Here is a 129,701-nt window from a genome sequence, read left to right on the forward strand (position 1 = left end):
TGACTTTGAGGAATTGATAGACCACACTTTCTCTAGCAGACCAGATCTTAAAGATTCTCCTCTACCTGAGGCAGAGGTCAGCTGCTATACAGATGGGTCCTCCTTTATGGAGAATGAGGTAAGGAAAGTAGGGTACTCTATAGTCTCACAGACAGCCACCATTGAGGCAAAGGGACTCCCCCCAGGAACTTCAGCATAGAAAGCAGAGCTGATTGCCCTCACAAGAGCATTGCAGCTCACTGAAGGGAAAAAGGCAAATATTTTCACGGACTCAAAATATGCCTTTCATGTTTTACATGCTCATGGGGCCATATGGAAAGAAAGAGGTTTATTAACTACCAAAAACTCTCCCTTGAAACACAGGAAGGAACTCCTGAGTTTACTTGAAGCAGTCATTTTACCTAGCGAAATAGCTGTCATCCACTGCAGAGGACATCAGGATCTAGACTCCAACATAGCCCGAGGGAATCATAGAGCAGACCTAGCCACCAAAGAGGCTGCAAGAGCCACTTCTCTGACTGCTCTGACCCTGACTCCACGACACCCCACAATACCAAAGGGCATTTCTCCCTCATACACTGAGGAGGAAATTGCACAGGCAGAACTTCAGGGATTCACCCTTGAAGACAGAGGGTAGTGGCGCTCTCCCTCTGGACCTCTGCTCCTCCCTAACAACCTAATGTGGAAGCTGGTTATGGGATTACATAACTCCACACACTTGGGCAGAGAAGCCCTAACCACTCTGATAAAGCCACTTTTCACAGGCAAAGGCATTTCCAAAACCATCCGGGAAATTTGCAGATCCTGTGCCCTCTGTGCCCAAACCAACAGCACTGGAGCTCTTAGGCCACCTCCCCTCCTTAAGCCCATCCAAAGGAGAGGGGAATCACCTGGTGAGGATTGGCAGATAGATTTCATCCATTTGCCACCTTGCAAGATGTACAAGATCCTTTTAGTCTTTGTAGACACCTTCACAGGCTGGCCTGAAGCATTTACCTCCAGATCAGAGAAAGCACAAGATGTCACAAAGGCCTTTCTCAATGAAATCATCCCTAGGTTTGGCCTTCCAAAAAACCTCCAGAGTGATAATGGTCCTGCCTTTATTTCACAGATCACTCAGATGGTTTATAAGGCTTTGGGCATCACTTACCATTTACACTCAGCTTGGCATCCCCAATCTTCAGGGAAAACAGAACTTATGAATCATACCCTATAAAGAGCCCTCACCAAACTCTGTGAGGACACTAAAATTGATTGTATCCAAGCTTTCCCAGTTGCCCTAACCAGAATCAGAATTGCTCCCAGGGCAAAGTTAGGGCTGAGTCCATTTGAACTGCTCTATGGGAGACCCTTTCTAACCTCTGATGTTCTTTTAGATACAGAAATACACAGCCTTGTTCGGTTCTCTAAACAACTTGGCCCAATCCACCAGGTTCTGAGAGAATACACTAATCAGATTCTCCCCAAACCCTCAACAGAGGATACAGAGGAATCTCTCCACCCAGCCCAAACAGGAGACTTGGTATATCTGAAGACATGGAGAGGATCAAACCACCTAACACCCCGATGGGAGGGGCCCCATAGGGTTATTTTTTCCATTCCTACAGCTGTAAAAATTGAGGGGCAGAATACATGGACTCATGTCTCTCGTATTAAACCCTTTATCCCTCCAGAAACAGGTGGGGAAGGGGGAACGGAAGTCACTTATTCCTGTGAGCCACTGGAAGATCTCAAATTCCTCTTCCGCAGAAAGACCCAACCTAAGGACCCTTTGGAATAAGTAGCTTCATCCCCTCCTCCTTGTTATCTTAAATCTCTCTTGCTCTAGCCATGACTATCTCTTTCCTTACATTCCTCCCTATTTATTTTTCTCCATATTTATTAACTCTAATTTTTCTAAGATTTCATTCACATCTTTTACCTCTTCTTATTTATTGTTTGGTTTGATTTATCTAAATTTGATAGTGGTTGCTTCAAGTCTCCCACTAATATGGTTTTACTGTCTATTTCCTCTTTCAATTCTCCTAGTTTCTCCATTAGAAATTGGGTGCTATACCATTTGGTGCATACGTGTTGGTTAGTGATAATTCCTCATTGTCTATACTCCCTTTTAGCAGAATATATTTACTTTCCCTATCCCTTTTGATCTGGTCTATTTTTGCTTTGGCTTTGTCAGATATCATGATTGCAACTCCAGCCTTCTTTCTATCAGTTGAGGCCCAGAAGGTCTTACTCCATCCTTTAATTCTAAACTTGTGAGTATCAACCTGTCTCATATGTGTTTCTTGAAGACAACATATGGTAGGGTTTGGAGTTCGAATCCAATCTGCTATTCGTCTACATTTTATGGGTAAGTTCATCCTCTCCTTCTCATTTGAGAATTCTTCCCCTCCCCTTCCCATGTGTATCTTTGTGTGGGAAAGATTATTCTATTTAGTTTTTTCCCCTCTCTGTTTCTTGAAGTAAATCTTAGTATCCTCAACAATTCCCCCTTCCCTTTTTCTTTCTTCCCTCCCCTTTCACTAAATCATCTTGATGTTCCAATCTTTCCCTATGTGTGATTCTTCTAACTACTCTTATGATGCATACAACTTTTGAGAGTTACACATTACATTTCCCCCACATATTAATATATATAATTTGATATAAATGTAGTCCTTATAGAAGAGAGTTTGACTTAAAGAAAAAGATAAGATTTTTCTCCTTTTCCCTTTCTTTCATATTTACCTTTTCATGTTTCTCTTGCTCTCTGCAATTGGATGTCAAATTTTCCACTGAGTTCTGGTCTTTTCTTAGCAAATACTTGGAAATCTTCTATTTTGTTGAATGCCCATACTTTCCCCTGGAAGTATATAGTCAGTTTTGATGGGTAGTTGATTCTTGGTTGGAGACCCAACTCGCTTGCCTTTCTAAATATTGTGTTCCATGCTTTGCAGTCTCTTAGCGTGTTTGCTGCTAAGTCATGTGTGATCCTTATGGGGGCCCCTATATATCTGAAGCTCCTCTTCTTGGCTTCTTGTAAGATTTTCTCCTTAGCTTGGAAGCTCTTGAATTTGGCAATTACATTCCTGGGGGTTGTCTTTTGGGGATTTAGTATAGAGGGTGTTCTATGAACCCTTTCTATTTCTGTTTTGCCCCCTTGCTCGAGATTGCAGCAATTCTCTTCTATAATTTCCTGTTGTACGGCATCAAGGTTTTTGTTTATCTCTGGTTTTTCAGGCAGACCAATGATTCTCAAGTTGTCTCTCCTTCCTCTGTTTTCCTGGTCTGTCACCTTGTCAGTGAGATATTTTATGTTTTCTTCTAATTGATTAATTTTTTGGCTTTGCTTTATTAATTCTTGCTGTTTTGCAAGATCACTGTCTTTCAGTTGCTTAATTCTGGACTTTAGGGACTAGTTTTGCTTTTCAGCTTGGTTTGCCCTTCTGTTAGATGATTCCAGCTCTTTCTCCAATTGTGAGGTCTTGTCTGTCAGGCTGCTGACCTCTTTCTGGGTTTTTCCCCATTTTTCTTGCCAGAAGGTTTCCATCTTTTAGATAAGCTCCAATTTGAGTTCTTCCAGAGCTTGTGGACAATTTCCATTTTGGGGGGCATGTTTTGATTTTATTTGAATTTCATCCTCTTTCTCTTCTTTTCCTTGGGTATTCCCTCCATAAAAGTTTTCAATAGTCACTTTTTCCCCTTTCTTCTTGGAGGCTTGATTTTGGGCCGTGTGAGCCATCACTTTGGTGGTTTTTTCCCCCTTTCCTTTTTGGTCCGAGGTCTGGGTGATATGGGCGGGTTTTCTGTGGATTTAGGTTGCCTCAGACTTGTTCTTCCCAGCCTCCGAGGTTTGTTAGCATGCCCACCTCTGTGCTCAGTGTGCCCGCCTCCATGCTCTGTGGTCTCTTCTCACTGGTGCACAGGAATCTCCTGTAAAACCTCTCTGAGGGGTGGATCTCTGGTATTCCCTGTCAGTTTCCAGGGAGCCTGGAGTTCCCCCCACCTCACTACAGCGATGGGTGACACTTCGGCCTTAGGCAGTTTTTACAGATTCTCGAGACTCCACACTGTTTGCACTTTGCAGGGGCCCCGCAGTCTGCATGCTCTGCAGTGTGCAGGGTTCTCCCGTGAAACCTCCCTGAGAGGTTGTCCCTAGCAGTCTTTAGATTCCAAGGACCCTGATGTGCCCCCCTAGACAGAGATGCTCCTCACTCACTCGCTGTTCCGGTAAGTGCTCTGATCCCCTACTCTGGTTCTGTGGGGGAGGTTGGGGGGGAATGGCGGCTCAGTTCATGTTTTTGTGCAAGCTTTTCCTCCTTCTTATAGTGTGGCAATGTTCAAACCCCACGTATCTTCATTTCTGTGGGGTACTGGAGAGTCACTCCGTTCTTCCAAAGATGATTTTTATGCTCTTTTGAGGTAGTCTATTTTGTTCGGTGCCGGGGAGAGGAAGCAATTCGCTTCTAGATTGCAGCCATGTTTACCAGGAAGTCCAGGGTGTCAATTCTAAGAGACTTCAGTTAAGCAAAAGGTCCATGGTCATCTGCCATTGATGACATCCTGGCAGGCTGGCAGATCAGGAAGACATCAATGGGCGCTTGGCATTTCTCTAAGTCCAAGCAAACCATCTATAAACTTACCCTTTAGTTGTCTTTATCTGAATATCCCTGTACTGAATTTCCATCACAAGGACATACCCTTGAAACCCTCTGGTCAATGAGAAAGACAACTCAGCTAGACTCATACATCATCAAGCCTAACTAACAAATAACACCAGATAAGGGGTTGTTTATTTCTCAATTCTTACATACATAAGGCAAATGAAAATGTATAAGAAATAAAGTTTTAATGATTTAAATTCAATGTAAAGTTAACCCAAAGTATGCTAAGCTAAATATTAAAAATCATCATTGTTTAAAATATGTCACTCCAGAATTCCATGTGAACTGGAATGACCTCCAGGAATTGATGCAGAGTGAAAGGAGCAGAACCAGGAGAACCTTATACAGAGAGACTGATACACTGTGATACAATCAAATGTAATGGACTTCTCTACTAGCAGTAATGCAATGATCCGGGACAATTCTGAGGGACTTATAAGAAAGATGCTATCCACATCCAGAAAAGGAATTGTGAGAGTAGAAACACAGAAGAAAAACAATTGCTTGATCTCTTGGGTTGATGGAGATATGATTGGGGATGTAGATGATCACCCTAGTGCAAACATCAACAACATGGAAATGGGTCTTGATCAATGACACATGTAAAGTCCAGTGGAATCTACTGGAGGGGAGGAGAGAGAGGGGAAGGAAAGAACATGAATCTTGTAACCATGGAAAATTATTCTAAATTAGTTAATTAAATAATTTTTTCCAGATTAAGAAAAATAAATAAAATATAACATCTCACTCCATTTCCAGGGCTGAGAAGAACTCAAAACTCATCACCCAGAAGAGGGCATTTTCTTTTGTTTAATGTTCTATTTTTCCAATTACATGTTATAACATTTTTATCATATATTTTCTGAAATTATAAGACCTAAATTTTCTCCCTCTTCATTCCCTCCTCCTTGAAATGGTAAGCAATTTGATAATAAATTAAGAAAATATTCATATAAAACCAAAACCTCCAAACAAAAATAGACTCCAATAATTCTTTCTCTATGTATTTCATTCTTTGTCATAAGTCTTTCATAATTGCCTAGGATCATTGTAGTGTTAAGAATAGCTAAGACTTTCACAGTTGATACAATACAATATTGCTGTTACTGTGTACAATGTTCTCCTGGTTGTCCTCACTTTACTGTGCATCAGTTCATGTAGATATTTCCAGGTTTTTCTGAAATCATCCTGCTTATCATTTCTTAAAGAACAATAGTATTCCATCACAATCATATAACAATTTGTTCAGCCATTCCCTAGTTGATAGACATCCCCTCAGTTTCCAATTCTTTGCCACCACAAAAAAGCTGCTATTTTGTTTTTTTTTTTTTACAAATTGGTCCTTCTCTCACCCTTAAATTTTTTTCTTTGGTATACAGACTATTAATGAGGATTTTGAGAAGTGACAAAATGGATCTGCAGGAAAGCAAGAGGATTGGAACTTTGGCAACTGCCAATCAACTGAGATGGAGTCATAGTTCCATGGAATCTTAAAGGAAGTAGTTGGGCATCTTGAGCTGTTTTGAAACACTTCTTCTCTGACTATTGGGAGGAAGGTAGAAGCCAGACTCTCTCTTGGTCAATGATTATTTATATGACTGAGTACTGAGAAGACTTTTGGAGCTTAGCTCAGAAGAAACTCTCTCAGCTTTGCTGTCAACATCTCTCCATAGAAAAAAATAACTTTATTTCCTGAATTGAACACATTGTGAAATCTCTAATTAACAGGAAAACATAGGAAGTTAGGGAAACCTATTTTCCCCTTTCCCCTCCTCCCTCTCTTTACCTTCTCTATTTTAAAGAATAATAGACCTTTTAGTTAAAGATTTGAGTGTGAGAGTTAGTTTTTAAAAGAAATCTTCAACGTTATCATTCCTGGGGAGAGCCCTCAAATCAGTTGAGAGGGGAACAGGAAGTGGTGTGGGAGGAGGAATACAAGATCCAATCTTTTCCTAGCTTGCTTCCTGGTTTTATTGCCATATTACCATAAATCTCCTAATAGTGGTATCTATTATAAGACTTAGTAAAAGGGGGCAGCTGGGTAGCTCAGTGGATTGAGAGCCAGGCCTAGAGACGGGAGGTCCTAGGTTCAAATCCGGCCTCAGCCACTTCCTAGCTGTGTGACCCTGGGCAAGTCACTTGACCCCCATTGCCTACCCTTACCACTCTTCTGCCTTGGAGCCAATACACAGTATTGACTCCAAGACGGAAGGTAAGGGTTTAAAAAAAAAAAAAGACTTAGTAAAGATATTACTAGATCAAAGGATAAGGATAATTTTATAGCCCTTTGGGCATATTTACAAATTATCAGTGGAGGGCATTTTAAAGAGATTTCTGCTACATCAAAATCACAGTGAAACATTATAATCATTGTATTTACAAATGAACAATTTCAAACAATATACTTCCTTTTTTTAAAACAATCAGTAGTCTGAAACAATCCAAATAAAAATTTGGTTTTACCATTTTAACAATAGATTCAATACAGCAATTGGTCAAATTCATTTTTATGCATGATTTTTGTCCACAGTACAAATTGCTAAACTGAGGTAACTAATTATAAGATCACATAGATAACAAATTTCCTGATATATGTATTTTGTACTAATCACCATACAGAGTTGTCCAGTATGCATTATTTGCATCCAATTAAAAGAAATAACAATAAATAACAAGTTAAATATATAGTGCTTATCTAACAGATTTTATGTCTAGCATTTCACAATTAAGTGTCAATTTTGATCTTCACAACAATCCTAGGAGGTGAGTGTTACTGTTGTGGGAGAGCTTTGAAGCAAAACCCCGGATCTAAACAAGAGCCCTTGTAAGGAATGATAGACTCCAAAAGTTAGCTTAAAAATAAAGGAGATTTATTAATTTGAATGTAAGTCATATGGTTAAGTCAAATGGAATGGCAGAGGGAGTCAGTGTGTATGCACATGGAACACTGCCTCCCAGAGGAGATGGGGTCTAGGCTTTCTACACCCCTTTGACAACAGGGGCTACAGGATGGGGGGTAGGAATAGGGTAAATCAGGAATGAGGTAATTTATTGGGTTGGGGGGGGGGTAGAAGGGATGTCTGATGATTGTATCTCCCAAGGGAATAAGGGATAATCTGTGGAGTTCAAGGGATGATTGGATTATATACCACCTAATGCTTATCAGGGTGAAACTGGGAGGTGCCTATCTATGTTAAAAGAGAATCTAGGGCAGTGATGGTGAACCTTTTAGAGATGGAATGATGGGTCCTGCCCCCCCCCCCAGACCAAGTGCCATGCCACACCTCCCAGAGACCAGCCCAGACAGGGGAGGGAGTTAGCACTTCCACTGGTCTGCTGGGCAGAGGGGTGGGTAAAGTGAAGAATGTCCTCAGGCATAGAGAGGGGGAGGGGAACAGCTCCCTGGATTTCTAGTAATGAACTCTGGTAGATGGATGCAGACATGCCCACAGAGAGGGCTCTGCATACCATTTTTGGCACATGTGCCACAGGTTCACCATCACTGATTTAGGGGAAAGTCCAAGAGGCAGAAAGGAATTTCCTAGGTCATTTTGACCTAGAGACTTCTGGATTTTGGGATATCCAGAGGGAAACTTTGGATTCCATGCCATTACTACTTCATTTTCTCCTTTAGAGATGAAGTCACTTAATTAATACATGTCTCAGACTCGCTTTTGAATTCAGAATATTTTTCAGAATATATTCATTTCCCACCAGTTCCATTCATTAATGCCAAATAGCAAATGTATTTCTGCAATGAGTTCTGATTTACCATCATTATAACACCATTCACTGTAAATGAGACCACAGTAGGATTTAGCTTTAGTACCAAGTCAAATCTGAATTTATAATCACTAACAGACATTTAAATCTCATTTTTTCTAAGGATTATTTACTGTTAGTACTTCAAAAAAGAAAAGGACCCATTTTATTAATAATTTTCATTTGCTCTTCTTACTAACTTCCTTAAATACTTCCTGCTTTTTTCTAAACTTAGCCCCAAAGTCCACCTGTTGTGAGATTTAAATTAGTTGTGGGGCTTAAATTGTTGTAGATAAAAGAGTGGGAGCCATAAACTGTGAGATTTAAAATGGTTGAGGTCTTAAACTGTAGTGATAAAAATAGTGGAAGATATAAATTGTGATAGATATAAGAGAGGGTGAGTAAATTTGACCGCAGAAATATGTTTCACTACAGTGTCTTGGGTTTTAAAATCAAATATAAGGTGGTCACCAGGGAAATATTCCCAATTATTCAAATACCCAAGTCAATTGGGTTTTATAGAGATTTTAATTAACAATACAATGAGTAATCAAAGGAAGAGAGAGAGAGTAAGAAAGGAATAAGTATGAAGGGCCTCAAGCCAATATGGCCTAGACCTGAGTCTTAAGAGAAATCAGTCAGTTTTTTATAACTCACCATAAGATCTGTCTAAGTAAGGATTTCTAATGACACCAGGCCAGCAGCATCTCAGCTGCTTTCACCAGCTTCCTCCTCCATCTGAATGTTTCAGAATCAGTCTCCTCAGAATGAGTCTCTCCAATCTGAATGTTTCAGAATGACTTCCCAGCTCTTCCCTGAGCTCTTATTTTTAAGGGCAAAATCTTCTCTGTCACCTCCCCTAAGTCCTTACATCTACCAATCACTGTAGATGTTTCTAAAGGACCGCCCATTTTGAATTCACAGTTGAGTAGTTTTAATTTCTTTAGTAAGTCAGAAAAAAAATGCTGCTGTGTTGACAAATTTCATTAAGAAAAAACCCCTGAATACATTATCACCCTTTTAGGTTTAAGTAGTTTACAAGTTGCTTGACCTTTATAGGTACTTAGCTTAAGAAAGGTATGGGTTTAAGTACTTTTCATTGTTCAGAAAAGAGTTTACAACTTTATCTTCTCCTAGGGCAGACCCAAGTAGGTAAAGTAGAATTTTCACATTCCTGCTTTAAGTAGAGTTCACTGCCCAAATGGGGAATGGTCTTAATCCAATCTTATAAAGTAGGGTCTGGGAAATTTTAAGGTTTACACTGTCTTTTTTCTTTCATATCCCGATCAAACATTTTTCTAATCACATTCCAGATCACATTTTAGAAATAACCCTTACTCCACTGACTTCTAATATTTCTCTTATCTGTCTTTCCCTTGTCTCTCTCGTTCTTTTTTAAAGAACATTCAACTTGTTCCAGTTCTCTTTCAAAAAATGACTAAAGTAGAAAGGTGTTTTACTCTATTAAACATATAAAATCTCTATCAGATCACTAGCCCACTGTGGGGGGGTGGGAGGGGAGAAGGAGAAAGGGAGAGAATTTGGCTCAAACAATTAGAAAAATCAAGATTAAAAAATTGTTTGTATGTAATTGAGGAAAAGATTAAATATTAAAATAAAAACATTCTATGTTCTACTTCAAGCTTCCCCAAAATTTTCTAGTCAACTTCCCTTCCCCCCTCATCTCAAGCAAGCTTAGGGATGGGCAGAGCCTTATTCCCCAAGTCATTGCAAAACCTCTCTGCAATGCTGAAAATTCAAGATGGCCCAGGATATAGAGCTTTATATCAGGGTTACTCCACTGATAGTACACGCATATTTATAAATCAGAAAACTTACTTATTCCTTTCTCCAACAATCTAGAGCTTTCTTCCTTGCTTTCTGTTACATCTTTCTTGTTTCCTTCTTTAATACTAATAACATACTCAAATCTTTCTTTTCAAAAAACAAACTATACTTTTCTCCTTTATTTGATGCTTCTCTCTCAAAGTTTCCTTTTTTGGTTCACTTTTTTTTTTAGCTTTTACTTTCCATCTTGGAATCAATATTGAGTATTGGTTCTAAGGCATAAGAGTGGTAAGGCCTAGGCAATGGGGGTTAAGTGACTTGCCCAGGGTTTCACAGCTAAGAAGTATCTGAGGCCAGATTTGAACCCTGGACCTCGAGCATCTCTGGGCCTGACTCTTAATCCACTGAGCTACCTAACTGCCCCTCCACTCTAGCTTTAAGAGATTTTTTTTCCACATTCAGCTTCAGTCTCTCTTTCCTTTTAATTTTGCCTTTCCTGAAACAAAGAGTGATAATAGTTCCACCCAAAGAATTGGCAAAAACTCACTGTAAAAACATAAGCTTTTACACAAATCATTTAAACCACAATTTCAGGACTCACAATAAAGAACTCATTTTAGTCTTCTTCCTTCTAATTTTAGTCCTGTGGGCACAAATCTCTAAAAAAAAAATGGCACCAACATAGCATATCCCAACACAGTTGTATGCTGTGTATACCCAGACCCAGAAGGTCAGCAGCCTCCCAAAGCCTGTACTCTCCTTTTCTGGTAAATCAGCCCTTCTGTGTGTAAACTCCTTGACCATCTTCCAGGCTGTCTCCGGGGGCCAGGCTAACTTACAAATACCGATACAAACAGCCCACAAAGATGGACAAAGGCTGCAGCTTTCCAAGAGACACTTAGATTTATTTTTGCCAATTATGGAGGTACCTATGAATTTTCAGATCAGACCAGAACTCTCCCAAAGGAGAGTTCAATTATTATCCATGGAAGAATCCCAAGGACCCCAGCAGGGGAAAAAAATCTCCTTCTATAAACACAGAAAAGGCTACCCAAGACAAAAACATTCCCCGGGTTATGAGAGTGACCTCCCAGGGAAGACTGAAAAGCTCAGCTCCCACCAGGTCCTAGCTTAAAGCACAAGGCTTCCATCCATGGTCACTTGAGAACTCTCAAATATCTCTATGCCCTTGGGACATCACCAAAAGCTCTCTTTAGTGGAGAGAGCTGCATATCAAGAACCAGAATTTCTGGAGGGTTGCCAAACTCAAACCAAGAACATGAGTTCAAGAGATTGGGGGGGGGGGGGAGAAATTATTTACTTATTCAAGGGAGAGGATGATCTGGCTTCAGTGGAGTCCTGTACTGGTACTAAAGTGTCTGAAATTCACTCCTGGACAGAGGGGCACTGGATTCCATTTCAGTTCCACTTCTGACACTAAAATGTAAACTGAGGCAGACCAGAATTGAGAAATCAGTGAGATGTCTTTATCAGGTACTTACATAATGGGAACAGCCTAATGCCCCTACAGCATAGGAGCAGAGAACCACAGAGGGAAAGGAACTGGGGAGTAATTAAAAATGATTAGCTGGAAATTAGGTAATGGGGGCTAGCAGCAACCTCACAACCCACCCTTTTCCTTATTTCCTGAGAATCTGGGTGCAAGTTAAGACTCAGACATAGTGTCAGCATACAAGACAACAGGACTTTGGGGAGAGGGCAGGACACTCAGTTTATTGGAGCTGAGTTAGTAGAGTTCCAAGGTTGCAACGATAAGAGCACACCTTTGAATTAAAAAACAAAGGCATCTGGGATTGAGCAAGATTTTTATCTCATTTCCAGCTCCTATGAATGGCTCTTTTCTACAAAAAGTGCTAAAACTGACATTTTGGTTTCAGAAATATTTCCACAATAGCACAAACAGAAATTAGCAAAAGAATAATATATCAGAGAATAAATACTGGGCAATACAGAGTGAAGGAGCTCTGGCATTGGGATTGATTAAGAATCCTCAATCTTTCCAATCATCCACCTTGGCTCCCTCTTTAAAAACAAAACACCCCCACCCCCCCAAAAAACTTATGAGGCAGCTAGATGGCTCAGTGGACTAAGACAGACCCAGAGAGGGGAGGTTCTCATTTCAAATCTGGCATCAGTACTTCCTAGCTGTGTGACCCTGGTAAAGTCACTTAACCCCCATTGCCTAGCCCTTACCACTCTTCTACCTAAGAACCAAAACACATTATTGATTCTAAAATGGAAGGTAAGGAAGATGGCAGCATAGAGGCAGTGAAAATTCAGACCTTTGAAAACCCTTCCTTATCTATTAAAAACTAAATGTTCCCAGGGGACTGAGCAATCAAACCTAACAACAAGGCAGAGCCAAGGAACCCTCCTGCTGGACTCAATTTAAAAGGTATGCCCCCAAAAAGCCAGAATTTGAGAACACTCCAGTTTAGGGGGAATGGAAAAGGAAAGTCCCAGGACCCCTCCCCCACCTAGAGTGCTAAGCTTCCAGCAACAGCTGGAACCTCTGGGTGGGCAAAGGTGCTGGTCTGGAGGGAGTACCTTGCAGGCAAAACTGTGCCAGGCTTAGAGTGTGGAACACAGGTGGTAGGGAAGGAGTTAGAGAAGGAGCACAGAGCAGGCAGCCTAGTTGCAGCAGCGCAGACACTCCATATTGCTCCCCCCTTCCAGGAGGTTTTGGCCTCAGGGCACATCCAGCCTGACCCAGCTGGACGCAATCCCATCAAAAGTCTTCAGAGGGCAGGGAAGCTCAAGTTCCAACACCCCTCCCCCACAGACTGCTGGACTTAATCCAATCAAAGCCTCCAGAGACCAGGGAAGCTCAAGCTCCAATGCCCCTCCCCCACAGACTGCACTGAGAGATTTGCTGACAAAACTCCAAGAGGGAAGACTGATAGAAAAGGCCAAAACCAAAGGGGAAAAAAATGAGAGGATCAAGAGGACAGACAACTACAGAGAGTAAAGAAGGGGTAAATATGAGCAAACAACAGAAAAAGAAAAAAGAAATTATAATCAACAGCTTCTATACAGGCAATGAACAAAGAGCAAATGGAACAGAGAAGGAGGGAACACCAAGCAATAAAACAGAAAACCCAGCAAATTGGATACAGGCTTTGGAAGAACTCAAATATACAATTCAAAACCTAATTAAGAGAGGCTGAAGACAACTGGGAAAAGAACTTAAAAACTAAGATAAGTCATCTGGAAACAGAGGCACTTGAACTAAAATGAGAAAATAATGTCTTGAAAGCCAAAATCAACCAGCTTGAAAATGAGGCAAAGGAGATGAAAGATGAGGTAGAGAGGATGAAAGATGATCTCCAAAGAAAATCATACCAGAAGGAGAAGGATCACCAAAAATCCAGGGATGAAATCCAGTCTTTAAGAACCAGAATACAACAATTAGAATCAAGTGACTTCACAAGGCAGTAGGACACTATAAAACAAAATCAAAAGAATGAAAAAAATTGAGGAAAATGTGAAGCATCTCATTCACAAAACTGAAGATTTAGAAAATCGTTCAAGGAGAAACAACTTAAGAATCATTAGTCTACCAGAAGACCATGACAAAAGAAAAATCCTGGACATCATACTACAGGAAATTATCCAAGAAAACTGCCCCGATATTCTAGAACAAGAGGGAAAAGTAGAGATTGAAAGAATCCACAGATCACCTCCTGTATTTAATCCCCAACTGACAACACCCAGGAATGTTATAGCCAAATTCAAGAACTATCAGACAAAGGAAAAAATATTACAAGCTGCTAAGAAGAAGTCATTTAGATACCATGGAACCACAGTGAGGATAACACAGGATCTGGCTGCATCTACACTGAAGTAATGAAAGGCATGTAATATGATATTCCAGAAATCAAGGGAACTAGGTCTACAACCAAGAATCAACTATCCAGCAAAAGTGACTATATTCTTAGAGGGGAAAGTATGGTCATTGAATAAAATAGAAGAATTCCAAGCATTTTTAAAGAAAAGACCAGACCTGAACAGAAAATTTGATGTCCAAGCATAGAACTCAAGAGAATCATCAAAAGGTAATTTAAAAAGAGGAAAAAAAGAAAAACAAAACAGCCCCCCCCTTTTTAAGGGCCCCAATAAGTTAAAATGATATATATCCCTATAAGAAAAGAGGTCATTGGTAATTCTTAAAAATTGTTATTATCACCCGGGCAGCTAGAAGAAGTACACTTAGAGGGAACAGTGACAAACTGTATAGGATGAAATGACAAGACATAAATATGTATATAGATATATGTATGCATAAATCCATATGTATGTATTTTTATATATGTACAACTAAAGCAAAAAAAGAGGTTAATACTAAAAGGAATGGGAAAATGTGACAAGGAAATAACTTTAAAAGACTGATATATATTAATTTAAGATCGCCAAGGAATTCAGCTATGTAATTCCTAAATGAAAACTCAAGTCAGCAGTCAACCTTTTATGGAGTTTAATTACAAACAGGAGGAAGAATGGTATTAGAGAGAGAGAAAGAGAGAGAGAGAGAGAGAGAGAGAGAGAGAGAGAGAGAGAGAGAGAGAGAGAAGGGAATAGGGCTTAAATACCCCCTCTGTTTAGGCTGGGCCAAAAGGCCCAAGCCCTTAGACAGCTGAGGCAAAGAAAAGAGATCAGTCCCTATCACTCACATGACCAAAATGGAGAAACAGTCTCAGGGGCCTCCACCTCCAGCTTCCTTCAGAGCAAGCTTCTCAGAGCACAACCTCTCAGAGCAAAACCTCTCCAACCCCCCTTCAGTCCTCAGACCCCGCTATCTTTAAGGAAACCATCCAAGTTCCCTCCCCTCAGTTCTCACATCTACTAATCACTGTCCATGTCTTCCCTGTGCCAATGGTGGCTCTAGCTTACCCCAGGACCGCCCAGAGGTCTGTGGCTTTGCACATGTCTGTTGAAGGTCATATTCTCAAATAATTAAATATTGATCCTTTGCTGCAGCCCTTCCTAAATCCTGTTACCCTGAGCAGGGTGGAGATTGGAAGTTCCAAGACCTGGTTCTGTCATTCCAAGTATCTCTATTGTATCAATTCTAAAATCAATCATGACTCAAAGAACTTCCTGTTCTATGCTTAAGCATAGGTGGTTCAGCAAAAGGTTTCTGTCCTAAAGTAATCTTAAGTAGGGAGGAGAAAGACCCTCCCATGTCAAGGGTGTTCACATTCCAATAGACTATCAGTAGGAAATTTTTCAAGTATGAAGTTTCCCAATGGTGAAATTTCCAACATTTATAAGTCTAAGAAATTTTAAGGTTTACAAAAAGAAACAGAAGGGGGTAAATTTATATGTCACAAAGAAGCACATGGCAGGAGGGGGGAGGACATCAATACACTGGAAGGGTAAAGAGATTGGAGATTGGAAATACTCATCTCTTATGTGCATTGAAATTGACCCAAAGAGGGAAGAACAATCCAATCCATTAGGGCAGAGAATTGATTTGCAACCTATATGGAAGTAGAAGGGTAACAAAAGGACTGGTGGGGAGGGAAGCAGTAGAAGGGAGGGATAGGGTGGGAGGGTAGTTTAAAAAGACTGTAAAGAAAATAAGAGGGGAATAATAAGGGAGGGGGGTAGAACGAGAAGTAAAATAAGGATGGGAATTAGAGGGACTGATTAAAAACTAAACATTGGTGTAGAAGGAAATAGTGAAAGGAGCAAAGGCTGGACTAGGAGTAGAAATCAAAATGCTAGGAAATACACAGCTGGTAATCATCACTCTGAATGTGAATGGAATTAATTCACCCATAAAATGCAAGGGAATAGCAAAGTGGATTAGAATCCAAAACCCTACCATATGAATGCAGTGATTCAAACAACTTGGAGAGATCTAGGATAAAAAACACAATCCACATTCAGAGGCAAAACTGTGGGAGTAGACACACAGAAGGAAAAACAACTGCTTCAATACATGGGTGAGGGGATATGGTTGGGTATGTAGACTCTAAATGAACATCCTAATGCAAACACCAACAACATGGAAATAGGTTTTGATCAAGGACACATGTAATACCAATGAAATTGTGCATCAGCTGCAGGAAGGTGGGGGGAGGGAGGAAAATAATATAATTCTTATAACCAAGGAATAATGTTCTAAATTGACTAAATTAAGTAATTAAAATAAAATAAAGTAAAATGGAAGGCAAGGGTTTTTAAACAAACAAAAAAATTTTTTTACCTAACTTTCTATCTTGGAATCAGTATTGTGTATTGGTTCCAAGGCAGAAGAGTGAGTGGTAAAGAGTAGGCAATTGGAGTTAAGTGACTTGCCCAGGATTACTCAACTAGAAGTATCTGAGGTCAGATTTGAACCCAGGGCCTCCCTTCTCTGGATTTGGCTCTCTCTCTATCTACTGAGCCATGAAACTGCTCCTCCCCACCTTTTTATTTTTTTTGATGCTAGAAGTCTCAAATTGCTGAAAACACTTCAGAACCCAAAGAGCTCAGTGAGAGTGTAGTGAATCCAATAAAAAAAACTCAAAAGAAGGTTGAAGAGGATTGCCTTCTGCTGATCTTGCCAACCCTGACCCACCCCTGACACAAGTGTAATGCATTGATATCAATGGGATTTGGAGCTGGGGTTACAACTCTTTGAGTCTAAGTGAGGGGCTTTATATTTATCCATATCAAAGTTCATCTTAATAAACTTGTCCCAATATTCTAGCTTTCTGTAACCATTTTGTGTCTCAATTCTATCATCATCATAAGAGAAAGCTCTCCATCCCAAATTTGAACCATGCCATCTATTCCTTCATTCAAGTCATTGATGAACAGTTTTAAGCAGGGCAGGACCAAAGTCAGATCTTTGGAGGCCCCAATACCAGACCTCTCTGGCATTAATGGGGATCCTTTGATCTCCCACTTCTAACCTTAGTATAATAGTTTGTAAAAGCAGCCACAATATTGGTGATCTGACTGATAAATCTCATGGGGAAGGACAGCAAGATTTCAAAAGCATCCTCAGAAAAGGGAATCAGTCATCTAGAACTTTACCAGATTTGGGGGCTTTGACCACTGCCAGAACAATTCTATTGTATTGTTTTGTTTGGTATTCTATTGTATTGTATTCTAAGATCTCTCAGGCAGAACTTGGCAGCCATTGAAACTCACAAGTGTATGGTAACCTCCCCAAGAGAATAAGAGTGGGAAGTCCATTCTTTCCTCCATGGTTCATTCCTGTTGACCTTCTGTTTGTCCCGCTCTACACTGGCTTGGTCAGAGATCTCACCCACTCAGAGATATACTGATCCATAATGCCTAGTTGGACTGGAGCTTATTGATGATAGAGTCCCACTTCTTGGTGAGAAAAGTTGAATGACATAATGTCTAATATCCCTTCAGATTCTCAATCTGTGATTTAGCCAATAACTTCATTCGATTTATTTATTTATTTAGTCATTCTTTTTAAAATTTATTTTTATCTTGAGAAAATTTTATTTAATTAGTTTAGAATATTTTTCAATGGTTACAAGATTCATGTTCTTTCCCTGCCCTCCTCTCATCCCCTTCCCATATCTGATGCACAGTTTCACTGGGTTTAACATGTGCCACATTATTTATATTTGCAGTAGGGTGATCATTTTGAAGCTATATCCCCAATCAAACAACCTCATTTTGAAGAGACCAATTCTTTTGTCTACTGTATGGGGTCACATTGGATTCTATTCTAGCTTAAATACATTTCATATCTTGTGTCAAGTTTAGGGCAAGACAGATTTAGGGGAAATATGTAAAGGCAGCATGAAACAATGGAAAGGGCAAAGGATTTGAGACAGAGGATATGGGTTCAAATCCTGACTGAAATTTGCTTCTATTGTGGTATCAAACAAGTGTCTTTACCTTCTCAGGCCTCAATTTTGTTATCTGTAAAAGGAAAGGGTTGAACTAGAGGGCCACTAAGATCTCTTCTATCTCTAGATTTGTGATCTTCTGGTCCTCTGACTAGCTAGATGACCTCTAGGGGCCATTTGAGCTCTAAATCTATGATCCTATCTTTGACAAATTGGAAAAGTTAAAAAAATAGTCAGGATGGTGAGAAAGTTGGAAACTGTGCTTCTTGAAGAATATTTTAATAAAGTGGGAATAATTGACTTGGAAAAGAGAAAACTGGGGGAAGCTAGGTGGTTCAGTGGGTTGAGAACCAGGTCTAGAGATGGGAGGTCCTAAGTTCAAATTTGACCTCAGACACTTCCTAGCTGTGTGAACTGGGCAAGTCACTTGACCCCCATTGCCTAACCCTTACTACTCTTCTGCCTTGGATTGATTCTAAGATGGAAGGTAAGAGTTTTTTAAAAAGAAAGAGAGAGAAAACTAAGGGGAGACCCAATGCTTGTCTTTAATATCTTAAGAGCTGTTAAATAGGGATTAGATGTACTTTGTGTACCCAGATAAGAGAAATGATTGAAAGATACAGGAAGGCAAATTTCAACACAATATTAAGAGCAACTTCCTGATGAGTAGAAATGTTCAGAAATAGAATGAGCAATGAGTTTCTTGTCACTGGAAGTAACTAGGTGGTCACTTGTAAGGGATGTTGTAAAGAGGGTTCATTCATACAGTAAGAAGTTAGGTTAGTTAATCTCTTAAATTCCTTCCAACTCCAAGAATCCAGAATTTTTTTTCAGATTACTCTTAAATAGTCTTCTTCTGATTTTAGACTCACATTTTATTTCCATCAACAAGCATTTATTAAGTACCTACTATAAACCAAGCACTGAGCTAGGCACAGGGAATACCAAGACAGACAAGAAATAGTTCTTTCCCTCAAGTGGTTTCCATTCAACTGGAGGAGACAAAAAGCATACAAATGAGTAACCCACAAAGAGAAATGCCAAAGTAAGCAGCACTAACAACTAGGGGAGAGGAGTGATTCTTTAGCACATCAAAAGCTGAAGGTCCTGAGTTCAGATCCTAGAAAGGAGGGTGTGATATACTGAGAGAGGCTTCTGGAGACAAAAAGAAACACTCAGCTTGGGCTTAGCCTCCACCCAAGTCTTTTACCTTAGGGTCCATTTATTCAGTCTGAAACTGCCAGCTTGAGATTCCCTTCAGGGTGGATTCTTACAGGACCAGGGAACATGTACAAACTTTGGGGTCTCCAACTTAAAATATAGTCCTAATACATGGGGTTCATCAGATCTTACTAGGCTGCAAGTTTGGGGTTTCTAGATTCCATGTTGACACTGGTTACTAGGTCTTATGAGTAATAAGATCAAGGACTAGACATTTTCTCTGATCTTCATGACCACTCAAATCTCTCCAAAACAGAAATTTTGTACCAAAGATAAAACAATTTTGACAATATCCATGGTCAAGGTTTCCCAGTATTTAAAGGAAGACAAAAAGCAATAACAACCCATGAAAAGACAATTACTGACTCTGAGATTACTCAGCACAATCCTTACCTCACTTCCCATGCAATCAGCAGTGAGGTTCACTAGCAGACCCAAGAACAAGAGATATATTTGCAACAAAATCCATCTTTAAGCTCCAGTTACCTCTCCTTCTGCCTAGTACTAAGGATACCCCATGCTTCAGGCTATAGAAATTTGTCCTGACTGCAACAGATAGCCAAGAAACCACAGTGCCACCAGGAGCAAAAGCCTGTTGGAGGCTACAGACCTTTAGCACCAGTTCTACAAAGCTCCAAACTGCTGGTGCCCATAAGCCAACTAAGTTTGAGACAATGTTGGTGAGTCAAGGAGTCTGAGATGCTTTGAGATCTAGCTTCAGAGGGGAGGGAGCCAGAAAGTGAATGATAGGGGAAATAATGAGGGGAGGAGTGAGGAGAAAAGAGAAAATAACCCAAGATTTTAGGATGAAAGAACCTCAAAGACATTAAACATAAAGAGATAAGTTAATAGGAAAAAGAGAAACAAAAGAAGGAAATATGTATTTGATGAAACAGAAGATCCAACAGAATTTGAGGAACAACAACACTTTGTTTTTGAGTGGTTCAAAAGAGAAATAAGAATCACGAGGGCAAGATTTAGGTCCTATATAGCAAAAATAATTAGCAGAATGGACAAATTGGAATTTGCAATGGCAAATCACAAAAAAAGTAACAAAAGAGAGAATAATAGATTGGGAATGCAAATACACAGAAGTAAAGAATAAGCTAGAAAATTTAAAAGCAAAAACCAACATAACATAAGAGAAAGTATGCTCACTTTGCAAGCAAAATCTACTGATCCCAAAGATAGGAGGTATACAGAGAACCCAAGGATCGTAGGTTACCCAGAAGAACATACTAGAATAAAAAAACCTTAACATCTTAGTGCATAAAATAATAAAGAGTATTGTCCAGAATTTTTCACCCTAGAAAATTAAATTCCAATTGAAGAAATTAAAAAATCACCTCCAGGGGAAAAAAAATCCAAGGCTACAAAACTGCAAAACACAAAGTGGTTACTTTTAATAATTCAATTCAGAAATCAGTTCTGTAGGAGATCAGGAGAAAGACTTTGAAATATAAAGGAATGGACATTTTAATAACACAAGACTATTCAATATCCACTAGAAATAATAGGAGAAAATGGAATAATGTGTTCTGAAGAGCACTACAGTTCAGCATACAACTCAGGTTGACCTACACAGCAAATCTGAACTTAACCATATGTGAAAAAAAGATGGTTGCTCAATAATAAAGAAGAGTTTGTTATATTTTTAGGAAGAAAACTAGAAATGAAGAGATTATTTGCTTCTCAAATACACCAAACAACAGAAATGCAGGAGTGAATGCAGCAGCCAAAGACTGCAACAACAGCAGAGTGACAACAGAGAGACCAGTAATAGAATTCTTTCTAAATATACACAAGGACATAGGGATGAAGGCAGAAGTCTGATAGAAGTAGCAGTGAAGAGGTGAGTAGGGGACAGTATTGGAAAGAATCTACTGACATCCTGCCTGCCAATGAATCACTGCTTTTGCCTTTGCGTGTGTGTGTGTTTGACATTCCAACATAGAAGGATACATGAAAGAGGGGGAAGGAAAACAAAGTGATAGAGGGGACTGAGTAATATGCTGGAGTCAAATTGATGTCTAGCAATAAGGGGGAGGTAAACTCTGTGGTCTCAAAAAAGGAGTCTATGGTAGATGAAAAGGAGGGAAGAAAGATCAAAAAGGGGAAGAAAAGGAAGGAAGCCTCACTTTGGTGGTGGGAAAAGGGTCCAGTGATAAATGCTCCCATAGGTAATCAGAGATGGTCTACAGAGGGAGACAAGGTCCTTGCATTAAGCCTAGGGTATTTGGTGTCTGAAAAGTCTACTCACCCTATACTGGGAAGGGAAAGGAAAGGAATTGTTGGAACTCATGGTGGCAACAGGCATCTGGGGGGATTTAAGAGCACAGACACAGTGAGGTGATTTTAAGGCAAATATTGGGGGGAGGGGCAAAGCAATTAGGAAGGATATAGATAAGTGGTGGGTTGCATAATCAGAGATATAGAAGGAGAAGGGCCCTACCATGGGGCAATGTCCTCTCTGATATCTCTAACAATGGGCATTCTTAGGGGAACTATAATGATAAAATTCCCTGGAGACAGTGTATTTCTTTTTTAATTATTTATTAGAGATAGAGAGACAGAGACAGAGAGAGAGAAAGAGAGAGAGAGAGAGAGAGAGAGAGATCACCAGGCTGCCCTAACTAAAAAACTCTTTCAAGATGCTCATCTCCCAACCACAGCTCAAGCCCCTGACCAGGAAATGAGCCAGTGAGATAAAATGTTCCAGAGAAGCTTGAAAGAATGTACCTGTCCTGGAAGAGAGAGCCAGTGCTTCTTCTCCAACTGCTTATAAAGTCCACTCTCTATTTGGACAGCTCATGTCCTGAATCCTGAACTTCTGAAGACATCGCTTGTTATAGGGATATTTATACAGGTATTTCCACCAGCCTATCAGGACTCCACATAGCCATTTGTGTGTTTGAGAGATCCTTTTCCAGGAAGCCACAGTATGAATATGCAGCCAGTCCAAGGATGAGGCTATAAAACAGAATAAGGGGGTATATTTTATATTAAATTCATGCAGAATAAAGCAAAAAGGAAGGGGAGAATCAATGGGGCAAATGCTATAAGCAGAGTAAAAAGTGCCTAGAAGGGACAGCCTACAGTGGCTATCTTGAAAGTCTTTGATTGCATGAGGAATACAGAGAAAAGAAAGAGACCAGAAAATTGTGGAGATCATGAATCAGATAAGGGTATAGATTAGACAGACAGAAAGGATGGATAATAAAGAAAGAGAAATTTTTTTTAGAAAGAAATACAAAAAATGAAATAAAAAAACCCCAATGAATAGGACTAAGTGAAGGAAAAGAGAGGAAGGGGGAAGCTACTTATCTACACAGCAAATCTGAGGTTAATCATATGTGAAAAAAGATGGATGCCCAATAATAAAGAAGAGTCTGATACATTTTTAGGAAGAAATGAAAGAATGTGCCTGTCCTGGAAAAGAGGGGGAAAAAAGGAGAGAGTTAGAAGTATATAACCAGATAAAAACAGGAGAAAAAGAGAACAAATTAAAAAAAAAACAACTCTAAAGGGAGAAAGGTAACAAATGAGAAGAGGGGACAGAATAAAGAGAAGAGAGACAGTAGGAGCAGTGCCATATTTTTAAAAGATTAAAGTAAAGAAACTGAAGGAACATAACATTGTAGTTATAGCAGAAGAGGGGGGAAATCATAATTTGGGGGGTAATCAAATATTAAAAACATATGGAGGAAAAAGAAGCCTAATTATTATAACATGAAATATGAATGAATTAAACGATCTAATAAAACAAAAAAGAGTTATCCTTAGGAAAAAAAATTTCTGCTTGTGAGGAAATCATATCCTTATGTTTTTAATGTATTTTTACATACATTTAAAAAAATAGAAAAAGAAGAGCAGCTAGGGGTCACTGTATATAGCACCAGGCCTTAAATCAGTATGACCTTTTCAAATATGACCCCAGATACTTCCTAGCTATATAACCATGGGTAAATAACTCAATCCTATTTGTATAGCTCAGTGATGGCAAACCTTTTAGAGAGTGGTTCAAATGGTACCCTTATGCTGTATGTGAGCTCTTTGCCTTACCTCAGACAGGGAAGGGAAGTACTCCCATTGGGCTGTTGAGCAGAAGGGTGGGGGATGTGAGAAATGTCTTCAAGTGTGGTAGAGAGGAGAAATGGAGCAGTTTCCTCTAGCATGTGTTCCATAGGTTCACCAATATGGGCCTATCCCTTGCTTGCCCTTCTGTGTTAAAGTTGTTATCAAGACAAAAAAAGTAAGAGTTTTTAAAAATAGAAAAATAATTAACTGAATATACATTTAAAAATTAGAAGACTGGCAAATAATCAGTCAAACCTAAGAGGAGATATTAAAAACCAGAGGGGAAATAGATAAATTAGAAACAAAAAAAAATCCAAAGAAATCATAAATAAAGCTAAAAGATAGTTCTTTGAAAAGACTGATAAAATTGATAAACCTTTAGTTAATCCAAATGGACAAAAGATTTGTTCCACCTCACTGCCTAATATCCCCTGTATACAGGAAGTGCATAACAAGAAGTCAGTGGACTCCTGGGAAATGTAGTTTTTAGGGTAACAGATTTTCAATTATACATTCCTGCCTGAAATCCATGGAAGACTGGTCTATTCAATGGATTATGTAAACATAACCAATTTTTAAATTACAATAATTTGGGGCTAAAAGGAAAAGAGAACAAAATCAGTGATTACTAGGTGCATTGACAAAAAGCCAGTTAGGGGACAGTCCCCTTCGGCATAAGAGTATACATACAAAACAAATGCATTTCAACCCCACACAGTTCAAATCACCACATCTCAAAGTTCACTCTGGATCTTACTGGTGTATGTGGTCTATGCAGGCATCTTCATGGTGCCTTCTCCAAGCAATTCACTTTCTGGATTCAGAGGTAGCATGTTTCTTATCATAAAATTACTCTCAAAAGAATTTAAACTTTGCATTTTAGAATAATAATACATTCCCTCCTGAAGAGGATGTTGAAAAACACAGGGATCACTTAGGGATGCATGGCTAAGTTATGAGATACATGAATCAATTTGCAAGAGAAATAAAAAACATCAAAAATTTCAAATAAAAGAGAAAAAATAACTTGTGGATGAAATATAAAATATCAAAGTCTTATGTGTAAAAATTCTAAGTAAAGGAAAATAAATCTATAGCATATCCTTGAATCAGGGACCAATTTAAACAATTTTGCATTTACTCAATCCGTAGCCAGGTCTACAGAAAGTTTATCATACTATGAAAGATAGAAAATAGAATAACAAATAAAGAAAATTTTTCTCAATAATATTGACATGTGCTTCAAATACAAAAGGAGAGAAAAATAAAACTGAAATATTATATTGCAAATGCAAGGAAAAACAATAAGAAAGTTTTAAAAATAAAATATTATATATAGCTTACAATCATTGACACATTGTGTCAGCTAAAAAAAGGTAGAATATAAAAGTTTCTTGCCCCCAAAATGAGATCCATTTCCTTTTAAAACTTGGCTGTGGGGGGAGGTGGGGGTAGCTGGATGACTCAGTGGATTGAGAGCCAGGTCTAGAAATCAGAGGTTCTAGGTTCAAATCTGGCCTCAGTCACTTCCTAGCTGTGTGACCTGGGCAAGTCACTTGACCCCCATTGCCTAGCCCTTACTATTGGCTCCAAGATAGAAGGTAAGGGTTTAAAAACAAAAACAAAAACAAAACAAAACTTGGCCATGATCTACTGTGTGAGTGCAAATTATTTTTTTAAAATAACAGTTTTTTTATAAAGAACAGTAGTACAACAAGTAATGCACATTCAAAAAGTATCAAAATCCCCAAAGTTATAATAGCCCATTTAATGACAATAGCAAACAAACCCACTATCATTAGGATTCACATGAGTCTGCTATGTAGTATAAAAAAAAAACTTTAGAAGCTAATGGATACTTGGACAGAGGACAGAGAGTTTGGAGCCTAATTGTTGCCTAAGGAAAACACTCCCAGGTTTTTACTATCTGCCTGGAGAGTGACTCCAAGGGCTCCCAGTTTGTGAGTTCCAAAAACATGGTGGTAGATACAAGCCTCACCAAAAGGAATAGCAACATCAGCCAGAGCTGGGACTGGGGTCAGGGTCAGGGTCAGGAGGATAAGTGATCTGGATCAGGAGCAACTGGGTTCAGGAGGATCAGGAGTAGATGATTGGGACAACCCAGGAGACTGGATTGGCAGTAGTAAGGCCAGAAGTAACATTGAAGAATGCTACTGAAGCAAATGGGTAAGAGAAACAGCTTATCTCTTCTCTGCCAAGAGTCCCAGGTTATGTCCCTCAAACTAAAGCAACTGGGCTTGTAGGGGAGGAGACCGGCAAAAAAAAAAATGGGAAAGAATAAAACCCAGCAGGAGCAGGGCAACAACTCTGAAGAAAGTTCAGAGTTCTCTCGGAGATGGGGGGCGGGGGCCTAAAAGCCGTGGCAGGATAAACATGGCTTAAAAAATTTATCTAGGCTATCTTAAAAAATTGAGAGTTCCTTCTCCAACTTCTGGTCGCCATCATTATAAAAATTAATGTTTAATAATTTCAAATATTATATTTTAAGAGATTTACTAATGATCATTAGAAATAAAGGAATAAAAGAGTTACAAAAAAAAAAAAAAACACATGTCCATGGCTAATCAGACTATTCAAAATCCCCCACACTTACTACCACATGCTTGCAACAGGAAGCCAAAGAGCCCGGGACCCTCCACCCCACTGCCTAATATCCCCTGACTGTAGGAAATATGTAACAACAGGAAGTCAGTGGGCTCCTGGGAAATGTAGTTTTTAGGGTAACAGATTTTCAATTATACATATGCTATACCACAGCAACGTACAAAAGTATAGGCATATATAAGAAATGATCAGCAAGATGATTTCAGAAAAACTAGAAAGATTTTCAGGAACTTATACAGAGTGAAACAAGCAGAACTGAGGAAATACTATACACAATAACAGCAATATTGGATGATGATTATCTGTGAAAACTTGGCCACTCTCAGCAATGTAATGATCTGGGACAATCCTGAAAGACTTACAATAGGGAATGGTATCCATCTCCAGATAAAGAACTGTTTGAGTTGTCTTTCATATCAGTGTATCTTTGGTTTTATTTTGGAGTTTTTATTCTCTTATGACAATGACCAATATGGAAGTGTGTTTTGCATGACAATAAAAATGGGAAAAATATTAGGCATAGATGGATCATTTTTAAAATAGCATAAAAAGTATCTAGATAAGACCAAAAGCAACCATTGTATGCAATGAAGATACACTAGAACATTTCCAATAAATATGGGAGTGAAGCTGGGATTTCTGCTTTCTCCACTATTATCTGATACAGTTCTGGAAATGTCAGCAATAGCAATGACAAGAAGTAAATTGAAGGCCTAACAAGAGGTAAAGAAGACAGACAACTCTCCTTGTTTGCTGATGACATGAAGGTATACTTGGAGAATTCTAGGGAATCAGCAGATATTTATTTGGACAGAAGCTTCAACAAAGTTGCAGGACACAAATAAATCCTCAAATATCAATAACACTTATCTAATAATAACAAAACACAAGAAGCAATAATGGGAAAATCTCATTCCAAATAACTACAAATATATAAACTATTTGGAGATTAATCTTCCTAAGCACACAAAAGACTTGTATAGACACAATTACAAAGCATTCTTTAAAGAAATAAAGAATATAATTGTGTAATCCTAAGAAAGTCACTTAACCTTAATTGCCTAGCCCTTATCACTCTTCTGCCTTATTGATTCTAAGAAGGTAAGAATTAAAAAAAAACAACACTTAAATTTGAATAACTAGTGGGATATTCAGTGCTCCTGGCTAAGTTATGCCAAAATAATAAAAATGGTAATACTATCAAAATTAATTTACATTTTTAATGCTATACCAATCAAATGATCAAGGATATACTTTTAAGAACTTGATGAAATAATAACAAAATTCATTTGGAAAAAGAGAAGTTCTAGAAATGATGAGAAGTAGAAATGAAAGAGGAATAGCTCTTCCAAACCTCAAACTACATTATAAAGCAGCAGTCATCAAACCCTTTTGGTGTTGCTCAAAGAATGGAGTTAAATTGATGGAAAAGATTCAACAAGGGATTCTCCCTTGAGAAGCAAAAGAACTCAAATTCAGTGTTTGATAAAGTGGAGAATATAAATCACATAGAGGAAAACTCTTCATTTTAATAAAAACTGCTGGGAAACCTGGAAAGAAGTCTGGCAGGAATTAGGCTTAGACCAACACTTTACACCACACTCTACAATATATTTTAAATACATACATGGGGTGGGAAGGATGGGAGCCTGCAGCTGGGTAGCTCTGTGAATTGAGAGCCAGGCCTAGAGACCACAGGTCCTAGTTTCAAATCTAGTTTCAGATACTTCCTAGTTGTGTGAACCTGGGCAAGTCACTTAACCCCCATTGCCTAGCCCTTACCACTCTTCTGCCTTGGAACCAATACAGAGTATTGATTCTAGGATGGAAGGCAAGGTTAAAAAATATATATATTTTTTAATAAGAAGCTTCTGCACAGATGATTTTAATGAATCCAGGATAAGAAAGGAAATGATGGAATGGAAGAAAAATCTTTATATCAAATTTCTGAAGGGTTTGGTATCCAAGATCCATAGACAATTTATTTATTTGTTTGTTTGTTTGTTTGTTTTTAAGACCTTATCTTCCATCTTGGAGTCAATACTGTGTATTGGCTCCAAGGCAGAAGAGTGGTAAGGGCTAGGCAATGGGGGTCAAGTGACTTGCCCAGAGTCACACAGCTGGGAAGTGTCTGAGGCCAGATTTGAACCTAGGACCTCCCGTCTCTAGGCCTGGCTCTCAATCCACTGAGCTACCCAGCTACACCCCCATAGACAATTTATATACACATAATATATAGAAATATATCACATATAAAAATGACCACTCTCTAATAGATACATTTTCAAAGTTTGAGCAAATTGTTCTCAGATGAATAGCAAAGTATTCATGACCACATGAAAAAAAATTTCCAAATCACTAACAAAAAGAGAAATGCAAATTAAAACAGTCTTGAAGTTTTGTATCACATCTAGTAAATTTATAAAAATGACTGAAAAAAATTGCAGCAGTCAATAATGGAGGGATTATGGGAAGATAGGTACACTAATATATTGTGGGAAGAGCTGTAAAATGTTATAGCCATTTCACATGTCAACTTGAAATCTGGAGTCCCCAAGTTTGCCCCTGTTCTTTGAGAACTCAAGTACCAAGCATACCTATTTGGGGCTGAAATATATACCTCAAAGTGTCTGGGGATCCTAGTTTGGATGGGATTAGTAGACACAGTCAAATGTTGAGTAGTTTTATTCGTTTTAGCAACTTCTCCCATTGTATTAACATACTCTCTTAGGAAGCCAGGTTCTTAGTTTGACCCTTTCCTTTGTATTCATTATAAATGATTGCTCCATGATGCACTAGCTTGAAGCCTGTCCATGCATGCTTGCTGTACCAAGTTCTCCAGAGGGTATTGTAAGGAATTAAATTAAGGGGTTAAACTAAATATATGAGAATTCTAAATTAATATTGTGGACACCAATTTTAAAAATTAATACAGCTCAAGTCAAAATGACTTTTTAGCAGCTTTAGTTATAAAAATAGGGAAAGAGTCAAAGTAGAGAAATGTAAAAGGAAGGTAGAGAAGATATATAATCTAACACACTAAATATTTGCTCCAGTGCCTGGCTCCACTCCAACAGGGCTCATTAACCAGCTGGAGGACTCAATGATGAATTAAAAAAGAGTTTCACCTAGGTGGTCTCTGAGAAGAAGGCCTCTCTGGTGCTAATCTCTCCAGAAGCCAGGAAAGGAGGGTCAGCTTTTTTCACTCATCCAAGTTGTAGCTCCAAGCTGCAGTCCCAATCCAAAGGTGAAGATTCAAGAGCAATTTTATCAGAAGCAGTTCAAGTTGCCAGCCCTAGGTCCTACAAGCTAAAAATTTAGAATGAAGACCAAAGACTTCTTAGGAAGTTCATCATCTTTTAAAGTCCCCATTTTATGTCCCTTCCTGTCCTTTCCTCCACTTTAAAAGGATCAGTCTCAATCTTTAAATTTGCTTAACACTGTCCAGGAGGCAGTCAATTGCTTCTGGTGGTGTATCTAACTTTAGTTAGTGGTTTGTGAACCTCCCCTACTTAGTGTTAAGTAGGGGTGTCTTCACTTTTGGTTGATTAACTTTAAAAATAGACAAGGAGAGAGTCAATCCCATCTTCACAGTATAAAAGGCCTCCAAATTCTGTCATTTTTTGGTGAAAGCATCTATCCCAGTGTCTTCTCCCAGGGATATGTTCCCAGAGTCCCCAGGGTGTAGACCCTGTGTAGTTCTTGGCACTGGGCTCTGTGTAGCAGCCAATTATTGGATGTATCCCTTTCCTGATTAAAGATTTGGTTTTTCTGACTACTTTAGTAGTTCTGTGTTATTTCCAAGTTAACAATATACTCCAAAACATTTATAGCAGTGTGGTAGCTAAGAATTAGAAACAAAATAGGTACCATTAATTGGGAAATGGCTAAACAAATTGTGATAAATGAATGTAATGGAATATTATGATAATATAAGAAATAATGAGAGAAAGATCTACATGGACTGAGATAGAATGAAGTCAGCAGAGTCAGGAAAACAGTTGTCGATATGGAATATAGAAACCCCTAAATTTATAGACTAGTGAGGTCTGATAACCCTCCAGTTAGCTTGAAGGTGAAGACCTCAAGTTTGACCTAGTCACAGGAGTTTCCCCTTGAGGGAAAAACCCAACTTCACGAATTCAGATTAATAATAGACCTTAAATTAGTTTAGGTGGGACTGGCAAATCCCATCAGGTGTTCAAGTACCCTTTTTGTCCCAATGGCTTCTCCCCTTAGGTTAAAGTCCTTTACCTAACCCTTGACTGGACCTTTCCCTTTTGTGTCCATTGTAAAGCATCAGTCTCCCCCTGATAATCCTGTCTAGGACTCCTCATTTTTTCTGTTGTCATTGTACATTGTAAAGTCAGTCAACTATATTCTCTCATCCTCAGTCCCCAAAAGAGTATATATATAAGCTTCCCAATTTTCATGGCTCTTTGGAATTGTCCAATCTAGCTCAGTTGGTATTCCCAGGGGTCAGTGGCCAGAGCAACCAGACTCTGGGGACTCTGTGTGGGTGTGTAGTGCACAGCCTGAGAGGAAAGCACTGAACCACTTTCCTTAATTAAAGAGTGGTTTTTCTGACTATTTAATAGTTATGTGGGTTTTTTTTTCCAGTTTAACCGTCTATACAGTCATTGCAACAATGTAAATGAAAGAATGATACACTGAAAATCAAAAGTAAACGCAACCCCATTATGAAGATCAAAGAGGGTTTGATTACAAAAGAGATGAGAAGATATTCAACATTTGATTGAAGTGGGAGCTCCACAGGTATTCTATGTTGCACATATTTTCAGACTTTTAAAATGAATCAATCAGATATACTGACTTTTTTCTCTATAAAAGTAATATTTATCATATAGTATGGCTCCTTGGGAGGGGAGGAGAAGAGTTCCACGGGATTCTCAAGCAATTTAAGAAACAGAAAATAACTATTAGTCTAAAAGAGAGAGAGAGAGAGAGAGAGAGAGAGAGAGAGAGATGATTAGTCTGACACAGGCCAGGTGTCTCTCTGAGCAAATCTCTTAATTCCTCAATACCCCAAACCACTCTGTGAAATGTTTTTGTTCAAGAGGAGGTGCCCATCTATCTAGGAGGGGTTTATCTCATGGAGAATTCTCCAATAGTAATGAAGCCACAAGTTCAATCAAAAAACATCATCTGCTCAGCTTGGCCTCCAACTGACTCTCCTCACCCGAAATAATACTTTTACCTGAGAATCACTACAATGTAATGGTTCTAAGGCAGAAGAGTGTAAGGGCTAGGCATGGTGGGTTAAATGACTTACCCAGGGTCACCCAGATAGGCAGGGTCTGAGGCTAGACCTCCCTGATCTCTAGGTCTGACTCTCAATCCCTGAGTTACCCAGTTGCCCACTCCCTCCCAAAACATTTTTGAAAGTACCTGCTGGGTGCCTGCCTGGCACTCCATGTTAAAGATTCAGTGACCAAAAGGAAATAATCCCTGCTGTCAATGTGACTCTGGAGACCCCAAGTTTGCCCCTGCCTGCCCCTTGAGAACTCAAGTACCAGGCACACCTGTTTGGGCTGAACTATAGACCCTAGTTTAGGTGAGATAGTAGATATAGTCAAAAGCTGAGTACTTTTATTTGTTTCAGAAGCTCCTCCCATTGTATTAAAGCCCTCTCTCAGGAAGGCCAGCTCTTTGTATTCATTATAGCTGATGTCTCCCTGATGTCCCAGCTGCTGGCTGCAGCCTCTTTGCAGCCTGTCTATGCATGCTTGCTGTACCAAGTTCTCCAGAGGGTATAAAAGACCCCAATTCTGTCACTCTTTGGAGAAAGCACCTAGCCTGGTGTCTTCTCCCAGGGTTATGTTCCCAGAGTCCCCAGGGTGTAGGCCCTGTGTGGTTCTGTTGCACCTATCCCTCTCCTGATTAAAGACTTGGTCTTTCTGACTACTTTAGTAGTTCTGTGTTATTTCCAAGTTAACACTGCTTTCAAAGTGCTGACATTTTATGAGGGAGGAGAGGAGAAAGTGTGTTTTCTACCTTTTTTTGGAGAAGTGGGGGGCTACTGGTGAGTATCATTGTATATACCATCAGACTCAAGTGATAAATTGGTTGCTTTTTTGTAACACTTTTTTTTTGCTGATTTGTTTTTCTTTTTAAATTCTTTGTGGTCAGGGAATATCTCTCTGGAGATGAGTAAGGGAAGGATAGATGTGATCAGGAAAGAGCATAGATTTTATAAAGGGAAGGTTTCACAAAAGCAATTTTGTCCAACCTCCTCATTTTACAGAGGCCCAGAGAAAATAAATTACTTCCCTAAATAAGGTCATATAGGTAGTAAATATTAGAATCAGGATTGGAATCCAGGTCCTTAAGACTTGGCTCAGCCTTGAAAAACACAGAACCTCTAAAGTAGTTAGAAAGAACAAGTCTTTCATCACTTATCACACATATATATGGGTATGTGCTTTGGGATTTAGGCCTTAAAAAATCACTCTATAACAAAAATGAATAATATGGAAATAGGTATCAAGTGACAACATTTGTACAACCCAGCAGACTTGCTTGATGGCTCTGGAAGAAGGGAGGGAAAGAAAATGAATCATGGAACCATGGAAAAATATTTTAAAATAAATAAATAAATAAAAGAAAGAACAAGACTTTAATCAAGACAAGGAAGACAATGTTCTGATCTACTGCTACACAGAGTCAAACACCAGATATGTAAAGGGTGAAATTATGGTTGAGACTGAAAAAAATCTAAATTTACGTGGTTGCCAAGGGAAATCCCAAATAATAAAATACCCAAGTCAGCTGCCAAATTTTATGGTGATTTAATTGACAGTGGAGAAGATTAAGAAGAAGGAAGAAGAAGGAGTAGGGTTTTTTTCTCTTCTTCTTCCCCCACCTGATTAGTATCTGGAGGGGAGATCAGGAGATAAGGGAGTAAGGGTTTGGAGTATGAAGGAGGAAGGAATCAGCCTGACCTCCAAAGGGGCTCAGCTAAAATGCCTGAACCTGAAATCAACTCCAGGGCAAAACTCACCACCCAACACTCCAAGATGTCAGAATGCTTAGCACGCTGCCAGCCAGAGTTGTCTCTCCAGGGAAAGAGGGCCAAGGGCAGGAAGTGATGTGCCTTATATGGACGTTTTTACATCACTTTTCTGTGTCTCATCTGTACCAGTAAGGACTTAGCTTGACTTAGGACAAACAAGAGGTCTGACCTTTTCTTGCACATATCTGTTGAAGGCCATCTCCTCAGATAATTAAATCTTGAGTTTGATGCAGACCTTCAAAATCTTGTTAAACTGAGTAGGGTGGAGAATGTAGAGTTTCCAAGACCTGATTCTGTTATTCCAAGTATCTCCATTGTTAATGATCAGGAAATAGCTAAATCACATCTTCTAAAGAATGGTCTGATTAGGGTGGAATAGTTTTAAAATTCACAGATAACACACAGAGACAAGGCTTTGGGACTCTGGGAATAATGTCTCCAAGGGAAAAGCACCTCGAAAGGAGATTTTCCAATGAACTGAAGCATTTGGGGTCTTATAGACACTCTGGGAAATCTAGGGCAGGAAGGAAATGCTGACTGGTTTCAAGCAGGCTTGAGAAAGAGGCTGAAGCCAAAGGCTGGGGTACCAGGTAGTAGCCTAAGATACAATGGAAGAAACTTGTAAGAACAAAAGGGTACTTGAGATTCATGAATTTCTGGTGGCATGGGACACTGTACCCCCAAATTACAGAAATATTTCAGGCCAAACTGGAAGCAGGAAAACTTTGCTTCCTTGCATCCTTGTGACTGCTAACCCTAAAACATCGGATAACTCCTGATAAGACCCTGCTAAATCAAAGGGAAAGTCCTCTGAAAGGATTATCCTCCTTGGAGCATACTTTGGGTTTTGAGAAGGACCCAGAGATACACCTCCAGGCTATGCCTTGATACACTAGATTGTATCTAGGATAGCTATCTGTCCCCCTATGTCTTCAGGCTGACCTCCATCAGATGACCAGCCCCCTCCCCCTTCTGTCTGAGCATACCATCCTCAAGTCACACAATTACCAGTTGTAAAGAATATAAAGACCCGGAAATGATGTCTTCTGGGAGGCAGCTTTCCATCTGTGCTGCCCTCCTGGCCGGATTCAATATTACCTTCTGAATGAATACATTTCTCTTTTTACTTCCAAGCTAAGTTTTAGAATCTTGCATTCTTGAAAAGGGTACCCTTCCCGAACCCCTGGGGGGTCGCCTCAAGCCCCCACAACACTCTCACTCCTATTCAGAATGCTTAATGGTCCAGTTGTGCAGGATAAGACCAAGGTCTGTCTGGGAGTCCCCAGAAGGCAAGTTCCCTGGGGACTTTCAAGGTAATCTTCCTGACAGCTAGACATAAAGGGTCCTATTTCAAACTCAACCCACCGGATTTGAAGCTGAACTCTTCATCTTGGCCTCCTAGCCTCAGTTTCCCCATCTATAAAAAGGAGCCGGTGAACCACCCAGCCGTATTTCCCAAGGTTGTTTTGGGGGAAGTGCTGTGTAAGCTTTAAAACCCTAGAAATGGCAGGTGCAGTTCTTTGGCAGGCTGCTTCCCCCATCTGGGCCTTGGTTTCCTCATTTGAGGAAGGAAAATAATTGGGTCTGGCCAGCAGGGTCCAGTGGTGGCTAATGGTTGTGAAAGGTCCCCCCAGTGTATTATTATTGTTGGCTCAGATATTACTGCCAGGATTCCCTGCCCCAGGCTGTGGAGACAGGAAATCTCGGACACACCCCAGGGAGGTGGGGAGGGGCCAGTTTAACCCTCAGAGTTACTATCTTTCCAGACTAACCTGGGAAACAAAGTACCATTTGCTTCCTTTCCAGAAAAGCCAGACTGAACGGCAGGGAGACCCTGGCCCTCTGGGAGCAAATGCAGAGGCCACTCTAAAGGGTAAGAGCCCTGTGCTGGATCCCTTGGCTGCCCTAGAGGCAGATAAGCAGGAACTGAGCCAGACCCGTCCTCTCAGTGCCTGCTTGGGGGGTGGGGGTGTGACAGGGAGGCAGCAGGTGCCACCACCAGGCTCCCAGCGCACACCTAGAGGGCATCCTCTCCTCCCAGAGAACCCAGGGCTGGGAACCTCCGAACCCAGAACCTGGCCTCTGGTCCAGACTGACTCTCTTCCCCCCTCTCTGGGCCTCAGCTCAGCTCCCTTAGAAAAGGAAAGTTGGGCTCCCTGGTCTCCCACAGGCCCCTTCTTCCAATGCTACCCCTTTGTTTTATTCTTAGATTGGAAAAGAATGTATAAGGCTCTCTCCGTTGTGGTGAGGTCCTCAAGGCAAGCCAGTGCTGGATCTGAGGGAGAGAGCTGGACTTTAGAATAGGGGACCAGCTCTGCAGCACTCTGCTCTCCAGGGGACAGCCCTGCGGACATGGAGATAGCCTAGGAGACAGACAGCTGGAGTGTTCTGGATGTTCACAAGGACCCAGGACTGTCCAAAAGGCTGGGGTGGGACACAGTAAGGGCTTCCTTCACCCTCACTCCGGAGATTCTGGCTCTCTTTGGCTCAGGATCCTAGATCTAGGCTTCTGTCCCCAATAGCCATTCTCCTTTCTCAGCTAATGCAGGACAAGAGGAGGCTGTGGATTGATGGCTGGTCAGGAAGACCTGGGTTCAAATCTCACCCCTAACACTAACTGTGTGACCCTGGGCACCTCTCTGAGCCTTGAGCAACCCTCTGTGGGTCAGCTGGTCTACAAGGGAGTACCTTAAGCTGATAAAATCACAGTTCTTTGGATATCTCAGTGCTAGGAAGGCAGGACAATACAGGGAAGAGGGTGAGGGGCTTAGAGTTAGAAGTTCTTGATTTGAATGCCAGCTCTGCTAATCTGCCTCCAGTCTTCCATTCCTCCTTCCCCTCCCTCCCTGCCTCTCATAAAGTAATTTGGGGGGGTGGGGGGGAGGCAGCTGGGTAGCTCAGTGGATTGAGAGCCAGGTCTAGAGACAGGAGGTCCTTGGGTTCAAATGTGGCCTCAGACACTTTCTAGTTGTGTGACCCTGGGCAAGTCACTTGACCCCCATTGCCTAGCCCTTACCACTCTTCTGCCTTGGAGCCAATACATGGTAGTGACTCCAAGATGGAAGGTCAGGGTTTAAAAAAAAAGTTAACTTGGGTTTATTTTATATATGTAATATGCTTCATTATCTGTGTATGTGTTTATATATGTTATTCCTCCCCCCCCCCCATAGAATATGAACTCCTGGAGGACAAGAGGGTTTTATTTTTGTTTTTCTATACCCAGTGCCTGGCACATAGTAGATGCCTAATAAATGCCCATAACCTTGAATAAATTAATCCTTATTTTATGCCTCAGTCTCCCCAGCTATAAAAAGGAAACAAGCAGAGGGGGAAGAGTGGAGCAGCTAGGAGAGCCAGGCTAGAGTCCAAAGGTCCTAGGTTCAAATGGGGACTTACCCTTCCTAGCTGTGTGATCCTGGGCAAGAATCCCTAGCCCTTTTTGCTCTTCTGCTTTGGAACTAATATCCTTTCTGTCCATTCGAAGACAGAAGATAAGGGGAAGGAAGGAAGGAAGGAAGGAAGGAAGGAAGGAAGGAAGGAAGGAAGGAAGGAAGGAAGGAAGGAAGGAAGGAAGGAAGGAAGGAAGGAAGGAAGGAAGGAAGGAAGGAAGGAAGGAAGGGAAAAGAGGGAAGGAGGAAGAAGGAAGGAAGGAAGGAAGAATGAATTGGGAGTCACAGAACTTAAATTTGAGCCCTACATGTATGATCTTGGACAAGTTATACTCTCCTAGCCTCAGATAAGATATATAAAAGGCTAGTTCATGGATGTTATTACTTACTAACCATTATAATTGACATTTGGATGCTCTATACAGGTCAACCTTCTGTTAAATGACCGAATAAATGTTGAATAGCCATAGCAGGTCAGAGTAAAGAAAACAACCAACCAACTACGCTGTGGATGTTTGATATTAAAGATGTCAAAGTCAAATGGAAAAGGGGCCACTAAACCCTATTTAAGGATCCCTCCCAAACATAGACTTTCAAAAACTACATCTTGACATTATCTATGTTTTATTGCATTTCAATTTCTGTTGTTAAACATTTCCCAATTACATTTTAATCTGGATGCATTCCAGAATATTGTGGGTTGGGTTATGATCTCCCTCTTGAATCTGACACCTCTGTCTTATACTGTTATATTTGGTTGATGTATTGGTTGTTTTTTTCTCCTTTTTTCTGTTAGAAGAATACCTCCCTGGGGAATTTGTAAGATATATTTGGAAATTAAGAAGATAAGGGGTAGCTAGGTGGTTCAGAGGATATAACACCAGACCTTGAGACCTGAGGTCTTAGGTTCAAATTTGGCCTCAGACCCTTCCTAACTGTGAGACCCTGGGCAAGTCACTTGACTCCCATTGCCTATCCCTTGCTGCTCTTCTGCCTTGGAACCAATACATAGTATTGATTCTGAGACAGAAAGTTAGGGTTTGTCTTTTTTTCTTTTTTTAAAGAAATCAAGTAGATATAGAAGCAAAAGATAATCATTTAAAATAATTTTAAGTGGGGAAAAAAAACACTGGAAATTAGGCTGGGGATTCATTTGATTTATTCATTGTCCTTATTTGAAGGGAGAAAAGAAAAATGACCTCTATAGAGAATCAACAGAAATGAAGAGAAGTCATGTGATTTGCATGAGGTCATGCTTGTTATTGTTGAGTATTTTCAGTCATGTCTATATCTTTGTGACCCCATTTGAGGTTTTCTTAGCAAAAGATCCTGGAATAGTTTGCTATTTCTTTCTCCAGTTCATTTTACAGATAAGGAAACTGAGGTAACTAGGGTAAAATGACTTGCCCAAAGTCACATAGCTAATAAATCTCTGAGGCTGGTCTTGAACCCAGGAAGATGAGTCTTTAAGATTTCAAGACCAGGGGGCAGCTGGGTAGCTCAGTGGATTGAGAGCCAGGCCTAGAGACAGGAGGTCCTGGATTCAAATCTGGCCTCAGACACTTCCCAGCTGTGTGACCCTGGGCAAGTCACTTGCCCCCCATTGCCTAGCCCTTACCACTCTTCTGCCTTGGAGCCAATACACAGTATTAACTCCAAGACGGAAGATAAGGGTTTTAAAAAAAGGATTCCAAGACCAGCACTCTATCCACTGTACCACTTAGCTACCCTGCAGTGGATGTAGCTGAAGACTAAGCAAGGACTCCTTGGGCCTCATTTTTCATCTCTGAAATAGGCTTTGCCTGCAGTCCAGGACTAATTCAAGGGAACACTTGAGATAAAAGATATAAGGTCCTTTTGTGAGTGAGACCAACACTCAGGGCTAAGTTGATAAAGGTTTAACTGTCAGGTCCTCCCTCAGCCTCTCTAGGCTCTCCAGGCCTTCTATGTGAGAGAAATTTAATCTGCATTATTAATATCTTGTCTTTCTTTAAGAAAAAATTAATATTATTTACATTTTTAAAACCTTTGCCTTCCATCTTACAATCAATACTGTGTATTGGTTCCAAGGCAGAAGGGATAGGCAATGGGACTTGCCCAGGTTCACACAGCTAGGAAGTATCTGAGGGTAGATTTGAACCCAGGAACTCCCATCTCTAGGAGTGGCCCTCATTTCACTGAGCCACTTAGTGGCCTCCTATTAAGAAGTTTCATTTCCTGGTATTTTAGCTTCTCCCCCCTACCCCCCTTCCACACCAGAGAATTTGACAAACAGATATGTATATAGAAATTGTCTTTCAGGTTTCCATGTTTTCAGTTCATTCTCTGGAGGTGAACATTTACAAGCTATTCTTCAAATATTAAATCTGTAGCTATATATAATGTTCTTAGTTCTTTTCGGTTCACTCTTCATTATTGCATGTTGTTCTTTTTCAAGTTTTTAAAAAATTAATCTGCTTGGCATTTCTTATGACAATAATATTCCATCATAATTATATACCACAATTTTTTAACTGTTCCTTAACTGATGGACATCCCCTTGACTTCCAGTTCTAGAAGTGTTTTAGAACACATAGATTTTTTCCCTTTTCCCCTGATCTCCTTAGGAAATAGACCCAGCAATGATATTTGTGAATCTAAGTTTTATAGCTACTTGGGCATATTTCCAAATTGCTCTCCAAAGTGGTTGGATCAGTTCTACCAATAGTGTATTAGTGTCCCTACTTTTCCATGTCTCTCCATCACTTTCTTCAAGCTGTCAATCAATAAAACTAAAAATCAAGTTCTGATGTTCAGGTTTGCTCATTCTGAGGAATCAATGCTCACTGTATCTACTCAGCTCTCAGACCCATACAAGCTGATTCCCGATTACCCCTGCCCACACCTGATCAAGGATGTGTTTTGTCAATGTTGAGGGCTATCTGCCAACCCATCTCAGCCAGAGCCTTGACTAGGGATTATGGGATTTCCGATGTTCCTTGTTCCTCCCCTTTCCTGGTCAGGCTTTCAGGTGAACATTTAAGATAAAAGACTAAGAAAACTAAGCCAAGACAGAAAGAAGAGATTGCCTGTCAGAGATGAAACAGTCTGGTCCTGAGGAAGAAATTAAGGTCCAGGTAAGCGAGATGACAACAATCAATGGCACAGCTAGGAATGGAATCCAGGAATTACAGAATGGCTGAGTTTGAGAATTGACCAGGAAGGCAGCAAACATCCATCCCAACCCATTCCTAAAAGGAATCCCCTCAGTAATATGCAGGATTAATGATCATTGAGCCTCTGCCTAAAGATCTCCAAGAAGGTTTTTCTATTTCTGTCTCCTAATAGAGATCTGGAAAACCCTTTCTCCAGCTTCAGTATTCTAGAGAAATAGGGAGGGCTTCTGAGAAGGGAGAAGAGGACGATTATGAGTTTGGGCAACTTCTTTTGTGTCTTCCCACTTTCCTTCTCTATGGAATTAGGAGGTTGGATTAAATAGCTTCTGAGACCTCTTTCAGTTTTAGGTCTATAATCTGATGATGCTAAGTCATCTAGCTTCCCTGGGCCTCAGTTTCCCCATCTATAAAATGAGAGTTGAACTAGACGGCCTCTAAGGTACCTTCTAGCTTCTTCTATGGCCTGAACTGAGCTGATAGTCCCAGATGAGCAGAAACTGCATCCATCTTATTTTATTTTCAGCTTTTGGTGGCTATGTGAGGGAGGAGTAGAATTCAGGGTCCCAACTTTACAGATTTAGAGTTGTGGAGGATGGCCTCTGGGCCAACTCATCTACCCCTCAGAAGAGGAAGGCAATGTAGCCCAGGGAATAACTTGGACCACTTCCTCGAGTCTGAGATGGAAGTCAAACTTATTCTGTTATCAGTCAGCTCTTTCCAGGGTGCCCCAGTGACAAGAAGATCAGTGTGTGCTGGAATAATCAGGAAGACCTCACAGAGGGGTGGGACCTGAACAAGGACTTGAAAGATGGGTCTAAAGCCTAAACATTCTGTGTGGTTAATAATCCTCCCTGATACAGCATGATTGATGGTATTGCATTCATGTAGTACCTATTCCAGGAACTCCTCTGAATGGCTATCACAGGACATGCTATACCATTTTCCTTCCCCCCTCCAGACCTTGGACTTATGAAGTTGGTTGTTTGAACCCTTCTTGTGAGACTTTCCATTTATCTCTGTTGAACTGCATTTGATTTAGGTTAGCTCATTCATCAAACCAATTGAGAAGTTTTTAGACCCTGATTGTCCTCTGCCTCCAAATTGATATTAAGCCATCACTGGCTATGCTTGAATCCGGCTCCTCATCCAGGCCTAACGGCACTCAATTGGACTGGGTTTCCCTAGCTTTTTGAAATAATAGCATGAAAAATCTTGGCTGGCGCCAAGCTAAAATCAAGAAAAACTACGCTTTTGAAAGCATCCTATGACCCATTTTACTGATGCCTTAAAAAAATCAGTGATTCTAAGACCCCTTCCCCATTCTTCTTAGTGTCCCTTCCCTTTCTCTCTCCTTTCTTCTTTCTGGCTTTCCCTAATGATGGAATGACAGTTCAGTGAAACCAAGCCATAGGGATAATCCCCACATTTGTCTGGCACTGTCGCCATCATTTCTTACCGTAGAGCAGTGTTCCAATTTGATGTCAGCACAGAAAGAGCTGCTTCTCTAAGGATATTAGTCCATATGGCTCCTCTCCTCTCACCTGTGATCTATGGATCTAGTAGTCGTATTACTGAGTCAGAGGACATACAGTTTAACAAATCTTTGTAATGCTTTCGTTTCATTTCATTTATTTATTTTAAACCTTGACCTTCTGTCGTAGAATCAGTTCAGAGACAGAAGAGTGGTAAGGATGAAGCAATTGGAGTTAAGTGACTTGCTCAGGGTCACAAGCTAGGAAGTGTTTGAGGCCAGATTTGATCACAGGACCTCTCATTTCCAGGCCTGGCACTGTGCTACCTAGCTGCCCTTGGTTTATTCATTTTCATTTTTTTTTAACTCTCACCTTCCATCTTAGAATCAATACTGTATATTGGTTGCAAGGCAGAAGAGTGGTAAGGGCTAGGCAATGGGGGACAAGTGACTTGCCCAGGGTCACACAGCTAGGAAGTGTCTGAGGTCAGATTTGACTCCAGGGCCTGCCTTCTCTGGGTCTGGCTCTTAAATCATTGAGCTACCCAGCTGCCTCTGACTCATTTTTAAAGAGAAGGAGACGGAGGTCCAGAACTGAGCTGAAAGGAAACATGGACACAATTTATCTTAAACCTTACACTTCACAGAGGAGGAAACCAGGGTCAGGGGAAGCTTTGGTATCCAAATTCTAGTGCTGGAAGGAATGAATGTCAGACACCATCTTTATTTTATAGAGGAGATAAATATGATCGAGGGAAGCCTAAGGTCAAAGGTGGGATTTGAACTTGGTTTCTCTGACTTACTTCTTCTACTCTATTAGTAAAGTATCTAGCACAGTGCCTGGGTTACAGTAGGCACTAAATAAATGCTTAATCAACTCCCTTCCCCCATCTACACTGGATGGAGCCTAATTGAAGTGGTAGAGGGGCACCATGGTTGTGTCTGGATAGGAGAGAAGATAGGACATGCATGGGAGACTGAGGAGTATGAGCTCTGTCTGCAAATGTTTGGGGAATTCTGTGCTCTGGAAGCGTGATCAGATCTGTTCTGTTTGGCCCACTGAGGCTCAGGGCAAAGAAAAACTTCCTTAGAGTTTGAGTTCCCCCAAAGCTGACTGGGCTACCTAGGAGACAGTGAACTTACCTTCACCAGAGGTCTAGTGAAGGCTCATGGGACCTTATGGAGCTCTGGACCTATATACTATGAATAGCTCTAGTGCTTCCTTTGATACCTTTTGGAAATGTTGCTCTAGAGGATATCAGGCTAGGTACCGGTGAGACTCCTTCCAAGCCTAGAATTCTCTGGACCATTCAACCCAACTCTTTCATTTTTCAGAGGAGGAAAATGAGGCACAGAGAGGGGCAATGACACAGCCAACGTCCCAAGAGCTGAAAATGCAACCTTAATCCCCAGCCTGTTTCATTGCCCCTTGATGGATGTCACAGTGGCATGGGGGACTTCCATGCAGGTACAGGTTGGCACCAATGGCCTCTGGAGCCATTTACAGCCTGGAATTTCTCAGATGCAGGAATCTTTCCTTCGGTTCACCAGTCTTGGCACCATCTCTGCTGTGGAGGCAGAAGGCCAGGGTCAGAGCCTTTGTTCCCTGCTCAGCTGCCCAACCCTGGAATTTGTGGGAAAATTCCCTCCCATAAGTCCACCTACAAGGCTGGCTCCATGCTAAAGGGCCCTCTGGGCTCTGTATTTATTTCCATTTTTCTTTTTTGGTCCAAGGGAAAAAAAAGCCCTACAGATGTCTTCCTTCCCAGGCATTTACTTGCCTCTCAGTCTATCCAGATGAAGGCTAGGGACGCCCGCCTCATACAGCCTGTGTGTCTGCACGTGAATAGAGGCAAGGGAAGAAATTCCAAAGTTCATATTTTCCTGCAGATGGGCGCTACCTCCTTCCCAGCCCTTGTCTCCACCTCCACCTCAGCCTTGGCCGGGAATGGAAGGTCTGAAAACAGGAGGACGCCACAATTTGGCTCAGCTCTGACTGCCCGGCTGGTGGTCACTGTGGGGGAGTGGAGGTTGCTATGATATGCTTTGCTGGTGAGTCAGTATTAGTGTGCTTGCTTTGCCCAACTTTGCGTGTGTGTGTGTGTGTGTGTGTGTGTGTGTGTGTGTGTGTGTGTGTGGGTGGGTGGGTGTGTGTGTGTAAAACACGGAATCATGGTGGGGAGTGGGATGGAGATGGCGATGAAGAATATGGAGGCACATGCAGAGGGCTCCAGAGTGGTCATTAGGAAGCCTGAATTCTAGCTGGCTTCCATCTCTAACTCCCCCAGTCATTTTCTTCTCTAGGACTCAGTTTCTCTTTCTGTAAAAAACCCCAACTCTGATATTCGAAAAGCTTTCTAAAATCTCTGCCAGCGATTGGGAGGACAGTGTACACAATAAGAGCAATAGTGTGAGATGACTATCCGTGAACATTTGACTACTCTGAGCCATGCACTGACCTGGGACGATCCTGAAAAACGAATGACAGGGAACGCTCTCCACCTCCAGAGTTGTCCTTCCCATCAGTGTATTTACGGTCTTATTTGGAGGTTTGCTTATGTCTGAGTGTGCTCTTACAGCGATGGTCGCCATGGATGTGTGTTTTGCATGACAATAAAAATAATTTTTAAAAGTCTCTGCCAGCCAGGGCATTCCCTGCTTGACGCTCCCTTTGAGCTCTGACAGCACATGTTCCAAGCTCCCTCTGGGCTCTGATGTTCCATGTTTTAAGGTCCCTGCAAGCTCGTTTATAATGTTTATCATGGACAATGAACTTCTCAGAAAAAAAAAAGCCTCACTGGTCTGTGTAAACAGGAATTGTAGATGGGCTCATGCACATATTTGTAGATTGGTGGGTCTAGGCGTGTCCAAATAATTCCAGAAATGTGTGTATTCATCATATGTGATAAAGTTATGACTAGGCAACAGATTATAGCTGGAAATACTGGCACTTAGCAAGGCAGGGTTGCCCTACCGACTCCCTGGGGGACCATGGGAACGTTATTTCCCCTTCCAGAGTCCTCGTTTCCATATGTATAAACTGGAACCCCTAATCCGGTGACAGTGTTGATGGGAATGTTGTTGTTACTTCTGTGCCCAGACCTGCAGGAGGCTCAAAGGAGGGGAATGAAATTCCTCCCGGAGTCGTCTCCTTTCTAGGGGCGCAGCCTTAGTGGGGCAGAGGACACATAGTCTGATAGCTATCGGCAAATAACTGAGAGTTTCCTGGACTAGAAGGTGAGGGAACCAGCTTATCCAGGCCCAGTAGATCAGAGGGCATTTGCATGGGGTATATTTAGGACAGGAAGGAAATCAGCTGGGTTGGGATGACAGGCAGCAGGAGAGTTTGACCAAAAGGATGGAGGCGGGACATCTCAGACAAATCAAGTCAGCTAGCATTTGCTGTGTGCCAGACCTTGTGCTAAGTGCAGGAATATAAAGGTGAAAGACAACGAATTCAAGCAGAGTGAAGGGGAGAACACTTGGGCACAGGCAGGATGTGTCTAAGATGCTGCCACTGTAACCTCCTGGAACCAATGGTCCTAAGTTCCCCAGAGTCAGCAGCATCTTGGCCCAACGCCTGACCCCTTTCTCCTACCTCTCCCACTCCTCACAGTGGGGGAGGTGGGGGCAGAGGGTTGGTTGTTTAAAAAACATTATTTCTCCCCCCCATCCTTAGATCTATGGTCCTCAGTCAAGTAGAGGCCAATCCAGACAACGTTCCCTTTTATACTTTGCCACTTAGCAGAGTATCAAAGTTGTCCAAAAAAAAAGATAGATACATGTTGGTAGGGCTGTGGTGAAATAGGCATTCTAGTGCTTGGTGGGTAAGACTGTGCCTGGTGCAGTGTGCTAATATCAATCAAACAAGATGCATGTGTCATTCATTCTATAAGGCAGCTATGTAAGGGCTCAGGGATAGAGTGATGATTGACTTAAAAGCCAGGAAGACTTGAGTTCTAATCCAGTCTCAGATATGTCTTAGTTGTGTGAGCCTGGATTAGACCCTGCCTTAGACTTATCCATAACAGGAAGATAATAACGGTACATACTTCTCAATGATGTTGGGAGGCTCAAATGAGATATTTGTAAACCTTAGGTGCTATTTAGCTGTTTTTAATTAGTATTATTAGGTACTGGGGATATCAAACCAATGAATGATACCTTCTTAGCTCTCAAGAAACATATAAATAAATGCCAAGCTGATATAAATACAAGAGAACTTAATGAGATGAAGGTGGGGCCCAGGAAAGGCTTCATGTAGAAGGTGAGGCTGGAGCTCAGCTTTCCAAGAGGTAGATATGAAGAGAGAGGGCATTCCAGGCTTAGGGGATAGGCTCTGCAAATGCATGGAGATGGAAGGGGGAAATCAAGGCCAATTAGACTGGGGAAAACTCTGCATGAATGAAATGATGTATAATAATAATGGCAGAAAGAGAAGTTGAAATCTAGGGAAAGAAGATGCTAAATGAAGGTGTTTGATTTCGATCCTTGAGGCAAGAGGGAACCCCCAGATCTTCTAGAGCTGGAGAATGCAGTGGTTAGAACTGGGCTTTAGGAAGGGAGATTGAGCCCTTGTGGAGAGGACTGATTAGAGAGGGAAGAGGATGGAAGCAGGGAGCTTAAGCAAGAAGCAATTTGAGTCACAAGATTGCTGAGTGCATTTATTGGCATAGTTGTATTGCTAAGATGTAGTCCTAAAAACAGAAAGGGAGAGGAGAACCTCTCAGTGCTAAGAGTCCCAAAGCTATTCCATCTGTAATAGCAAAACCTGGAATAGTCCAATAATTGGAGGATGCCTGGACCCATTATTAGACATTAAGGTAATAAGAGTGTAAGCTGCAGAGCTGCTCCCAATCTCCTTGGTAGATGGAACCTCCATTTCTGCTCCTGACACTCTTAAAATCACAGGTGAGGTTTCCCCCCCAAAGGTTTGGTTTTGTCCAAACCTGTGATCTCATCACCCATGACCTTATGACAAGATCATAGTGCTGTAAATTTAGTACTGAAAGGGCTCTCTGTGGCCTTTTAGTCCAGCCTCTTCATTTTACAGATGGGGAAACTGAGGTCTAGAGAAGAGTAATTTGCCCAAGGTCATGCATTTAATATGATAGTAAAAATTTTTTTAAAAATCTGTTTTGTTTAACTTAGTCTTTCTTGGATGCTTCTACTCTGGACTCATCCCTGTTCCTCACCTAACATTCTCTTATCTTTCATCCTTCCTTTTTCTAACTCTTCTTTCTATACCCAGAAATTTCTATGCCACACTTTTATACCACTGGGGCCTTGAAAGCCAATCCATAAGGCATTGCTACCTGTAATTCATCATGGAGGAGAACCCCATCATTCTGAGCCTAAGAGAGAACCTGCCTCTTTTGATGTAAAACACATGTTCTTGTTTGCATCCTCAAACTGCCCAAGTGTAGAGGTGAGGAAGGACCCATTGTGGGGTCCAGAGAAGCTTTGGGGTCACCAGGACCCAGTCATTGCTGAGGTCCCTTCCTCCTGCTCCTGTAGCCTGAAGACTCTCCTACCAAAGTCCTGGAGGCTCCTTTCCAATGACTAAGACTTTTGTTCTTGCCCCTCTTCTTCCATACTTCCATTCCTGGGTTTCTCTTGTTAGGGTTGAGGTACAAGCCTGACCATGTCATCCCCCTACTCAGAACATTCCAGTGGCTTTCTATGTCCTCCAGGATCAACTATAAAATGAAGACATTTGGCTGGCTCAGTGGATTGAGAGCCAGGCATAGAGATGAGAGGTCCTGGGTTCCAATTTGAACTCAGAAACTGCCTAGCTGTGTGACCCTGGGCAAGTCACTTAACCTTTATTGCCTAGCCCTTACCACTCTTCTGCCTTGGAACCAATAGATAATATTGAGACTAAGATAGAAGGTAAGAGTTTAAAAAATAACTATAAAATATAAAACTGTTAAAACCCTTCCTCATGATTCCAGTCTACCTTCCCAGGTTTGTCGCACATATTCACTCTATTCCAGCCAAGCTGGCCTTCTCACTTTTCCCCACATCCAATATTCCATCCAAGCTTTTGCAGAGCCTCCCCGATTCCCAGAACACTTTCCCTTCTCACTTTGGCCCTTGGCACCCTTGGCTTCATTTAAGGCTCAGCTCCAGAGCACCCCCTTCTATATGAGACTTTCTCTCATTTCTGCCCATTTCTGCCCACCCCCCATGTCCTGAAATTAATTTGTAATTACTTTAAAAGTTTACTTCTCTGTTGTTTCCCTTGAGAGTATGTAGGCTTTGAGGTCTGGGGCCATTTCACTTCTGTCTCTGGAGTCCCTAACACAATGCCTGGAACATAGTGTTGTTGTTTGGTTCTCTCTAACTCTTCATGACCCCATTCAGGGTTTTCTTGGAAAAGATACTAGAGCGGTTTGCCATTTACTTCTCCAACTCATTCTACAGATGAGGAAAGTGAGACAGACAGAGTTAAGTGACTTACCCAGGGTCACACAGCTAGTAAGTGTCTGAAGCCAGATTCAAACTCGTGAACATGAATTTTCTTGACCCTAGGACCAACACTGTATCTACTACACCACCTTGCTGCCCTCTTGACCACAATGGGTGCCTAATAAATGCTTGTTGCTTACTTCCCTTGTCTGAGATCAAACATGCCTAATAAAAGCCAGTTACTTTAAACATTCTGGATTCATGCATTGCCAGAGTCTTCTGTGAAAACCTCCTTTGGCCCCAAGATGACTGGAAGGCCCAGATAGCCAGGGGAAGAGTCAGGTTTTAAGGGGAAGGGGGGGCAGTCAGTCCCCCTACTCTGTTCTGCTTTCAAATGTTGCCATGCTGTCTCTCTAAAAGCTCAGAAAGTTCAAAGACTTGGGCTGGAGGCACTCACTCCCTGAGCTTCAGCTTCCTCATTTCCTCAGTCCTTGAAACATGAAGACTCAGTCTCTGAGGCCCCCCAGCTCGAGATCTATGATCCTTTGGGTTCCAGCTTAACCCCTCATAAGCTATGTGACTTTAGAGCAAGCAACTGAATCTTTCTTATGACCCTTAGTCTCCTCATCTGTAAAATGGAGACATTTGGCTAATTGTTCTCCAAGGTTCCTCCCACAGCTCTTTCTGTCTTAATGGAACTTAAGTACTAACTGGGCTTTTTTTGGTCATCTATTCCAGCCTCTTCACTTCATTGGTCAGGAAGCTGAAGAGAGGAGAGTTCAGAGACTTCTCCAAGTTACACCAAAGTGCAAAGCAGCCTAGGGAAGAGAAATCAGGTCTCTGAAGTCCAATGTTCCTGGTCCCATTCAAGCTGATGTAGTAAGTACTATAGTTAGAAGGTCCTTGGAAAGAGTCATTCAATAATTTGCATACAATTTACATACACCCACAGAAGTCTTTAGTCTATTCTTAGGCAATTTTCCAAGATAGAAACATTATTTTTGCTCCTCCTAGAGGCAATATCTCTAGATCTCCCCTCCCCCATATTTCTGAATTATAAAGAATAGGAGGATGATAGAGACCCGAAGAGGACCTCTAGGGAGGCACTCTTAGAGGGAAGTGTGTGGCCAGAAGCTGAAGGGAAAAGAAAGGACACAGGTTTGCTAGCAGGGCACCTTAGACTATTTTCTTGGTTAGGGACAATGAAAGCATCTTGGAAAAAAGGTGAAGAGGCACTTTCCTGGAGAACACTTAGAATCCGGACATCAGGGCTAGTGGGTCATTTCCCTTCCGTTCAGTTTCTCCATCTCAAAATAGCTAGCTAGTCTCTGAAAGGAATCCTGACAAGCTTAGAGCAATCTCCTGAACTTGCTATTAAGGGGAAAGTGATCAGGAAACATTTATCAATGTGTCAGAATTGTGTTAAGAACTTTGATTACCAAGAAAAAGCAAAACTAGTTCTTGTGCTCAAGGAGTTTACATTCCAATGGGAGAAATAGTATGAATGTAAAGTCCTTTGCTTGGCTCTATAAGGGTTAAAAATTAAGGTTGGACTAAATAGAAGAGAAATGCTGTCACTAAAATTAGTATATCTCAAGTCAAATGACTTTTTAGCAGTATTTATTTATAAAATAGAGGGAAAGAGGGAAAGTAGAGAAATGAGAGAGAGGGTAGAGAGAGGTATCTCACTAGATAATTACTCTGGCCTGGTTTAAAACAGGCAGGGCTTGTTAACCCTTCACTGGAGGACCAAAAGTCAGAGTTTTTGGTGGTGAATAAAGTAAGGGTTGCAGCCATGAGGCCTCCTCTAAGACAGGGAGCCTCTCCAGAAGCTAGTCTTTCTAGGAGTCAGGAAAGGAGTCAGCCTTTTCACTTACCATGTGGTAGTCCAAAGAGAAGATCTTACCAGAAGCAGTCAGAGTCCCAAACTGGAGCTCCTCCAAGGCCAAGTTTGAAGGAGAGAGAACTGGTCCCAGGAAGTTGCAACTACTTTTAAAGATTATTCTTTGTGTCACTTCCTGTGCCTTCCTTCCACTTTACTTGGACCAATCGCAGTTTTAGAATTTTCTTAGGACCGCCCAGGGGACAGTCAGTCCTTTCTGAGTTATGTACCTCCACTCACTTAAGGAAATGTGGGGGTGTATATACTTCTGGTGATTAAATCTAAAAGTGGGTAGGAGTGAGTTAATCCCATCTTCACAGTTCAAAAATTCAATGGCAAAAGTTCAATGAGGAAAGGTTGGCTTAGATTGGATTAAAAAAAAAAAGGATTTGAGCTTTGTCCAGAATTCTTAGCTCCATATAAGTCAATAATGTAAAAAAGCTAATTAGATCTTAGACCATCTTAAGAGATCTGAGTTCAAATACCTACTTTAATGTTTAACTTTTAGTTAATTTGTCATTGAATTCCTTGGGTCTCTGTTTTCATCAACTGCAAAATGTAGGAGTTGGACTCAGGTGCCCCTGAGTATCCTTCCAAATTGAAATGAATAACCTCATGTCCCTGGATTTTGATAGTGTAGTAAAACCAAGGAAATCACTCAAATTCTCCAGTCTCAGTTTCCTCACCTGAACAATGGGACAACAACTAAAGGGGCTGGTCTAGATGATTTCAAAGGTATCTTCCAATTCTGAATCCATGATCTTATGTTTTGTGTCTTTTGTCAATATGGGAGCAACTTAGCATAATGGATAGAAAATTGGAAGTGGATTCAAGAAGAACTAGGTTCAGGTTCTGCCTTCAGGTGAACAAATCTACAAATCCTTTTTATTGTTTTTCAGTTGTGTGAGTCATATTTGACTTTTCATGACCTTTTTTAGGGTTTTCTTGGCAAAGATATTGGAGTAGCTTGCCATGTCCTTCTCCAATTCATTTTATAGACTAGAAAACTGAGACAAACCAAGTTAAGTGACCTGCCCAAGGTCACACAGCTAGTAAGTATCTGAAGCTGGATTCTGAAGATGAGTCTTCTTGACCCCAGGCCTAGCACTCTAATCACTGTGCCACCTAGCTAGCACATAGTAGGTGCTTTAATAAATGCTTGACTGATTGCCTGGAATTTGACTCTTGGTGTTCAAGGATCAGATTGGAAGCTGGTCTTCCTGACTCTAGGTCCATCACTCTCTCTAGGAAAGCATCTCTGTCCTTCACTGATAATGGGAACCTTCAAGGGAATGGTTTTCATTCAAGCAGTAAGTTATTCTAAAGAAGGTCATGTGATCCTAGACCCAGAGTCCCAAGGAATCTCAGAAACCATGACATCTCTTTTCTTCCTTTTACAGAAGGGGAAACTGAGGCCAAGGAGGGGCAGTGACTTGCCTATATTCACACAGGTGGTAAAGAGCAAAGCTGGAATTTGAACCCAGCCCAGGCAAACCCAGATTCCAGGCTTCTTTCCCTCCCCTCTGTGCCTCCCCCAATGGCTGACAGTCATCTTATTCACCTCAAATAAAGACCCAAATGGAGTACAAAGCTGAGAAAAGCAGGTTTTTGTGCAGCTGGAGGGCTTTGGATCAGGCAGTGAAAGGACTTAGGGCAGGGAGGGTAGGAGTGATGGTCAAACCCAGAACAGGGGAATGTACTTGTTCTGTGACTAATGCTCTGTGCAGCTCAGGCATGAGAGAGAGGGAGGGAGAGCAAGCTTCAGGGACCACTTCAGGGGCAGACAGGTTCCCAGGCACAGCCATTGTTCTGAAGCCAAACAAGTTTTCAGGTAGATAAGGGCCTTGGAGGGCAGTAAAATGAGACCCAGCAGCTTCTCTAATCTTGTATCTGTCTGCCAAACTTTGCTTCCTTTTGTCATCCCACCAGCCCTGGCCCCCTCCTCTTTGGCTGGGATTGGGGCAGGGAGGCGGGGGACAACCACCCACTGAGGAAGTCTTTCCTTCCAAGAGGATCCCCCTGAATACAGGTATGGAAGTTCCACTGGTTTGTCCCCCAAGTGAGGAGAAATGACCAAGTAATAAAAGACAGGTGGGGGCTAGAAAAGAGAAGGAGGGACACTGAGAAAGGGAAAAGGAGTCAGTTAACAAACCCTGATTAAATACTCTAATCTGGGGATAGCTAGGTGGCTCAATAGATAGTCCCAGGCCTGGATTCAGGAGGATCTGGGTTCAAATTTGACTTCAAAAATGTCCTAGCTCTGTGACCCTGGGCAAGTCACTTAACCCTATTTGTCTAGCCCTTGCCCTTCTGTCTTAGAATTGTTATTAGGACATAAAGTAAGGGTTAAAAGAAATGCCATAGGGGGAATGTAGCTATATATTTGGGCATAAATAGGTGGCTCCGTGGATAGAGTCAGACCTGGAGACTGGAGGCTCAAATCTGGCCTCAGACACTTCCTAACTGTGTGACCCTGGGTAAATCACTTAACCCTCATTGCCTAGACCTTACCACTCTTCTGTCTTGGAATCAGTTCACAATATTGGTTATAAGAGGGAAGATAAGGGTTAAAAAATACTATATGCCAGGTATTGAAGGGGAAAGACAAAAATGAAAATAGTCCTTGTCTGTTAGAAACTCTGTGACTCAGTTTCTTCAACTGTAAAGTAGACATCCATTTTATAATTTTATTTTATCAAATGAGGTAACATATGTAAGGTGTTTTGCAAACCTTAAAGTTCTACATAAATGTTATTATTATTAAGATGTAAATTAGGGGATGGGGCCACATGGATTCTGAGGACCTCTGTGACAATGATTCCAGGGTCCTTTGCAGCTAAGCCTTTATTTTTCTTGGGAGAATTATTGTTTATATTCATATTTTCAAAAAGAGGCAGTTGTAGCATCCCGGAGAGAACTCTGGACCTGTAGACTGGAACACCTGGGTTCAAGATTTATGATCTTCCATTCTGTGGAGGAAATAATTTGTATACCTAAAATATAATTCAGGGGAGAGAAATGAGGGACCCTAGATTTTGTGGCTGGAAAGGAACTTAGAAGGCATCTCAATCAACCTTTCATTTTCAAAATAAACTAAAGCCCAGAGAGGCAAACCTCCCAAGGTAATAAGCAGTAGGGTCAGGATTTGAATCCAGGGCTTTTGACTCCATTTCTAGGACTTTCCATTATATTTGGCTGCCTTTTAAGGAAGGAAAGAAGCAGAAAAGAAAGAAAGAGAAGCAGAAAGAAGAATTAATCAATCAATGAACCAACCACCTTAAAAAAAAAAAAAGCTTATCTTCTGTCTTAGACTGAATACTGTCTCTTGGTTCCAAGGTAGAAGAGTAGTAAGGACTAGGCAATGAGAGTTAAGTGACTTGCCCAGAGTCACACAGCTAGGAAGTGCCTGAAGCCAGATTTGAATGGGAGATCTCCCATCTCTGGGTCTGGTTCACAATCCACTGAGCTACCTAGCTGCCCCCTACCACCCACCATTTTTAAAGTGTCTACTATGAACTTAGGAAAAAAGAATGTAAGAATCCTGAGGGTAGTATCCCTAGCACTTGGAACCTAGTAGGTACTTAATAAATACTAATTAAATTGAACTAAATTTAATGGAGGATGGAGAAGGAGCAAGAAGAGAGTGGGGTAGGTAAGATAAGGGAAAGAAGAGAGGGGCAAGGAAGTAGCTGGGCCAAAGGAGAGAGAAATGGAATGAGCAACAGGCAAGTTAAGGAAAATATGCTTCCCCCCCTCCCCCTTTTTCTGGCTGGCTTCATGAGTAAGACAGATGGGAATATAAGAGGGAGCCTTATTTGAGGGAAAGGACCCCAAGGACCAGAGTTCAAATCTCACCTTTGACACTTACTAGCTGGGTGGCCTGGCACAAATCGCTAAACTCTCTGCCTTAGTTTCCTCATCTTTAAAATGAACACGTTGGACTAGATGGCCTCTGAGGGCCCCTCAGGCTCTAAGTCATGCCATAATCCCATGAACCTATGTAGGCAGGAAAAGACTAGGTAGAGCTCTGGCTCTGGTTGAAGTTCAGCCACCTTGTGACCTTGGGTCAGTCATTTCCCTTCCCTAGACAAATATCTGTCAAATAAATAGATAAGGGTGGGAAGATGGGGAGGAGAGAGGCCATCAGTTACCCAGCCTGAGCCTTTGCTGAGACATGCTAGGAGTCAAAAGTGAAATTTTATCTGTGAGAGCCCCATTCAGAAGGACAGTCAGGGTATTGTTGCTTTTGTTTGGGCTGATTTCTCTGCCCGAAACACTCAACCCCCCAGAGCTTGGGGATATGAAGACAGTTCAGGGGCCCAAATGCAACAGAATTTTTCACTGAGGAAAAGGGAAGAGAAAGGTGGCTCAGCCTGGGAGATCAGGAGCCCCGAATGCCAGTACTCCAGTAACAGGGAGCAGTTCAGCTCAGCGGCGCTTCTGCTTCCTAGGGACAAAGGGTACGGTATGCTAATTGCTGGGGAGACTGAGGCAGACAGAAAACAAGAAGCCTTCTCCTTAAGGAATTTACTTCACATGGTACATAAATGGAAAGGGGTCTGGATATGGGGTTATAGGACGTGGCTTCAGAGTTCAGCTCTGTCACTGTTCATGTGATCTTGGGCAAGTCACTGCTCTCTGGGTCTCAGTTTCTTCATCTGTAATATAAGGAAGTTGGACTCGATGACTTTCATGAGCTCTTTGAGTTTCAAGATGTAGAATCCTATGGTTTTCCTGAGGATGGAAGGATATGGCTTGTACACTAATAATGAGAGCTCCCTCTAAGGTTTGCAAAGCTCTTGGCATAGGTGTGGGATTTTATTTGATAAGCAAATATTTCTAGAGAGCTAGAGAAAGGGAGGGAAGGAGGGAGAGAGAGAGACAGACAGAGAGACAGAAAGAGAGATGCACAGAGAGAGGCACAGTAATGGCTTTAGAGGATCAGAAAAAGCCTCCTGAGCTGAGCTCTGAAGGAAACTGGAAATATATTTTTTAATCCTTATCTTCCATCTTAGAATCAATATTGTGTACTGGTTCTAAGGCAGAAAAGCAGTAAAAGTTGGGTAATGGGAGTTAAATGACTTGTCCTGGGTCACCCAGCTAGGAAGTATCTGAGGCTGTATTTGAACCCAGCACCTCTCATCTCTAGTCCCAGATTTCTATCCACTGGGCCATCTAGCTGCCTCTAAAACTGGTGATATTCTGAGAGGAAGGGATTCTAGACAGGAAGGACCATTTGTGGGAAGCCAGAGGCTACAGATGGAATGTCCTGCTTGCAGAATAGCTGGTGAGGCAGTTTGCTTGGAAAGGAAAGTCTCTGATGTAGGTGGAAGCCAGCATTTTATTCTCTTTGAGCCCATTCTCTCCCCACTCTGGGCTTCTGTTTGGACCCAGGGCTCCCTAAGGGCTCTGCTTTTCTGTGTTCTCGTGTCCTTTCCAGCTTTAACATTCTTTTTTTCTTAGATCTTGACCTGGGATCATGCACTTGTTTTCTAAAATATGTACTTTGACAATTATCGTATTGCAGTATCATTGATTTCCTAGGGTATCCTAGGTACTTTGCCCTTTGGGTCCAGCAGTTCTCTGTTGGGAGGTGGAGAGTTTTTGATGTTATGAACTTTTTGGAGTTGTGCTGGATCATTGTTTCGATCAATTACTAAGCTTTTCATGGTTGATTATCTTTACAATATTTCTGTTAGTGTGTAAATTGTTCTGGTTCTCAGTTCATGTAAGTCCTACCCCATTTCTCTGAAACCATTCCCTTCATCATTTTTGGTCTTGTTGTTCAGTTATTTTAGTTGTGTCTGATTCTTTGTGATTCCATTTGGGGATTTCTTTGCAAAGCTATCAGAGTGGTTTGTGGTTTCTTCTTGAGTCCATTGTACAGATAAGGAAACTGAAGCTTATAGGGCTAAATGACTTGTCCAGGGTCACACAGCTAGTAAATGTTGGGAGCCTGGATTTGAACTCAGGACTTCCCAACTCCAGGCCTAGTGCACTTAGATGCCCCCCACCCCATCCCCCATCATTTCTTATAGTACAATAGAATTCCATCACAATCATATAGCACAACTAATTCAGCCATGCTCCAATTGATGGGCATCCCCTCAGTTTCTAATTCTTTGCCTCTAGGAAAAGAGCTGCTTTTTGTCCTCTTCTTTTTCCCTTCATCTGCCTGGGCTATAGACCTAGCCCAAGTATTTCCGGGTCTGAGGGGAAACATAGCTTTAATGCCCTTTGGGCAGAGTTCTAAATAACTCTCCAGAATGGTTAGAGTAGTTCAAGGCTGCCCCACCTGTGTATGGATATACCCATCTCCCCCATATCCTCTCCAGCATTTCTGTTCCTGTTATCTTAGCCAGTCTGCTGGCTGTGAGAAAGTGCCCGAGAGATGTTTGGAGCATTTTTCATAAAACTATTGATAGCTTTGATTTCTACCTCTCTCAAATGCCTGCTGTATCCTCTGGCCATTTCTCAATTGGGGACTGGTTCTTTATCAATTTAGCTAAGTTCTCCCTATAGTTGAGAAATGAGACTTTTATCAGAGAAACTTATTGCAAAGTGCGCCCCCCACCCACACCATTTTCCTGCTTTTCTTCTCATTTTGGCTTCAATGGGGCACAGTGGAAAGAATCTGAAGCTGCAGGATCTGGGGCCAAACTGGAGTCGCTGGTTTTCTTTAAGTCTCAGCTAAAACCCCATCTTCTATAAGAAGCCTTGCTCAGCCTCCTCTTAATTCTAGTGCCTTCCCTCTCTTAATGATTTCTTATTTTTCCTCTATTTGGCTTGCTTTGGACATATATCTTTGCCTATTGTCTTCTCTGTTTGACTGTAAGCACCTTGAGGGAAGGATCTATCTTTTGCCTCTTTTTGTATCCCCAATGCTTACTTAGCACAGTGCCTGACACATAGTAGGTACTTCCTCTAGTACTATTTTTTTCATCTATAAAAAATGAGAGGATGAGAGGTAGATTAGATGGTCTCTAACCTGTAAATCTATGAACTTTCAGTTCTAAATCCTATCTACTACCCTCTTTAGCCTCCTAACCAACTGCCCTCTCCTTGGCATCCCCTCTATCTCCATTCCTGTTGCCTGTTTCTTGTCTGGTTAGCCTCAAATGCTTTCCATTTCTTCCCTCTGCTCTTCTCCTACAGCATGCTCTGTCCCTCCCTCCCTCCCTGTGAACCTATTTCTCCCAGAGTTTTGTGGTTCCCCCTTCAATTAAACAAGAATCTCTCTGCCCTTTTCTCTTTGCTGAAACCCTACCCATAGCTCCAATCTCACTCAGCTCAGGTGTCACTTCCTTGATGAAGACCTAGCCTGTGCTCTGAGGCAGAACTGATTTTTTCTTCCTCAGTCACTCCTTTCTGATAGCAATCACAAATGGATATATGGTCCAAAGACATGAGCCAACAGTTCTCCAAGGAATTAAAATCCATACAAGAGTTTGCTCTGAATCACAACAAAATGAAGCAACCCTGAAGTTTCCCTTTACTCCTAGTCAATTATGGATATGATAAAAGTTTGAAAGAGCCAATCCTGGTGGGGCTGGGGAAAGTCAGGCACACTGCTTGCTACGCTGTGGGAGCAATAAAGTAACTACATTGTCTAGATCCTTCCAACTGGAGAGTCCATGGCTAGTCTACGTAGAGTCAACTTAGACCTTAGAGGGATCAAAGATAGAAGAAGAAAAAAAGAGGTTCCCCCAAATCAAAGCATTCATGGCAGCACGTTGTAGTTGAAAAGAACTAGCAACTAATGTATCTGCCCATCATTTGAGGAAGAGCTAAACCATTGTGATACATACATGGCAGAGAGGTGAAGAAGCACAATCTCAGAATTGAGAGTTTGAGGACAAACCAAGGGTTGAGTCCTCCCTCTGATTACTAACTAGCTCCGTCATGTGGACAGACTAATTCTTTGAGTTTGTTTCATCTTCTGTAAGATGTGGATAATTATACTTGCTTTTCTTACCTTATGGGATTACAAAAAGGATTCTGTAAACTATAAAACAATATATAAATGTTAGGGCGCTCTTTAGGTTTCTTTTAATATTTTTCCAGTCCCTTTTTTTTTCACATATATTTTCTAACCCTTACCTTCTCTCTTAGAATTAATGCTAAGTGTCTGTTCCAAGGCAGAAAAATGGTAAGGACTAGACAATTGGGATTAAGTGACTTGTCCAGGGTCACCCAGCTAGGAAATGTCTGATGTCAGATTTGAACTGAGGACCTCCCTTTTTAGGCCTGGCACTCTTATCTTCTGTATCTTCTGTCTTAGAATCAATACTGAGTATTGGTTCTAGGGCAGAAAAGTGGTAAGGGCTAGGCAATGGGGGTACACTGACTTGTCCAGTGTCCCACAGCTAAGAATTGTCTGTGATTTGAACCCAGGACCTTCTATCTCCTGGTCTGACTCTCTATCCACTAAACCTGATGCCCCTCTTTCCAGTCTTCTTACATTTTACCTCCCCCCACATACTCTGTTCATCAGTGCCATTAGCATCCTTGCTAGCCCTTCCATCTTCTGGCTCTGGCCATTTTCTCTGGCTGTTCTCTATACCTGGAATAATCTCCCTCCTCATCTCCATCTCCTGGTTTCCTGCAAGTCCCAAACAAGATGCTTTTCCTAGTCTCTCTAACCCTAGAGACTTCTCTCTGCTGATTATCTCCAATCTATACTGCTTATAGTTGATTTGGAGTCTGCACATTGTCTCCTTCCTTAGACTATGAACAACTTGAGAGCAGGGACTGTCTTTTGCCTTTTTTGTTTTTCTGTATCTCCAGCCCTTAGCATAGGATCTGGCACACAGTAGGTACCTAATAATTGCTTATTAAATAAGTATTATAGTGGGGCAGCCAGGTGGCTCAATGGATTGAGAGCCAAGCCTAGAAACAGGAGGTTCTGGGTTCAAATATGACATCAGCCACTTCCTAGCTGTGACCCTGGGTAAGTCACTTAACTCCCATTGCCTAGCCCTTACCACTTTTCTGCCTTAGATTCCAAGGCAGAAGGAAAGGGTTTTTTAAACAAGAATAAGTATTACAATTATTTGTGACTGTATGTTATTCCCTGGCTCACTCTAAGCTCCCTGATGCATATTATAAAGTGCTCTAAAAATTCTCATTGAAATGAGCTGGGGAGACTGGACATATTCATAGTGTAATTAATAATACTGACCAACTGAGCAACAAGCATTTATTAATGAACCTGGCTCTGGGCTAGGCACTGGGGACACAAAGAGAAATGACACGGTCCCAGAGTTCTGGGAGCTTCCATGTTATAGAGAGAACATATACCTGTATAAGTATATATGAAATAAATACATCAAGCAAGCAATCAACATTTATTAAGTACCTACAATGCTCCAGGTATTATAATGGGGACCAATATAAAGACAGCAAAGAGGCAGTCCTTTTCATAAAGGAGTCCATTCTAATGGAGAGATCTTTTGTTTTTTAAATGACCTTCTGACTTAGAATCCCAAAGTGTCTAGGGCTAGATTTGAGCCCTGGGTGGCTTTCCATCCACTTAGCTGCTTCAAGCATACTACTTCTGGATTCAAGCCCTCAGGATTCTTGTGTCCTTTCCAAAAGGAGGAGGTTGGCCTAGAAGGCCTCTGAGGATCTATGGGGCTTTCTCCACTGTCCAGGGAAGAGAGGACCTAAGATGGCAGCTTTGGGAATGGAAAGGCAGAGATGCGCTAGAGCAGCTGGGAGTTGGGTGTGATCTCATTCTCGTGGGTATCCATCCTACCCCTCCAACCATGCAGATGACAGCTCATCCCCAGCAGCTCCGTCGTGGGAGAGATCCTCTTGGCCGTGTCCTCCCAGATGTCCTCCACAGGGGGCTGAAGAGACATTTAACGGAATATTAAGAGGGAAGCAGAGCTAGAAAGGAGTGAGTCAGTATGGATGTGTTTGGGGGGAGGAGAAGAGATTTGGAGATGAATGAGGAGATGAAAATAAACAGGGGTGTTCATGGAGAGACCAGCCAGGCATTGTGCTTGGTACTGGCAATACCAAGGCAAAGGTGAAATAGTCATGCCCTCAAGGAACTTACATTCTAGGAGGAAAGAACATGCAATAGAGAACTATTCACAAAAAGATATAAAATATGAAAGAAAAAGATTATATATTGAAATGAATCTGAGATAGGTTGCTTTAGCACCTGGAAGGAAGGGAAGCAGAAATCAGAAGAGGATTCATATGATGATGGAGTCTGCTGGCTTAAAGGAAACCAGGAATTCCAAGCCAGGGGAGTGCATTCCAGGGATGAGGGACAGCCAGTGCAAAGGCACGGAGATTAGAGATTGAGTGTTCCATGGGAGAAACGGAAAGTAGAGAAAATCTATTTTAGGGTGGGGGGGCAGGATGTGGAACTAGAGATGAATGAATTTATTCCTAGACACTCAAGGAGATCCAGCCCTGAGGCCTGGAGGGGACGGGGGAAGGCTTATGTTAAGGAAGAGGAGAGTTTGCAACCCCATCCTGTGGAGGAAAGTGTTAGGTTTGGAGGCAAGCTGGCCTGGGTTCAGATCCTGCCTTTGTCACTGTGAACTTGAACAAGTTTTTTTTTTACTTTGTGTGTGAGTTCCCTCATCTGTAGAATAAGGGAGTGATATTGAAGGGCTTTTCCAGTAGTCCAGTTTTCTCTCCCAACTCGAGTGTGTGTGCTCCTTGAAAGCAGAGAACCCTCTCAGCAATCGATTTGTGTGCTCAGGGCTGCCACACGGCACTTGGCAAACAGTAAGTGCCTAATAAATGCTTTTAGTGTCATTCCTCCTTCCTATAAGTTAGCCTAGCCCGCAGCTGTGCGACTCTCAGCCGTAGGCTACCCTCCTCGTCCTACTCCCCAGCCCCCCAGCCCCAGCCGTCGGAAGTCCTAATCGTCAAAGCCTCCTTACTCCATCTCCCTCCCCCGACAAAGGAAAGAGGTTCGGGCTCTCTTTTCTTGCGGGTTCTGAGTGCCTAATTGCGGTCCCAAACAGTCCGCATGCTCCGCTCCGGGGGGCAGAGAAGGGCAGCACCCAACTGTAAAGAGCGAGGCTCCTAGAGAGATCACACCCAGACTAACCCTCTCATTTCGCTTGCCCAAGACGGCACAGAAAGTGGGGAGCTAAAGTGCCAACTCAGGGCCACGACTGCACCACCCAACCGTCTGCCCTCAGGACCACCCTGACCCTAGAACCTGGCCTGGCACATAGCAGGCGCTCAATCAGGGTCTGTCCAATTGGTTTGTGCCCCAGTGTTCAGCTGGCAGAGCCGGGTCCAGCCCTCACTCTCTCCCGTCCCAAGCGACCGCAACCACGAAAGCGCAGGGAGGGATCCAGGAGCAGCTCCCGCGACCCCTGCCCTATCCTGGAGGCGGAGTTGGAGGGAGGGGATCGGATCGTCCCGAGAGAGCGCTCTCTCCTCCCTGGGCGGACCTGGAGTTGGGCGGGGAGGCCGGCTCTCCCCAAAGCAGACCCTCCCCCAAGCCAAGTCCAGCCCTCCTTCACCATCCGTCTCTTCCCCCGCTGAGCCCCCTACCCTGACCCTCCGCCCCTCCCTTCCCCTTTCCGCACACAAGGCATTCCTTTGTATACCCTCCACTCTCCGCGAAGGGAAAGAAATGGGGAGGGGAGACAAAGGGGAGGGGAGACGAATGGGGAGGGGACAGAAGGAACGTGCTCTGCTGCCCCTTCGCTACCGGGGGCTGGCGGGGTGGGGAGCCGCCGGAGGGGGGCTGGGCGGGACTGGAGCTAGAGGCTGGAGATACCTGCGCACACCCCCAAGGCCCGGCCAGGGGGCGGGGCGGGGCTGGAGGAGACTTGAAGAGCGGGGTGGTGCTGGGAGGAGAGGCGGGTGAATGGGGCTGCGGTACTGAGCACTAGGCTCGGAGACCGAACCCCGACGGGGAGAGGCTTGCCCCCCTCCCAGTGCGCCCGCCTGTCCGTCACCCCATCCTTTCCTCCCTCTCCCTCCCTTCCTCACCGCGCACCCGCACCCGGACGCGCGCCAGGCGCTCCAGAGGAGGGCGGCCGGGAGCGGGGGCCCGTGCGGCCCCCAGCCCGGCAGTTGGTGAAGAAAGGAGGAGGGCAGGAAGGGAGCTTGAACCCCCGCGCTCCGGGGGCGTCCAGCTTGCGGATTGCGCCCCAGCTTCTCTGGAGGCAGGAGGAGGAAGAGGGGTGGAGAGGAGGGAAAAGGTGGGGGCGGGGGGGGCAGGACGGCGGGCTGAGCTCCAACGGGAAGCTCTCCCATCTATTTATGTCGGTGATCGCGGCCGGTGCCGCTGGGCCCGTTCTCTCCATCCCTGGACATTCTCTCTTCTTCCCTCTCTTTTCTTTCCTCCGGGTCCTTGTTCCTGCCCTGGCCTCGGTTCCTCCCTCCCCCGTCCTCAGCCAGAGTAGAGGGGTCCCTCCGTCCGGAGGTCGGTGTGGGAGCCGCCGCTGCCGCCGGGCTCCCCGGGAGGGGGCAGCCCCGAGATGCCAGGGGGCGGCCGCCGCCGCCGCCGGAGCCGGCCATGGTTGGGCCAGGAGAAGCTGCTGCGGGGCCGGGTCTCAGCATCTCCCAGCCTGGGGCCCGGGGCGCCCAGAAGCCGCCGCCTCCGCCAAGGCCGCCGCTGCAGCTGCTGAGAGCCGGTGGGCAATGGGTGAGTGCCAGGCGTCCGGGTCCCAGCTCCCCAGCTCCCTCCCAGGGCGCATAGGCGCTGCATCCCCAGCTCCCCTCTGGTGCCTTCTAGGCCTTCCAAGCCCCACCTTCAGCCTCCCTCTCCTCCACGTGAACCCCTTTCATCCCTCATCCTTCCTTCAAACCCTCGGACCCGAATCTCCCTTCTCCATCTCTTCTGGGCCTCCTAGGCCTTTCATCACCCCTCCCTTAGACCTTCCCTCAGAATCTCGCCTCTTCCATCCTCAGCCCAGATCCTTCTTACCTTCCTCCATCTGGGAGCCCCCTCCCCTGCCCTGCCCCTCTTCAAATTTGTCCTCCCTGCCCTCCCTCACCAGGGCTGAGGGTTAGGGGTGCTTGAGTGTAGGAAGGGTGGGACAGTGAGTTCTCTTTCAGGTGTTGGATGGTGAGGGGGCCATGGGGGAGGGACCATCCACTTCCCAGTCAGACTGCATTTCCCATCCTCCATCAGCTCTTTACAACAGCTGAGAACTCACATCTCTCCCTCCCCACCTTAAATGGGAATGGGAAGAGAAGTCCTGGGCCTCTTTGCAGGGGCTGGTTCTCTAAGAGCTCCCCTTCCCAGGTACCCTGGACAGGCTTGTCTGTATGACTGGGGCCCCAGGCCAGACCCCAGGATCAAGATGGGGAAAGGGCCTGGAACTGGCAGTGGGGGATGGGGGAAAGCTTTCTCTGCCCTTAGCCCTTCCCTATCTCCTCCCTCTGACTTCCTCCCCCACCCTAATGCTGGTTGATGCAGCAGGAAACCCATCTGCTTGGCACCCCCCATCATCCCCCCCCCCCCAGGCACTGGATGGGCATGTGAGCCAAGCCTGCAGCAGCCTGGGGGGTGAGGGGGAGATGGCTGTGAAGGGTTTCTGCTGGGGGGTGATGGTGAGGAAGTCCAGAGACATGTAGAGGTAAAGGGGAAACCTGGCCTCATCCTCCCTACTAAAACAGGGCCTAACCTTCCTTGGGTCTGCAGTCTTGTAGCTGCTTGCTTCTGGAGAATTGGGGTGGGGTGGTGGGGAGAGAGAGAGAGAGAGAGAGAGAGAGAGAGAGTGAGGGTGTGTGTGTGTGTGTGAGAGAGAGAGATGTCTGCAGCTGCCTCTCCTGATGAGATTAGTGAATTTCCCCATTCCCAAGGTTGGGCCTACATCCCCCCCCTTTCCCCATCCCCCTTTCCAGTTCTTGTGGCCATGGAGGAAGGACCAGGAAGGGAAGAACAGAGAGGAGAGTCCAGTCCTGAGGAGAGAACCTCAAGGCACTGATGTAAGGAGGGAGCTTGGGAACAGGATCCAGCCCCCCAGCTATCGACCTTTATGCAAAGATTCAGACACACTTAGAACAGGAAAGCCAAGGCTTGTGACATCAGCCCAGGGTAGCTCTAGGGGAAAGGAGGACAGGCAGAGATGCCCATAGCTGGCCTCCCTCCCTCTCCAGCTAAGACTGCCTGGGCACAGCTAGCTCTCCTTCCCAGGGAGCCTGAAGACATGAAGGAGTAATTTCTCCAAAACCGAGCTCCCCCTTTTAGAACCTGCACCCCTGAAGGGAACCCCTCTGCAGCTTGAGAAGCTCAGTAACAGTTTTTGCCTTTTCTCTAATCCACTGGCAGCATCAAGAACCATTTGTGGTCCATGCTCCTCTCCTCCATTCCCAGCAGCCCCAGTGATTGAAGTCAGATTCTGCCCTTCAATCCATTGTCGCCTCCAGATGGAGTTAGGCATGAAATGGGCCAAAAAGAGGACTGGCTCGACTCTGCCTTGGCCCTTCCCCCACTCTACTAAAAGCCCCAAACAAGCAGTCTTGTGCCTCCAGTCCTCAGGAGTTCTGTTGAATCTCAGGATCTCAGAGAAGATCTCTACAGAAATGGAATGCCCTTCCTTGGTGACACCTATCAAATGAGGGAGGTAAACTAGAAACTCTCTCTTTAAAGACCTTGCTAATACTGCTTTAGGGAACTGTGCTGACATCCCTAACATACCTGGTCACCCAAACTGTGCTTGAAGATTGACTGTGACAGAGAGCTCACTACCTTCCCAAGAAACCCATTCTACTTTTAAACAGCTGTAGTTAAGAGGTTTGTCTCCCAACATTGAGCTTACAACTCTGCAACACCCTCCCTCTCATTGCTTTTAGGTCTGCCCCTTGGAGATTTAATAGCAAGAGAAGAGAATGTAGGGGGTGGAGAGGACCTCAACCTCTGACTTCATTGATATAGGAAAATCCAGCTGAGGAAGTTTCCTCTAGAATAAAAGTTGGCTTAGAGAACTTCCTAAAACTCAGAGAAATTAAGACAGTTGTTCAGGAAGGGCAGCTGTAGCATAGGGAATAGAGTTGGGACAATCTGTGTTCCCATCTGGCTTCAGCTTTGTCACCCTGGACAAGTCACTTCATCCTGCCCTAATTGTTTCCTTAGTCTTAATTGATGCCATGCATGTGGTGAGACTGTCAATTCAGGGAAGGTAGTGAGCAGTGTTAGCTGAGGTTAGTCAGGAAGGCTTCCTGGAAGGGGAGGCAGTAGGAGTCTGATTGCCTAGCTTTGGCCCTTCCTACTCTTCTGCTTTTGAGTCAACCCCAAGACAGAAGGTAAGGATTAAAAAACAAAACAAAAACTTGCCCAGGGCCACACAGACAGCAGGTATAAGAGGCATCTGTGAACCTGATTGGGCAGGGCAATTAGGGCCTCATCCAAAGAATTGACAGCTCAGCTCCATGCTGAGGGTCTAAGCTTTATTCCAAGACAATAGTATCAGTAGCTAGGAAAAGAAGAAGCAAGGAAGGGAGAATGGGAGTTAAGGAGGTACAGAGGGGTTCTCAGGAATGCCTTTTATCTTGATTAGTTTCTGAGGAAGGGGCATTAGTTAGGGTAATCATTGCCCTCTTCTTTCTAAGGAACTGATGTCACTTTACCCATGGTGCATCTTGTTTCCCCCAACCACAACATAAATGGAATGCTGATATGTTAAACACTGAGGCAACTTTCAGTCAAATTTTGCTCTTTTCTGGGCAGAATCTAAGGAGGGTAGTGAGTGTGGAAACTGAGCACTGTTTGGACCTCGTCCGCTGTGCCTGGGAATCTGAACCCTCTTACCTGAGGAGCTAGCTTATGGCATGTGAAGAGTTTTCTCACAATTGCGAATCTAAGCAACTCGTATGTCTTATCTGAAAGATGGCCCCATCCTAACCAATTAGTTATTGTTTCTAGGTTCTTGTGATTGCTTCCAGCTCCTTGGCAGGGTTGTGGGACATTTCAGCCCACAGCAAGCCAGTGCCAAGAGTCTGAGAGCTGGAAGGGACCTGACAGGTCTTCTAGTCCAGACTCCTGCATCCATCCTGGAGAAGGGTTTGTATAAATTCAGAGAACCAGTGTTAGCTCTTGGACGTTGTTACCAAGCAAGGTAACCAAGGGACAGGACAGTTGGTGGCACCACGGATAGAGCCTGGAGTCTAGGAGATCTGGGTTCCTATCTGGCCTCAGACACGTCTAGGCTGTGTGACCTTGGGCAAGTCACTTAATGTCTGCATCTCAGTTTCCTCATCTTTAAAATGAGAGTAATAGCATGCATCTTGTTAGGTTGTTGTGAGGCTCAAATGATAGTCTTTAGCACAGTGTCTGGCATATGAGGTGTTAGATCATTTCTAGCTATTATTATTAACCACCATAAGAAGCTACATCTGAGAGTGGTGGTAGCCAGGTGCCTGGGTCCTTAGAAGTCAAAAAAAGCCTAAAGCTGAGTTGTTCCTCTCCAAAGAGCATTTATTCCCATTGGGAAAAGGGATGGTCAAAGATCTGCTGAGATGATCAAAGTAACTCATGTGGGTCCTCAGAGCTTTCAATCCACAGATTTGTCGATGTCCTGGACTGTGAGTGCCAGGGAGGGAGGCAGTCATGGGCATTTATGCTGCACAGCCCTTTGCAAACTTCATTCTGAAGTCAGAGGACCTGGGTTCAAATTTCACTTCTAATGCTTACTTATATAACCTGCGGCAAGTAACTTCATAACCCTGAGCCTCAGTTTCCTCTTCTGTGAACTGACAGGTTACATGACTTTTTAAGATCCCTTCTAGCTCTAGACCTATGATCCTGTGACTTGGACTCTGTGGTCCAGATCTGGACCTAGGCTCCTATAGTCACACTGACCCCCACAACAGTCCCATGTGGCAGTGACCACTATCTCTGTTTTGTCATTAAGGGTCCTGAGGCTCAGAGAAGAGCTGACTTGCGTCTAGTGTGGGTCTTCCTGATCCCAGGTCAGGTTGTCCAATTAGCCCTCCTCTCCCAAACTCAGGACCTAGATGGGGAGCTTGGGACATATAGCCTTCTTCTCAAAGTGGAGCTTTTCCTAGGCCTAAATGATGCCATGCAGATGGTGAGTGATTCTGTCATTTCAGAGAAGGGAATGAGTAGTGTGGGCTGGGGTTAGTCAGGAAGGCTTCTTGGAGGGGGAGGCAGGAGTCAACATTTGGAGGTAGAAATGAGTGTGCCATGCAGTGTTCTGGGGATAGTGAGAATGCCAGGCAAACTAAAGGACTCAGAAACTGGTGAGAAGTCTAAGTAGGATAGAAACCCAGAAACTAGTTAAGTGGAACCAGAGAGGCTGTGGAAACCAGGCAAAAGAATTCAAACTCCATCCCAGGGGGACCACTGGGTGATCCTGAACTGGTAAGTGACAAGAGAAAAATTTTAGGCTAAGGAATATGGAAAGGAGATGACAATCATTAGAATATCTATAGCATTTTAAGGTTAATGTTCTCTTATTTGAGCCTAACAACAACTCTGGGAAGATGCTAGTATTAACCCCATTTTATAGATAAGGGGACTGAGGCAGGGAAGGTCGAGCGACTTGCCCCAGGATCTCACAGATAGTAATTGAGGCAGGATTGGAACTCAGATTTTCCTGAGTCAAAGCCCAATGACAAGAAGTTGTACGAAGCTAGAGGAGGTGAAGGGTCTGGGGAGGCAGTTTACAGTTTAGTCAAAAGATGAAAAGGGTAACGGGCTGATGAACAGGCTAAATGCTTTGCCATGTATGGAAGGACCAGTTGAAAGGATGAAATATTGAGCTTGGTTAAGAAGATAAGATTTAAGAGAGCAGCTAGGTGGCTCAGTGGATGGAGAGCCAAGCCCAGAGATGGGAGGTTCTGGGTTCAAATCTAGCTTCAGGCACTTCCTAGCTGTGTGACTCTGGGCAAGTCATTTCACCCCCATTGCCTAACTCTCATCTACCTTGGAACTAATACACAGTATTGCCTCTAAGATGGAAGATAAGGGTTTAATAAAATACAAAACAAAACCCAGCAGACTAGAAATACAAGATTGGAGGGGCAGGTGAGAGGAAGGACTATCTAAGGATACTGTAATAATATAAAATAAGGCTATTATGATATCCTTGGATATTATAATATCATAATAATGCCCCAGCATCAGGTAGGAACTGATGGCATATCAGATGGCTGGATTTGGAATTGGGAACAAAAGAGTTCACATTCATCCTCAGATACTAGCTATGTAGTAGGGGCAAGTCACTTCTCAGTAAAATGAGGCAATTGGCCTTCCAATGTAAAAGTCTAGAGTCCTTTCTAACTATGGAACCTCACGAGCTTTCTCAAGGTGAAGGTTCTTGCCCAGCTGAAGAATCGTAAAGCTAGCAGAGGAAGCCTGAATCCATGGCTTCTCGCCAGCGCCTCCTTGATCAAATGAGGCCCTTGTTGAGGGTAGTGGGGTTCATCCATGTGTCATTTTTCTCCCCAGGGTACAGCTAGGCAAACTGAGGCTTCGAAGGAGTGTGGTACTGACTTAGAGGTTAGGTCCATGTTTGTGTATTGTGGAGTATTTGCAGTGGAGTCAGGGGGACAGTGAGTATTACAGAGCATGAGGAAGGGAACAGAGGGCAGAAGGCGAAAGCATAATAAGAGCTAATATTTATACACTGCTTTAACGTCTGAAAAGCATTGCCCATCTGTTCACTTTTTGATCCTTACAGCAGCCCTGAAAGGGAAGGGCTATGAGTGACCACATTTTGCAGGTGGGAAAACTGAGGCAGGAAAAGGTTATGTCATTTGCCCAGGGAATTTGAACAGCTCAGAGGCATATATTGCCCTATACTCCTTTTCTCCTCAGTGTACAAGAAGTACAAACTGAGAGCTCCAAAGGACCATGGGGTTGTGGAAAGAGTGGTGGGCATAGGGTTCAAATCCACATGAAGTGACTTGAAGGGCTCCCAGGGATGCCTGGGGCAGAGTTGGGCTTCCAGCCCTCAGATCAGAGATTCACAGGCACTGAACAGAGCAGGCAGAGGGTCATGGACACTCCCTCTTTCACAACAGTCAGTCCAAACCCCTTCCCAAAATCATGTCTTTATATGTACCAAATCAAAAACACAGGATTACAAAGGAAACCATTTCTCTTGAAATAGTTTTCAACATTTTTTAGATCAAAACCTAATTTGGAGCCCCTAGTGTCTAGCCTCTCACCCTACAGATAAGGGACCTAAAGCTCTGATTTGCCCAAGGGAGTAGGTGACAGAGAGGATTTGAACCCAACTTTTCTATCCCAAGGCAGTCATCTTTCTGTTTTATCTCTGATGTCTCTCCCAAGTCTGTTCTAGGGTTACCTCTCCTGGAGAGTGCTCATTCCCCAACCCTTTGACCCTCCCTCCCTTTCCTGGCTCCCTCATCTTCATCAGATCCCTTTTATCTTTCCTAAATCTCTCCAGAGCACCCAGCCTCTTCTCCCAACTTTCAGCCCCTACCAGCTCTCTTGGGCTCTCCCACAGGAACCAGAATACATCTGGTCTTCCCTCCTGTTGTGCTGTTCATCAGGGAATGCTGGCCACTCTCCAGCCTCTCTGCTCTGTTTAGGCAACTCCAAACAGTCAACCTCAGGCTTCTCTCTCTTGTTTTTCTATTCCAAGCCTGGTAATGGATTCACCCTTTGTCTGCCAGCACCTTGACCCTATATATTCTTTGTGCCATCAACCAGCATTTATTAAGCTCCTACTGTGCTGGGCCCTGGAGATTCCACACAGGCCAAAGTGTGCCTGTGCCCTTGAGTGAGTTCCTTAAGGTCCCTGTCCTCAAGGAATCTGCCTTCCACAGGGTAAGACAACATTTAGGGATAGGGACAGAAGAAAGCAGACCAGAATGCAGCCAAATATACATGCTCTTGGCCCAGAATCTGAGGACTTCTCATTTGGGTTCATGGTTCTGGAGTGGAAGGGACCTCAGAGGCCATCTAATTCAACCCCTTCATTTTACTGATGAGGAAACCGAGGCACGGGGATATGAAATGACAACCAAGATCATGTAAATTCAGAGAATCATTCTGGAGTCCACAAACTCCCCCTTGAGGGTCCATGCATCAGTTTTGAGAGGTCCCTGAATTTGGATGGGCTACTTCTAACTACACCCCTATTTTCACTGAATTTCCATTGGAACTTATCATCTCTGTGAATGTAGGCTTAAAGCATTCTGAGAAAGGTCCAGAGACTTCACTAGACTGCCAAAGGAGTCAATACACAAAAAGTTTAAGAGGCACAAATTCTAGTCCAGTTCCCTCATTTTACATCTGAGGAAACTGAGGCCCAGGAAAGAGACACCAGGTTACCAAGTAAATGAAATGATAGTCCTAGAGCTACAATAGTCTTCAGAGGGTATCTAGTCTAGCTCTCTCATTTTAGAGGTGAGTAAATTGAGGTCCACCAAGGTTAAGTTACTTTTGTCCAAGGTCACAGAGATAGCAATGTAGGTATGGGATTTGAACCCAGACCACATAACTTCAGAGCCAGGGTTGTACTACGTGACTGTCTCTGCTGGGAAGAAAGAACTAGATAGAGAATCTGAGGATCTAGGTTCCAGTTATTCCTCTATGTAATACCTAGGTAACTTTGACTGTGGACAGCACTTCTCCTGTGAGGGCTTCAATTTCCTAAACCATTAAAGGATGACACTTTAGGGACTCTTAAAGCTCTGAATCCTATGATGCTCTGAAGAGTTCAAAGGAACTGTCCAAATGTGCAGATTTAGGGATCTGCGCACTTCCTGTCCCAACTCTTTGGCTACTTACCAATCCTGAAGTTTTCTTTTAGTCCACCTTCTGGGAATGAGTCAGAAGGGAGGAAGGCAGGCTAGTCTATTGCTGTTCCACTGTTTTAGGTTGTCTGGGACTCTCAGCAGGTTCTTTCCTCCTTGGCAGCTCCCTAGCTTGGGGGAAGGACTTATAAGAATTTATGCTGAATTTTTGAGGTCTCAAGATCACCTCCATGGCAGGAGGAAGGGCCAACAGGAAAGAAAGAAAATCTAAGAAGGATCTGAGCAAGCCTAGTGTGGGAATTCCCTCCACCAATCCACCGGCATTGATTTAGTAGATTAAGTCTCAAGGACTAGAAAAATGAAGTGACTCACCCAGGGTCTTACAGCTAGTAAGTAAAGGACAGGATTACATCTATTTCCTCTGACTTGGAGTCAGTAGACCAATCAGCAATCATCTATGAAGACTCTATGGCCAGTTATGGTGTTTATCTCTTTGGGGATTCCAGGAAAAATCAAACCATTTCCTGCTCTCAGGGAGCTTAGGTTCTAGTGGAGGAAGAGGATATGGATAAAGTGCGGCATCCTATCCCTGAAGCTTTGTGGCTTCTCTAGGAAAAATAGGACTCTTATTCCAGCTTTCCATTTAGCAGCTCCTTTCAAGAGCACAAACATTCTCAGTTTCTCCTCTTTGATTCCTACTACAGACCAATTATAGAGTCAGGCTCCACAAATTGTCAGTAGTTGGGAGGCTTAGTGCTTTCTTCCTCCTTTGTGCCAGCTAATGTATAAGGGATTGGGAATACAAAAATGAAGTGGGAATTGCCCTTGTGGAGCTTAGACAACTCCCCTTTGTGTTGTAGGGGGTAGAGAGTGGGCCTTAGAGACTAGAAGACCTGAGTTTAAATTTGACCACTCATACATATTGGCATCATTCCTTCTGGCAAGTCTTTTTACCCTTCAGTACTCCAGGACTTTAAAGTTGGAGAGAAGGTGCCCACCTATACCCGTGGGAGTGTCCACATTGGGAAGTTCCCTTTCCCTGTTTACATATATTATTATTTTGTATAAACCCTCACCTTCCATCTTGGAATCAATACTGTGTATTGGTTCCAAGACAGAAGAGTGGTAAGAGCTAGGCAATGGGGGTTAAGTGACTTGCCCAGGGTCACACAGTTAGGAAGTGTTTGAGACCAGATTTGAACCCAGGACCAATCCACTGAGCCACCTACCTGCCCCCATATTATTTTTTAAACATTATTTTTCTTAAGTATGATAAATCAAAATAATTTCAGTAGGGAAAAAGTGCTAATAAGTATGGGGATCAGTAGATTAGGAGATATATGTGACCTGAGCTTTGAAAGAAGCTCTGGATTCCAAGTCCCAGGTGAAGAGAGAGTGCATCCCAGGCAGGGGTTACCATGCATGCAAAGTCATGGAGGTGGAAGATGGCATGTTGTGTTAGGAGAAACAACTGTGGCACTGTTGGAATGGAATGGAATGGGGACAATGTGGAAGGGAGTTATAGGAAGTCAGCCTAGAAAGGTGGTAGACAGGAGTCACGTTAGGGAAGGCTTTTGTCATCCATGGGAAAGACCTTTAAGGTCATCTTGTCCCAGTCCCCTCCTTGATGGACAGATCCCTACTGTGTTAGTCCTTGCTACATGACTGTCTTGAACAATTGGAATTGGCTCCAGCAGAGTGGCCCCAAAGTCTCCAGCCAGCTGCCAACCAAGACCCCCAACTTCCAACTCTAGTGCTCTTTTCTCCAGTGATACCAGGCTGCCTGGCAGAGGAATAGAATGATGCCAAGGGAGAGGTGAGGCTTAAAAAGGTGGCTGGATTTGGCAAGGGTCCCATGGCTAGGGAGTAAAGGGTCAAAGGGGAAGGACTAAATACATTCATTCCATCTGTGGAACACCAGATACCATACTGGGAGAGACCTTATAACATGGAATGTCAGAGGGAACCAGGGAAGGGAACAAGAACTTGTTATCCACTCAATAGACATTTATTAAGTGCCTACTATGTGTTAAGCTCTGGGAGTACAAAAAGAAGCAAAAGATAGTTCCTCCCCTCAGGGATCTTGCATCTAATTGTGGCAAACCCATAAGCAAATAAATCTGTACAAACATGCTGTATACATGCACTTAGAGAGTGAAGAACATTCCAGGAGTGAGGGAAGGTTGGAGAAAATGTCCAGAGATGAAACATGGAGGGCTTGGAAAGTGCCAAGCACCCTACTAAGTGTTTTACAAATCTTATCTTGATTTACAATCTAGACAAACAAGTTTAGTGACTTGCTGAGGGTATGGAAAGCAAATAAGTTTGTGGCCAGTCTTTGAAATTCTGGCTCACTGTGCCAACCCAGCCACCAGAACTGGGCATTCTATTCTCTCTTGAGCTCCGGTCCTCCATCTCCCACTTGATATCCAACCTGTATCTCAAACTCAGCATGTTGCAAGCTGCACTTCTACCTTTCCCTGCCAAATCCTTTCAACTTCCCCCCAATCACCCCAGCACCACACCTTGGTATCATCCTTTGCTCCTCATTCTCACCCCATATATTCCAATCATGTGGTTTCTGCCTTCACAAAGTGTCTAATCTAATATGTGCCCTGCTCTCCACTCCCAATGCCAGTCCTACTATGCTCTGTTCCCTCACTTTCTTGGCTTCACCTCAAATCAAGTAAGAAAATCACTAAACTAGAAAGTAAGACAAGGAGCTGATTTTCTGGGGGGAAAATACAGATAAATTATTGATTAATTTGATAAAAAAAGAAAACCACATTCTGAGTATTAAATATGAAAAGGGCAAGATTACAGAAGAAGTTAAAGCAATTATTAGGAATTCTTTTGCCCAGTTTTATGCCAACAAGTCTGATCATCTAGATGAACTTGATGAATATTTAAAGAAAAATATACAGTGCCCAGATTAATAGAAGACATGGATGGAAATCCTCCCCAGGCTCTCCTGCTGCTAGTAATTTCCCTTTCAAATTACTTTTTCTACCTTCTGTCTATATTGGGTCTAGTTATTTACTCATTGTCTCTCCCATTGGAAGGGGAACTCCTTGAGGGCAAAGACTAACTTTGTTTTTGTTTTTTGCTCTTCATATAAAGGAGGAAGGCTATGCCTCTGGAGATCTGGAGATTGCAAAGGAGGAAGCGGGTTGACAGGAGTGAAAATGTCCTTGACCTGTTGTAGTGGCTTGGCACTGGGCAAGGTCAGGTTAATGTTGCCTTATCAAAGCCTAGGGTGTGTTCAGGGGCAGACTTCAAGGCCAGGATGGAGATGATGGCTCTTATTGGCTGACCACCATCTTAGAACTGAAAACAGCAGACAGACCTGGGAGGATATTAGAGCTCCTCCATACAGACTTCCTTCACTTTATAGATAAGAAATCGAGACAGAAAAGGGATTTGCCCACACATGGAGGGTTGTATAGCTGGTCAGTAGCAGACCATCATCTCCTACTTTTCCATCTACCACTAATTACTTTCTTCTTTGTCTGCTGACAAAGTCAGTTATCTTCTCTGTTTCTCTTCCATTTCCATGAGGCAAACATGATATGATGGACTGAGTGCTAGACTTGGAGTGATGAAGACTGGGATTCTAGTTCCAACTTTCACAATTAATAGCTATGTGGCCCTGTGAGGCAGGAAGACCCAAATTCAAATCTCACCCCAAGCATTTGCTCATTGTGTGATCCAGATAAGTCTTTTCTCCTCCTTTGGCCCATTTTGTAAAAGGGGTTTGAATGAGATGGCCTCTAAGGTCACTCTTAACTCTAAATTTATGATTCTATAATCTATTAGAGTACCTTGCACCTCTCAACCTCCCCCATACCTCCATTCTTCCCAATGGTTGGCATTGCTTTCTGGGAGAGGATGCCAGTGAAAGGCTAGGAAACCAGTGGTTTTAATGGATGGGGATGAAAGGGCCAAGTTGTGGCATTATCTTTTTATTTGGGGCTGGGGAAAGAAATCTGAAAAGAGGAAGTGTAAAGCATCTAGTGGGGGAAGGGATAATAGTTAGAATCATCAACTGTGTTATTAGAAGGGACTTCAGAGCTCATGGAACTCAAACCTTGTTCCCCTAATTTTCTACCTGTGGATTTTAAAACTATTCCACTCTATTCAGACTGTACTTTAGAAGATCTAATTTAGCTATTTCCTGATTAGTAACAATGGATATACTTGGTTTAATAGAATCAAGTCTTGGGAACTCTACATTTCTCCACCCTACTTAGTTTAACAAGGTTAGGAATGTCCATACCCATACTTAAGGATTAAGTATTTGAGAAGATGATCTTGGTGGGAAGGCACTAGGATTGTTTTATTTAGTCATGCCCAACTCTTCATGACTCCATTTGTGGTTTTCTTGGCAAAGATGCTAGAGTGGTTTGCCTTTTTCTTCTCCCAATTCACTTAAGTGATGAGGAAGCTGAGGCAAACAAGGTCATGCAGCTAGTAAGAGTCCAATGAGCCTTCTTGATTTCAGGCCTGACACTATACACTGTTCCACTTAGCTGCCACTACTAAGATTAAGGAAGATCCTAAAAGGCTTTTTGCAGAAGATATGTGAAAGAAACCAGGAGTCAAAAGATGGACATGGAGGATAGCCAGAAATGGAATGTTGTGTTCATGGAACAGTCAGGAGACCAGTGAAGAGTACATGGTAGGGAGTAAGGTATACGAATATAGGAGAGATAGAAGAGGGCTAGATTATGAAGGGATTTGAATGCCAAACCAAAGATTTTGTTTTTGATAGTACAAGTGAAAGGGAGTCACTGGAGTTTATTGAGTCAGGGTAGGAAACAGTTGGATCTGCACTTTGGGAAGATGACTGAACACTGAGTGGTGATTCAATGATAATAGGAGAGGCTTGAGGCTATTGCCATAGTCTCAATATGAGGTGATGCACCAGGGTGATGGCTGTGTCAGAGGGGGGAAGATGCTCTATTCCAGAGAGAAAATGGACAGGCTTTGGCAACTGATGGGATATGGGGTTGAGGGTGCAAAGGTGAGAGAGAATAGGAAGTTGAGAATCACCACTCAGATACCTGGAAGTTGGTGGTACCCTTCATAATAACTTAGAAGTCAAGAAGAGGGGAGTATATCGAGGGAAAGATGAGTTCGGTTTTGAGTTTAAAGAGCTTTCCAAAAGAGTTGAAAAAAGAGGCTGGTAAATAGATATGAGAACCATAAGAGTAAGATGTTAATTCATAGGAGCTGATGAGGTGTAATGATGAAAAAAATCACCTTTAAAGTTTGTTATAATATTAACTTATGGTCGCCAAGGAATTTACTTATGAAATTCCTAAAATGAAACACTCAAGTCAGAATGGAGTTTATGGTGGTTTAATCACAACAGGAGTAAGAAAAGGGAGAGGGAGAGAAGGAGAAAGGAGGAAGGGGAAAAGGTTAACTCAATCTTCTGGTAGAGCCAGAGGGAGTTTAGGCCCAAGGGCCAAGGTATAAGGGAGAATCAGTCCTTGACTCATGTGACCAATCTGAAGGAAAGCTGTCTGCGGGCCTCCTCTCTGCTCGAGTTCCTAACACCAACTGCCGTCTTGCCCTGTCCACAGGAAGTGAGTGAATTCCAGAGGCTGTTCCCTATCTCACTTCCTGTGCCTCACAAGTGCCAATGGTGGCCCAAGCTTGGTTTAGGACAGCCCAGGTGGGCAGTCCTTTTTTGCACATGTTTGTTGAGGGCCATATTCTCAAATAATTAAATCTTGAGTTTTTCTGCAGCCCTTCCTAATCTCTACCCGAGTAGGGTGGAGATTGTTGTTTCCAAGACCTGATTCTGTTACTCCAAGTATCTCCATTGTCATTGATCAGGAAATATCTAAATCCCATCCTCCAAAGAATGGTCCGAACAGGGTGGAGTAGTTTTGAAATTCACAGAGGTCAACAATAAAATATAGTGGGAGAAGAGAAGAGGGTTCAGGATAGAACCCTCTGGGGCATGATCTGGATGAGGTTATAGCAAAAGACTCAGAGGAGGAGAACCAGGTCAGAGGACCTGGTAAACCAAAAACTAGAAAGAAGAAAGTATCAAGAAGAAAAGGACAATAGGCTGTGTCAAAGGCTCTGAAGACATCCAGAAGGATGAGGATTCAGAAAAGGCCATTAGACTCAACAACGAAGGGATCCTCCGGAACTTTGGAGACAGCAATATCAGGTCAAGGTTGAAGTCTGAAGCTAGATTGCAAATCAAGAAGTGTGAGATGAAAAGAATTAGAGATGCTGGTTGTAGGCTAAGTTTCCAGGAGATCATTTACAAAAGGAAAGAGACTTTAATGATAGCAAGTAGAGTTTTTGCAAGGATGGGGAATATGTAGGCAATAGGGAAGTATGCAGTACACAGGGAGAGGTTGAAGATAAGTGAGAGAGTAGGAATGAGAGAGAGGAGATGATGCTTTGGTTGGGAGCAGGCCTTCTCTTAATGTGAGATGGATGATGGAGGAGATGGTGGCAGAAGCCAGCTGACCAACATGATAGGAGGACAGAAGAGGAAATTGGCTATTGACTAATTTTTTAGAGATATATGAGATAAGGTTCTCTGAGGAAGAGGGCTGGGGGAAAGGACTTATGGGAGATTTGAAGAAGAATGCAAAGCTTTGGAAGATGGAACCTTTGGTAAATGAGATTCTGAGTTAGAGATATGTAAAAGGATTGCCTAGCTTCAGTGAGGGCCTATTTGGGGTTATGTACCATGAGATTACATAATGGGCAGCACAGATTCATGATTTTTTTTTCAACTTTGTTCTGTTAGCATGTGCCTAAGAGTGAAGGCAGCAGATGGAAGTGACCCAAGCCTGGGGTTTGGAGGGCAATCTGGGTGATATGATCAAAGTGAGAGAAGGACTCAGAAGATAGGGCTGGCAAATGTTTGAAGCAGGATTCAAACAGACTGATGCCTGTCACTCTAACCCTGCCCTATATCAACTCTAGTGCCCTGCTTGAAAAGGTAAGTGCTTAATGAATGAGACAGTTTGTGGAATGAAGGGTCCTCTCTGTTCTTAACTTCTCTCTTATAGGATTTCATCAAAACTCTAACATGGTATCCTTTAATAGTCCCTCCTGGCTCTGACATTCTATGTTATAATTTCCCTTTCAGATACATTTCATGTCTTAAATTCCCTCCCAGCTTTGACATTCTGGGTCCAAGAACCTTCTAAGTTTGATAGTCTCTGTCCTTTTTTTAAACCCTTACCTTCTGCCTTAGAATCCATACGAAGCAGTCATTCCAAGGCATAAGAGGGATAAAGAATAGGCAATTGAGGTTGAGACTTGCCCAAAGTATCTGAGGTATCTGAGGTCAAATTGGAATCCAGGACCTCTCAGTCTCCAGATCTGGCTCCCTATTCACCGAGCCACCTAGCTACCCTTTATTTTCTATTCTAGGTGTCAAATGAAATAATATGTAAAGCACTTTGAAAAATTTTAAAGTATTATAGAAATGCCAGTTATCATTATGAAGTTTTCCCAACTTTGACATATACCCTGTTCTAAGGCACTCACAGTTGGCATTCTCTGATCTAAGTCCCTCCTTCCTCTCCCCCATTTCCTTTCATTCCACCTCTACTGCAACCCCACCCATATACACACCCATTATGTAAGTCTAAGATTCAGAGCTTCCTTCTTGGTGCAGTTGGTTGATTTTTTTTTTAACCCTTACCTTTTGTCTTGATTCTAAGGCAGAAGAGCAGTAGGCAATGGTTAAGTGACTTGCTGGGGGTCACCCATCCAGGAAATGTCTGAGGTTACCTTTGAACCCAGGATCTCCTGCCTCTCAGCCTGGCTCTCAACCCACTGAGCTACCTAAGTTCCCCCTGTTGATTGATTCTAAGTTTCCCCTGGCCAGGGCTTTTACTAACTGGTGCCCTTTATCTCTTCTCTACCAGCAGAGGCATGTGTCTGTCAGTTAGTAAGCAATGTGCCAAGCTCTGGGGACACAAAGAAGGACAGAAGGTGTTCCCTGCCCTCAAGGAGTTTACTATGGGGGGAGGAGGGCAGGATAAGAAGCAGACAAATTTGTACAAACAAGCTTTTACAAGGATAAATAGGAAATAATTAGCAGCCAGAAAGACAGTAGCTTAAAAAGGGCTTGGAAAAAAATCATCTCATGGAAGGTAGGATTTTAGCAGAAGCTGAGAAGCCTGGAGGAGAAGAAATAATGTGTGTTAACAGCAAATTCATTCTGGAGTTTAGCCGGTCCTGAGTCTAAAGGGAGGGGGGTTATTTGAGACATGGCCCCAGCATCTGAGTTCTGTGGGGCTCTCCCTGGCCTACCCTCCCTCCTTCTGTGCACATCTGGAGTAGGAGATCTGGGTCAGTGATGGCAGCAAATAGAGGTTAGGGAGAATAGGGGAGGGGGGAGGGATGGAGAAAAGAAAAAAGGGGAGGGGGTGAGCAGGAAATGGGGAGAGGAGGGGAAGGAAGAGAGGAATGAGAATCACTCTTAGAATCAGAACCCACCCCACAGGAGTTACCAGTTGACTTTGAGGTCAGACAGAGCTCTCCCTAAGAGAACCTTGTCCTGTAGGTGGGTGAAGCTTTTCTCCTTAAGGCTCTTTGCACCCAATAGTTCCCTTTCTGCAGATAAGATAAGATTTGTTCTCAGCCTAGAATCTCCAGGTCCAAAGCTGGTGAAAAACCCTTGGTATCATCAGGCTCATCACTCAACCTTAAGCCAGAATCCCTCTTTCAACAGCCTTCCAGGAAAGAATATCCAGGAGACAGAGAGCTCATTACCTTCCATTCTACTTTGGGACAGCTCTGATTGGTAAATTTTCACATCTAGCTGAAATATACCTCTGTAACTCCCATCTTTTCCCTACTCCCAGTTCTCCTAGTTCTGTCCTGAGGACAAGCAAAAGGAGTCTCATCCCTCTTCTCAGCACAATAATATTATTTATGTAACACTTTAAGACTTGCTAAGCTTTTTACAAGTATGATCTCATTTGATATAATAATTCTGAAAGGCAAGTTCTTTTATCATCCCCATTTTGCAGGTGAAAAAATTGAGGCAGACAGATGATTTGTCTAGTCTCACACTTCATCACATTCATGTCTTCCTTTGAGTAAAAGCCCTTCAGCTTTTGAACTGCTTGGACTTGCTCTCAGGGCCCACCCTAAATACCATCTTCTCCAAGCAGATCATCCCCAATTCATTTGAGCTAGTTTTGAGCCTTCTCACTATGCTAGCTGCAGCCCAGCTTATGTTGCCGGACCCAAAATGTGGTGCCCAAGCAAGGTCTGACCAGGGTAAAGCAAAGGCCTTCCTTTCTGTATCCCTGCTTCTTCTCATTCAGCCCTATGTCTCCTTAGACCGCTCACGTTGGGCGTGTTGCTCAATGCTGAAGTCTAAAAAGGAGAGGATTTTCTGTCCTAGAGGGGCTTAGGTTCCACTGAATCCAGTCTACTAATAGGACTGAAACAATTGAACAACCAAGCCCCTGGAATCCAAGGATTGAAAAGGACTGGACAGACTAGGCAGTCCAACCAACCCTGAATTGGGTTCTTTCCTTCCTCCTCTCTTCCATCTCATACTTGGTAGTTAGTTTTTCTAAACTCAAGGGGCAGGGCTGGACATTTATTTCCATTTGGCTTCACTGAATTAGCTTGAAGCCCAGTACTGAAGTCTGTCAAGGTCTGCCTGGATTTTGATCCTTTTGAAATTAGAACTTGTCAATAGAGGAAGAGGGGAATCCTGGGAGTGACTGAGCATGGAGCAGGGGTGGGTTCATCTTAGCCTAGTTCCTGCTTAGATAATTGCCTGCTAGACACCTGGCTTAGTTACTTGTTGGCTGTAGGACTTGATCATTGGTCTTGGAACCAATACACAGTATTGATTCTAAGATGGAAGGTAAGAGTTTTTATTTTTAAAAATGTTTATTGCCTGACTGACTCTAACACCTTGGCCCCAACCTATGCTTCTAACTTTATTGTACAATCTTTCTTCTTCATTCACTCTGGCCTCCAGCCAAGTTCTTCTTTCTCTAGGCTCCCTCCATAGAATCTCAGAACCATATTCTTCTCTGCTTCTCTTCTACATGAAGCTTTTCTTCCTTATCCTTAGCAGTTACTAAGGGAACCCCCTGCCCAAATAACTGACCATAAGGCTATCTTGAGTCATCTTGTACAGGAATTTGTAAACATAGATTGTAAGGTCTGTGAGGGTAGCCACTGATTCATTTCTGTCTCTGTCACTGTCACTTAGCACAGTTTCAGGCATATAGCCTAATTATTAGGTACCTGATTAATGCTAGCTGATCAAATGACTGAATGCAGCCATTGTGATGGTCCTCACATTCACCTATATTCTTAGTCTTTTGTTAATCAGTAATTTCAGCTTAGACTGTGAAAGTCTCAATATACTCCCCTGGCTGCAGAGCACCTCAACTGTCTGTCTGTCTGTCTGTCTGTCTTCCCTGCCCCTCCCCCCTACCTTGTTACCATGTCTCTCTTCTCAATGCCACTGCCCCCTCTCATCCTTCCATCTCCCCCTCTCATGCCCCAAAGGGAGGTACCAGATGAGATAACTGGGGTGAGGGTTGAGGGCACAGGCCTGGGGCTAGCTAGGATGAAGATGGTTTTCTGTGCTCTGAAAGGAACACTTTGTCCATTGTCCCCTCTTCCAGAGGCTGGTACTGCATCCTCAGGGGAGGGTGGGAAGGGAGGTGGGGCCTGATCTCAGCAGGACACAGGGAAAGGGTGGGTGTGAGGAGCATTTTTCTCTGTCTGGGGAGAAGGAGAAATGGACTCTTGCCCTGGATGCTTCAAATGTCCTGGTTAAGATTGCAGCCAAATCATGCTGACATTCTTCACAGAGAAGCAAACTCTTCTCTCTGGTGCTTCCTCTTGACCCTCCCTGTCTGCGTGTCCTGAGAATTGGACCATGATACAAATTTATAGTGTTCTTGAGCTACCATATTACTAAGCTTAATATGACTCATAGGTTCTTAGAAGTGAGGGGACACTTCAGATATCCATTTCAACCTCCATTTTCCTGTCTATAAAATGGAGCCATCTCTGACCACCCATATCTCAACAAATCTCCACTAAACAATCTCTATCATCATCTCCCCTTTTATACCTTTAGGTATAGAAAACACACTACTTTTCTGATCAGTCTATTCTATTTTGAGATACATGGAATCCTTAGGAAGTTTTAAGGCTTATACCTTTTGAGTTAGAAGGGAATTCAGAATTTATCTGGGACAAATATCTGATTTTGTAGAGCTGAAAACTGAAGAAAACCAAAGAGAAGAAATTAATTGCCCAGTAATAATAATAGGTAGGGTTTTAATTCATGTCCTCTATGTTGTCAGTGACAGAGCCAGGATTCAAATCCAGGTCCCTTTCCTTCTACATTGCCACATGACTGTTGTAACTGGAATTCAATTTCCTATACTTCTCTCAGCTGACCCTAGATCTATGTAAACTCCCAGCTTTTGAAGCAGCCACATCATTTTATTGATTTATTTTACTCTTCAAAGTCCTCTCAAACACTAAGGTGTTCCATACATGAACTACTTTTTAGTGGAGAGAACGGAACAAACATGTATTAAGCACTATGTTCTAGGCACAGTGCTAAGAGCTTTACAAATATCCTTTCATTCTGACAATATCACTGATGACTGAATGAGAGGACAGATAATAGAGACAAGAATAAACATTTCTTTCTAGGAGTTTGACTAGATGAGAGGAGATTATAATTATTGCCACAATAATAATAGTTGACATTTGACAGAGAGAGTACTTTAAGATTTATGAAGCATTTTAACAACCCAGGGAAACAGGTGCTATTATTGTTATTACATAAGCTATGATAGGGATAAATGTAAAGTTCCTTACTCAGGTTCAAAAAGTCAATTGATATAAACAGGATGGGGGAAAAGGGGGATGGTTTGTCAGAATCAACTGAGAGTAAGGACTTTGAGCAAGTCACTTAACACCAACTGTCTAGCCCTTTGCCTTAGAAGCTATACTTAGTCATCAATTCTAAAACAGAAGGTAAATTTTAAAGGAAAAAAAAATCTTTTACAAGCTGGCTCCAGTTTCTCTTTCTAATCTGATTTGACAGCAGCACCTTCTCATCTGTCAGTTAGATCTCTAAGGCCTCTACATCTGACCTCAGTGCCTTTACCTGCTCTCTGGAGTGCTTCCCCTCCCTCCTCTTTACCCTGGAATCCCTAGATCCTTTGAAGATTTTAGTTCAAGGCTAAACTGAAGTCCTATCTCTTACCCCAAGCTCTTGATCTAATTTTTAATGGTCTCCTTTTCCCTACTAAGTTACTTTGTATTAACTGCTGGTATAGTTTGTATTTACTTACCCTCCTTTCCCTTATGTAGAATGTAAGAAAGACATGGGTTTTGTTACTAATTCAGTATTTGTTTATTTTTGGTTTTAAAAAAATTCTCCCACCCACTGAGAAGGCAAGCAATATATTAATTACACAGATGAAAGCATGCAAAACATTTCAATATTATCCATTTCACAAAAAGGAAGAAAAATAAAGTGAGAAAAGTATATTCACAATATTTTATATTAAATAACCCTTATCTTCTGTCTTAGAAGTGATACAAGTATCAGTTCCAAGGCATTAGTGTTTAGGGACAAGGAGTAGGCAATTGGAATTAAGTGACTTGCCCAGGGATACACAGCTAGGAAGTCTGAGATCAGATCTGAAGGTAAGTCCTTCCTGGATCTTTTCTCCACTGAACTACTTAGCTGCTCCATCCAGAATATTTTAAGTGCTTAATAATGCCTTAATGAATTGAATCATTAGCTTCAGCCCAGGATGGGAGCCAGTGGTTCTTTTGCCTGAGAGGGAGAGAATCCCTATTCTGTCTTTGGATAACTGTATGGCTCTCAGATTGATGTCATTTCCTAATCTGATAAATTGACCATGCAAGTCTTTAAATCGAGGCTTAGATCCAAAAGCTGGATTCCCTGCTCCTCCTCATATCATCTGTGCCCTAATTCTTTCTCACTCTTTGCCTGAGGTCATCCGAATCCTAGTCTTCTAGTTTGGACTGAGGTCTCTCATCAGTCGCACACATCCACATGGGGTCTAAAAAGACATTGTGGGAGGCATCATCCCTCATTGCTGCAATCCTTTGGCATCCTTCTGGTCTGCTAGTCTAGTAACCCTGGACATACTCCGTCTTGGTAACATCTTCCCTAAAATATGATGCCCCAAAACAAACCCAATCCTCCCACTGTGGTTTGGCCCAGACAAGGACTAAGGCTCTCACCTCCCACATCCTGGATCTTACTGTGCCTTTCTTAATCCAGTCTATGACTTTTTCTTTTCCTGACTGAACCTGTTGAAGGAACTTCCTGGGGAAGATGAAATTTAAGAGTCTTTGAAAAGCCCCAGAAATATGGAGAAGTTAAGTGATTTATCCAGGATCACATAGCAAGGATACTTCAGAGTCTTGCTGGAACCAAGGCAGCTCTGCAGCCACTACTCTATCCAATTTCTACAATTAACTTTTTCAATCTCAATGTTTCAATCTCAAAATTTGCGTTCGTCTCCATTAAGCGTTATCAGATTATTCATCCTTTAAAGTTGCTTTGCCTTTTTTTTTTAGCTCTCAAGCAATTGTCAGCACACCCAACCCAAACACAGCTAGGTGGTAAAATTATTAGACAGCTATATCTGGAATCAGGAAAACATGAGTTCAAATTCTGCCTCAGATACTTATTAGCTATGTGATCCCAATGGGCAAGTCACTTAATTTTTCTTTCTCAATTTTCTCAACTGTTAAATAAGGATAATAATAGCACTTATCTTTCAGGGTCATGGTGAGGACTGAATAAGATAATATTTGTAAAGTGTTTAGCACAATGCCTAACTATAGGTGCTTAATAAATGTCCCTTTCATGTGGTATAGTGGCCAAAACCAGGTTTGATCTAGTGTCATGAATTTGAATCTTGGCTCTGTCACTTAAGATCTGTGTGGCTTTGGGTAAGTCCCTTACTCCCTCTGTGACTCAGTTTCCCTCATATATAAATAAGAAGGCTAAGACTCGATAGCCTCCATCATCCCTGTCAGTGCTAGATCTGTGATTCTGAGCTCTTATCTTTATATTCCTGGCCAGCCTCAGATTATTTTGTACATGTTTAACCTGATGACATTCTTATAGGACTGTGCTACTTAAAAAACAAACAAACAAAAAACACTTCAATTCCCTGCATTTGTTTCAGGTCTTTGGGATGTGAAAATATTTTGAAAATGTTAACTCTTTTTAAAAAAATTAAATTTTAATTTATTTTCACATTCAGATTCTCTCCTGATCACTTCCTGCTCCCTACTAATTGAGAAAGGAAGGAAAATAGTGCTCCTGTTACAAATTCCCACAATGCCCTTGACCATCTGTCCTTTGAGTCTATCAGCTCTCCATCAGGAGGGCAGCATGTTTCATCAGGAATCCTCTGAAATTGTGGTTGGTCATTGTGTTGAGCAGAATTTCTAAGTCTTTCAAAGTTGTTGGTCTCTACAATATTGTTGTTATTGTATAAATTACTCTCTGGGTTCTGCTGGCTTTTCTCTGCATCAATTCACTTAAGTTTTCCCAGGCTTCTCTGAAACCATCTCCTTCATTATTTCTTATAGTCTAGCAGTATAAGAAGGCACCTTTTCAGAGTCTGAGCTCCCTTTGTAACCACAAAAGTCCCTTTCTGTTCCTTCCCTTTTTTCCTCCTTAGAACTTCTTGGAGTTGCATCAGTGGATAGGGAGGGAGATAGATGGGTAGACAGATACAGAATTTTAAAGTATTTATTATGCATTCTATGGGACAGCTAGGTGGTACAGTGCATAGAGGGCCTGGCATAGTCAGGAAGATTGATCTTTCTGAGTTAAAGTCTGACCTCAGACTCTTACTGTCCATGTGATCTTGAGCAAGTCATTTAACTGTGTTTGCCTCCATTTCCTCATCTATAAAATGAACTAGAAAAGGAAATGGAATAAACATTACAGTATCTTTGCCAAGAAAATCCCAAATGGAGTCATGACAAGTTGGACATGACTGAAAAGCAATTCAACAATAATTGTGCTACATATACTGATATAAATAAGCAAAATAATCCCTGCTCTCAAGGATCTTATATTCTGATGTAAACTGTAAAGAGCTTATATTCCAATGTAAACTATAAACACTTAAGGTTGCTGGGAAATGGGGTTAATAAATGGAGGTGTCAACTAGAAAAAACAGAACTATTAAATAGTCATCAAAAATCACTCTTTAATCAAGGGAAAAGGGGTTAGCGCTACTAATACAACAACAGAGCTGCTTTCCAAGACTGCACAGAGTCAAGACGCCCTGGTCACCAGCCCCTGGGAGTGCCACCCACTCAGGATGGACTCCGAGGAACAAAAGAACTTGGGGAACCTATATACCACTCTAGGTGACCTGGGGGCTTTAGGATTAGAGGGACAGTTGATTGACTTTACAATGGTAAGAAAGGAAAATGAAGAGTTCCAGACAGGAATAATAGTGAGGGGCTGGGGCCCTACAATGGACACAAAAGGGAAAGACTCAGCCTAGGGCTGGGTCACCTTGGTCATGGACCTTAGCCTAGGGGGAGAAACCATTGGGACAAAAGGGATGTTCGATATTGGATGGGATTAGCTGTTCCCACCCAAACTACCAGGAAGTTCACTGTCTGGTGAAGAGGGACCTTTCCTCAGGGGGAAACCTCTCCTGTGACAAGGCCAAAACCTGGGGTTTCTACACTCAAACTAAATAAACTGGGGATCTCTATATTTCCATGTTGACAGAGGCAATAAATGGAAAAAGAGGTATAAATGGAGGTAAACAGATGGGTCTGGTACTCACTCCAGAGATGTATCAGAGGCAGGTCTTGAACTCAGGTCTTCCTGAATGATGCTACCTTCTAAAAGTAGGGAACTATAAAGAGCTATCCCATTATTATGAGTCATTAGTCACATTAGTCACATGTTGAGCTATTGTCCAGGGAAAGGGTCAGAGAAACTCACTTCAAGTCCTGCCTCTACTACATACTTAAATGACCTTGGTTCTTTTTGTTTGTTTAAACTTACTTTTTAACTTAACTTACTTTCTGTCTTAGAATCAATACTAAGTATTGGTTTCAAAACAGAAGAGCAGTAAAAACTTAGTAATGAGGATTAAATGACCTTGCCAGGGTCACACACCTAGGAAGAGTCTGAGGTCACATTTGAACCCAGGACCTCCCACTCCCAGGTATCCACTGAGCCACCTAGCTGCCCCCACCTTGGTTATTAAAGGGCTTAACAACTCCAGATCTCCAGGGTCTTCTGAGAAGATTGAATGCTCTGTTTCTAAAGCCCTTTTCAATGCTAAATCTAGGATCTTAAGAATTTCACCATTTTCCTTGATCTCTCATGAACACTTAATAGGATTCATAATTGGGTGGGTCTTTGGAAACCATGGGGCCCAGCCCATCCTCCACCCCCATTTTACAGAGGAAAAAACCAAGGTTACAAAATGTAAAGTAATTGGATGAGGTCACTCCCTCTCAAACCTGTCATTATCTCTACCTTGGTGAACAGTTCCTCTTTCTTGGTCAGTCAGATCCAAAATAGTAGCCTCCCTTACCATATTTAAAAAGATCAGATAAAAAAAAAATCCAATCCCCATGGTAATGGGTCAAGCATTCATCCCCAGCAGCAGTAACTGTAGCAGCTGTCCAGAAAGGTAAATGTCCCCCATTCCTAGACCAGCCTAGTTCCAGGTTGGCCAGCTTTGTGATCCAAGCATTAGAGCCCCTAGAAAAGTGATCCCATTCAACTTTATCTTCCTTCACCTGAGATGATACCTGGGGCCAATCAGAGAAATGCCTGCAAGATTTGATGACTGTATGGTTCTAGAATAGGTTCTGGGCTTCTAAAGGGCCAAGATTTTAGGAGTCTTTCCAAGGTTTTAAGAATCAAGATTCTAGAAGTCTAAAGTTTGGGAAGTCAAGTGTTCTGGGAAATCTAAGGTTCTAAGAGAATGAGGTTTTTAGTGGCTTAAGGTTCTCATTGTTCAAGGATTTGGGAGTTGTTTTACTGTTCCAAGTGTCTAGGGTTGTAATTGTCTGAGGTTCTGAGAATCTGATGTTCTGAGAGGCTTGAGGTTCTAGGGGTCTGTCTCAGCTTTTAGGAATTTAGCTAAGGTTTGAAGAATTTCAGGTTCTGAATGTTATAAAGTTCTAAGAGTCTCAGGTTCTGAAAATCTGATCTTCTGAGAGCCATAAGATTCTAATCTAACGTTTTAGGAGTATATGAATACAGGTAATCTAGTTTAGATAATTAGAAGCTAGATGGTACATTGGATGAGTGCCTAGAATCAGGAAGATTCTTTTTCCTGAGTTCAAATCTGGCCTCAGACCCTTACTAGCTGTGTGACCCAAAATGAGCTGGAGAAGGAAATGGCAAACCACTCCAGTATCTTTGCCAAGAAAACTCCAAATGGGGTCAGGAAGAGTAGGATAGGACTGAAAAATGACTGAACAACAATAGTCTATGTTCTTTTGAGTGCTGGTTGTGACTTGTTAGAGCTGAAGGGTAGGTGGGACTGGAAAGAAAGAGGATTCCTGTAGAGAGGGAAGGTCTCTTAGGACTTGAACACTTCTTTTCTCTGAATGCCTATTGCAAAACAAACAGCACTTTACCTCAGTAATGGCTTTAAAGTATCACCCTGTCACTGGAGGCGTACCACCCACCATTCAGCCCTTCTGCATGGCTCCTAGAAGGCTAGGAAGGTGGGATGGGAATTTTTATCTTACCTTGAATTGAGAACCTAAAACATTTTGTTCCTCTGCTGAATCACCATCTTTCTGATCTCCTTTGGCCCTCTCTACCTCTGCCTTCTGGAACTGGCCAGTACCAGTTAACTTACTGTACAGGGACTCCTTGGAGGATTGAGAGCAATCAATCCTCTCTCCCACCTTGAGGGTAAATTTCTTGAAATTTGCTTTGGCACAAAGAAGGAACTTAAAAAATATTTGAATTCAATCAAAAGGAAGTTACTAAGAGGATGTTTTTTAAGAGGTAAGAAAAGGGGGCAGCTTGGTGGCTCAGTGGCTCAGTGGATTTAAAGCGAGGCCTAGAAACAAGAGGTCTTGGATTCAAGTCTGACCTCAGACACTTCCTAGCTATGACCCTGGGCTAGTCACTTCACCCCCATTCCTTAGCCCTGACTGCTCTTCTGCCTTGGAACCAATACCCGAAGGTCAGAGTTTAAAAAAATGAATAAAAGGTAAGAAAATAATAAAAGTAGTCTAGTCAGAGTATATATGCATAGAATTGTACCAACTGTGTTTTAGTTTTGGTAGCCAGTCTGGTGAAGCCCCTGGACCCCTCCTCAGAGTCATGTTATTAAAGGCCCCATATACATTACACAATGGTTACCAGGGAAACCAATTCTCATGAAATTACAGTCTTCAAAATTTTTGAAACATGAACCCCAAGCTGAGAACCCCTGCTCTAGAAGAACACCATGTCAGGACACAGGGACTGACTGGATGAGTATAAGAGAGGACAGGATTCCAGTCTGACCTTTTGATCTCTTAATGACTATTCATTTCAGAGCAAGCTAGGAAGAAACATAAAGCTCATTAAGTTCCTCTTGTTCTTCTTTCGTAAGTAAATGAGGAAACTGAGGTTCAGAGAGGGAAGGTGTCTTGTTTTAAGGTGCAGGAAAATGGATTCCAAGCCAGCTCCTCCACAGACCTCCTTGTCTTACATTTTTGCCAGATTTTCATGAAGACAGAGCAGTGCCTGGAAGGAGAAGGTGGTGGTGCTGGCTCTGGCTAAGTGGCTTGCAGAGGGGAAGGAGAAAGGGGGATGGGGACAGCCCTGGAGTGGTCAGGGGCTGGGCATCAGCCCTGGGAACACTCTTTCCCAGAAACATAAGAGCCCACTGTGGGAAAATGAGAAGTCTGCCAGCCTTGGAGTAGGACTGCTGTGGGGGATGGGGAGGAGAAGAGGGGCTAAAGATGGGTGGGGATGGGGAAGCTTGGAGGAAGTACTTTGTATTGGGGTAGAGATGAGAGAGAAGTCTGGGGAGAAGCCTGGGCATGACTCGGGGAATAGAAGTGGTGGGGATGTTGTGGGGAGGGGTATCACAGAAAGGGCAAAGACCCCAGACATGAAATATAAAACCCTAGGTTCAGGGGGCAGCTGGGTAGCTCAGTGGATGGAGAGCCAGGCCTAGAGATGGGAGGTCCTGGATTCAAATGTGGCCTCAGACACTTCCCAGCTAGGTGACTCTGGGCAAGTCCCTTAATCCCCATTGCCTAGCCCTTACTGTTATTCTGCGTTGGAACCAATACACAGCATTGATTCCAAGAGGGAAGGTCAGGGTTTAAACAAACAAACAAAAAACCCCTAAATTCCCTAGGTTCAAATCCCAGCTCTGCCACAGGCTCTGCTGTGTGACCTTGACCAAGTCCTTTCAGTTTCTAGGGCTTCAGTATTATCTGTAATCAGTCATTCAGGAAGTATGTATTAAACACTTGGTAGAGAGTGCCAAGCACCGGATTAGGGGCTGGGCATACAAGTGTGAAGAATGAAACATTCTAATGGGGGACACACAAAACATCTAGATGCAGTGAGATTGTTGGTGCCATAAACGCCCCTTGCAGCTCTGAGAGTCTGTGAGTCTTTGTTTTTTAATTAAATTTTATTTTTTTCAATTATGCCTAGAACTGATTTTTGAGGATTGTTGTCTGACATTTGCCATTCTGGTTCTCTTCCTTCCTCCCTCCCTGCTGGTAAAAATAGTCTGATAAAGGTATTTTCCTGTAATTCTATGAATCTTTAAAATGCAAGTGCTGGGGGAAACAGGGTTGCTCAGTGGATCAAGAGCCAGGCCCAGAGATGGGAGGTCCTGGGTTCAAATCTGGCCTCAGACATTTCCCAGCTGGGTGACCCTGGGCAAGTCGCTTAACCCCCATTGCCTAGTCCTACCGTTCTTCTGCCTTGGAGCCATGGTATTGATTCTAAGACAGAAGGTAAGGGTTTTTAAAATAAATAAATATAATAAAATAAAATGCAAGTTCCCCGGGGAGGAGAACATATGCTGTAAGTAGAAGAAACTTTGCTAGCCTGGAAAGAACCTTGACTTTGAGGGCTGGAGGAGCCCCGCTGACTTGGCTGCTTACCACCTATGGGATTTGGGTCACATCTGGCCTCAGGTTCTTCCTTCCTAATTCCTAAGGCCCAGAGTCTGGGAGACTTGAGTTCAAAGGTGGCCTTGCTCACATTGGCCCCCTAGACAAGTCACTATTTCCCTTGGTTCTTCATCTGTAAAATGAATTGGAGAAGGAAGTGGCAAGCCACTCGGGGACCTCAGGGTCACAGAAATGACTGAACAACAGCGATGAGGGTCCCATTAGGGTCTGCTTTCCTGGCAGACCTTTGAAGCAGGGGCTTCCCCAAGACTAGTGTGAAAGCATGCAGTGCCCAGGGCAGGGAGACAGGAAGCCTCAGTGTCAGGGAGGAGGAGAAAGGCCCAGAAAGACCACCCCTGTGGACCAGAGCACTTTGCCAAAGGCCAGCCCTGGCTTCCCTTGTTCCCAGCTCAGGCATCTGGCCAAAGGCTCCTGCTGACCGTGGCCATCGTGATGGGAGGCCAAGAGCCCTGGGCTGCGAGTCAGGAGAAGCCCGAGTTGAATCCAGGCTCCGTCACTCCCTGGCTGAGTGACCTTCATTTCTCTGGGCCTCTTCCTCATCTCTATAATAGCTCTGGATGCAGCTAACCTGAAGGGCAACCACGTGAGGCTAAGACCATGGCCTTTGAGGAGCACTTGAAGGAATCTAGAGGGGGCACAGAGTGGTCTTCAGGTGTCTGAAGGGTCTATCAAGTTGCAGGCGATTCACATGTTTTAAGCACTTACAATATGCATTATATACCATATACAGCAGTTGGTGCTGCCTTTTTCGGTCTTTGGTTTTGCCAGTACAAAAAGCTGCCCTTGGAGAGCTTACATTCTCCTGGGGGCACAGCAGGTCAATGGTTCACCTAAGAAAATGTGAGGAGGTAGAGGCCCAGCTGATCCTATCCTGTTTGTCACAAAAGGCAAACTGAGGACGGACACTGGAGCTGCAAGGGGGTGAATTGAGGCTTTCATGTTGTGGAAGCCTTTTTAATCAAAAGTGAAATAGGCTGCCTCAAAGGGAGTGGGTTTCCTGTTCCTATTCAGAGGAGGTCTGGCAGAGGCTGGATAACTTGCTGTATTGGGTATTGCAGGGGAGTACTGCTCAGATGTGGGTGAGCCTTTAAGGTCTCCTTCCAACTCTGGGACCCTGGAGCAACCTCCCCACCCCTGGAAATATTCCAGCAGAGGTTGGATGATTTCTTTTTTTCTAACTCCTTACTTTGTCTTAGAGTTGATACTACATATCATTTCCAAGGTAGAAAAGCAGTAAAGCCGAGGCAAGGGGGGCTAAGTGACCTGCCCAGGATCTCATGATAGGAAGGGTCTGAGTTCAGCTTCGAACCTAGGACCTCTTATTTTCAGGCCTGGCTCTTATCTATTGAGCCATCTAATCCTCTTGGCTGGATGACTTCTCCAGGATGCCCTAGAACCGTGATGAGAAACCTTTTGGAGGGGTGGTGATGTGAGAAATGTCCTCAGGCATGTGGAGAGGTGAAGGGGAGCAGCCTGGCCCCATGTCCCTCTTGCTTTCTAGGAAGAACTCTGGTGGACTCTGTGCTGGGGTGACCATGTGGGTATGTGAGCCCATAGAGAGGGCTCCTGAGTGCCTCCTCTGGCATCCATGCCACAGGTTCACCATCATGGCCCTAGAAGCTATGTCTGCACTGGACAAGTTTACCTTGGAGATTCCTCTTACCTCTGAGGTGCTGGAATTATGGAGGTATTATGAGGTAACATTTGAGCTGGGCATTGAATAATGAATAATTGAATAAAGTGAAAAGTTAAGGAAAGACATACAGCAGGAAGAGCTAAGGTACAGGAAGGGTGGGAAGCATGCACAAATAAGTTAGGGTGGAAGCAAAGGGTGCCTATGAGAGGGTCATGAAATTAAGCTAGAATGGGAATTTAGAAGCTAGTTGGAAAGACTTAATTGTCTTGCAGACCAAAGGGGTTTTTGTTGTTGTTTGTTTGTTTGTTTGTTTAAACATTATTTTATTTGGTTGTTTTCATACATTATTCACTGGAAACAAAGATCATTTTCTTTTCCTCCCCCCACCCTTCCCTCTCCTATAGCCGACTCATGATTCCACTGGTTATCACATGTGTTCTTGATTCGAACCCATTTCCCTGTTGTTGGAATTTGCATTATAGTGTTCATTTAGAGTCTCTCCTCAGTCTTATCTCCTCCAACCCTGTAGTCAAGCAGTTGCTTTTCATCAGTGTTTTTACTCCCACAGTTTATCTTCTGCTTGTGGGTAGTATTTTTTTTTAGATCCCTGCAGATTGTTCGGGGAAATTGCATTGATACTAATGGAGAAGTCCATCACCTTCGATTGTACCACAATGTATCAGTCTCTGTGTATAATGTTTTCCTGGTTCTGCTCCTTTCGCTCTGCATCACTTCCTGGAGGTTGTTCCAGTCCCCATGGAATTCCTCCACTTTATTATTCCTTTGACCACAATAGTATTCCATCACCAACATATACCACAATTTGTTCAGCCATTCTCCAATTGAAGGGCATCCCCTCATTTTCCAATTTTTGGCCACCACAAAGAGCGCAGCTATGAATATTCTTGTACAAGTCTTTTTGTCCATTATCTCTTTGGGGTACAAGCCCAGCAGTGCTATGGCTGGATCAAAGGGCAGACATTCTTTTATCGCCCTTTGGGCATAGTTCCAAATTGCCCTCCAGAATGGTTGGATCAATTCACAACTCCACCAGCAATGAATTAATGTCCCCACTTTGCCACATCCCCTCCAGCATTCATTACTTTCCATAGCTGTCATGTTAGCCAATCTGCTAGGTGTGAGGTGATACCTCAGAGTTGTTTTGATTTGCATCTCTCTGATTATAAGAGATGTAGAGCACTTTTTCATGTGCTTATTAATAGTTTTGATTTCTTTGGCTGAGAACTGCCTGTTCATGTCCCTTGCCCGTTTGTCAATTGGAGAATGGCTTGATTTTTTTGTACAATTGATTTAGTTCCTTATAAATTTGAGTAATTAAAACTTTGTCAGAGGTTTTTATGAAGATTGTTTCCCAATTTGTTGCTACCCTTCTGATTTTGGTTACATTGGTTTTGTTTGTACAAAAACTTTTTAATTTGATGTAATCCAGATTATTTATTTTGCATTTTGTAACTCTTTCTAATTCTTGCTTGGTTTTGAAGTATTTCCCTTCCCAAAGGTCTGACATGTATACTATTCTGTGTTCGCCTAATTTTCTTATAGTTTCCTTCTTTATGTTCAAGTCATTCACCCATTTTGAATTTATCTTGGTGTAGGGTGTGAGGTGTTGATCTAACCCTAATCTTTCCCACACTGTCCTCCAATTTTCCCAGCAATTTTTATGAAATAGTGGATTTTTGTCCCCAAAGCTGGGATCTTTGGGTTTGTCATATACTGTCTTGCTGAGGTTGCTTGCCCCCAGTCTATTCCACTGATCCTCCTTTCTGTCTCTTAGCCAGTACCAAATTGTTTTGATGACCACTGCTTTGTAATATAGTCTGAGATCTGGCACTGCAAGGTCCCCTTCCTTTGTATTTTTTTTTCATTATTTCCCTGGATATCCTTGATCTTTTGTTCTTCCAAATGCACTTTGTTATGGTTTTTTCTAAATCAGTAAAAAAAATTTTTGGAAGTTCCATGGGTATGGCACTAAATAGATAGATGAGTTTGGGTACGATGGTCATTTTTATTATATTGGCTCGTCCTACCCATGAGCAGTTAATGTTCTTCCAATTGTTCAAGTCTAGTTTTAGTTGTGTGGAAAGTGTTTTGTAGTTGTGTTCATATAGATCCTGTGTTTGTCTCGGGAGATAGATTCCTAAGTATTTTATTTTGTCTAGGGTAATTTTGAATGGGATTTCTCTTTCTAGTTCTTGCTGCTGAGCTGTGTTGGAATTATATAGAAATGCTGATGACTTATGTGGGTTTATTTTGTATCCTGCAACTTTGCTAAAGTTGTTGATTATTTCGATTAGCTTTTTGGTTGAATCTCTAGGATTCTTTAAGTAGACCATCATGTCATCTGCAAAGAACGATAATTTGGTCTCCTCCTTGCCTATTTTGATGCCTTCAATTTCTTTTTCTTCTCTAATTGCTACTGCTAGTGTTTCTAATACAATGTCAAATAATAGAGGTGATAATGGGCATCCTTGTTTCATTCCTGATCTTAATGGGAATGGATTTAGTTTATCCCCATTGCAGATGATATTAGCTGATGGTTTTAGATATATACTGTTTATTATTTTTAGGAATGACCCTTCTATTCCTATGCTTTCTAGTGTTTTTAGTAGGAATGGGTGTTGTATTTTATCAAAGGCTTTTTCTGCATCTATTGAAATAATCATGTGGTTCTTGTTGGTTTGCTTGTTGATGTGGTCAATTATGTGGATAGTTTTCCTAATGTTGAACCAGCCCTGTATCCCTGGTATAAATCCTACTTGATCATGGTGGATGACCCTTCTAATCACTTGCTGGAGTCTTTTTGCTAGTATCCTATTTAAGATTTTTGCATCTATATTCATTAGGGAGATTGGTCTATAATTTTCTTTCTCTGTTTTTGGCCTGCCTGGTTTTGGAATCAGTACCATGCTTGTGTCATAAAAGGAGTTTGGTAGAACTCCCTCTTTGCTTATTATGTCAAATAGTTTGTATAGTATTGGGATTAACTGTTCTCTGAATGTTTGATAGAATTCACTGGTGAATCCATCAGGCCCTGGGGATTTTTTGTTAGGAAGTTCTTTGATGGCCTGTTGGATTTCTTTTTCTGATATGGGATTATTTAAGAAAACTATTTCTTCTTCTGTTAGTCTAGGCAATTTATATTTTTGTAAATATTCATCCATATCACCTAGGTTGGTATATTTATTGCCATATAGTTGGGCAAAGTAGTTTTTAATGATTGCCTTAATTTCCTCTTCATTGGAGGTGAGATCCCCCTTTTCATCCTTGATGCTGTTAATTTGCCTTTCTTCTTTCCTTTTTTAAATTAGATTAACCAGTATTTTGTCTATTTTGTCTGTTTTTTCAAAGTACCAGCTTCTAGTCTTGTTTATTAGCTTAATAGTTCTGTCACTTTCTATTTTATTAATTTCTCCCTTAATTTTTAGGACCTCTAGTATGGTTTTCTTCTGGGGGTTTTTAATTTGTTCATTCTCAAGTTTTTTGATTTGCATTTCCAATTCCTTGGTCTCTGTCCTCCCTAATTTGTTAATATATGCACTCAGGGATATGAATTTTCCTCTAAGTACTGCCTTGGCTGCATCCCATAAGGTTTGAAAGGATGTTTCGCCGTTGTCATTTTCTTCAATGAAATTGTTAATTGTTTCTATGATTTCTTCTCTAACTATCCGATTTTGGAGTATCATGTTATTTAATTTCCAATTAATTTTTGATTTGGGTCTCCATGTATCCTTGCCGATCAATATTTTAATTGCCTTGTGATCTGAAAAGGCTGCAGTTATTATTTCTGCTTTTCTGCATTTGAGTGCCATGTTTCTATGACCTAGTGTATGATCTATTTTTGTAAATGTGCCATGTGGTGCTGAAAAGGTGTATTCTTTTTTGTCCCTATTTATTTTTCTCCATATGCCTATTAACTCTAATTTTTCTAAGATTTCATTCACCTCTTTTACCTCTTTCTTGTTTATTTTTTGGTTTGATTTATCTAAATTTGATAGTGGTTGGTTCAAGTCTCCCACTAATATGGTTTTACTGTCTATTTCCTCCTTCAATTCTCCTAGTTTCTCCATTAAAAATTTGGATGCTATACCATTTGGTGCATACATGTGGATTAGTGATATTTCCTCATTGTCTATACTCCCTTTTAGCAGAATATATTTACCTTCCCTATCCCTTTTGATCAGGTCTATTTGTGCTTTGGCTTTGTCAGATATCATGATTGCAACTCCTGCCTTCTTTCTATCAGTTGAGGCCCAAAAGGTCTTACTCCAACCTGTAATTCTAACCTTGTGAGTGTCAACCCGTCTCATATGTGTTTCTTGAAGACAACATATGGTAGGGTTTTGGGTTCTAATCCAATCTGCTATTTGTCTACGTTTTATGGGTGAGTTCATCCCATTCACGTTCAAAGTTATGATTGGTATTTGTGGATTCGCTGGCATTTTGATATCTTCCCCTAGTTCTGACCTTTCTTCTTTAGCTTCTCCTTTTGAACCAGTGATTTACTTTAGGTCAGTCCCCCTAGTCCCCTCCCTTGAGATTCTTCCCTTTCTAGCCCCTCCATTTTTATGCTCCCTTCCCCTCCCCCCTCTCCTTCCCTCCCTTTTTGTACTCTCTCCCCCCTCCCCCTCCTTAATTTTCCTTTCTTTCTTGCCCTAATGGATAAGATAGAATTCAGGATCCCACTGGATCTAGATGTTCTTCCCTCTCAGATTTGATTTCACTGAGAGTAAGGTTTAAGTAATTCCACTTCAAGCTCTCTTCCTCTCCTTCTCATATGAGAGTTCTTGCCCTCCCCTTCCCATGTGTATCTTTATATGGGAAAGATTATTCTATTGATCCCCCCCCTATTTCTTGAAGTTAATCTTAGTATTATCGTGGTTCCCCCCTCCCTTTTCCTTTCTTTGCCCCCACTTTCCCCAAATCTTCTTAATGCCCCAATCTTTCCCTATGCATGTTTCTTCTAACTACTCTTATGATGCGTACAATTTTTGAGAGTTACACGAAACATTTTCCCCACATATTAATATATATAATTTGATGTAAATGTAGTCCTTATAGAAGAAAGTTTGACTTAAAGAAAAAGATAAGATTTATCTCCTTTTCCCTTTCTTTCATATTTACCTTTTCATGTTTCTCTTGCTTTCTGTGCTTGGATATCGAACTTTCCACAGAGCTCTAGTCTTTTCTTAGCAAATGCTTGGAAATCTTCTATTTTGTTGAATGTCCATACTTTCCCCTGGAAGTATATAGTCAGTTTTGCTGGGTAGTTGATTCTTGGTTGGAGACCCAGCTCTCTTGCCTTTCTAAATATCTTGTTCCATGCTTTGCAGTCTCTTAGTGTGTTAGCCGCTAAGTCATGTGTGATCCTTATGGGAGCCCCCTTATATCTGAAGCTCTTCTTCTTGGCTTCTTGTAGTATTTTCTTCTTAGCTTGGAAGCTCTTGAATTTGGCAATTACATTCCTAGGGGTTTTCTTTTGGGGATTTAGTATAGAAGGTGTTCTATGAATCCTTTCTATTTCTATTTGCCCCCTTGCTCCAGAACGTGAGGGCAATTTTCTTTTATAATCTCCTGTAGAATAATATCGAGTTTATTGTTTATTTCTGGTTTTTCTGGGAGACCGATAATTCAGAGATTTTCTCTTCTCCCTGTTTTCCAGATCTGTGACCTTCTCAGTGAGATATTTTATGTTTTCTTCTAATTCATTAATTTTTTGGGTTTGCTTTATTGATTCTTGCTGTTTTATCATCTCGCTTTCTTCGAGGTGCTTAATTCTGGTCCTTAGGGACTGGTTTTGCTTTTCAGCCTTGTCTGCCCTTCTATTGAATGCTTCGAGTTCTTTTTCCAATTGAGCATTCTTATCTGTCAGACAGCTGATCTCTTTCTCCCATTTTTCTTTCCAGGTTTCCATCTTTTGGATAAGTTCCAGTTTGAGATCTTCCAGAGCTTGTTGATAGTTTCCATTTTGGGAGGCGTGTTCTGATTTTTTTTGGATTTCCTCCTCATTCTCCTCTTTTCCTTGGGTACTTCCACCATAAAAGTTTTCAATAGTCACTTTTTTCCCTTTCTTTCTGGAGGCTTGATTTTGGGCCATGTGAGCCATCCCTTTGGTGGTTTTATTCCCCTTTCCTTTTTGGTCTGGGATCTGGGTTATATGGGTGGTTTTTCTGTGAATTTAGGTTGCTTCAGACTAGTTCTTCCCAGCCTCTGAGGTTTCTTGGAGCACTGGGTCCCTGATCACAGCCACACTGCCCAGGTGTTCAGCTCCGCCCAGATAATTAACGCGTGGTCTGCCCCTGGTGTTTAGCTCCGCGGAGATGTTCAGAGCAGCCGCCCCAAGTACAGCTCCGCTGAAGCGCTGGATTCTCCAGTGAAACCGCCCTGAGACGTTTTTTCCTGGCAGTCCCCAGATCCCAAGGACCCTGGAGTGCCCCCCCCAGACAGAGACGTTCCCCACTCACTCGCTGTCCCGGTGAGCGCTCCGGTAGCTCACTCTGGTTTAGTGGGGGAGGTGGGGTGGGGAAAGGGCGGCTCAGTTCACTTTTCTGTGCAAGCTTTTCCTCCTTATTATAGTGTGGAAATGTTCAAGCCCCACGTACCTTCGCCTCTGTGGAGTACTGGGAGTACTGGGGTGTCCTTGTGTTCCTCCAAAGGTGATTTTTATGCTCCTTAGATGTAGTCTATTTCGTTCGGTGCCGGGGAGAGGAAGTGTGTGGCGTCTAGATTGCAGCCATGATTACCTGGACGTCTGTTTGTTTGTTTTTTATCTTAATGGCCATAGGGAGTCATGGAAAATTTTTGGAACAGAGTTGAGAGATAATCATATCTGTGCTTTAGAAATCTTCTTTTGGCCGGTTTGGAAGATGGATGCAAGCAGGGAAATCTGGGGGGGAAGCTAAGGGCCTAAAGTGAAGGGGTGACAGCATGAAGAAGAAAGAGGAAATGAATGGGATTCTATTATGGAGGGAATGAGTTTTTTACAACTATTTGGATGTGAAGACTGAAGGCAAGGGAGAAGTCAAGAGGATCCTAGAACTTTGAGTTTGGATGATTAACACCACAATGAGAATCAGAGTACAGGGCTGCTCTTCTATGACTTGTAACCAAAACATAGTATTGATTCTGAGACCTTTAAGGAAAAGGTTTTAAAAAAGCAAAGCAAACATAAAGTCAGCTCTTTCCTCGCAACCAACTGTATTGTGTGATAGATAGTGAAAGGGTTGTTGTTCATTCATGTCCAACTCTTTGTGATCTGAATAAAGATACTGTAGTGGTTTGTCATTTCCTTCTCCAGTTGATTTACAGATAAGGAAACTGAGGCAGATGGGGTTAAATCACTTCCTTGGGGTCACAAAGTTAGTAGTGCTTGAGATCAGATTTGAATTCAAGGCACTACTAACATACCTAGTGATAGGGTGATTATTCCCATTTTATAGATGAGAAAAGGGAGAGGTTGTAGCACTTCTACTCCACTGCTCAGTTGAGCCCTTGTTTACTTCTTGGGAGCAGAACAAGGAGATCTTGGGGGTAGGACAGGTGGGAAAGGCCTTAGAGGAACCCAAGGTATAGGAGGTGGGAGGTGTCAGAGGATGCAATGGATTGATTATCTTCAGGGAATTGTCCAAATTCTTTCTGGCCAAAGTAAGCAGCCAGTAGAGGCTCTTGTCAAAATCTTTCCTCTTCAGAATCATCAGGGCTAGGATTTTCCCACAGTGCATTCTGTTGCCTAAGGGGACCCATTAGCTTAGAGGGATTTGGCTGACAAAGCCAATAGGTAGGTTAAGTATTGGGATCTGGAGGCTAGGAGATAGGTGAGGTGTGCTAGGCATGGGGAGGGGACAGGAAGGAGCATAAGAGATAAAAAGGGCAGTTGAGGAGGTAGTCAGATGAGTTCCTGGAAGCAGCCTGGACTGGCCAGTTTCCTAGAACATCAGACTATCTGGAAAAGTTGAATAGCAAAGAAGGAAGAGAACTACCCAGATAACCTTGAGGAAGTCAATCAGTCTCAGTTTCCTCATCTGTAAAATGAGAGCATTGGACCATCTGGCTTCTAAATCCTATGAGTGTGTGTGTGTGTGTGTGTGTGTGTGTGTGTGTGTGTGTGTGTGTGTCCAGGGAAAGGTCTCTTCTATCTCAAACCTTTGTTTGATTTCTAAATTCCATTTTCCCCCCTTCTCAATTGCAGGATGAAGATGAGACGTCATAAACTCTTTCTGACTCTCTGTATGGCTGGCCTGTGCCTCATCTCCTTCCTGCACTTCCTTAAGGCCCTGTCCTATGTCACCTTTCCCCGGGAACTGGCCTCCCTAAGTCCCAACCTGGTAGCCAACTTCTTGTGGAACAATGCCCCAATTACACCTCAAGCCAGCCCAGAGCCTGGGGGAGCAGTGGGCCCTGAGCTGCTCAGAACTCCACTCTATTCCCACTCTCCCTTGCTACAACCCTTGCCCCCGATGGGGGCCACTGAGGAACTCCATCGGCTGGAATTTGTGCTGCCTGAGGACAGGGCAGAGTATTTTGTCCGCACCAAAGCTGGTGGGGTCTGCTTCAAGCCAGGTACCAAGATGTTGGAGAAACCCACAGCAGGGCAGATAGAGGAAACACTTGAGGCTGGAGATGGCTCCAACTCTGGGGGAACAGCCCGCCGCCCACTGACAGTTGGAAACTGGCTGGCCAATGGGAAGCCTAAGGGGAAGAAACGTCGGAAGTGGGTGGAATGTGTGTGTCTGCCTGGCTGGCATGGGCCAAGCTGTGGGGTGCCCACTGTGGTTCAGTACTCAAACTTGCCCACCAAGGAGCGCCTGGTGCCCCGGGAGACCCCGCGGCGGATCATCAATGCCATCAACGTCAACCATGAATTTGACCTGCTGGATGTGCGGTTCCATGAGTTGGGTGATGTAGTTGATGCCTTTGTGGTTTGTGAATCCAACTTCACTGCCTATGGAGAACCTCGGCCTCTCAAATTCCGTGAGATGCTTCGGAATGGCAGCTTTGAGTACATCCGCCACAAGGTTCTCTATGTCTTTTTGGACCATTTTCCACCAGGGGGTCGTCAAGATGGATGGATTGCTGACGACTACCTGCGGACCTTCCTGACCCAGGATGGCATATCCCGCTTGCGCAACCTTCGCCCGGATGATGTCTTCATCATTGATGATGCGGATGAGATCCCTGCCCGGGACGGAGTTCTCTTCCTCAAGCTCTATGATGGCTGGACAGAGCCCTTTGCTTTCCATATGCGCAAATCACTCTATGGTTTCTTTTGGAAACAACCTGGCACCCTTGAAGTAGTGTCCGGCTGCACAATAGACATGCTGCTGACTGTCTATGGCACAGACGGGATCCTTCTGAGACGGCGGCAATACTACACCATGCCTGGCTTCCGTCAGTATGAGAACCGCACAGGCCACATCCTGGTCCAGTGGTCCTTGGGCAGCCCACTCCATTTTGCGGGCTGGCATTGTTCCTGGTGTTTTACTCCAGAGGGCATCTACTTCAAGATGGTATCAGCCCAGAATGGTGACTTCCCCCGTTGGGGTGACTATGAAGACAAGCGGGACCTGAATTACATAAGGGAACTGATCCGTACAGGTGGCTGGTTTGATGGTACTCGGCAGGTATACCCTCCTGCCGACCCCAGCGAACATATGTATGCCCCCAAATATTTACTGAGAAATTACCCACGATTCCACTACTTGCTGGAAAATCCTTATCGTCAAGCTGAAGGGACAGTGGGTGCTAAGGATGGTGTGAAGGGAATCGAGGGGGGTGGGCTTGGCCCTGATGGTGCCGTGGCTAGGGCAGCACAGGCAGGGGAAATCTGATGGCATCATAAGGCTGCATGCAGATTTTCATTTGGGGGGGAGGGCTGGGGAAGGGAAGCAGGGAAGGCCATAAGGGTGCTGCAGTTGGCCTGTGGGGCTAATTGTTATCTTAACCTCTCTCCCTTCTCAAAGAGGGAACCCCGCATGATCAGAACTTAGGAAGAGGGGTAGGGGGTGAGGAGACCTTAACTCCCCAGAATGTCCCTAGTACCAACTCCAGGTAAGCCAATAGATGCCCTTCTCTTGAGACTATGCCCAGGGGTATCCTTTCATTTCTTTCTCTGTCTTGCACATAAAGCCTTTTCCTGGAGGATGGAGAGAAGTAAATTTTCTTGTTTGCAACTTCATATCCTTAGCCTCCAACCACATTTTGTGGTGGCATTGGCTAGGCAGGTATAGGGACCAGAGGGAGAGAAGGGGCTAAATGCTCCTCAGAACACATGTCTAGAAAGCATGAATGGCTCTCACTTTCCCATGGGAAATCAAGTTTTGACTGAGGTCAAGGAGGTGTGGGAGAGGAAGAGGCCAGATGCTTTAGAAACATGGTGGGGACCAGGGAAGGGAGGGAGACTTGGGATAGAGGTACGAAAGGAGAGTAGGGGTAGGGAATGGGGGAGATGTATCTTGCCACTAGAAATTAAGATGGGGAGAAAGGAGCTCCAGTCCAGTGATCCCCTCCCACTCCACAGACCATCCCACTGTATATTCCAAAGGAAGGGTGAGCAAGGATATGTGGAACTATGGGAGGAGGAGACAGGGTTCTGGGCTCATTCCTCATCCCTAGGGTCTTTTGGAGAAATCTTGGGAATCCTTTAGCTCCTAGACCACATCCCTGTTGTGGCCTTCTATTACTAATTTATTCTGTGGTCTTCCTTCTTAGGAGCCCCATTTGGAATGGCCATGGGGGCAGATGTTGTGGCCCTTAGGAAATGGAGGGAATCCGATCACCCATATGTTTGTCTGTTGGGAGTATAAGGCCGGATAGGAACTTGGAGCAGGGGTGGGGCAGGATGCAGCAAGAGCTTCCTTTCCCTTTAACCCACCTGGGGAGGGACAGACAGAAACACTAGCCTATATAGCAGACCCCCGTCTCTCCCCACTCCCAAAATCATGCTAGGGCCAGAGCCTACTCTCCCAGAGAGTGGACAAGGGTGTGTAGTCTGGTCAGTTCTTTTCTCCGAACTTCCATTTCCTTGTCTGCTGAACGAGGAGGTTGGAGGAATTGATTTGTGGAATCCCAGCTCTAACATGCTATCCACTGGCCTTCCTAAATATTAGTTGGAGGGCTAGGACATACTGTTCCTCTTTTTGAGGCCTGAAGGGCCATCACCAGAAAGGCAATTTTCCTTTTGCTACTTGGCCCCAGGGGACAGAAGAAAAAGCAATGGAGGGAAGTGGCAGAGAAGCAAATTTAAGTTTCATAGATTTAGGACGGAAAAGGACCTTAAAGCACCTTGTTCTGTTTCTTAAACTTTTTTGGGGTCCCAGATCCTGGTCCAGGCTGGTCTGCTGAAGCCAATGGACCCTTCTCAGAATCATGTTTTTAAATGCATAAATGAATTATATGGAAATGCTATTACCAAAATATCTATTTTTTAAGTTCAGGACCCCAAGTTTAAGAACTCCCAACTCAACTATTCTCATTTCACAGATGAAAAAATTGGGACAGAGAAGGGTTGACTTGATTTTCCAAGGTCACCCAGGAAGTTAGCAGCAGAACTGGGATCCGAACTTGGGACTTTTGCTTCTAAATGCCATGCTCTTTCCACTGTAGCCTCAAACTAGCCCAGAGTGAAATGGGCTGCCCTTACTCCCCCCCCATCTCCAAACAAAAACTGGATGGCCTCTTATCAGTATGTTGGAAGAGAGCTTCTTTTAGCTATGGGCTGACCTAAGCGCCATTTAGGTTCCCCAAGTCTCTGAACTTGTGTAATTCTTCTCTGCTTCCTTCCTTCCCCATGAGGCTCCTTTTTGTCCTCTTCTTTCATCCCCCTTCCCCTCAGTTCTTACCCCCAGATCAGAAGATAATCCTTTTGGGGATCCCCAAAGTTCATTCTCTTTGAGGGTAGAAAATTGCCTTGAAGAAGGGACTTCTTTCTTCATATCCTTCAGATGGACATTGTGGGGGATAGAAGAGAACAAAGTAGCTCTTGAGGATGAAGGATTTCTAACCCCCAGTGGGTGGTTGGGGAATGAGAGGAGAGGCCAGGCAGGAGGCTCCAGGCTGGGGAGAGTAAAGAATGAAACCAACCCTCTCATCCAGACTCCTTTCATTCCAGGCAAGCCCGTCCCCCAAGCCAGGCTTCCCAGCTGGGCCTCTCACTCTCTCTGTGGGGGGAGAGCCTGGGAAAGTCTCCTCTCCTTTGGGAGATAAAAACCAGCCTTTCTCCTCCCTAACTCCGACTCCCAGCAAGTTTGTGTTTGTGTGAATGTCCTAGAGTGAGCCATCTAGCCCTGCTCTGAGTTAGCCCTTGATAAATGTGTCTGAGGATGCATGTTTGTTTACATATGTATACAGGACCCTAGGTTTAGAGCTGGAAAAGACCCCCAGGTCATGGAGTCCATTCCCCTGCTTTTGTAAGAAAGGAAACATTGACATTTCAGTCCCCTGGAGAGTTTGCCAAGCACTTTATACATATCTGACCTGATCCTTATAACAACCTTGGGAGGTAGGTGGTCATTGTTCTCGTTTTACAGATAAGGGAACTGAGGCAGATGGTGGTTAAACAGCTTGTGAAGGTCCGAAGCTAGTGAATTTGTAAGGTAAGATTTGAACTCAGGTCTTCCTAACATCCAGTCTGTCGATCTTTCTGTGATGGCCTTCAGTCCTGCCACACTCGTGTATTATGGTGGGTGTGTGTATCCCTGTCTAGGCCAGTCTGGGATCAGGAGCCTTGGAGTCTAGTCCTGGCTTGGTTCCCTTGGTCTGTGGCCTTGGGTAAATCACTTTCTGAATCTGTTTCCTCTCTGTCAAATGAGAGGGTTGGGCTAAGATCAATCAATCCAGTATCCATGTCCAAATAGTTCTTTGCCTCCATGAGCTTATGTTCTATAGAGAAAGGTCCCTGAGGCTCTGACTTCCTGTGTATTATGTGAGGGAGAATGAGCAGAGGTCTTTTGTCCAAAATGTTCCAGTTGACCTCTCTTTGTTTCTTGGGGCATGCCATCTCCTCCTCACCTCCCTCCAGTGTAAACCCTGCCACCTCTCCTTTTGACTTCCATCCCCTCAATTGAATACCCTCTCCCCTGAATTCGAGAGATGGGACAGTCAAAAGCCTTCTAGGATGGAGTCAGAAGACCTGGCTCAGAATCCTCCCTCCGTTCCCTGTGTAAGCAGGAGGGCAATCTACCTTCCTTCTCTTTGGTCCTTGGTTTCTTTCCCTGTAAAACAAGGGGTTTGGTCCACGTGGCTTCTAAGGGCCCTTTGAGTTCCAAATCTAGGATCCTATGATTTCCTTGTGTCATTTCTGCCCCTTTTCCCAACCTTCAGCTGAGACTTGGTTTTTGGTAAGGTTTTAACTGGAAGACTCAAGCTTCCTGCTTGGGAGAGCAGCATGGGACAGTAGAAAGAACCCTGGATTGTTTTGGGGGTAGGGGTCATAGGACCTGGATTGAATCCTAGCTTTGCAACTTCCAACCTGTGTGACTTTGGACAAGTCACTGAACCTCTGGGGCTCAGTTTATCTTAAAATAAGAGTCAGACACTAGCCTGTAAGATCCCTTCCAATTCAATATGTGGATGGGGGAATGGAATGGAGGAATCAAATTGCTCTCTAATCCTATAATCATTGTCCCTACCTCCTATTTACCTCCTTACTCAGCCCCCATCCCAAGTTGCTAAGAGGGGGAAATGAAGGGGTAGGAGGGTCTTGAATGCCACTGCCTGTCCTATTGGGAGGGCCCCCTCAGCGTCCTAGATAAAAATGGAAACTAGGACTTAGGCCCCTAATGTCTGATGGGAGAAGGGGAGGGCAGGGGTAGAAGGCCATTCTACTTCTAAGTTAGACCCCCAGGAGGGTCTGGCCAGCTCCCAGCCCCAGGAAGAGGGTGCTTCTTGATTGAGTGTCCTGAGGTCTCCCTCAGCTGTTGGAAAACAAGCCAACACAGTTTTAGTGTGTTCCAGGCTCTGTGCTAGCCTCTGGAGATGCAGTGACAAAATAGCTACAGTCCTCAAGACCCTCAAGGGGCTTTTATTCAAAGTTGCATTTCCCTTAGGAAGGGATTAGCCTAGGTGGCTCTTCTCTGATCCAAACCCTATGACTTTAGGGTCCTGTGGAAACTTGGGGAACTGGGCAGCTCTCCTCCTTATTTTGGACCCTCCTGCCAATTACTTCCTACACATACCCATAGCTGCTACAGGAATGCACTCCTAGGGGATTGGAAACCCCATGGTAAGGAATCCTGGTTTTTGAATACACTGGTTAGGGGATCCCTTTCTGTTCCCTGGGCTTCTGTTCTGAGTTCTCCATCCCTTGTCCCGCCCTCCAGTCCCTGGGATGGGAACTGAGTGGAGAGAGGCACCTGGGAAAGAGGAAGGAGATTCACATGCAATATGCATACACTGATTAGGGGGTTGGTGCAGAAGAGGTCTTCCAACTCCTAAATAATCTGAATAAACTGAAGTCCCTGGGTCCTCCCCAAACCCCAGTGACCTGCTCAAGATCCTTCTGTTCTCCTGAGGGGACCGGGTACAAGGGACCCCTGGGAGTGGTGGGAGGAGGAGAGGAAGGTGAGCCCTGGAAACTGAGGAGACCAGTAATGATGAGGGGAATAATAGTAATATTTTTTTTGTAAGGATGAATCCAAATGTACACTCTGAAATCATTTTCTCTGTAAATGGTTGGATTTCATTTCACCCTTAAAGGGATGTTTAAAGGAGAAGATAATATTAATAATTAAAAAAAAACAGAGCTACAAAGCCTGAAAAGAAGCAAGTTTATGTGTGTGTTTTGAGGAGGGGGCTGGGATTTCTGATTATATGAGGTGGAGGGATGGCTGGAGGCGAGGGGGCCTTAAATGTGACTACCCTAGTCCAAATAATACTTTTGTGAACCTGGGCAAGTCACACCCCCTGTGTCAGTCTCAGCTTTCTTGTTTGTGAAAAAGGGATAATTCGAATTCCAACTAACTGGGGCTGTGTGAAGGTTTGGCCTGGAGAAGCTGCCAGGGGAGTGGGTGTAGTTGGACTAGCCCCATCCCCAGCACAAGCATGTCTGGTTGAATTGTCTCCTATAGTTCTAACACTGAAACCCTTCTTAAATGAATATATGTCTAGAAACCTGCAATAATAACCTCAAGGATTGAATAAGTGAAGCAGCGGTAAGGAAAGCTGTACCTGAACGCGTCAGCTGGCTGGATTCTGCCTCTCTGGTCTGGTCTGAAGTCTCTGCCCACCTCTCTCCTCCACCCCCAATCCCATGCTTGACTCTCTCTGAGCAGAAGAGAAAATTGAGGCCCAAAGAACTTGCCACGTGCCAGTCACACAGCCCCAAGGTATCAGCCTGGTCTCTCACCTCCATATTCTAGCTGGGTTTCTACCATAAGGTGCTCCACATTCACAGATCTGTCTTTGTATCTAATACTCCTGAACTTCATTCACACATGGACCAACATGGGTACTCATCATGCAGGATTCAACAATCCTGTAGGGCCCTCTTTCTGATAGCTGACCCGTGGGACACCGTGACTGGGGATTTAGGATCAGGCCCCAAACACAAAAAGAAGCCTCTCAGGGCACTGTCCTTCCCCCAAATAGAGAGAGGGGCCAGAATCTTAGAGGTTAAAGAGGAAGCACACTATAGTGGGCAGAATGTTGGACTTGCTGTCAGAGCCTGGGCTTCAAATACACAGTACCGTGTGACCTTGGACAAGTCTCTTCATCTCCATGGGAGTTTCTTCGCTCATAAAATGGCAGGAGGTGCAGGACTAGATGACTTCAGGGGTGCCTCCCAGTCCTGGATCTAGGATACTAAAAATCAGATATCCTCACCATAGAATTTCAGAGTTAGGAATATCCTCAGCTGCCATCTCAGCCACCCCATACCACCGATTTATTGGGAATAGAAAACAATGGGGAGTCCAGGGCACTGGAGCCTGTGTGACTTTAGGCAGGTAGCTTAACCTCTGACCATCAATAGAAGGGAGTTGGGAAAGAGTCTCAAGTTCCCTCCTGACTCTAAACCCTATGATCTTGACTCATGAGTCATGATTTGATTCATGATCCACAAAGAGGAATCTACCCTCCACCATCCCCAGCCAGGAGATCTCTAGCCTCTTACAGGTCCACAGAGGAAGACCTCGTAAGTCAATCAGTGAGCATTTATGAAGTCTGTGGGCCAGGTACAACTTAATGGAAGCAAAACACACACACAGCTGTGCCTACTGGGTATATATGCCCATACAGAGTAAATGGAAGATAATTTCAGAGGGAAGGTACAGGGATGGGGCTGGGGCAGGGGGAGGGTAGGGGTGGACAGGGAAAGATCAGCACAACGTGGGGGTTGAGCTGGACCTTGAAGGAAGTTAGGAACTGGATCCAGAGGAGAAAACTGCCTCCAATGCAGATCCTCACTTGCCTACAACACTAGGTGTCTGGGACTGAACTCAACACAGGTTTTCATGGATTCTAGGCTCACTGTCAATCTCCTGTGCCCTGAGGCTCCGAACTTCTAGGTACTTGGAGTCGCCAGAGACCTGTTTTATTGTGAAAATACCCATATTAACCAGTAGAGGGCATTGGAGCTTCATTCTTGATTCCTGGCTGAAGATGACCTAGAGAAATGAGGTGGCCATTTTGCCCTGGAGGAGATGGGAAGGGGACCTGACAGAAATAGGAGGAAAGAATGCTGAAGGCGAGGGAGATGGAAGTCGCTCCTCTAACCTACAGTAATGGCTTCTACCATTTTCAGAAATGAATGTGAAAATTAGGTTGGATAAGATAGGACCAAAGATCTCATCTTGCCTATTTCTGCACTGCAATTCCAGATTGAACAAGGAGTCTTAAGTGACCTCAAATGCAGGAGTATGCAGGAGAACTAATTGTTTAGTCTTCAGGGTGAGCATTTACAGATTTACCTGATTTACTGATTGTCTAGACTTAAGGTTGGAAAATATGCTAATAATGCAGATTAAATTTAAAGAGTATTCATGCCCACCCATTTCCCCCTAGAGATCTGATTATTAAACATTTACCAGCACAACACTGCCTCAAAGGGAATTAAGCTCTGTCAGACCCTATTTTTTTTTTTTATAAATAATGAAATTCACATAACAATAGTTTCTATCCCTCCAGAGCTTTAGCATTCCGGAGCACTTTCAAATTCAACATTTGATACATTTCTTATACTTTACAGATGAGAAATTGGAAACCCAGAAAATGAAAGTTATTTGGTGGGGGAGGTCATTCAGATAGCAGATAGTAGAAGCAAGACTAGATATCCAGCTCTTTGCCCTTTCCACCATACTTACACTTGGTGGAATCTCAAGAATGGTTCTAACATTCCATGTTCTAGGTTCTAACATTCTATGTTCTAAGTTCTCTTCTGGCTTTGACTTTTTCTTTGAAAAACAAAAACAAAATCCCCCTTGTGGTCTATCTTTGAATGGTTCTAAGGCAAAAGAGTAATAAGGGCCAGGAATTTGGAGGCAAGTGACTTACCCAGGGTCACACAATTGGGATGTATCTGAGGACAGATTTGAACCCAGGTCCTCTCAACTAGAGCCTCTGGCTCTGTATCCACTGAACTACCTAGCTACCTGCACATTATCTTTTCTAAAGTCTCTCCTGCTTCTAATATTCAGTTGATCAGTTAATCAACCATTTATTAAGCACCTACTAAGTGCCTCTCACTTGAGCATACAAAAAAGGTAAAAGACAAGCCCTGCCCTCAAGGAGCTCACAGTCTAATGGGCAAAGCAACATGCAAACACCTAAGTTGAGATATAAGCAGGATCTTAGAAATAATCTTATTAGATTTCCAAATAAATTGGAAATAATTAAAAGGAGGGAAGCACTAAAAGGAGGGATTGGGAAAAGGCTCCCAGTGGGTTAGATTTTAACTGGGACTTGAAGGAAGCCTGAAGGAGAAGACAAGGAAGGAGAACTTCCAATACATATAAAAATGCCCAGAGGAACAATGAAAAGTCCAGCAGAGGTGGATGGAAGAGTATGTGGGAGGAGTATGGTATATAGACTATTTGGTGGCTTAGTGGATAGAAAGCCAGGCCTGGATACTGGAGTTCCTAGGTCCAAATTCAACACTTCCTAGATGTGTGACCTTGGGCAAGTTATTTAACCTCAGTTGCCTAGTCCTTACCATTCTTCTACCTTAGAATTAATACTTAGTATTGATTCCAAGACAGACTTTAAGGGTTATTTTTTTAATGGAAAGGTAAGGGAAAGCATCTTGGTAGGGAGGTCCTAGAAGCTTTTATATTTGATCTTGGAAAAAACAGGAAGTTTATTGAGTAAGAGGGTGAAATAGAACTTCAATTTAGAAAGATCTTGAAAACTGGACTGGAGTGAGGAGACATTTGAGGCACGGAGACACTCCCAGTAGTTATTTCAATAGCCCAGGCATGAGGTGAGGAGGGTCTACATTAGAGAGTAGCAATGTCAAAGGACAGTAGAGGGTATATACTATAGATATTATGTCTGGCCTTGGCAATAAATTGGGGGAAGGGGGTGTCAACTAGAAAAAACACAGAACTATTAAATAGTCAAAATCACTCTTTAATCAAGGGAAAGGGGGTTAGCGCTACTAATACAACAACAGAGCTGCTTTCCAAGACTGCACAGAGTCAAGACGCCCTGGTCACCAGCCCCTGGGAGTGCCACCCACTCGGGATGGACTCCGAGGAACAAAAGAACTTGGGGAACCTATGTACCACTCTAGATGACCTGGGGGCTTTAGGATTAGAGGGACAGTTGATTGACTTTACAATGGTGAGAAAGGAAAATGAGAAGTTCCAGACAGGAATAATAGTGAGGGGCTGGGGCCCCACAATGGACACAAAAGGGAAAGACTCAGCCTAGGGCTGGGTCACCTTGGTCGTGGACTTTAGCCTAGGGGGAAGAAACCATTGGGACAAAAGGGATGTTTAATATTGGATGGGATTTGCTGTTCCCACCCAAACTACCAGGAAGTTCACTGTCTGGTGAAGAGGGACCTTCCCTCAGGGGGAAACTCTCCCGTGAGAAAGTCAAAACCTGGGATTCCTATACTCCAACTAAATAAACTGGGGATCTCTAGATTTCCATGTTGACAGGGGCGATGAGAAGGATTAGGCTCACCTCCCACCACCAACTCACCAATTCAGTGATCTATGTAATGGAGATGAGTGGAAGGAGGGAGAGGAGAGAGGGGAAAGGAGGCTGAAGGGATTGGGTTTTCTCCACTATGACTTATGGAGAGAGGTAAACTAGGTCCTGTCTCCTTGAAAAGGGTATGACTCCATAGGGATGTTATTTGGGAGATGGAGGACAGGAGACAGGAGAGGGGTTTGATCAATGAAGTGGCACTGTATCTCCATCAAAGAAATAATGGCCCCTGAGGTCAGAACTATTCCTGTGAGACAAGATGACCCCTTGTATTTCTCACCTCCCAAGGGGGCATCAACTGCCAGCCCCCAAGGGTTTAGATATGGCCAACTGCCAAGGAAAGAGTGATGGCTTCCTTGGTCAGAGATATTGAATCCCAGGGGTTGGAATCAACCCCCTCCTTGTGAAAACTTAATCTCTTTGCTTGATCCCCGAGATAAACCCAAACCCGAAGTCTAAATATTCCAAATGGTTTATTGAGGTTATTTGGGGTAGGCAATGCCAAAGGTGTGAGGGGAAAAAAGGAAGGTGGGTGAAAGGGAGCCCTAAAAGTTGCCCCCCCAGCAGATTGGCTTTTCAAAGTCTGGGGGCCAGAGGCTTTTGTGCCCTGGCCTCTCCTCTTGCCAACTGCTTCTTAATCTTATTCTTAAAGTTAACTGAATCTTGTGGTGTAGTTTAAGGTACAAGGTAAGGGAAAGAGAGAGGCTCTCAGGGGAGAATATAGTTGGCTCCGGCCAGAAGGAGTCTAATCTAAATCCTTCTTGAGAAGAGGTGTAGCTGTCAGGGTAGAGTCTTGGTGGAAGTATTTTTGGGGTCCCAGAAGGAAGACAGGTCTCAGCTGGATGGGCTCTTGGCTCCAATCCCAGAAAACCACCTTCCCTCTTCACTTCTCAGGCTGGAAGTAAGTTCTCCTGTCAGTTGACTTCAAAGTTCCAGCCAGCTCTCAGAACTCACAGGATTCTCTCCCCTTCCCTTGCTGCTTCTCTGACTGATCTGTCAATCAGGCTGGCATCTTTCTTCCTTATCTTATATCTATATGTGGTATGTCCCAGTGTGTACTTTCTTCCAAGGTTTGGGGAAGTGTTTGACACTCCAAGGGTTGAATCATTAAATGTAGATGGAACAAAGAGGAACTCTTCTATTTACCCCTTGGCAGCAGGATGTTTAAGCCTAGAGTGGAGGTGGAGGGTAAGGGAGGTGGGGCAAATAGTGGCAGGCTTGTCCAACCAAATTGGGTATCTCATAACTCCCAAACTAGAGGTAAAGTTTGAGTAGGCCACCATCCTTTATTGCCTACTTTTTTTGTATTTTCACTAGAGGGAGGGAAAAAGCATTTATTAAGCACCTACTATGTGCTGGGTAGATATTATCTCATTTGATTCTCAAAAAGGTAAAGAGGGAGGTATCATTTTTATCCCCATTTTACAGATAAAAAAACCTGAGACAGATAGGTTAAGTGACTTATTCAAGGCCCCATAGCTAGTTAGTGACTGAAGCTAGATTTGAACTAAGGTCTTCTTTACTCCAGTCCCAGTGCTCTATTCACTGGACCACTTTTCCTGGAAGAAGTGTTCTCAAAAAGTAGCATCAATGAGTCCAGATCACTGGATGGTAATTGGTGAGTGTCCCAGGAGCTCCCAGTCTTAAATTGGATGCCTTTGGGCTGACTTTTTTAAGTCTGTGAACAACATGAAATAATCCCTTGGCCAACAAGAGGGATCGTATTCTTTCCCTCTTTTCTCTGTACAGACAGGTGGGTACATATATTCAGTAAGAAAATATGGAAACCAGCTTGTGCTGTATGTTAGGATGGAGAAGAAAGAACACTTTCTAAATTTTCTTGACCAGTTGTACGTACTAGTAAACCTATCTTTGGTCTAAGTTCCAGATTTCATCTCAATAACCTCCTTAATAAAGGAGAATCTTCTTTTCCTTGACTTTAAGACAGTCTCTAAATTTCTAGGTATACTATATTTATTTTTATTGTTGTTCAGTTGTTTAAGTCACGTCTGTCTCTTTGTGACCCCATTTGGAACTTTCTTGGTAAAGATAATAGAGTCATTTGCCATTTCCTTTTCCAGCTCATTTTACAGATGAGAAAACTGAGGCAATAGGATTAAGTAGTGATTTGCTCAGGATCACGCAGCTAGTATATGAGGCCAGTTCTGAACTCTGTAAGATGAGTCTTCCTGACTTCACGTTGAGTTCTCTATCTATTATATCTGCTATCACAAGTTCTTTTTAGCTACAGAGCTAACATATAGGGTCAGATTTATGTCTGGCTCTTTGGATAATTGTATCTGGAATTCCTGGGGAATATGTTAAGAGTATGTTTGCTTTCCAGTCTGCATCTCTAAGAGTTATCACAGCTAATGCAGTTATGAGCTATCTCTGTGTTACTACAGTCTCCTTTCAGACCCTTACCTCAGACTGTCTCCTCCTGTAGGAACTTAATTTCCAAATGGATATTTTTGCTGGGGTCTATTCCTTCCTATTTTTCATCATTATCCTGAAGATTCTTAATCTTTTATTTCTCCATATAAATTTCCTTATTATTCTTCCTAACTCTATAATATATTCCTTTAGTAGTTTGATTAGTAAGGTACTGAATAAATAAATAATTTAGCTAATATTGCCATTTTGAATATATTGGCTCAACCTACTAATGGGCAATTAACATTTCTCCAATTATTTAAGTCTCTCTCTCTACGTGTGTGTGTGTGTGTGTGTGTGTGTGTGTGTGTGTATTTTAAAATAATTGGATCCATAAATCTCCTGGGTTGCATCTTGGTAGATACATTCCCTAATATTTTATGACTTCTATAGTTATTTTGAAGGAATTTATTTTCCTAGCTCTTCCTGCTGAGTTTTGTTGGAAATAACATGAGTTACATGAATTTATTTTGTGTCCTGAAACTTAGCTGAATTTATTGTTTCAATTAATTTTTGGTTGACTCTTTAGGGTTTTCTAAGTAGATTATCATATCATCTACAAATTTTTGTAGCTAACATCTAGGTGGGATCCTGATTCTCTTCCTTCTCTGCCCTTCCACTCCTTATTCTTAGCTTGGAAAGTCCCTTTGATTTCTTATTTTGTACTCTACTGCTCCATTCATTCAGCTGGTTTCCCTGGAAACCAACACATAAGTCAGACTGGTCTTTCCTAAATTCTGTTATCAAAGGCTAGTTTGAAGTCAGACAGCTCATAAGCAGAGAGGTTTCCCAATGGGGACCTAATAAAATTTTGTAGGATTTCTCCCTGGTTGCTTGGACCTTTGAAAATACTTTTCTATCTGTTCCTTGATGCTGTTTGGGAGTAGGATAGTTTAAATTCTTTCTGAGTAGAGCAGGGGTCTACAGAGAATGAAAATCAGAGTTTCTTTTTTTCTCATAGATTGTCAGAATGGGAGAGATTTTTAGAATGAACAATATTAGAGCTGTAATATAAGACAATAGAACAGAAACTGTTTAACCTTCTCATTTTCCAGATGATTAAATTGAAGACTAGAGAAGGCAAATAATTTACCTAAGGTCACACAGCTAGTTCACTTGAGGGTCTGGGGCTCATGACCAGGTGTACTGGTTTCTAGATTAGTGCTCTCTTTACTGCATGAGGAGTATATAATGCACCTGCTAGCTTTCCAGAACATGCCTGGGGTTTGGAGGAAGGGAACAATCTTGCTTTCCCCTTTTCCCCCCATGTCATGGGAGGGTAGGGGCAGGTCACATATCTGGGTCTTCCCCTTACCCCACTCCCAGTACCAAATCCAGACTCGAAGTGAAATACAGAAAAAAAGTTCAAGGAAGGACAGTCCTGGAGAGGACATCGTGGAACACTAGATGAAACCATACTCAGCCAAGAGAGACTCAGCATCCCAGAAACAAAGGGGATTCTACAAAGGAGTCAAAGTCAGCTGGAATGAGGGAGTCTCTTAATACCTACACACTTCCCATACTCTTGTCCTGGGGTCAGAAAGCCTGGGCTTCGGTATCAGATATGGTTCTTCCTCTTTGTGTGGCCTTGGGCAAATTATTTCCTCTTTCTTAGCCTCCATTTTCTCATTAGTAAAAAAAAAAAAAAAAGAGGGGATTGGGCCTCATGACCTCTACGTTGCCTTTAAGCTTAAAGTCCCAAGAAATGATGAGTAATTACCTAATCTTTTCAAGTCTCAGTTTTCTCACCTGTCAAATGGAGACACTAATCTTTTCAAGGCCTATGTCAGAGAACTGTGTTAAGGAATGATTTTTTGCAATCACTTAAAGTACGATATAAATGGGAGAAATTATTTTTTAAAATGTTTTTATAGTAATAACTGCAATGTATATGCATCAAGTACTTTTTAGAAGTATTCTATCTGAAGCCCCTGGAACATATGAGGTGTTCAGGGAGGAATAGTGCCTATAGTATCAGGGCTTGCCAAATCCATCCACCTCTCACCTATGGCTCTAAGAAGCTATAGCATGCACAGTGGCTATACCCAGGTAAAACTGTCTTGAAAGGCTGGCTAAACCAGGTTGAGGATAAGTGACAGACTTCAAACTCATAACTGAGTTAGGGAGATGTCCACTCCAAACACAAGAAGATGTCCCCTGAAGGAATGGGTGGATGAGAACAATTTGTTCCAAAGGCCATGAAAGCAGTTGTGGAGTGCTTAAAGCTTGGGTCAGATAGTGAAGAAGATGCCAAGGTCATACACTGTATCCAGGGTCATCATCAGTTGTGCTGACTTCTGTCTTGCTACTGAACTTGGAAGAGAGTGAGGCTAAGGACTCTGGCAACTCTGCCTCACTGAAGTTCAATTCATGAGCAAATAAAGACATTTCCCCTTGATATCATTGATCCTCTTAGAAGACAAAGATAAATTACAAGCTAACAAGAAGCTTCCCCACCTTCTCCATTCCATGATTTCATGGAAGGGCAGTGCAGATTGGAGAGCTATTTCCTGGTGTTGGGTCTAACTAAATTCCTAAAAGCCCAAGTTAAGCTGAATCACCTGAAGGTTTTCCATTACTGCAGGTTTCACAGATCCCTGAAACTGGGTCAGAGAGTCCCAGAAGGCAACGGAACCTATCCCCAGTGTCAGGCAGGGATTCAATGGCCCTTTTTTTGGGTTAGAAAAAGCTTAAATAGAAATAACCCTCCTTTAGGACATTCTCCCAGATGCTTTTTTAAAAATTCAAAACATAGTAACCATCAGCCAAAATAAATGTTCAAATAAACAATGATTGCATAAGAACTACCATATAGTGTTAATGCCATAAAGTGTTAATAACTTATTACAATATGTGTATGTAATAATAGAAAACATCCTGTTTATTTCCATGTTTCCTTGTGGTCTGTCAGTAGATCAACACACATTTATTAAGTTCCTACTATGTGTCAAGCATCATGGTAAGTGCAGAGAAAAGATAGACCCTACCCTTAAGAAGCTCAAAATCCAATGGGAGAGAGACCATGTGTAAATAACTAGATACATATACAATATGTACAGAGCAGGTGGAAGGTAATCTCAGAAGGCATTGACAGCTGGGAGGTAATTGGGAAAGATTAAAGAAGGTGGGATTGAAACCTTGAAGGAAACCAGGGAAAGGAAGAAGCAGAGGTGTGTGAGATGGGGGAGAGCAGTCCAAGGGAGCAGAGGCTAGCTGGTGACTCTCTTTTTCTGTTACATCACGATTCTATTGCTATTACTATTTTTGTAGTTCTTGTTGAACTGATGACTTGTCCTATAGTCATCCCATCTCAGTGTGAATATGCTCTTAGTTAGGTTGGCTGTAGAGCCACCAATATGGAGGCCATGACAAGATAAGAGGCCAACTGAGGCATAGAGGAATGCAGATCTATATTGGTGAAGGGTGAGGACACCCTGAAGAATTCCTAGAGCTTTCTAGGACTGGGAGATGCCAATAAGCATAAAACATGTGACATGGCAAGGGACATGAATAGGCAGTTTTCACATTATGAAATCAAAACTATCAATAAGCACATGAAAAAGTGTTCTAAATCCCTCCTGACTAGAGAAATGCAAATTAAAACAACTCTGAGGTACCACCTTATACCTAGCAGACTGGCCAATATAGCAGCAAAGGAAAGTGATGTGGCGGAGGGGATGTGGCAAAATTGGGACATTAATACACTGCTGGTGGGCTTGTGAATTGGTCCAACCATTCTGGAGGGCAATTTGGAACTATGCCCAAAGGGCACTAAAAGACTGTCTGCCCTTTGATCCAGCCATAGCATTGCTGGGTTTGTACCCCAAAGAGATAATAAGGAAAAAAACATGTACAAAAAGAAAGAGCCACTCTCTTTATGGTGGCAAAATATTGGAAAATGAGGGGATGTCCCTTGATTGGAGAATGGCTGAACAAATTGTGGTATCTGTTAGTTATGGAATATTATTGTGCTAAAAGGAATAATGAAATGGAGGATTTCTATGTGAACTAGAATGACCTTGAGGAACAGAACCAGGAGAACATTGTACACAGAGACTGATACACTGTGGCACAATCTAATGTAATAGACTTTCTACTAGCAGCAATGCAATGACCCAGGAGGAGGAGAAGGGATTATGAATCATGTAGCCATAACATTCTAAATTTTAAAAAGGGAAGAAAAACAACAACACATGACTTAGACTGGATATGGATGACAGAAGTTTGGGAGTGAAGCAGGCAAAGGAGAAATCCAGCAAGGGACTATGGGAAAATTTTGAGGAGGGAGAAAACATAGTGATTTTGAGATGATCTTGCTGTTCTGACTCTAGTTTCTTCCTTTGGCATCACCATCTCAGAGATGGCACAGTTTAGTGAATTGGGTAATTCTGGGTAACTTAAATTCTCTGGGCTCAGTTTCCTCATCTGTCAAGTAAAAAGATTAATGACCACCGAGGTCCACTTCTATATCTGTGAGCTGATAATCTCTCCATATTCCCATGTGGTCTTCAAGTTTATCACTTCTTATTTTCCCTTCTTTAGAGAGGTAGCTCAGAGCTGTCTGTCCCTGGCTAGCTTTCTTTCCACTGTTTCCCATTCCTCCCCTTTCTACCTCCTAAGGATTGTACACACCAGATGGCTGTGTGGATGTTGCAGGATATAGAAGATCTGACCAGATGTGTGGAATGTGGGCCCACTCGGAGTGGATGGGAATGCTTGATGAACAGGCCAATTTGGTGATAGCTAGAAGGTCTAAATTTCATAGTACATACTACTTTACTGAATGTTGTATAGTCTAGCACACTCATCATGGGCCCCAATCAACTTTTATCATCATGTAATATGATGATAAAATCCCAGAAACTTCAAGCTGAAAGGGGTCTCAGAGGCCATCAGAGCTGGCCTGTACCTGAACAAAGATCTCCACTACAGCCTATGTACCCAGTGTTATTTGAAGCTCATACTTAGGGACACTCAATGTCTGAGGTGGCCCATTCCATTATTAAATTGTTCTAATATTCAGTGGAGCTGAAATCTGTTCCTTTTCACCATCCATCTATTGTCTCTCATTATGCCTTTCGGGTCCAAGCAGAACAATGCTAATTCTTTTTCCATGGCACAACCCTATACTAGTTACCATATTCTCTCCATAAACTCCCCCCCCCCCAACTCTTCTGGGCTCAACCCAATACTTCTATTACTCCTACAAGGATGATATTAGAAACTGGGTCTTGTTATATTAGTTTAGAGATAAGGAGTAGAGAAGCTGGTTTGAGAAAGAATTGGAGTTTGAAGCGGATCTAATACAGAGTGTCAGTTTCAAATGTTGACCTGTGGCAGTTACACTCTCTGGGTGTGGCAATTATTCTCTCTCTGAGTGTTGGGAGCAGGTGACATCTTTTCTCTCTCTCCTCACTGTCTAAGGAAAGGAGGGAAAAACATGAAGGAGCTAAGTGATTTTCCTTTTCCCACTTGGGAAACACAAGTGACTATCTATTGCTGTTTAATAAATTGTTTTTATATCTGAGAAGACCAAAGAAAGACCTGGTCTTTGGTTTGAACTCTGACTCAGAGTCCTAACTTGGTTCTTGCTGAGGCTCAGCCAGCTGACCTTTGTTATTTTTATAACTTGGAGACAAAGTTAAGAGTTATATACTTTGTATAAGGATAATAGTATTTAGTTTATTTAGAATAGTGAAAATTTGGGTTAGTCAGATCAGGAAGGATCAGTATAGCCTATGGAAACAGGAGAAGTGGTTCCTTGTGGAACCAGGGAGTTTTATTTGGGTGGAGTTAGAATCCCTTAGAGTTTTATCCTTATATTCTCAATAAATAGTCTATTTTTATATAACAAAAGTCTCCTTAGTGTCCTTGCACCTGGCCCTGAAGAGAAGTTCACTTATGAGCTTCACTTCACTGATATAAACTGAAAATACTTTGTAAGCACAGCAAGCAGAGTACCTAAATCAGTTGATAAATCAATAATCAATTAATTGCCTATTATTTTTACACTCCTCAAAGAGCATGGTCTTGCTCTATCATCCGGGGGACTTTCCTATGGGGGCTCTCCAGGTTCTTTGATATCACCTAGTCCAACTCTGGAGTTCTCCATCTCTGACGACTCTCTAAGCTGGAGGGAGGAGAAATAATCTAAACTCCTTCTGCCTCTACAACCCAGACCTCTACCCCGCCCCATCCCTCATTCCCATCCAACATCCTTTGGAACATTTATAGCCCTGGCTTCTGGGACTTTCTTAGAAGTTTTTAATCTTCTGAATCCCCTCCTAGATGGATGCTCTCCAAAGGCAGGACCTGCATCTAATGTGTTTGTTCTAATGGGTTCTGAAATGATGGTTTATGAATCCTTTTAAAGGGAAGTAATGATTACTGAGAAATAGCAAGGGTCCATTAAGGCTATTTTTTATTGGTCAGTTACTATCCTGGTTTGTTGTGGCTCAGTCCTTTCTAACTCTTCAACTCTTCATGACTGTTCTTAGGGTTTTCTTGGCAAAGATACTAGGCCAGTTTTGCCATTTATTTCTCCAATCAATTGAGTCAAACAGAGATGAAATTACTTGCCCAAGGTTGCATGGCTCAGTGTCTGAAGCTAAGTTTAAATTGGGGTCTTCCTGACTCCAGGCCCAGTGCTCTATCCACTGAGCCACCTAGCTACTTCTCTATCCTTGTTAGATCAGAGGAATACCATAGTATAGTATATCTGGATTTTAGCAAAACATTTTATGAAATTTCTTTCTTGTAATGTCTTTGAAGATAAGATAGAGAGATGTGGGTTGGCTGCAAAGGATTGTACACAGTGAACATTTAATAAATGTAAATTGAATTGAGTTAAATGATAGCATAGTTGGGTGGATTAAAAGTTTTTTGGATAACCTGATGCAAAGAGGGGTGATTAGTGAATCACCATCAATTTGGAGGGAGAGGTCTCTAGTAGAATGGTGCAGGACTCTGCCTTTGACCCTGGTTTGGCTCATCATTTCTACTGGTGACTTGCTTGAAGGCAGAGAGGACATGTTTCTCAAATTTTTGATGGCTTAAAGCCAATCAGGATCACTAGGACACTGGATCACAGAACTCTTGGCTGGTTTGAACATTGGGCAGAAGCTAATAAAATAAGATTTAACAGGGTTAGGGTTTAACAAGGTTAATAGGTAATGTAAACTCTTGTACTTGCAAGTTCAAAAAATCAATTGCACAAGAACAGAATACAGACAGTTATAACTTGAAAGTAGCCAATATGAGACAGATCTGTGTGTTTGAATAAACTTTAAGCTCAGTATCAGTCAAAGGTGAGTCATGGTACACAAAAAACTGCAATAAGAAAAAGAATAGAGAATAAGCAAGGCAATAAACTCATTTTCCTCTGTCCCAGGTAGGCACAAGCTTTGTGATTAATTGTAGGTGACATATTTCAGAAATTATCTTGCAAAGCTCGAATGTGCAAAGATACCCAAAGAACAGATGTAAGGCTTTGTGGGGACCATGATCTTGCTCTGCACATCTAATTTTGCTTGGCCTCAGAAGGCAAAACTTGGGCAAATTCTAAGTCCTAGGAAGTATATTTCAATCAAATATAAGCTAGAATTTCATATGGTCAGAACTGACCAAAAATGAACAAAAGCTGTTTAGAAAAGTTGCTTCTGGGTACAGCTGGGTGGATCAGTGGGTTGAGAGCCAGGCCCAGAGATGGAAGGTCCTAGGTTCAAATCTGGCCTCATATACTTCCCAGCTGTGTGACCCTGGGCAAGTCATTTAACCCCCATTGCCTAGCCCTTATAGCTCTTCTGCTTTGGAACCAATACATAGTATTGATTCTAAAAAGGAACATAAGGGTTAAAAAAAAAAAGAGGAAATAGTTAAACATCCTGATTGTAAATCACATGATGCAAATTGGGAAGAAAAAGAATAGGCTTTGAAAAAAACCTTCATGGGGAGCTTCTTCATTCCCTTGAATCTCCTCTCAAGGATCTACACAATCCATTCATTCATATGACCAATGAAGGAAACAGGTCTGGCTTGGTTGCTCCCCAAACAAGCTCTGTTCCTCAATGTTCTTGAGCTCCAGGTCCCCTTGGCATCTTCCAGGAGGCTGGGTTTAGAAGTTGCTCCCTGCTGTTGTCCTTTGCAATCATCATGGGGGTCCAGGAGATTCCTTCCTCTCCTAGGATCAGTGGTGCGCTGGAAATACTACTAGGGCTATAAGCACCCCTCTCTTCCTTTCAGGGTGTCCTTCCACATGTGTGTGTGTGTGTCCTGCTTACTCCTCTTCTTTTTCTGGTTCTCTCCATGTCTGTCTATCCTCTATTCTCTCCTTTAAAGACCAAGTCTGAGGGCATAGAAATCAGTCATTCTCAACATGGTAGCATGGCTACATATATCCAGGGCAAGGAGAGTTCACACCTTGTCAAAGAGAAATTATTTCCTAGAACTTTAATAGACCTTTACCTTATTAACAAGGCATTAACCTTGTCAGTGGAAACAGCATATCTCATTAAGGAGATGCAAGGACTAATGGAGGGGCTCGTCAAGCTTCCCCCTTTTCCTCTACACCCTCCATATGTATGTAGCAAGAACAAGAGGAGATGTCATTCACTCCCAGGGCAGATGTTACAATAGTCTTAGGTAACAGAGGAAGATTACTTAAAACTACTCTGTTGGCCTCCATTTCCTTTACCAAAGTGGGAAACTAAAGTCTTAAAATGACTGCCATTCCTAAAATACCAATTGTAGCATGTTAGCAATCCCCCCCCCCCCAAGTCCTCTCATCATTCAAAAATTTTTGAGGTCTCTCTCTTGCCTCCAGGATCAAATACAACATCCTTAGCTCTCAGCTTTTGCAGTGAAGATTTCCACCCCTGTCTGGCTTCTGTAACATCAGAAGTTTGTTCAATCTGAACTAAAACTAAAACAACAGAGGCAGAGCTTTGAGCCAATAACTTTATTAGAGGAACTGATATCCTCCAACAAGATCTTCCTTACATTCTGAGACCTCCACCTTCTCCAGAGTGCCCAGCCCCATCCTCCAGGCAGAAGCATATTATCTCATTGGTAGACTTGAAACTCTTTGTATCTAAGTAAACATTGCTACCAGACAATAGATGGACATATAGCAACCAACCCATTGGCTCCTTTATACTCAAGACACCCACTCTTAGCACCAGGCCCTGGGCATCTTAGTAACCGGTTTTAAAATGATATGATTCACTATTCAGTCAAGTCTCTAGCCCAGGCCTTTGTGGTATGGGTCATGGTGAGTGGAGTGGGTAAAGGGGCTCTTAAAATGTCTGGGGACTTTTAACTAAAACTTGTGACATGTGGGTGGAGGCCCCCTCCATGCTATGTTGACAAATTAAAGTTTAACGTGATAGGAAAGACTCTTATAGGAAAAGCCTACTCAATTATAATCTATACCTAGTTACTTCTGATTATTGCCCATTAATAATAATTACCTTCTCTATGGAATCATATTAAACTAGATAATACTGATTAGAACTAATTATAGGGATAAAATTATTATTTAAGATAAGTAGGGGTCTACTAAAATAGAGTAGGGGTCAAACTATTTCTCATACTCCCAACTCTCTACTTCATTATCACCTTTCTTCATGAATCTTACTTTCCTTTTGTCCTGATAGCTATTTCTCACATGAAACTGTCCCTCTTCCAGCTTGGTGTCATCACCAAGGGGGCTCCCAAGTGAGGAATGTGCTCAAAGTCCCCCTAGCTTGGAGTTTGGGGATTTCTAATTTAGTATTAAAACTAATTAACATTGATATTCTAATTTTGTTGTTTTTCAGTTGTGTCCAACTCTTCATGACCACATTTGGAGTTTTCCTGGCAAAGATACTGGAGTAGCATACCATTTCCTTTTCTGGTCTTATTTTATACATATGGAAACTGAGGTAAAATTGTGTTAAGTAGTGATTTGCCCAGGGTCACATATCTAGTAAGTATCTGAGGTTAAATCTGAACTCAAGTCTTCTGGAATCTAGGTCTAGCACTCTATCTACTATGTTACCTAGTCACCCCTGAATTAATATTAGTATTATATATTAGCATAATGAATATTGGTATTATTAATAATTGGAAAGCTATGTGTTGTAGAGGATAAAGAGTGAGCCTGGAGTTAGGAAGACTCTTCTTCCTGAATTCAGATTTGGCTTCAGATGCTTAGCTGTGTGATCCTGGGCCAGTCACTTAATCCTGTATGCCTCGGTTTTCTCATGTATAAAATGAGCTGGAAATAGAAATGGCAAATCATTCCAGTGTTCTTGCCAGGAAAACCTATGAAGAGTCAGACATGGCTGAAATAACTGAACAACATTATTATTATTATTAATAATAATACCTAGCATTTATACAGCATTTTAAGGCTTGCAAAGCACCTAACGGATGTAATGTCATTTGAACCTCCCATCGAGGTGCTATTATCCTACCCCTTTTACAGATCAAGAAACTGAGGTTGAAATGAGGTGACTTGCCAAGAGTCACCCATCAAGTTAAAGACTACTTCGAATTATTTATTCCCCTTGCATTTGCTTATCTGTGCACGTAGCGTGGACCCTCCTACCCCCACGTCCCAGAAGGGAAGGGGGATGAAGTGGTGTAAGAAGAGGGTATGTGGACTAACTCGAAGGGGGCGGGGTCCAACCGGAATAGGACGACTGAGAGAGAAAAGGACTGCCCCATCTCTCAACGTCACGGTTAGGGGCGGTGTCTGAAGGAAATGGCAGATAGAGCGAGAGCCGCATAAGCCCACCCCATTCCTCCGGGTAGCTTAAGGGGCGGAGCTTGTAGGGTTTAGAGAAGGGAGGTAAAGGATATGGGAAAGGTGTAGCTCCACCCACTTTGCGTCAACTCTCAGGGAGGGACCTACCAGGAATAGGAGGGCTGAGTGGAGGTGATGCCACTTCGCCCATATTCTTGTTTTCTTAGACCGAGGATTGAGGAGACGAAGCCCCGCCTACAGCCTACGACTCCGTTAGGGGCGAGGCTTAGAGGGAAAGGGAGGTTGCAAGCGAGCCAGAGGGAGTGTCTCCGGAGCGCGTAGCCTCTAGTACAGGAAGTCCCTCCCCCAAAGGCCTTTTCTCGTCCTCTGCACGTTCCTCATCCTCTTCCACAGAGGTCGTGCCCCGGAAGCGGATCAGCCATGTTGCCCGGTGACCGCGGCATGGAGGAAGAGGCGGCGGGCCTGTGAGGTTGCTTTCCTGTCACCCCTCCAGCCCTATTCCCCACCTCGCTGACGGCTCGCTCGCGGCTCCGGGCCCCCGGACCCTCATGGCCGAGCCCGGCCGCGGCGCGGTGCTGGGTTTGTACCGGGCCCTGCTGCGCCGGGCCCGCGGGCTGCGTTACACTGACCGTGACTTCTACGTGGAGGCCGTGCGCCGTGAGTTCCGCCGCCCGCTGCCGCCCGGGGTTGGCCCGGAGGCAGTGCAGAGGCAGCTGGACAAGGGCCGAGCCTTCCTGCGCGGGGAGCGTGGCCGCCTTGTTTGAGCCCGGCCACAATGCGCTGAGGAGCCCAGGTAGGTACAGTCCGGCCATGGTCGGGCAATGATTAAATTAAGTACCTTCTGTGTGCCGGGGTGGTGAGGGGAGAAGGAACGAAAAACACGAATTAAACGCCTGCTGTAGGCTTGCTCCCCGCGGGCTGCGTCCTATGCCTTCTCTCAGGGAGTCTGCTAGCCTAGAGTTAATGCTTCTCCTGATTTCCTCCCAGGGTGGCTTCTGGACCTCCGAGCTGGGCCACCTGGAACCTCTGAGGGCCTCAGGCACTCACTTCACAGCCTCCACTACCCTCTCGCCTGTTACCGGGACTCTCCTGCCAGAAGCCAATCAGGGCTGCTTGCTTTAGGAAGCCCTCACCTTTCCTCCTTGGGGACAGATCCTTTGTTTTAGAGAGAGTCTTTAGGACATTTGAGAGATCCGTTCCAGTTTCGAAGGCCTGCTTATTTGGGTCCAAGTGTGCTTTGCCCAGGACTTTGTTTCTTAAATCCTTATCTTCTGTCTTAGAATCTATGTTGTGTATCATTTATAAGATAGAAGGGCAGGAAGGGTAGGCAGTGGGAGTTAAGTGATTTGCCCAAGGTCACACAGCTAGGAAGTGTCCAGAGGATAGATTTCATTCAGGACCTCTCATTTCCAGCGGGGAGGTATATCCACTGTGCCACTTGACTGCTCCCTGCCCAGTCCCTCCCGGGGCTGCTGAGCCCCAGGAGTGAACCAGAGCCCCAGACTGGCCAAAGATCACACAGCCATAACCAGGACTTACATTCAGATCATTTAGACATGGCCAGGAAGCCAGCCGCCTAGAAATAACCGTCAAAGGGTTTAGGCACTTGAGGGCTTAGAAGTTAAGTGAAGAGAGACCACAGCTATGGATCACGGGAAAGCAGGATTTGGAGTCACCACCCCTGAGGTTTTTGGAAGACCCTTGCTTTCTCTTCACTGGCAGATGGATCATTTCATCACCTGACAGAATCTGCCTATTCTACAGAATGGACAAGGTGGTACTTTTACAGTCTCTTTCACAGGCTACTTAGGGGGAAAGAACTTTGTAAACCATAAAATGATGTAGAAATAGGAGTCACTTGTTTTCCAAGGTCACTCAGCTGGGGGAGGTGCATGGAGATCCAGGATTCAAATTCACATCTATTTATCCCTTATTCAGAGGTTTTACTGCTGCACAGCACTGACTTACCTAAACTCTTATTTCCTTTATTCCCTGGAATGAGCAGGAAGGAGAGTAAAAGGCAACTAACACCTCTTCTGTCTTTCTGGCATTTTAAGATTTTCAAATGATTTTCCTTACAACCCTGTGAGGTAGGTAGACTTAATGAAGATACATTTTTATAAATCCATCTTCAAACATCGAATCCTATGTAAATGTTAGGTCCTATTAAGATTTGGCATTATTACTATTGTGTGTGTGTTTAAATCTAATTTTCAACTCTAGGCATGGTGCACTAGCTATTTAGCTGGTCTTGGATATTGTTATTATACCCATTTTATAGATGACAAAACAGATGAGGGATGTGGCCAGCTAGAAATCACTGGAGTTAAGACTTGAGCCCAGACTCCTGACTCTTAAGTTCAGTACTCTTAACTCTATTACACAGGCCTCTTAGAATCATAGCAGTGATTTAATGACAGGGATAACACATTTACAAAACACTGTTAGTGTTTATGAAACACCTTGCTTTAAAAGCTTGGCATTACTTGTGTCTTGGTAGTCAGTAAATATTTATTAAGCACTTGCCTGTGCTTAAAGTGCATTGTGACCAGCTCTGGGTTAAGTATTGGGGAAACACAAAAAAAGAACAAAAGACATTCCTGCCCCCAAGGGCTCACAGTCTAATGGGAGAGACCACCAGGAAACCAATAATATACAAACTTCAAGTTGGAAAAAGGAAATCACTAAAGTGCGAAGGCATTAGAATTAAGGGTTGGGAATGACTTTCTGTAAAAGATGGGATTTTAGCTTCAACTTGAAGGAAGGTAGGGAATCTAGAAAATACCCAGAGCTGAAAGATGGGGAGGCTGTTGTCACTGGAATGAAGAATAATATGGGGAGGGAATGGTGGTAGTAAAGTGTAAGAAGGCTGGAAAGTTAGGAGGGGGTTAGGTTATCAAGGGTTTGAACACCAAATGGGATATTGTTTGATTTAGGCAATAGTGAACCACTGGAGTTTATTGATTGGGGGGAGGGGTGACATGGTTAGACCTGTGCTTTAGGAACATCACTTTAGTGGCTGAATGAAAGATGGATTGGAGTGGGGAGAGACTATAGAGTGAGGCAACACCCCTCCCCCCATTCCTAACCCCAGCAGGCTAGTGAAGTAGTCCTAGGTGTGAAGTGGGAACAGTGTTAGAGGAGAGTGCATAATCAAGAAATAGTGTAAAAGTGAACTTGATAGGCCTTGGCAACAGTTTGATTTTGAGGGAGGGGGTTGAAAATGAGAGAGTGAGGAATCCAGGATAACTACATGTGTGAGTCTTAAGAGCCTTGGAATTTGGTGGTTCTTTTTACAGTTAGGGAAGTTAGGATCAGGGAGGGTGTAGGGGAAAAGATGGTTTCCTTAAGTTTAAGTTATCTACTGGGTATCCAGTTCAATTTGTCTGAAAGACATTTGGAGATGAGAAACTGGAGGTCAGCCAGAGATTGGGGCAGGAGAGGTAGATTTGAGAATCATCAGCTTAGAGATGGTCATTGAATCCATGGGAGCTGATGATATCACCAGTGAAGTGGTACCATAGAAGAAGAGGGCCCATGACTGACCCCCTGAGGATCTGGAAGAGGATCTAGTCTAGGAGACTGAGAGGGCAGGTTGATTGTATGACCTATAAATGATGTCTTCCTTTTATATATGATGAAATTCAAGCATTTATTAAGCTCCAGCTTTGTGCTTGCCCTCTGATAGACCCCTCTGGGATACAAAGATTCAAAGAAATAATGCCTGTTTTCAAGTGGATTGTAGTTTAACAGTAGGACTTTTATGGAAGTGGGAGAAATCCCAAGTGATGGGCCATGTAATGGAGACCTGTGGAGGAAGTCACTCCATCTGCTGACATTAAGAATCTTGGTGATATGATGCCAAAAGCTCCCAGCCCATGCTGCTATAGCTTAGGCATTGCCTGTGATTCCTTTGTACAGAGAGAAGGGGGTGCAGTTTGAAAGACTTTATAGGTAGAAGTGACAAGATATGGCCACTGATTAGGGTAAGAGGCGATTGAGAACTTGAGGATAGTGCCAAGGTGATGACTGACAGATTGGAACATTGATGGTGCCTTTGACAGCTGTTTTGTGAAAAAGTAATGAGTGCTGTCCATGGATGAATTTGAGATAGCTTGGTGACATCCAGTTTGGAATGTTTCATAGTTAATTTGTGATATGGGGGCTGCTGTTTGGACAAGAGCCAGGGACTACACATATATAGATTTGGGAGTCATCAGCATAGGAGTGATAATTGAAACCTGGGAGCTATTGAAGTTACCTAAAGGGAGGGAGAAGAGTAATGGAGAGGGGACCAGGATAGAGGTTTGGGAAACATCTACCATTGGGGGTCCTAATATGACTGATTATCCAACAAAGGAGATTGAAGGGTAGTCAGACAGGTAAGAGGACCAGGAGAGAGATCAGGAAAGAGAGTGAAGTCAGGACGTCCAGGAATAGAAAATGTGTGAGATTAGACAAGACTGTTAACAGACAACACAGGAAGATTGAGGACCCTGACTTAGAAAGATTCTAGGACTTCGTGTCCAGAGAGCTGGCACCAAGTCTAAATTTTGCACCACTTCTGTGCAGTTATCTTGGCTAAGGCACTTCTCCAAGTGGCTCTTTTACTATCTCTAAATGGGTTAATCATTCCTGAACTTTTTTCCACCTCTTCCTCGAGGAAAGCCCTTTGTACCTTCCTATTTTTGCAGTCAGAGCTTGAGGCCCAAAGGGAGGCAGGCTTCTCTAATGGTGACCAGAACAACAACAAAAAAACCCAACAAAATAGATTTTTAAAAGTCATAGGGAGGATACTGGAAAAACCAATGCTTGGAACAATTGAAACAGTTCAAGTCTAGAAGCTATTCATTGAGAAAAGAAACATTCTCCTGAGTGTGTTCTCTGGAGTGAGGAGTAAGGGACAGGTGGGACTGACCCTTCAAGAGTGAATCACTTTTTAAAGAAATAAAGCAAGATGAGTTCTGCTAAGAACACACTATGGTTGAAGACAGAAGAGTCTGTGGAAGAGGGAAAAAGACCTGGGCTTGGACTTGGGACCTCAACATCGAAGCCTCCTGGGACTTGTCCAACTAAGGAATTCTGTTCGCTTTTGTGTGCCTGAATTTCACTTATCTATAAAATAGAATACTGTGCTTTCTGCCTCACATGAGCAAAAATAGCTGTATGCAAGTGAACTCAGAGTTATACCACATACATAGATCAGGACATTTTGAGTGACCTTAGAGCTTTCCTGGGACTATCATAAATTGGAGAAGCAGAGAAGGATGCCTTCCATAGGCTAGGTAGTGGCTAGGTAATCTGTGGAAGAATCATTTCAGTAACCAGTGTCTTGAAAGCCAGAATTCATGCTCATAGGAGCATATCCCAGTGGAAGGAACACTGGCTGGCTTGTGCATGTGATTAACTGTGGGTGAAGTTTTAGCCAAGACAATTAACTTCTGAGTTTCCATTTCCTATTCTGCCAAACACATGTACTCCCTCTCTCATGAGGTTGGGAGGGAAGTGTTTTACTAGGCACTGGCTTCCTAAT

The 129,701-nt window shown here is 43.0% G+C and overlaps 2 protein-coding genes and 1 long non-coding RNA gene across 16 annotated transcripts; 2 read left to right on the forward strand and 1 right to left on the reverse strand.

Annotated features, from left to right (window-relative positions):
* Positions 1–17,353: 17,353 nt before the first annotated feature.
* On the forward strand, positions 17,354–106,599 carry MGAT3 (beta-1,4-mannosyl-glycoprotein 4-beta-N-acetylglucosaminyltransferase). 14 transcript variants are annotated; one of them, XM_056798966.1, is made up of 9 exons: positions 17,354–17,547; positions 20,917–21,110; positions 21,931–22,124; positions 30,581–30,736; positions 34,800–34,866; positions 42,899–43,060; positions 48,158–48,298; positions 76,768–76,962; positions 100,031–106,599. In XM_056798966.1, exon 9 carries the CDS (start codon positions 100,032–100,034, stop codon positions 101,667–101,669), a length of 1,638 nt encoding a protein of 545 aa, XP_056654944.1. In that variant the 5' UTR covers positions 17,354–17,547; positions 20,917–21,110; positions 21,931–22,124; positions 30,581–30,736; positions 34,800–34,866; positions 42,899–43,060; positions 48,158–48,298; positions 76,768–76,962; position 100,031; the 3' UTR covers positions 101,670–106,599. The 14 variants fall into 14 exon arrangements, with proteins under 14 accessions (XP_056654944.1, XP_056654942.1, XP_007503227.1 ...); XM_056798964.1 differs by lacking the exon at positions 21,931–22,124 and adding an exon at positions 78,709–88,634; XM_007503165.3 differs by lacking the exon at positions 21,931–22,124.
* LOC130454540 (uncharacterized) lies at positions 58,626–70,176 on the reverse strand. The gene is made up of 2 exons (XR_008912155.1): positions 70,021–70,176; positions 58,626–59,152 (listed from the first exon to the last, which is right to left on the reverse strand). It is a non-coding gene; the product is annotated as an uncharacterized LOC130454540 (long non-coding RNA).
* An 18,117-nt stretch (positions 106,600–124,716) lies between the features above and the next one.
* On the forward strand, positions 124,717–124,932 carry LOC130454541 (mitochondrial ribosome and complex I assembly factor AltMIEF1). Its single transcript, XM_056798971.1, has one exon. The coding sequence runs from the start codon at positions 124,717–124,719 to the stop codon at positions 124,930–124,932; it is 216 nt and encodes a 71-aa protein (XP_056654949.1).
* Positions 124,933–129,701: the final 4,769 nt, after the last annotated feature.

This window comes from Monodelphis domestica, chromosome 5 (assembly GCF_027887165.1).
Source record: "Monodelphis domestica isolate mMonDom1 chromosome 5, mMonDom1.pri, whole genome shotgun sequence".
NCBI classification, from domain to species: Eukaryota; Metazoa; Chordata; class Mammalia; order Didelphimorphia; family Didelphidae; genus Monodelphis; species Monodelphis domestica.

Coding starts and splice junctions, on each gene's coding strand:
- MGAT3 (XM_056798966.1), top strand. CDS start 100,032: ATGAAGATGAGACGTCATAAACTCTTTCTGACTCTCTGTATGGCTGGC.
- LOC130454541 (XM_056798971.1), top strand. CDS start 124,717: ATGGCCGAGCCCGGCCGCGGCGCGGTGCTGGGTTTGTACCGGGCCCTG.